Source organism: Andrographis paniculata, unplaced genomic scaffold (assembly GCF_009805555.1).
Source record: "Andrographis paniculata isolate CXL003 unplaced genomic scaffold, ASM980555v1 Contig21END, whole genome shotgun sequence".
In the NCBI taxonomy this organism is placed as follows: domain Eukaryota; kingdom Viridiplantae; phylum Streptophyta; class Magnoliopsida; order Lamiales; family Acanthaceae; genus Andrographis; species Andrographis paniculata.
The window spans coordinates 3,399,837-3,520,959 of NW_026137502.1; the positions used below are offsets into that span (position 1 = coordinate 3,399,837).

The 121,123-nt window shown below is 41.1% G+C and overlaps 10 protein-coding genes and 1 pseudogene across 17 annotated transcripts; 3 read left to right on the forward strand and 8 right to left on the reverse strand.

Annotated features, from left to right (window-relative positions):
• Positions 1-18,792: 18,792 nt before the first annotated feature.
• On the forward strand, positions 18,793-21,091 carry LOC127245152 (signal peptidase complex subunit 2-like). Of its 4 annotated transcripts, none has more exons than XM_051265890.1 (6): positions 18,839-19,181; positions 19,271-19,422; positions 19,688-19,769; positions 20,544-20,686; positions 20,766-20,863; positions 20,980-21,091. In XM_051265890.1, the coding sequence occupies exons 1-5, from the start codon at positions 19,098-19,100 to the stop codon at positions 20,860-20,862; spliced, it is 558 nt and encodes a 185-aa protein (XP_051121847.1). In that variant the 5' UTR covers positions 18,839-19,097; the 3' UTR covers position 20,863; positions 20,980-21,091. The 4 variants fall into 4 exon arrangements, with proteins under 4 accessions (XP_051121848.1, XP_051121847.1, XP_051121845.1 ...); XM_051265888.1 differs by having other exon boundaries at positions 20,984-21,091; XM_051265887.1 differs by having other exon boundaries at positions 18,840-19,181; positions 20,766-21,091.
• Positions 21,092-25,770: 4,679 nt separating this feature from the next.
• LOC127244741 (cell division control protein 2 homolog C) lies at positions 25,771-28,028 on the reverse strand. Its single transcript, XM_051265223.1, has 5 exons — positions 27,441-28,028; positions 27,276-27,369; positions 27,114-27,183; positions 26,568-26,706; positions 25,771-26,251 (listed from the first exon to the last, which is right to left on the reverse strand). Exons 1-5 carry the CDS (start codon positions 27,957-27,959, stop codon positions 26,159-26,161), a joined length of 915 nt encoding a protein of 304 aa, XP_051121180.1. The 5' UTR covers positions 27,960-28,028; the 3' UTR covers positions 25,771-26,158.
• An 11,999-nt stretch (positions 28,029-40,027) lies between these two features.
• LOC127244790 (WEB family protein At5g16730, chloroplastic-like) lies at positions 40,028-43,800 on the reverse strand. Its single transcript, XM_051265287.1, has 3 exons — positions 43,498-43,800; positions 42,808-43,018; positions 40,028-42,580 (listed from the first exon to the last, which is right to left on the reverse strand). The coding sequence occupies exons 1-3, from the start codon at positions 43,512-43,514 to the stop codon at positions 40,313-40,315; spliced, it is 2,496 nt and encodes an 831-aa protein (XP_051121244.1). The 5' UTR covers positions 43,515-43,800; the 3' UTR covers positions 40,028-40,312.
• Positions 43,801-46,507: 2,707 nt separating this feature from the next.
• LOC127244791 (uncharacterized) lies at positions 46,508-51,914 on the forward strand. 2 transcript variants are annotated; one of them, XM_051265289.1, is made up of 7 exons: positions 46,508-46,777; positions 48,231-48,321; positions 49,296-49,411; positions 50,520-50,579; positions 50,662-50,727; positions 51,249-51,441; positions 51,525-51,914. In XM_051265289.1, the coding sequence occupies exons 2-7, from the start codon at positions 48,237-48,239 to the stop codon at positions 51,527-51,529; spliced, it is 525 nt and encodes a 174-aa protein (XP_051121246.1). In that variant the 5' UTR covers positions 46,508-46,777; positions 48,231-48,236; the 3' UTR covers positions 51,530-51,914. The 2 variants fall into 2 exon arrangements, with proteins under 2 accessions (XP_051121246.1, XP_051121245.1); XM_051265288.1 differs by having other exon boundaries at positions 46,510-46,858.
• A 583-nt stretch (positions 51,915-52,497) lies between these two features.
• Positions 52,498-55,687, reverse strand: LOC127244738 (uncharacterized). The gene is made up of 5 exons (XM_051265218.1): positions 55,531-55,687; positions 54,751-55,261; positions 53,726-54,655; positions 53,491-53,616; positions 52,498-53,396 (listed from the first exon to the last, which is right to left on the reverse strand). The coding sequence occupies exons 1-5, from the start codon at positions 55,642-55,644 to the stop codon at positions 52,705-52,707; spliced, it is 2,373 nt and encodes a 790-aa protein (XP_051121175.1). The 5' UTR covers positions 55,645-55,687; the 3' UTR covers positions 52,498-52,704.
• Positions 55,688-58,141: 2,454 nt separating this feature from the next.
• Positions 58,142-62,165, forward strand: LOC127244819 (uncharacterized). Its single transcript, XM_051265331.1, has 10 exons — positions 58,142-58,974; positions 59,057-59,135; positions 59,227-59,321; positions 59,645-59,749; positions 60,091-60,170; positions 60,663-60,753; positions 60,921-61,028; positions 61,207-61,293; positions 61,523-61,591; positions 61,757-62,165. The coding sequence occupies exons 1-10, from the start codon at positions 58,768-58,770 to the stop codon at positions 61,919-61,921; spliced, it is 1,086 nt and encodes a 361-aa protein (XP_051121288.1). The 5' UTR covers positions 58,142-58,767; the 3' UTR covers positions 61,922-62,165.
• On the reverse strand, positions 62,014-65,173 carry LOC127244820 (chloroplastic import inner membrane translocase subunit HP30-2). Of its 2 annotated transcripts, XM_051265332.1 has the most exons (5): positions 64,451-64,583; positions 63,604-63,862; positions 63,067-63,186; positions 62,472-62,601; positions 62,014-62,388 (listed from the first exon to the last, which is right to left on the reverse strand). In XM_051265332.1, the coding sequence occupies exons 2-5, from the start codon at positions 63,807-63,809 to the stop codon at positions 62,365-62,367; spliced, it is 480 nt and encodes a 159-aa protein (XP_051121289.1). In that variant the 5' UTR covers positions 63,810-63,862; positions 64,451-64,583; the 3' UTR covers positions 62,014-62,364. The 2 variants fall into 2 exon arrangements, with proteins under 2 accessions (XP_051121289.1, XP_051121290.1); XM_051265333.1 differs by lacking the exons at positions 62,014-62,388; positions 62,472-62,601; positions 63,604-63,862 and having other exon boundaries at positions 62,616-63,186; positions 64,451-65,173.
• Positions 65,174-66,303: 1,130 nt separating this feature from the next.
• Positions 66,304-68,169, reverse strand: LOC127244824 (UNC93-like protein 1). The gene is made up of 2 exons (XM_051265337.1): positions 66,994-68,169; positions 66,304-66,895 (listed from the first exon to the last, which is right to left on the reverse strand). Exons 1-2 carry the CDS (start codon positions 68,163-68,165, stop codon positions 66,670-66,672), a joined length of 1,398 nt encoding a protein of 465 aa, XP_051121294.1. The 5' UTR covers positions 68,166-68,169; the 3' UTR covers positions 66,304-66,669.
• A 2,964-nt stretch (positions 68,170-71,133) lies between these two features.
• LOC127245050 (60S ribosomal protein L9-2-like) lies at positions 71,134-73,471 on the reverse strand (annotated as a pseudogene).
• Positions 71,334-75,808, reverse strand: LOC127244825 (40S ribosomal protein S4-1-like). Of its 2 annotated transcripts, XM_051265339.1 has the most exons (6): positions 75,671-75,808; positions 75,124-75,201; positions 74,803-74,983; positions 74,462-74,559; positions 73,474-73,909; positions 71,334-71,457 (listed from the first exon to the last, which is right to left on the reverse strand). In XM_051265339.1, the coding sequence occupies exons 1-5, from the start codon at positions 75,671-75,673 to the stop codon at positions 73,478-73,480; spliced, it is 792 nt and encodes a 263-aa protein (XP_051121296.1). In that variant the 5' UTR covers positions 75,674-75,808; the 3' UTR covers positions 71,334-71,457; positions 73,474-73,477. The 2 variants fall into 2 exon arrangements, with proteins under 2 accessions (XP_051121296.1, XP_051121295.1); XM_051265338.1 differs by lacking the exon at positions 71,334-71,457 and having other exon boundaries at positions 73,268-73,909.
• A 2,775-nt stretch (positions 75,809-78,583) lies between these two features.
• Positions 78,584-82,733, reverse strand: LOC127245117 (two-component response regulator-like APRR5). 2 transcript variants are annotated; one of them, XM_051265825.1, is made up of 8 exons: positions 82,255-82,733; positions 81,321-81,482; positions 81,097-81,227; positions 80,845-81,003; positions 80,596-80,773; positions 80,196-80,481; positions 79,216-79,903; positions 78,584-79,103 (listed from the first exon to the last, which is right to left on the reverse strand). In XM_051265825.1, the coding sequence occupies exons 1-8, from the start codon at positions 82,463-82,465 to the stop codon at positions 78,993-78,995; spliced, it is 1,926 nt and encodes a 641-aa protein (XP_051121782.1). In that variant the 5' UTR covers positions 82,466-82,733; the 3' UTR covers positions 78,584-78,992. The 2 variants fall into 2 exon arrangements, with proteins under 2 accessions (XP_051121782.1, XP_051121781.1); XM_051265824.1 differs by having other exon boundaries at positions 80,196-80,490.
• Between the last annotated feature and the right edge of the window lie 38,390 nt (positions 82,734-121,123).

Genomic DNA, 121,123 nt, shown 5'->3' on the forward strand with positions numbered 1-121,123 from the left:
AGTTATTTCTAAAATATCACAAAAATAGCAAAGCATACAAAGAAATACAACAAAATAAATAATTATAATGATAACAGTTAATATAATACTTCCTCCGTCGTGCAAATGTGTGTTCATTTGACATTTTTTACTTAAAAAAAAATAAGAATATTTTTCGATGACAATAAAAAAAAAGTGAGTATAAATTTGAACGACGGATGGAGTAATAAAATATTATTTTATTATATAATAAAAAAATTATATAAAAGCTATTGCATAAATATATAAATTACAAATGTGATTTGCTTCAGTTCATTTTAGATAATGAATATAGAAAACAATATATACGAGTTTTATTCAATTTAAATTTTAATTTGTTCACTCTGAATTTTTAGATGACACAATTTTCATAAATATAATTAAAAAAATATAATATATATACACATCAACACAATATGTATAATATATATTATCTCTGTTTGGTTCCAAAGGGTCTCATTTACTTTTTTGAATTGATTTTTAAATATTAATTATTAAATCAAATTGTAGTACAAATTAAAAAAAAATGCAAAAATATTTATGTTAGTATCTTATAATGCTAATTGTTGATGTAATTTTTCAACAAAAATAAAGTAAAATTCAAAGATATAGAAAATATCCTTAAACTTGATTAATTAGTGCCTGAGATTAGGAATCTCTAAACACTGTATGGTACAGAAAATAAACTGGAAAATAAAAGACTGAAATTTAAAGTGGTGATCCCCAAATCTGACTTTGCTTTGTTGAAGTTGATTGAAGATCCCTTGCCAAATGATGATCCAAATCCTTAAATATTCCCTGGGAAACCGTACTGAAAACCGTCACCCGAACGGTTACAACGTCTCCTTCTCAACCGTCTTCCAACCTTTCTTATGCTGACACGTGTCCCCAGCAGACCAAAAATTCCCTATATTTCACTCCTTGAGCCGACCACAGACCTTCCGCTCTTTTGGCCCGACTGCCAATCTACAATAGTATGGGTCCGACCGCCAATCCTCCCGACTTGCGAACCATCTGGCTTGAGGTCTTTCCGCCTTGAGGACTTCCCGACCTGAAAACCTTCCGACTTGAGGTCTTTCCGCCTTGAGGACTTCCCGACCTGAAAACCTTCCGACTTGAGGTCTTTCCGTCTTGAGGACCTCCCGACCTGAAAACCTTCCGACTTGAGGTCTTTCCGTCTTGAGGACTTCCCGACCTGAAAACCTTCCGACTTGAGGTCCTTCCGTCTTGAGGACCTACCGACCTGAGGTCCGTCCGTCCTAATGACTTTCCGTCTTGAAGACCTACCGACCTGAAGACCTTCCGACCTGAGGTCCTTCCGTCTTGAGGACCTACCGACCTGAGGTCCTTCCGTCCTAATGACTTTCCGTCTTAAGGACCTACTGACCTGAAGACCTTCCGACCTGAGGTCTTTCCGTCCTGAGGACCTACCGACCTGAAGTCCTTCCGTCCTGAGGACCTACCGACCTGAGAACCTTCCGTCCTGTATTTTCCTTAGAAATAAATAAATAAATTTATTTTCCTTGATTTCCTCACGGTGTCCTTCAGCCAGTTCAATCAACCCTATTGCCAGGCCCATTCTTCTTTTTTACCTTGGGCTTTTAACCTAATTCTAAATTTCGTACGTAACAACTTGCCCGCCGCCAAGGGACTTTCAAACGCCATTTAACAATCAATGTTTGGAAGTTCATAAATCACTACCCTCTTGAAAAACTCCCTTAGCAACTGCACCAGTTACTGAAACACGCCTGATAAACTTCCATCTTCGCAATACAAGCCTGTGTGAATCACAATCCCAAAACATTCTAACTATGGCGAATCAATACATGCCTGCCCTTCCTTTCGACGGAACCCTTCCAGAAGGTCCATTTTCAGCCTCGAAAGTACTAACTCCGACGATCCGTCCATATTGCACTACTCCTGAAGATTCAAATCGGATGAGGGAAGTTTTGGAATCTCGCAACGCCTTGGCTATCAACAATCCCAACTACCAAGCAGTTCGCATCCGGGACAGCATCAAGACCCATCTCACAGACCCAAAAGATCTGTATCGCGCTTGGTATCGACGAGTAGCAGAACATTTCCAGACCCAATGGCGTTCCCAAAAATCGACCAAGCAATATTGCTGTCCACCATGCCTATCAACCTGCATGAGAAGGTGTTATTGGCCATGTCTGCCTTCTGGAATGCGGAAAATGGGACTTTCCTCTTCCCATCAGGCCCCTTTGGCCCAACTCTTATGGACGTGGCCATGATCGCACATCTCCCAGTCGTGGGTGAAGACCCTGTAATGGGAGCCCTAGATGGGCAGGAGCCATCAGAAGACCATCCGGGATGGTCTTTACAAGGTGTGAAGGAATGGGGTTGGACAAAGTTCGCAACCGACCAGCAAGGGGCTCCAGGGACCCCTGTAACCGACCGGGAGCATACTGCCTTTATCCTGTTCTGGCTTTGTAGGTACGTCATTGTTTCCCCTTCCAAAAGTGTCCTTCCTTCTCACCTCGACCTGGCCATTCATATTGCGTCAGGTCGGTTCTTCTCCCTTGGCACCCTATTTTTAGCCAATCTGTTCGAAGGACTCACCAGGGTTAGCCTTCGTTTAACAGATAACGATAATAGGAAATTAGACACTGCCGCGTCGGGTCCTTTTTGGTTTTTAGAACTTTGGTTCCGTCTTTACTTCCCCAACGCGTTTAACTTAGGATCTCCGCCCACTATGCCAACATCTGAAAAACATTTAGGATTAGTCCTCAACCGACTCTGCTCAGGACGCAATAAACTCCAATCGTCCGATCCAATAATAACTGCCATTTTAACAGATACCCGCAGTAACTCTCGATTTTCTATGTATAAAAAATATGCGGGTTATGCTCCCGACCATTTTTGGCCCTTTCCAGTACCAAACCCGCTTCCGACTCCTGAGCCTTGTCCTCATCCCACCTATCCTTTCGCCTGGGACGTCGCCCTCAAACCCAGGTCTCTTTTTAGTAGCAAGAAACTTGATAAAAAAGGGCAGAAAACTTTTTACACTTTTAACTATGAACCTCAATTCATGGCGCGCCAGTTCGGCTGTTGCCAAGGTATCCCTGGACCCGTCGCGTGTCCCCAAATAATTTTTCAAAGTCCCGACCGACGAGTCCTTCCTAAATCAATCCATTCTTATATCTCCCAGCTCACCACGTATATAATTTCCAATTCTTATATTCCTTTCCGCTCCAACCCTGAGATTGTAGATACTTTCAATGAATGGTGGTCGGTTGTATGGTCCCTGATATCCCCTGACGAGGATCGGTTGCTGAACGTACTCCTCCCCCCCCAAGGACTGGTTCTAGGGGCGGCGATACATACTAGCACCCAAAAACAAACAACCCCGGGAATCGGATCTGGGGGTCCCACGCGCAAAAGAAAAACTTCCCAGCTGCAAACACCCCCGACCTCGGAGACCGACCAGCAAACACTAGCAGACCTTGGACTAACTAGGACGTCAGCAAGGACCCGACCCCGAATTGGTAATGTTTCTTAACACCGTGAACCAATTCACTATATCATAACTTTGATTTTACTCATTTCATTCCCCAGAACCGACCTTGGTGACACCGACCACGCAACCGCCGCCAGCACTAACCGACCATTCAATCGGGCCTTTGGTCCAGACCAATTTGCCAATGAGCAGTCGGGCGGAGGACCCGACGCGGAGGCAAACTCCTCCTCCCGTACCGAGGAGTGGTCGGGCCAGGCCCCCGACCAGGAGACAATCTTTACCAACAATGCCTATAGAACCAGTAAGTTCCTTTATCAGCAAGACTTAGGATTCGGATGATCAACCTTAATATATTAAACAACAAACATCTTCATGATTTTTCCACAGACACCTTCACCCAACCCATCAGCAGCAGGGGTCTCTTCTGACAGCGAGGGGACTACTTCCCAGATGGGTCGGCCGCCATACATGGCATCAGACTCATCTATGTCAAAGGAAGAACCAGCCGCCCTCGCCGAAGCTGACCCTCAAAACGACATCCCTGATGCTGCTGATCCCGAAATCGAAGGTGTCCCGGAGATCCTGGCTGCAGTGGCTCTAGATATAGCCGTCCAACCTGCAGCCGCCCTACCAGCAGCGGCGCCCCCCCTAGCCATCGAATGGCAGGCAGAAGAACCACCTGTGGCAGCCCAACCTCCAGAAATGGAAGAAATGTCTTCATCCGATTCGGAGACTTCTGTTAATTTGGTAAGATTAAACCAATCCATGTCATAACTTTTCTTTCGAAAAACACTAACTGTTTCCAATACTACTTTCCATAGGGACCCAGGTCGGCACCTCAGCGACCATTCGCAGCAGCCGACGAGTCGGCTGCTATTATACCAGCTGTCTGCCCTACTCGACCGACCTCATTGCTGCCCCCCTCACTGACAGCAGTCCGCCCAGAGGTAACACATATCTTGTCTGAATAAATTTGCACCTCCCTTGGAATACTTATTGACATTGTAGGACTTGCAGGGGCCTTCGGACTTAGCTGTCCTATCGACTGTTCCGGTTCCAGCGGAGGCCCGAACCATATTCACTGAGGCCATTAACCATCCCCTTTCAGAATTGAGATCCGACTTATTGGACAAACTCATTCAGACGGTTGGCGGCCTTCTTTTTTACACTCCAACGGAATCGCCAGCCGTCCCCATTCTGCATCGGCTGATGGAAAGACTTACAGAGCTCAAGACTGAAGTGTTAGTCATTGGCCTTCTGTCAGCCGAAACCCCCCAGCCCGACTTCGATCAAACAACGCTGGAGAATTCTTTGGCCAAGACTCGAGAATCCCTTCAGCAGACTACTGGAAGACTGGGTGGTCTCCTTAGCACGAAAGCTCTGGTTGATGATGCCATTCAGAAAAAGGAGGCAGAATTGCGGGAGCTGAGGAAAGAACAGTCTACCCTGGATAAGCAAATTACCAATGAACAGCATCTGCTTGAGAAGTATACCAAAAATGAGGCTGAATTGGATCAAGAGCTGAAAACCCAAGCCCGATCCCAATTCATCAGAAGATATCAGACGGCTGCCATTACCAGAAGGCTATCCAGGGATGAAAACAAATGGACACAAATAAAAACTGCCCTAGGGGCACTGTTGTAATATTTCCCCCTTTGTAACAACAACTGACTTAGTAATCCATTTTTTTCTTTCTTCTCTCAAAACAAGGATCACCTTTCAATTCCCAACTTTATAGGAAACGAACCAAACTCCTTCTTTAAAAGAACACTGTTTCTCACATTTTAAGAAACATATTCCCAAGCATATTTTAAAAATCAAAACACTGAAAGTGTGAACAAACATGGCGAATGACCGACCTCATGTTCCATCAAGCAACTGGGAGGGTGTTCTTCAACCCTTCTTTGTAGGTAATCACCCTATTGGAGGCCATGCAGAAGACTTGTTATATATACTCAAGCAACTAGACTTCAAATTCCGATTCTCCCAACGAGGTAGAAGAACTATTCATCGCGTCATCCTCCTGATGGAAAAAGTCATTGAGGGGTATGAACCTCTTCATGACATCCTCAGCCGCATCCCTGATCTCCATCATCACATGGAAATGATTGAAAATCATGCAGCAACCATACTTCCAGACCTTGGTTGGGATAACATATTTTCCAATCAACGAAAAGTCTTTTCAAGATTGCGTACCATTGTTGACCGTGAACATCAAGCCCTAACAGACATGCAAGCACGTACCCATCAAGATCTAGATGACATGCAAAGCCAATGGGAAAGGTACCGACCAGACTTGGAAGATCTTATTGAAGAAGAACCAGAGCTAATATCCACTCACTGGGATGAAAAGTCTGATTCAGAGACAGAAAATTTCTCACAACTACACGATGACTAACAGAAATGAACCTTCCAGTAGGTTCGAACCCCCATAAATGGGTTCTGAATAATATGTGGTTTCAGGCAGTTTTGTTATCTGAAAAGGCAGGATAATACCTCTTCAGATATTTAGCATTAATACAATCATGTACTCTTCTACCTTCATGATTTACAATAATGAACGCGCCATTTCCAATATCTTTTTGAACAATGTATGGTCCTTCCCAATTCGGTGACCACTTTCCCAATTGATCGGTTTTCTTATATGTAGGAAGAATGGTCTTCCAGACTAGGTCTCCTTTTTGGAATGTCCTGTGAAGAACTTTCTTTCCATAACTCCTTGCTCTGATTTCACTCTGTTTCACACTTCGATCTATTGCATGGAGACGGTTAACATCCAAATCTTCTAACTGCTGCAACATAATTTGTTGGTATTCCTTTGTAAGATCACTATCAGTAAATTCTGTTCGGCCAGATGACACTCGAATTTCGGCTGGTAAAACAGCATCTTGGCCAAACGTAAGTTGGTAAGGTGAGAACCCTGTGGCCGTATTTCTGGCATTTCTATGTGCCCATAAAGCCTGAGACAATAACAAATGCCACTTTCTTGGGTTCCCTTCAATCATCTTCTTTATAATCCCAATGATAATCTTATTTGCTGCTTCCGCCTGTCCATTGGCTTGGGGATAATATGGTGAAGAATGATGTAACCGAACACCGAATTCTGCCAAGAAATTAGAGAACTTTTCCCCTGTAAAGACCAAGCCTTGGTCGGTTGTTATAGACTGAGGAATACCATATCTGTAAATAATTTGGTTCAAAACGAAGTCTATCACTTCTTTCTGATCCACATTTTTCAAAGCAACTGCTTCCACCCATTTGGTAAAGTAATCAGTCGCGACCAAAATGAAACAGTGATGTTTCGATGAAGCAGGATGTATCTTACCAATAATATCCATAGCCCACGATTTAAAAGGCCATGGTTTTGCCAAGAATTGCAATTCGGTTACTGGCAAATGATTCAAGTTTCCATGTCTCTGACATTCCAGGCAGCCTTTTGCAAATTGTATGCAATCCTCAAAAATCTTAGGCCAGAAAAAACCCAAGCGATGAATGGCCCATCTCATATTGAGACCTGCCCGATGAGCTCCACATATCCCACCATGTACTTCTGTCATCACTTCTAGAGCTTCTTTAGATCCCAAGCATTTCAAAAGTAAACCTTCAAATGATCTCTTGTACAAAATTCCATTTATCAATTGAAAACGTAAAGCCTTCAATCGTGTCGCAATTGAAACACTCGCACCAGGATTCTGTAAATACAGGATAAGCTCTGTTCTCCAATCGGACACTGTTTCGCCATCGGACTTCTGTCCGATAAAAACTTCGTAATCGGGCTCCTGTCCATTATCCTCTTGCCCGACCGTAACCTCGCAGTCGGACTCCTGACCGATATCCTCTTGCCCGACCGCAACTTCGCAGTCGGGGTCCTGTCCGATATCCTCTTGCCCGACCGTAACTTCGCAGTCGGGGTCCTGTCCGATAGTCTCCTGCCCGACCGTAACTTCGCAGATCGGGTCTGTCTTTCCTTCTATGCCCGACTTGACCTCCGACCACATATCCTCCAGAATTCCTTTACATGCCCTTTGAGCCAATTCATCAGCACGTTGGTTTTCTTTCCTCGGAATGAACTCAATTATTACCTCTGAGATTCTTGTCAGTAGCCGACTCACAATGTCCCTATATCTGCGAAGATGAGGGAAATTGCACACATATTGATTGTTTACCTGGTTGACTACTAATTGAGAATCCCCCCTTATGATTACAGACTGGACCTTCCTGGCAATTAAAGCCTCCAAACCCAAAATTAAAGCTTCATATTCTGCCGAATTATGGGTCATGGATTCCAATCGTAGTTGTAAGTTGATCTTTTGACCATCAGGTCCTTGCAAAAAGACCCCTGCCCCCGATTTGTTTCCAGAGGTAGAACCATCAAAGAACATCAACCATGTTCTGGTACTTATATAAGGCACACATCCGACCTGTAGATTATCCAGATATGATGCACAACTAAATGGTCGGACACTATCACAAAGAGAATACCCGACTTGTGAGAATTCTGCCAAGAAGTCGGCTACTGCTTGTCCCTTAATTGCCCTCAGCGGGGAATGTTGAAGATCGAAAGGAGCCAATTTGATGGCCCATTTCATGAGTCTGCCCTTCATAGTAGGTCTCTGTAAAATCAATTTGATGAGATCCACCTTTGATATGACCTCAACTCTTCTGGGCAGCAAATAATGCTCGAGTTTAGTGCAAGCGAAGACCAATGAATAACACATTTTTTCTGGCATAGTGTAATTCAGTTCTGGTCCTGTAAGGGTTTTACTGAGATAGTAAATTGCCCTTTCCTTCCCGTCATCACCATCCTGCGCCAATAAACAACTAACCACTTCATATGTATTTGCCAAATAAAGTTTGAGTGGCCGACCTTGTTTGGGAGGCATCAAGACTGGAGGATGAACCAATGCCTGCTTGATAGCATCTAAAGCCGTTTGTTGGTCGGGACCCCATTCAAAGGCAATTTTTCCAGCTTTCAATAATTTAGTAATGGGTCTGACCTTGCCAGCAGCATTAGAAATGAAACGCCTCAAATAATTCACCTTACCCAACAGACTTTGGATTTCTGTAACCGTCTTGGGTGGCCGACTATCAAGAATGGCTTTAGCCTTATTGGCATCAATTTCAATTCCTCTCTCATGAACTAAGAATCCTAGAAAGCTCCCGGCTGATATTCCAAAAGCACATTTGGTCGGATTCATCTTCAACTTGTACTTCTTCATTCTTTCAAATGCCTCTTCAAGATCTCTCAAATGTTCGTCAAAACTGGCAGATTTAACTATAACATCATCAATATACACTTCCATAGATCTGCCAATTAAATCATGAAAGATTGAATTCATGGCTCTTTGGTAAGTTGCCCCTGCATTCTTTAACCCGAATGGCATGACTGTCCATTCATAAATACCCAAAGCCCCTGGGCATCTGAATGCTGTCTTAGGAATGTCTTCTTCTGCCAAGAATATTTGGTTATAACCTGCATAGCCATCCATCAGACTAAGGATTTTATGCCCTGCTGCTGCATCTATCAGCATGTCGGCCATAGGCATCACGTATTCGTCCTTAGGGGTAGCTAGATTCAAATCCCTGAAGTCGATGCATATCCTTATCTTACCATTTTTCTTGACCACTGGCACAATATTAGCCAGCCACTCCGCATAACGGCAAGGTTGAATGAAACCCACTTTGAGAAGTTTTTGGATTTCTTCCTTGATTTGAGGCATCAGATCTGGACTCATTCGCCTTGGAGGTTGTTTGTAAGGTTTACAACCTTCTTTGATGGGCAATCGATGCTCTATTAGACTTCTTGTCAAACCAGGCATCTCTGAATAATCCCACGCTAAACAATCAATGTTGTTTCTAATAACTTCAAGCATCATTGTTTGTTGCTCTTTAGACAAATAACCACTTAACCTGATCACTTTTGGAACCAATTCGGTTCCTAAATTAAACTCCAATAACGGGTCTTGTGATGAAGCTGTTGGTTCTGTTTTTTCTAATAAGTCGGGCCAACGAAATTGTTCATCTTCTTGGAGGTGAACATCCAGAATCTCTTTATTATTTTCTACTTTATGTAATAACTGCTTTAAATAGAACTTATTAATAAGAGAACTACATACTTCTAAAGTTGTATCTTCCATTACAAACAACTTATACAGAAATGGGTGTGGCTTTATCATGAGCCATACAATAAAGGTGTTCTTTTAATAGAACATCGAGTTCTGGCCAGTGACTTTATAACCCTTGTTTGGGTATTCCCTGGCCATATACAACTGAGACATCGGAGCCAAATGACTAGAATAAAACACTGACTCTTCCACTTGTTCTGTTACGTCGAATGGGTTGTCATTCGCTTCCATTTTAAAGACCTGATTTCCTTCCCAGAACATTAACTGTTGGTGCAAGGTTGATGGCACACATTGAGAGGCATGAATCCAATCTCGTCCCAGCAAAAGAGAGTATGTGGTATCTGCGTCCACAATAAAGAAAACAGTGGAAATTTTCTTTGGTCCGACCTCAATTGTGGCAACCATCATACCTTCAGGCTTGGTCGGCTGCCCTGTAAAACTTGTCATTTCGAATTCCACAGGGGACAGATCATGAATTCCTTTCCCTAGCTTCTTGAGAGTCTTCAATGGCATAACATTAAAGACTGCTCCATTATCCACGAAAACCTTTGTGATTGGTTTCCCACAAATGTGAGCATTAACATACAGGGGTTTCAAATGGGAGTTCGCACCCTCTGGAATAGGAGGAAACACAATTGAAGGTGCTTCCGACTGAGGCTCAGAATCTGTAATCTTTGCCCACTCTGTTTCCTCTAATTCGCCATCTGCCAAGAATGCCCATAAAGGTTCGTCCATAATATCATCTACCAGACTCGCCCACGTCGGTTCATCACTCATCTGGTTAACCTCTGTCATTCGACAAGGGATTCGTGGTCCCAGACGAGATTTAACAGATCTTGAATTTTCCTCTGTAGGCACCACTTCTTCCTTCGTCTCATTTCGAGATTGAACCGTCAAGGATTCAATACGAAATTCTTCCAGAGATGGATTGATGTTGATCCGTTCACAATGTTGGCATCTAAAACCTTTAATTATTTCATGTGCCATTCCCTTACCTTTCCCCTGTCCCGACGAACTTCTTTTGGTATAGTCGGAAGCTCCTAATCCGTCCTTCGGTTGCTTTCCTGACCAGACCCGACTGGACCGACTTATTGGAGACTGAATGGCCGCTCCCTGCTCGTCGGTCGTTTGTTCTGTAAAGACTCTAATGGACTGATCTCCTGTCAAGTGGTCGGCCGCAGTTTGTTCGTCGGTTCTTTGTTGCACTGCAGGAACTCGTTTCCCATACTTTGCAGCATACCTGCGTTTGGCATTGCGAATCTGTGTACGATTCATACCTGGGAAACGAGGATCTATATCAACGGGTAAAGGCTTTTTATTTCGAGCCCACTCGTTCCCGACTGAACCCGTTTTTCTGGTCGGGTGGTCTTTCACTAAAACCTTTTCCTTCACTTCCACGTTAAAAGAACCGTCTGGACGGTCCCATTTTTCAGCGACTGGCCTTTCAACAACCTTGAGTCGTTCTTCCGGTCGGCTGCTGTTTGGCTGATTCCCTTTCTTTTTTCCGGGACTAGTTTGCTCCCCTGTTTGTCCACTATTGACCGAACTTTTCCTTGTTTCCGAACTTGGTTGGATGTCAACCATTGCAGTTGTTAGTTTCGGAAATGGTTGCTGGTCTACACCTAAAGTGATGTATTTGAGCCGACCTGTCTTGATGGCTTTTTGAATTTCCTTCCTAAAATGAGTACACTGACTTGTAGTGTGTGTGAAAGAATTATGCCACTTACAATATGGTCTCCCTTTGATTTCTTCTTTAGTGGCAAGTCTTTGGCCCTTTGGAATACGAATCTGCCCATCAGTCAGTAGGATATCAAAGATTTCATCAGCTTTCGAACTATCAAAGGTCGGTTGCTCCTTTCCTTCAGATCCTGGTACTGGCTTCAATTTAGGACATACATACGGTTTTCCAGAAAGGATTTCGGCTGCCATCTCTTCTGACTGATTAAAATCAAAGTCGCATGTTTCTGTTCCCATACTCGCCATATGTTGGCCTCTATTACGCCTGTTATGCTGCTCTTCCTCTCTGAACAAAGACTCTAGACGTCCTGCCTTGGATGCAAGATTTGCCAAATCCTCAACATCCAGGGCAGTGAGTGCCTTTCTTAAGCGATTATGCATATTCCGGACCACTAAATTGGTCATCTCTTTCTCACTGATTACCGTAGGACATCGTCCCTTCATCAATCGTACCCTTTCTATAAACTGTGAAGCAGTTTCTTCTGGATACTGTCTCAATTCAAGTAAATCAGTTAAAGAAACAACTGGTAAAGGATTAAAGAATCTAGCGTGAAATGCCATTTCCAATCCTTCCCATGTCTGAATTTGTCCAGGAGGTAGACTTACAAACCATGAAAACGCCGTTCTGGTAAGAGACAAACCAAACAGCTGTAACTTATAAAAAGGGTTATTGCCAACCTCTCCTAATTGTGCTGTGAACCGACCAACATGTTCTATGGTGGAAGATCCGTCCTCCCCTGAGAATGCATGAAAGTCGGGTGGTCGAAAATTCCTTGGGAGAGGGTGTTCATGAATGATCCTTTCTGGGAAAGGTCTTTGATATGCAGGGCGGTTAGCCATCTGAGGAGTTAATCCATACTGATCCCTTAATATATGTGCAATCTCATCAGGATCTACATGAAAGCGTTGATGATCAGGAACCTGGAACGGATCCTGCACAGGAATATGAATCGGATCATGTATATATCCTTCAGGCCTGTCCTCCCTTGTATTGTTCGGCTGCGAATTGGTAACCCTTGGTCCCAGTGGAACATTGTTGGGAAAAGTCAAAGGAGTTTTTCCCCGATCCATTCGGTTGGGATTTGTGGCACTTGGGAATGTACTATCCACGAATGATGGCCCTGCGAAATTTGCCTGTGGTCTGGACGGTGACACTCCTGGTGGCGTTTGAGTGGGTTGAAGACTAACCCTTGACAATGCTTGATCTATCATGTTCTGCAACTGACTCTGTTGCTCACGCAACATGTTCGTTTGTTGCTCACGCAACATATTCTGCATAACCAAGGTATGCTGGTTGTTCATTTGTTGAACATAAGACCACCAATCAGTTGGTGGTTGTGGGATGTCCCCGGCATTTGGCACAATGGGTGGTGGAACGGATTCTCCCACCGGTGTCGAAGATGCTTGCGGTTGTGACCCTGCCATATGGACCCTTCCGATGATTCGGCCGGATCTAAGACGTATGAAATTATCGCCGGAATTGGAATGAGCAATTTTGTCTTGCTCCCACTGTGGTCGCCAATTTGTTGATGTAATTTTTCAACAAATTATAAAGTAAAATTCAAAGATATAGAAAATATCCTTAAACTTGATTAATTAGTGCCTGAGATTAGGAATCTCTAAACACTGTATGGTACAGAAAATAAACTGGAAAATAAAAGACTGAAATTTAAAGTGGTGATCCCCAAATCTGACTTTGCTTTGTTGAAGTTGATTGAAGATCCCTTGCCAAATGATGATCCAAATCCTTAAATATTCCCTGGGAAACCGTACTGAAAACCGTCACCCGAACGGTTACAACGTCTCCTTCTCAACCGTCTTCCAACCTTTCTTATGCTGACACGTGTCCCCAGCAGACCAAAAATTCCCTATATTTCACTCCTTGAGCCGACCACAGACCTTCCGCTCTTTTGGCCCGACTGCCAATCTACAATAGTATGGGTCCGACCGCCAATCCTCCCGACTTGCGAACCATCTGGCTTGAGGTCTTTCCGCCTTGAGGACTTCCCGACCTGAAAACCTTCCGACTTGAGGTCTTTCCGCCTTGAGGACTTCCCGACCTGAAAACCTTCCGACTTGAGGTCTTTCCGTCTTGAGGACCTCCCGACCTGAAAACCTTCCGACTTGAGGTCTTTCCGTCTTGAGGACTTCCCGACCTGAAAACCTTCCGACTTGAGGTCCTTCCGTCTTGAGGACCTACCGACCTGAGGTCCGTCCGTCCTAATGACTTTCCGTCTTGAAGACCTACCGACCTGAAGACCTTCCGACCTGAGGTCCTTCCGTCTTGAGGACCTACCGACCTGAGGTCCTTCCGTCCTAATGACTTTCCGTCTTAAGGACCTACTGACCTGAAGACCTTCCGACCTGAGGTCTTTCCGTCCTGAGGACCTACCGACCTGAAGTCCTTCCGTCCTGAGGACCTACCGACCTGAGAACCTTCCGTCCTGTATTTTCCTTAGAAATAAATAAATAAATTTATTTTCCTTGATTTCCTCACGGTGTCCTTCAGCCAGTTCAATCAACCCTATTGCCAGGCCCATTCTTCTTTTTTACCTTGGGCTTTTAACCTAATTCTAAATTTCGTACGTAACACTAATATAAGTATATTTGTACAAAAAATTTTACAAATATAATAATATTTTTAATATTAAACACAATGATACATAAGATAATTGTGATTTTTGGAAGCTATAAATAAAATATATCTTTTTCAATTATAAAAAACTAATAATTCAACGCAAAAATATTATTTTTTATATTAACATTACAATTCTTCCTGCATTATATTAAAAAGTACAATTCATCTAAAAACTAAAAGTGATGCACACTAATATATTTAAAAAGTACTGCTTTTTAACACACACACACATAAAATATATATATATATATATATATCTTAAAATGCAAAAAACAATACACAATATCTTCCATAATCTTATGAGATTGGATGTTGTGATCTCACTCATCTTATGATCGACTGTTGTTTGCTTTCATAAAAGTTGTCTCACATGGTCAGAAAATAATGGTCTGATGATGTGGGATGAATTCGTAATCGTAAAGTTATGAATTTAAACTTTGATGTCTTAAGTCTCAGCTTAATATGATTTGTCTTGTCAAATTTAGTTTGCAGATTAAATCAAAATTTTATCCAAAGCACATTCAAATGATACCTATGTTTTAAATTATATGCATTTAAAACCTCCCCCTCTCTTTTTTTTTCTTTTTCTTTTTTTTTTTTAACTATATGTATTTTCTAGCTTTGTTGCTGAATTAATTGTACTGAATTATACTGAATACCTTATAATATAATATTTAAAAAAATTTCATAATTAATTTTTTAATTAATATAATTAAATGTAATTAACATCTCAGGCATTCAGCACCTGTGCCGAATCGATTAAATAACAGAACGAGTACGAAAAAAATAAAGAAATGTTTATTGAGTCAATAGTAAATTTCCATTCTGATCAATAATAATAATAATAATAATAACTTAATAAAATTTTCATTTATTGAGTAAAAGTAAATAAATGATCCATGAAATATCTTAATTGGTTATCCCAATCCCCATATTATTATATTTATTATTTAATTATTGGATAGTGGAAATAAAATAAATACTACTGCTACTAATAATAATAATAATAATAATAATAATAATAATAATAGAATCGGTAAAATTAATTAGCGAGATAAATGGATGAGATTAAGCAGGATCTTGAGAGATTTGGCTGCTAATTTACTTCAAAATTGAAATCTTTGATATCCAAATTGGCATGATTCTCGTGTCTCTCTGTCTGTCTTCCACATCTTTCCATTTTCGGGGACTGTAAATCAAAACTTGGAAACGCACGTAATAGTACCCTACCCACCTCCAAATTCCAACGCACAAAATCTTATATATACGGGTAAGAATTGTGCTTTGAACTCATGATCGTGAAGTTATGATTTGCTTAGTGTAGATTGTTTTATTAAACCCAATTTACATGCTATTGGATTTAATCGGAATTTACTCATAACGTAGTCGAAAAATAACAGTCGCAGATTTTCACAAGGACCATACATTCCTCACAAAAGGATTTAATAAGAATTTTTACATGTTTGTGAAGAAATAATTTTCTTTTTTTCTATTCTTTTTCATTTACAAATATTATTTTTTGTAGTATTATGTCTATCAACAATGAAACTGCATTTTTTACGCCATAGTCATAAATGGAGTTTGTGCCCTCCAATCATGCAGTCATTCTTGACACCATTTATTACGGTGTTTCTTACCGTATAATACCAAAAATAGTGTTGAACGGTACCAAACGTTTTTTTTTTTTTTTTTTTTTTTTTTTTTTTTTTTTTTGTTTTTTATAAAATTTTTGTATATTAGTTTTTTATTAATTTTTTTTTATGTTTTTTAAAATGTAATATTAACTGTATATATAAAAAATGGTTTAAAATAATATAGTAGGTTGGAGATAATTTTACTTAAATTATAATGATAAAAGAAAAAAGAAAGAAAATTACTAGTTTTATACTCCTTCCGGACCCTTGGTATTTTAGGTAATATATAATAGTAAGTTATTAATAATAAATTATAATATTAATTTTTTTATATGAGTAATATTGTTGGTATTTTAAATAGTTTTAACATTATATCTTAATATATATATGCAATATGAATATTATTTTGTAGATAATAAAATTTTATACTCCCTCCATCCCAAGTCATGTTTACCATTTTTGTCTGTCTCAAAACAATAGTTTTATTTTCATAAATAATTATATCACTGTAAAACTACTCATATTTTCTCATTATTATTACACAATTGTCACTATTTTTTATATTAATACACTCACAAAAGCAAAAAAGTCTTTTACCCGTACTTTTTACCCACTACCCATATAATATCAATATTCCTTAAATCCCCGTGTCAAACACAACTCAAATTATAGTTTTGGGACGGAGGAAGTTTTAAAAATAGATAAAAAAAAATATTTGTTTAATTGGAGAAATATAAAAATAAATAGTTTTTTAGTGGATTATAAACGGTTATAAATTTAATAAATTTGTTTTGCCGATAAATAAATTAATAATGCGTTTTTCTAATAATTTGAATTTTTAGGTGAGACGTGTGCAATTGTAAATGTAACAATTGAATATATTTGATCAAATAAATATGCATTGAAAAATATATATAACCAATTTGTTGACTTATGGATAAATTTATCATGTACAAATTCTCACTAAAATCTTTCAACTTCATATTCATTGTTTGTATTAATAATTTGTATATTATTTTCCTTCTCTCTCAATTTTCAGAATTATTTTTCTTTTTTATTCCTCCCTATCTTTAGGTTAGAGGTTCGATTCTCATAATTTATTCATACAATTTTTTTAAGAAATTTTTTTATGAATAATAAAAATTTTAAAAAATATTGGCTAAATTCTCATAATTTATCCATACAAATATTTTTAAAGAAAAAAAAATTGATAAATAGCAAAAAAAATTGAAAAAATGGCTAAACTAATATATTCCAGAAATTGCATATGTTTTAGTAGCAATAAACTTACTTTACCAACATATTTTTAAATCTGTGCTGTTAGAGAACCCATATAAACTTTGGACATAATTTAATTCTTAAATTATACTTCATTCGTCCACATACTTTTCTATTTGGGATGTACAACAACTATTGTCTTTTTTTTTTTTTTTTAAATACAAATTTTATATTTTTATCCTTTATTTATTTATTATTTTTAATCTTTACCATACAATTAAGGACAAATTTGTCAATTGACAGTAAAAAGACCATCATCATAACGTAATGAACTAATAATAATTTTCTTAATGAAAACATTATTAAATTAATTATTTTTTTTCAATTCCTAAATCATCATTGTTGTGATTAATCATTAAATTAATAAGTAGTATAATCGTGATTATTAATTCAGTAGCAAGCACAGAGAAGATGGATGAGAATGGAATGAATACAATGTGTAGTATGGGATGGCTGGCTGTCATTAATTGCAAATCCCAATGAAAGTCGGCGCTGCGGTGGGGAATCCTGGCGCGATTCATTAACTATTTTATTTTATTTTATTTTATCCAATCTCACTTCCACACTCTAATTATTTATTAATTAAATAATCCAAAGGGTCGGTTGGATAATGCCAAAAATAAAATGGACACAGCCGTCTTTTATGGTTTGTCGGCGTCCGCCGTCCGCCAGCCCAGCCCAGCCCATTTGAATTTCGGTCATTAGTATGTATGTAATGATCTTTTAATAAAGTAATACTGTAATTAACCGATAATGATGACATGGCAAATAATAATAATAATTTTAATAATATTTATTATGAATGTACACTTGTTCCAATTGGTAGGTCATTGTTCATTTGACTTCCCCCTTTTTTCCATGAACTGTTTGCTTATTTATTTTATTATGGGATCCTAGTGGGATGTGTGTGACAGTTCGAGAACAATAGGAAGGAATCATTTCATACAAGAGATTAAGGATTTGTTTGGAGGGTTGAAATTGAATATTTGATTTAAATTTTTGTTTACATAGAATTTTTTATCTAATATTTTGTAAATAAAATGGTATATTTTTTTAAAATATTATAAATAATATTTTCTCCCATATTCAAATATATGTTCATTATTATTTTCAAGTAAAAAATTATTATATTTTTATATTTTTTACTATAAAATAAAAAAATAACAATTATTACTTACTTCTATTGAAATTTGTTGTCCGGTCAAATGAACACACATTTGATCATACATTTGCACGAGGGAGTAAATAATATTGATTTTAATTTGAAATCACAGTCAAATACACCAAGTTACACTAAAAGTGAACCATGTGTGGCAGAGGACTTGAGGCACCTCACACACGTATAACTCCCATCCCCACCCGACCGACCACATGTTCTTTGCTATTGCTAATATATAAGACCATCTTCAATCCATAACTCCATTTTTGCAGGGTTATAGTATATTTCTCCATTTTTGCAGGATCTGCTATACTAACCCATCTCCAATTATACCCTCTATTTTTGCATGGTCTCTTCTCCAACCATACCCTCCCTTTTTGCAGGTTAAAAAATATTTTCTTTATATTTTATTTTACATAATTTTAAAATTACAAATAAAATTTAATATTTTATTATTTTTATACATTTAAGTTATAATAATATTTTTAATTATTTTAAATATTATACCGATAAATTATATTTATTAATATTTTAATGTATATTTAAATTAAAGCACAAAAATATTAATATTATTAAAAATTTAAATATAGATTAAAATAAAATATATAAAAATATAAGCTTAAAACAAAATAAAAATAAAAAATCCAGCTGGTGAATTCTGCAAAATTGAGGGTGAGTTTGAGCAGTTTTTTTCTCCGTACAGGAAAATCTCCTCCTTTGGAGATGATCTAATAAGTTGATTAGTTTGATTTGGTTTTCCATTTTTATCATTATTATTATTATTGAATCGGAGGTCTAGGGTTCGACTCAAGAAGATCACACCATGCGTTGGTCGTCCAGATGAACAACTTTAGGGATTCTGTAATTAATCGAGCCCAGTTATTATTGGGCTTCGGGCGATGAATCTAAGGCTATTAATTAGATTGCAGCGTTCATGCCGTTGCTTATTTTCGGTCCCCAAATCAGCAAATCGTGAAGAATCAATAGATTACGGTGAAGCAATCGCAGTGGAAGTACGCAGCGGGAAATGGCAGCCCAAAAGAACTCCAAAAAGACTAATCTGTTGGATAGTCACTCCGTCAAACACGCTCTTGATGAGTCTGTCACCGAGGTAAGTAATCGCTCTAATCGATTGTTCTTCTGAAAATGAAATTGGCTTTCGAATTTTATTGCTTTTTTGGATGCTGGTCGTGGTTGTAGATCGTTAATAGCAAGGGATATCCAGAAGATTTCAGAACGAGTAACGTTCGGCTGCTCATTGGGATTATCATCATTGTTGTCGCCCTTTTTGCTCAGTTTTACAACAAGAAGTTTCCCGAGAATCGGAATTTCCTCGTCGGGTGCATCGTTTTATATCCTTTTTGTTCTCTTCGTTCCGAGCTTATGAATTGAATATTCTGCTCAATTCGTTCAAAATTAAAGGTCTTGTTTGATTTTATTGCTTGTTTATACGTATAAATAACATGATCTTGACGAATTGAAAAGAATGTATCATTCAGAGGTTTTTCAAATTAACGAGAATGGTCTTACAATTCAAGTTGCTGTTACTGCATGTAAAATTTATCATTACCACAATCAAAAAGCTGTATTTGATGGTTTGATCTTTGACGCCGGCAAGTATGTGTTATTGAATGGTATGTTGCAACTGATTGTTCATATCAAGGAAAAGAATGTCATCATGTTCACATATCCTCCTCCAGTAAGTTGCTTGATCTTTTTAAATATTGTTTAATCTGAAGGAGCATTGTTCAATTCCAATCTTTGGCCTGAAGTATTTCTAAGCAATCATTTAATGGAATTACTCAGCTGAATTACTTTTTCTCTATTTTTTCCTTTCTTTGGATTTGATTCGGTGATTGCACTTTGTACATGTTTTTGGTTTTCTGTATCTAATATGCTTCACAATATTCACAGAAAATTCAATTGCACAGCATTCTTTATTGATATGGCATGGAACGAGTCAATAGATATATGGTTTTGTAACCTAATCTAATTATATGCAACATTTACTTGACATATTAGTATTGAATATGCGGAGTTTATTAATATCTTAAAAACTAGTAGCAGACTTGAATTTATAATTGATCATACGAGCGAGCCTCAGCTACATGAAAATGGTTGAAAGAAGTAAAATAAGCTTGTTTTTCTTTATGCATATGCGCAGTAAGCATGAGTATGCAATTTAATCTATGTTGTTCTTCTTAATCTTTACATACTGTAAGGTTATCGGTTACGAGATCCTTATGTGAAGCATACAGTAAAAGAAGTTTAATACTTTGCAAAAGTACATTAAGATTTTGTGAAAGCATTCGTATAAGAGTTTTTAGTGGGACGTCTAAGACAGGTTGGCTGATTAATATCATACTCAGATCTGTAATTGTAGTGCTTGTTTTGATTTCCCGATCAAAAGTACATTTACTTGTGCCATTTTTATCAAAATGAACTGAAATATTTCAAGTGTTTTTGTCTGTAGACTTCTTTCAATTCTACTGGATTAGTTGTAACGTCTAAGCTGCCAAGATTCTCGGATATGTACTCTCTCATCATAACAAGTGCAGATCCACAGTCGGTATCAGCAAAACCTCCGGTTCATTTCACCAAAAGCGTTACTAAGTGGTAATTTTGTGACAATGGACTTGTGCCCGATTATCAGGTTTAATAGCCAATGATAATAATACAATGCTGCTGCTTGTAGGTTCACCAAGGATGGAGTTTTTTCCGAGGGCATTTTTCAGAATGATGTTGTAGGACTATTAGACGAATACGCAAAAGAAAGCAACAAACTGAAATAGAGTAAGTACTCGCGGATTCAACTTATACATTTCTTTAAGCTATTGATTGCATAGAGAAACTGTAATTCTCACCTGTGATGGTATAATAAAGACTTCTCATAGAACCTTTGCGACTAGGCAGGTGCATTGTATTCGAGATTGATTCGACTCGGGGAGTAATAGTTCTTCCTGAGCTCTAAAATTATGTAAGTCTTCAGTTGAGTTCAAATGATAATTATTTTTAGAGTTCTCTAGAGAATAAATCACAGATGGGTTGTTTTGTGTTCGTCACGACATGGGTATTTAGTCCGTTGGACAGTTGGATGCTGTTAGGGTTGTTATGCGACCGAGTTACTCGAATGTACATAATTCAAATGTCGGGAAAGAGTAAATCAACATATTTTGTTACAAACAAGTATTATATTTTCACATTATTGTGTCGTCGGGTTATTGAGGTACAATGGATTCTAGGTGTCGGGTGGCCGAGACACGTCGGGTGGCGAACTTGTGCTTGGCCTAGTGCCGAAGGCACATCGGATGTTCGGTGGCCGAGGCATGTCGGGCACCGGGTGGCCTAATAGGCATCTAAATATAATTATAACAATAGATAGATTATGAAAATAATTTAAAAACATACTTATCAGTACAACGATAAAATGAGCAATTTTAAAAACTATATATAATATTGGAATATTTTTTAATGATACCGTGAGATTATTAAATTAAAAGTATAAGCTCAAAAACATAAAAGTAAATGAGAATTCAGAATTGAAATTTTATAGTCTCGAGTTACGTCGACACTTAAGGCAGAGAATGAGAAATGAAATTTTATGTTTGGTAAAACAAAAAGTATTAAGAGGAAACAATATATTTACAAAATGATTTATAAAAAAATATTCATAATTTTGTATTTATCAAACCATATAATCTGTCTAAAAAAAAATTAATCACTATCCTATCTCATATACACAATGTGAGTATATATATCTCGTATGTCTTTAGACCATATCCTCACCTCCATCATCTTATTTCATACACACAATGTGTGTATATATATATATACACTTCAAACTCGCACGAAAAAATAAATGACCCTAGTCCCATAAGGCATAAGGCATGGTTCAAACTAACGTTCGACCGGAAGTTTAGTCAAAACACGACCCACATTTTCGTAGAAAGAAAAGATGATGACCATAACCACAACCAAAACCAAAAGATTTGAATTAGGAGCACGAACAAGAACATGAACATATATATATATATACCAACTACCAAGACGTATTCTGTTCCCCCCCTTCAAAGGTTTCTGGTATCTGCATACATACATATATACATACATAAGTTGCTGCACCAGAAACCTTTGAGGGAGAGAGAACAGATTGTATCCTGGTGCAAACTGGAAGCCCATGAACAAGAAGAAGAAGTTAGAGTATGATTGATGCACAAGTGAAGGTGAAAGTGAAGAAAGAGGCCATTTATAGGCAGAAAACACAGCCCCTACAGACGGTGGGGCCTAATTATCTTTGAGCACTTGACATGAGTGGCCTAACAAAGATGCATTTCATTTGATTCTTGATTCAGGATAACACCCTCTAACACTGAAGATAAAAAAAGAATCTATCTATATATATATGGATGTCCTAAACTGAACTACTACACAAGTCAACCCCAACCCCAACCCCATCCCCAACAAAGAATAAAGCATCTCTCTCTCTCTCTCTCTCTTTCAAACACATGCACACAACATGTCAACTATTCACCACATTGATTCGATTCCTTTATTTCTATCGTCTTCTTCCATCACGTGTCGTGGACACCTACATAAGATAGAGCTAAGATATACATCCTAAGGCTATAGCAGAGCAGATTGATATGTTTACCAGCATGTATATATATATATATAAATGTTGAACACCAGAATCTGTAATTATTATTTATTATTCAGTTGATACAAGAAAACAAGCAAGGTGATTTCTTTTTGCACGAAACATGGCTTTCCAAAGATGAGCACTACCAGCAGAAAGATACATAATTTATATATAGATAAAATGATAGATAATTAAACATGGCTAGCTAGCTTATGTGTCTACTGCATGTCTCTCTTTCAACAGAATCCTACCAAAAAGTGGGAACAAATTCACCAAACCAACATAAGGCGGGCGGGCGGGCTTGCTCATCACTTTACCATCTATAGGACAAATCAATTCCATCCACAGATATGGATGGATTCAGCACACAGAAATGCCCGATACAACAAGAAAATTCAAGCTAAAGTTAATAATTATTGTACAAATCTAATCTAAAAAGAAGCCAACTGATAAATTCTTTGGTCCCCACCCCTCCATATGAATTTACTAAAGGTTATATATATATATATATATAGTGGTGAATTATTGGTGCCAAATGAACCATAAAAGCAAAGAAACATTTCCAAATAAGTAATGCATAATGATTTATAATAAGACAAATACCGTACAACAAATTAATCAAGGAAGGAAATAGAAAGAACCGATATATTCAGTAATAGAACAACATAAAAAGATAGATGCACAGATTGTCGCATGGATCAGTGTGCTTGATTGATCAGGATGAAGATCCAACCGTGATGATCATAGATGCAAGATAATAATTAATAGCCCAATCAAAGTAATCAAGAGAGAATAATATATCTTGCCAGCATAGCTATCTGAGTTAGCATGAATCTTAAGAAACTTCTCTGTTATAGATTCGGATGATTGTTTGCCCTTTGCCTCTTCAGTTATCCTCAATAATTCTACGAGTTTCCACAAACAATTTCCTTTTCGTATTCCTAAAGGGTTAGTGCTAACCATATCTTTGCATGAGGAGCCAAATTTGGGCACCTTGAGTAGTATATGGAGAAGAATGCACTGTAAAATTATGTTTATATGTAGATATTTATATATATATAGATAGATAGATAGATATGTTTATGTTAAACAAACAAAAATAGCATCACAAAAACACAGATGCATAGCGAAAAAAAAAAAAAAAGAGTAAGACATGGTATTGTATGTTGATGATATACTGATTACAGGCAATAATCATCAGCATATTAACTCTTTGAAGAAATTTTTACATCAAGAGTTTACAGTAGTTAAAAGGTCCTTGGAGATGTTGATCTGTTTCTTGGCTTACAAATTGAGCATACTGTAGAGGGACTTATTATCTCTCAACAACATTATTTGTACAACATACTTCAAGAAGAAAATATGGTTGAGTCTAAAGGAGGAACTAAAATTACAAACTGAAGATGAAACAATTCTATCTAATCCAGATCATTACAGAAGGTTGGTGGGCAGACGTTTTTATCTCACAAAGTCCAGAGCTGACATAATATTTGCAATGAAGAAGCTCATGCAGTTCATATCTAGACAACCAATCTTCATTTGAAATTGGCTCAAAGGTTGCTCAAATATTTGAATGGCAAAAGTTCTTTTAAGTTGTTTTATCCTCACAGTTCTGGTCAGAAGCTGAAAGCATTCTTTGATGCAGATTGGGGAAGCTGTCATAGTACTAGAAAGTCTATCTCTGGTTACTGCATATTTTTTGGAGAGACATGTCATTGAAGTCCAAGAAACAAACGACTGTAACTAAATCCTCAGCAGAAGCAGATTTTCTATTAGTTCAGGATTTCCACAATCAAGATACAGTATCCTATTCCTATATTTTGTAATAATATGGCAGCCATACAATTGGCACACAATCCAGTTCATCATGAACGTACCAAGCATGTGTGGATGTGGATTCTCACTTCATCAGAGATGATTTTTGGGTTCATTGAGTGAAAGATGAAGAAGAAGGTGAAGGGATTGTGCCCTACACTATTGGATTGAATAAGAACAAGAAAGAATTCAGCTTTCTCCTTGTTTTGGCTTGAAAACTCTCAAGCTTAACCAAAGAATAATGCCTTGATAGTTGCATCTAGTATGCGATTCCATCCAATATACCATTTACGGAATTACAAACTTAAAAGCACATTTGCCACGACTGGATTGGATTTTGGAAATTCAAGGCGTTGGTGTCCATTATAGTACTAAATAAGTTAGATTTCCTATGTGGGAAATGTGATGTCAGTAGAGTAAAAAGATGTAGATTGCTGAATTTTTTTTTGAGTAATTTTCTAATTTTATCTGGACGCATGCAATAGTAATCATTCCCTTAGGGATGAGACTCCTCCATGCAAATCTTCTCTATGGATTCTTATAAAGAACGACAATGGTATTTGAAGACAAAAATCAAGAATTTCATGTATTTTTGTTGGTTTCCAAATTCTTCCAAAGATCGATTGCTACCAGGCAACCCCCAACAGGATTTACTCTTAAAACGTAAATGGGGTAGAGCTGAATTCAATCGAAGATATAAAAATGGGCTTGCTTGTTTAAGTATTTGTCTAGTGTTTTTTGTGAACCTCGGCATCCAATGCTTATTAGCTTATTATCCTAACTCGGGTTGAGTTTGATTCCATCCTCGAGTCAAGCTTGCATCCTCTTGTTTAGGCTTTTTAGTTGTAAGAGATTCAAAAGGTTCTCTCTCTCCTTATGTGATGATGACAAACCCCGTGGTCCGAATGGATTTAATTTGAACTTTGTCAAAGCCACCCATAAGGATAATGTCATTCAGCTCTTTGAGATCTTCTATTCTAACTGCTTTTTACCACTTGAAGTGGGAGTTTCATTTATTGTTGTCTTGTTAACATGAAAAATCATACTAACTCTTGTTTTTTTCATTGATCCTTTTACATGTCCAAGTAAATAAGCCTTTGCATGTAGGTAGTTCAATTAGTCACAATTGTTAATATGCACACATCAGAATATTCACTTGATTATGCTTGCTAAAGTACGATAAAATACTCAACAGAAGTTACTAGCTAATAACTAAATGAAAATCACTTGACAGACAATAAATATTACTATTGTGACATCTTAATTCTTCTGTATTTATGTATTCTAGATCCAGTGGTCTTCAATAAATCACACACACACACATATATATATATATATATATTCTAAACAAGGTACCCAAGGTTCCTGAAAAAAGTTTGATATTACTTTTGCTTTGGGAGCCATCAACCACAGGTACACCAAAATCTCACATAACTGTGATGATTGGCCCCCCGGCAATTTTAGGGTGGCAATAAAGTTTAAGATTTCTCATCCAATGCAGGGAGGGAGATAGCAAGAAAGCACAGGAATCAACAAATTCAATCACCAAGATGATGACATGCTTCCATTCCAACAGCAGCAGCACGTTATCACAGAAGCCAAATGACAGCATCCACACTCCAAGAACAAAAACATCAGAATTGGGACTTATCTAGGCTATCAAAGTATGGATGATCTAGAGCAGCTTTTGCTGAAATTCGGTGTGCAGGATCATATTTCAGCATCTTCTGCAAATCAAAAGACATGAAAAAGCCCATGTCAAAATTACCCAATGAATGTGGAAGCAATTAGTACTTATAAGAGAAAAAGGAAAAATGTAATCTGTATTAGCTAAATGATTTCCAATTCAACATAAGGTGCAAGATCCCTAATCAAATGCTATCAGAATGGCTCATAAGTCCAGCAAAGATGCAATTAAGTGATGGAATAAAAAATATGGGTAAACAAAATGCATCATCCTGCAGCCTAAAACAAAGCATGGGAGCAGAAACTAGTGTGATTGTTATGACAAATAAAACCAACTGATTAGACAAAAGAAATCACCGATAAAAGGTCGATGCCATCAGATCCAAGTAATGGAACAGCACGTGCCAAGTTCTGAGGCTCCCATTGGGGATACTGATGCCAATCCCGCAATGAACTAACTCCCGGCCACTGTTTCTCAGTTGGTGTTCCCATCAACCTGAGATAATGCAACTGATTGAAGTTAATCACATGGAACTATCAAAAACCAAATATTAGTATCTGTGTCTATCAAATCAACATTTTTCGCTTTGAAGGAAAAGTAAAGGCTTCACCCTCCTGATCCCAAAGCAACAATACCACTACAACCATCAACATGAACTTACTTGAAATTCATGAGTAACCCTTCAAATTTTATCTAGTATGTAGCATGCCTAGTGCGAATTTCATTAACTCGATATTAATGAGCATATACAGTGAAGTATTACAATGAAATCTATCTATAAGAACTAACCCAAGTAAAATGGCCATCCAAAAGAGAACACAGGAATAATTTTGATAGATGGGCAAAAACTACCAATTCAGCCAAGAAAAACAAAACTAGAAAGCAAATCAACCCAGATATACCTAAATATATGGAGCAATTGCTGGAACTCAGAATCTCCAGGAAACAAGGCCTGCTTCCTCACCATCTCAGCTGCAAGAGGCAAAAGGAAACGCTACTTCAGTGCAGCAACTATTTCAATATTCAAAAGCAATGAGGGAAAATATACTGAGCTGGATTCATACCAAAAATGCAGCCAACGGACCACATGTCCACGGCGGTGGAGTAATGACTGGATCCGAGAAGAACTTCAGGGGCTCTGTACCAGAGAGTGACGATCTGCGCAGATCGGATGGAATTATGTTAGTTGAGATAGATGTTTGAATGCATCGAGGAAGATAGAGTGATACCTCGTGCGTGTAGCTCTTGAGGGGGACAGTGAAAGCTCTGCCAAGGCCAAGATCGGCGATTTTGAGGATACCTTTATCCTTGTCAAGAAGCAGGTTCTGAGGCTTGAGATCGCGGTGAAGAACACCGTGACTGTGGCAGTGGGCGACGCCCTTGCAGAGCTGATAGAGGAAACTCTGAATCAGCTGCGGTGGGAGAGGCCTAGGGTTTGGACCTTTGCGGTGGGAATCGATGAACTTCTTTAGGTCAGTGTCAAGATACTCGAAAACAAGGTAGAGAAGGGGCTTGCCGCTCTTGTTATCGACGTGCTCGACGTTCAGAAGACGAACGACGTAGAGGGACTGAGACAGCATCTGGAGGAGCGAAACCTCGCGCAGCGCAGTGGGAGGCACCCCTTCCTCGTCCATCTCGAGGCGCGTCTTCTTCAGAGCGACCACTTGACCAGTGGCCTTCTCTTTGGCCTTGTACACCTTGCCGTAGGTGCCTTCCCCGACTTTCTCAAGCTTCTCGTACTTGTCCATGGCGGGCGGGTTGTCGATTGAAGGTATGCAGTGGAAGAAGAATGTGTCTTCGTCAATCCGCGTCTTGTGTTCAAATAATTAACGTTAACCTTATTTTTGAATTTTAAATTTTTTGTCAGTACCGCCTTCAACCTACAAGCGCATCTAGACTTGTCTACTGTAATCGTTTCCAACCGGCGGTCGAACCGAGATTCAAACCGGTTCGGTTCGGTTTCTATAATCTCCCAACGGTGAACGTCAATTTTTATTTATTTATTTTTAAAAAATAATAAAAAATACTCCCGTCAGTCCAATTGAAAATGGATTGAAAAGAAATTTTTTTTGAATATAACACGATAAAAATAATATTTTAAATTGAGACGGAGAATTATTGCTTTTCCATTCCGATCCAAAATACTATTTTGAGTTTTTGTAATAAATTATAAAATAATATTTATTTTGTCTCAATTCAACAATAGTTTCATTTTCGAATTATACTCCGTTATTCTTTACATCCTAGATTTTTTTAGCACAAAAATTTAAATGGATAATATTAACTAGAATAGTTTAGGAATTAAAGTGTCTATTTATTTTTATTTTTATTTTATTTGAGTGATGTAAAAGAATAAACTAAACGAGATAATTATTTTACATCATTATTAAAAATATTTATTCTAGTAAATATAAAATTTTATATAGGGTGTGTTTGTTTGGGGGTTTGGATTTTGTATTGGGATTTGAATAGTAAAAATTTTGAATTTGAATAGTTGTATGATGTGATATAAATAGGGTTTGATGTGATGTTTTGAATGTAAAATTGATTTTTAGTATAATATAAAAAATGAAAAATAGGTGTTTGATTTGATGTTTTTGGGAGGAAAAAATTGGATGAATAGTGGAAATCCTCCAAAATCCTTCTGTTATGTACGAAATTTAGAATTAGGTTAAAAGCCCAAGGTAAAAAGAAGAATGGGCCTGGCAATAGAGTTGATTGAACTGACTGAAGGACACCATGAGGAAATCAAGGAAAATGGGTTTATTTCTAAGGAAAGTCATCAGGACGGAAGGACCTCAGGTCGGTAGGTCCTCAAGACGGAAAGACCTCAAGTCGGAGGGTTTTCAGGTCGGAAGGTCCTCAAGACGGAAAGACCTCAAGTCGGAAGGTCTTCAGGTCGGGAGGTCCTCAAGACGGAAAGTCATCAGTACGGAAGGACCTCAGGTCGGTAGGTCCTCAAGACGGAAAGACCTCAAGTCGGAAGGTTTTCAGGTCGGAAGGTCCTCAAGACGGAAAGACCTCAAGTCGGAAGGTCTTCAGGTCGGGAGGTCCTCAAGACGGAAAGTCATCAGGACGGAAGGACCTCAGGTCGGTAGGTCCTCAAGACGGAAAGACCTCAAGTCGGAAGGTTTTCAGGTCGGAAGGTCCTCAAGACGGAAAGACCTCAAGTCGGAAGGTTTTCAGGTCGGGAGGTCCTCAAGACGGAAAGACCTCAAGTCGGAAGGTTTTCAGGTCGGGAGGTCATCAAGACGGAAAGTCATCAGGATGGGAAGTCCGCAGGTCGGGAGGCCTTCAGGACGGGAAGTCCGCAAGTCGGGGGGCCCTCAGGTCGGGAAGTTATCAGGACGGAATTCTGCGGCAGAACCAACAAATCGGGTGGTTTGTTGGTCGGGATGTCTGTAGCTAAACCAAACAAGTCAGATGGTTTGCAAGTCGGGAGGATTGGCAATCGGACTCATACTGTTGTAGTTTGGCAGTCGGGCCTAAAAGGCGGAAGGTCTGTGGCCAGCTCAAAGAGTGGAATATAGGGATAATTTTGGTCTGCTGAGGACACGTGTCAGCAGGAGAAGGATTGGAAGACGGTTGGAAAGGAGACGTTGTAACCGTTCGGGTGACAGTTTTCAGTACGGTTTCCCAGAGAATATTTAAAGGTTTGGATAATCATTTGGCAGGGTATCTTCAATCAACTTCAACAAAGCAAAGTCAGATTTGGGGATCACCACTTTAAATTTCAGTCTTTTATTTTCCAGTTTATTTTCTGTACCATACAGTGTTTAGAGATTCCTAATCTCAGGCACTAATTAATCAAGTTTAAGGATATTTTCTATATCTTTGAATTTTACTTTATTTTTGTTGAAAAATTACATCAACAAATTGGCGACCACAGTGGGAGCAAGACACAATTGCTCATTCCAATTCCGGCGATAATTTCATACGTCTTAGATCCGGCCGAATCATCGGAAGGGTCCATATGGCAGGTTCACAACCACAATCATCTTCGGCACCGGTGGGAGAATCCGTTCCACCACCTATTGTGCCAAATGCCGGGGAAATCCCACAACCACCAACTGATTGGTGGTCTTATGTTCAACAAATGAACAACCAGCATACCTTGGTTATGCAGAATATGTTGCGTGAGCAACAAACGAACATGTTGCGTGAGCAACAGAGTCTGATGCAGAACATGATAGATCAAGCACTATCAAGGGTTAGTCTTCAAACCACTCAAACGCCACCAGGAGTGTCACCGTCCAGACCACAGGCAAATTTTGCAGGGCCATCATTCGTGGATAGTACATTCCCAAGTGCCACAAATCCCAACCGAATGGATAGGGGAAAATCTCCTTTGACTTTTCCCAACAATGTTCCGCTGGGACCAAGGGTTACCAATCCACAGCCAAACAATACAAGGGAGGACAGGCCTGAAGGATATATACATGATCCTATTCATATTCCTGTGCAGGATCCGTTCCATGTTCCTGATCATCAACGCTTTCATGTAGATCCTGATGAGATTGCACATATATTAAGGGATCAGTATGGATTAACTCCTCAGATGGCTAACCGCCCTACATATCAGAGACCTTTCCCAGAAAGGATCATTAATGAACACCCTCTCCCAAGGAATTTTCGACCACCCGATTTTCATGCATTCTCAGGGGAGGACGGATCTTCCACCATAGAACATGTTGGTCGGTTCACAGCACAATTAGGAGAAGTTGGCAATAACCCCTTTTATAAGCTACAGCTGTTTGGTTTATCTCTTACTAGAACAGCATTTTCGTGGTTTGTAAGTCTACCTCCTGGACAAATTCAGACATGGGAAGGACTGGAGATGGCATTTCACGCTAGATTCTTCAATCCTTTACCAGTTGTTTCTTTAACGGATCTACTAGAATTGAGACAGTTTCCAGAAGAATCTGCTTCACAGTTTATAGAAAGGGTGCGATTGATGAAGGGACGATGTCCTACGGTAATCAGTGAGAAAGAGATGACCAATTTAGTGGTCCGGAATATGCATACTCGTTTACGAAAGGCACTCACTGCCCTGGATGTTGAGGATTTGGCAAGTCTTGCATCCAAAGCAGGACGTTTAGAGTCTTTGTTCAGAGAGGATGATCAGCATAACAGGCGTAATAGAGGCCAACATATGGCGAGTATGGGAACAGAAACATGTGACTTTGATTTTAATCAATCAGAAGAAATGGCAGCCGAAATCCTTTCTGGAAAACCTTATGTATGCCCTAAATTGAAGCCAGTACCAGGATCTGAAGGAAAGGAGCAACCGACCTTTGATAGTTCGAAAGCTGATGAAATCTTTGATATCCTACTGACTGATGGGCAGATCCGTATTCCAAAGGGGCAAAGATTGGCCACTAAAGAAGAAATCAAAGGGAGACCATATTGTAAGTGGCATAATTCTTTCACACACAATACAAGTCAGTGTACTCATTTCAGGAAGGAAATTCAAAAGGCCATCAAGACAGGTCGACTCAAATACATCACTCTAGGTGTAGACCAGCAACCGTTTCCGAAAGTAACAACGGCAATGGTTGACATCCAACCAAGACCGGAAACAAGGAAAGGTTCGGCCAATGATGGACAAACAGGGGAACGAACTCACCCAAGCCCCGAAACAAAAAAAGGGAGTCGGCCAAACAGTGGCCGACCTGAAGAACGACTCAAAGTTTGTGAGAAACCAGTCGCTGAAAAATGGGACCATCCAGACGGTTCTTTTAATGTGGAGGTGAAAGAAAAGGTTTTAGTACGTGATCACCCGACCAGAAAAACGGGTTCAGTCGGGCACAATATGGCTCGAAATAAAAAGCCTTTACCCGTTGATATAGATCCTCGTTTCCCAGGTATGAATCGTACACAGATTCGCAATGCCAAACGCAGGTATGCTGCAAAGTATGGGAAACGAGTTCCTGCTGTAAAACAACCAACCGACGAGCAAAAAGCAGCCGACCACTTGGCAGGAGATCAGTCCATTAGAGTCTTTACAGAACAGACGACCAACGAGCAGGGAGTAGCCTTTCAATCTCCAAAAAGTCGGTCCAGTCGGGTCTGTTCAGGGGAGCAACCGACCGACGGATTAGGCACTTCCGACTATACCAAAAGAAGTTCGTCGGGACAGGGGAAAGGTAAAGGAATGGCAGATGAAATAATTAAAGGTTTTAGATGCCAACATTGTGAACGGATCAACATCAATCCATCTCTTGAAGAATTCCGAATAGAATCTTTGACGGTTCAATCTCGGAATAAGACGAAGGAAGAAGTTGTAACTACAGAGGAAAGTTCAAGATCTGTTAAATCTCGTCTGGGACCACGAATCCCTTGTCGAATGACAGAGATTAATCAGATTAGAGATGAACCGATGTGGGTGAGTCTGGTAGATGATACTATGGACGAACCTTTATGGGCATTTTTGGCAGATGACGAATTAGAGGAAACAGAGTGGGCAAAGACTTCGGATTCCGAGCCTCAGACGGAGGCACCTTCGATTGTGTTTCCTCCTATTCCAGAGGGTGCGATCTCCCATTTGAAACCTCTGTATGTTAATGCTCACATTTGCGGGAAACCAATCACAAAGGTTTTTGTGGATAATGGGGCAGTCTTTAATGTTATGCCATTGAAGACTCTCAAGAAGCTAGGGAAAGGAATTCATGATCTGTCTCCTGTGGAATTCGAAATGACAAGTTTTACAGGGCAACCGACCAAGCCGGAAGGCATGATGGTTGCCACAATCGAGGTCGGACCAAAGAAGATCTCTACTGTTTTCTTTATTGTGGACGCAGATACTACATACTCTCTTTTGCTGGGAAGAGACTGGATTCATGCCTCTCAATGTGTGCCATCAACCTTGCACCAACAATTAATGTTCTGGGAAGGAAATCAGGTCTTCAAAATGGAAGCGAATGACAACCCATTCGATGTAACAGAACAAGTTGAAGAGTCAGTGTTTTATTCCAGTCATTTGGCTCCAATGTCTCAGTTGTATATGGCCAGGGAATACCCATACAAGGGTTATAAAGTCACTGGCCAGAACTCGATGTTCTACTAAAAGAACACTTTTATTGTATGGCTCATGATAAAGCCACGCCCATTCCCATATAATTTGTTTGTTATTGATGATACAAGTTTAGAAGTATGTAGTTCTCTTATTAATGAGTTCTATCTAAAGCAGTTATTACATAAAGCAGAAAATAGTAAAGAAATTCTTGATGTTCACCTCCAAGAAGATGAACAATTTCGTTGGCCCGACTTGTTAGAAAAAACAGAACCAACAGCTTCATCACAAGACCCATTATTAGAGTTTAATTTAGGAACCGAATTGGTTCCAAAAGTGATCAGGTTAAGTGGTTATTTGTCTAAAGAGCAACAGACAATGATGCTCGAAGTTATTAGAAACAACATTGATTGTTTAGCATGGGATTATTCAGAGATGCCTGGTTTGACAAGAAGTCTAATAGAGCATCGATTGCCTATCAAAGAAGGTTGTAAACCTTACAAACAACCTCCAAGGCGAATGAGCCCGGATCTGATGCCTCAAATCAAGGAAGAAATCCAAAAACTTCTCAAAGTGGGTTTCATTCAGCCTTGCCGTTATGCGGAGTGGCTGGCTAACATTGTGCCAGTGGTCAAGAAAAATGGTAAGATAAGGATATGCATTGATTTCAGGGATTTGAATCTAGCTACCCCTAAGGATGAATATGTGATGCCTATGGCCGACATGTTGATAGATGCAGCATCAGGGCACAAAGTCCTTAGTCTGATGGATGGTTATGCAGGTTATAACCAAATATTTCTGGCAGAAGAAGACATTCCTAAGACAGCATTTAGGTGCCCAGGGGCTTTAGGTATTTATGAATGGACAGTCATGCCATTCGGGTTAAAGAATGCAGGGGCAACTTACCAAAGAGCCATGAATTCAATCTTTCATGATTTAATTGGCAGATCTATGGAAGTTTATATTGATGATGTTATTGTTAAATCTGCCAGTTTTGACGAACATTTGAGAGATCTTGAAGAGGCATTCGAAAGAATGAAGAGGTACAAGTTGAAGATGAATCCAACTAAATGTGCTTTTGGAATATCAGCCGGGAGCTTTTTAGGATTTTTAGTTCATGAGAGAGGAATTGAAATTGATGCCAATAAGGCTAAAGCTATTCTTGACAGTCGGCCACCCAAGACGGTTAAAGAAATCCAAAGTCTTTTGGGTAAGGTGAACTATTTGAGGCGTTTCATTTCTAATGCTGCTGGCAAGGTCGGACCCATTACTAAATTGTTGCAAGCTGGAAAAAATGCCTTTGAATGGGGTCCCGACCAACAGACGGCTTTAGATGCTATCAAGCAGGCATTGGTTCACCCTCCAGTCTTGATGCCTCCTAAACAAGGTCGGCCACTCAAACTTTATTTGGCAAATACATATGAAGTGGTTAGCTGTTTATTGGCACAGGATGGTGATGACGGAAAGGAAAGAGCAATCTACTATCTCAGTAAAACCCTTACAGGACCAGAACTGAATTACACTATGCCGGAAAAAATGTGTTATTCATTGGTCTTTGCTTGTACTAAACTCGAGCATTATTTGCTGCCCAGAAGAATTGAGGTCATATCAAAGGTGGATCTCATCAAATTGATTTTACAGAGACCTACTATGAAGGGCAGACTCATGAAGTGGGCCATCAAATTGGCTCCTTTTGATCTTCAACATTCCCCTTTGAGGGCAGTCAAGGGACAAGCAGTAGCCGACTTTTTAGCAGAATTTTCACAAGTCGGGTATTCTCATTGTGATAGCGCCCGACCACTTGGTTGTTCATCATATTTGAATAATCTACAGGTCGGATGTGTACCTTATATAAGTACCAGAACATGGTTGATGTTCTTTGATGGGTCTACCTCTGGAAACAAATCAGGGGCAGGGGTCTTTTTGCAAGGACCTGATGGTCAAAAGATCAATTTGCAACTACGATTGGAAGCCATGACCCATAATTCGGCAGAATATGAAGCTTTAATTTTGGGTTTGGAGGCTTTAATAGCCAGGAAGGTCCAGTCTGTAATCATAAGGGGGGATTCTCAATTAGTAGTCAACCAGGTAAACAATCAATATGTTTGCAATTACCCTCATCTTCGCAGATACAGGGACATTGTGGGTCGGTTACTGACAAAAATCTCAGAAGTAATAATTGAGTTCATTCCGAGAAAAGAAAACCAACGTGCTGATGAGTTGGCTCAAAGGGCCTGTAAAGGAATTCTGGAGGATATTTGGTCGGAGGTCAAGTCGGGCATAGAAGAAAGGACAGACTCAATATGTGACCGAATGGTCGGGCAGGAGATTGTCGGACAGGAGCCCGACTGCGAAGTTATGGTCGAGCAGGAGACTGTCGGACAGGAACCCGACTGCGAAGTTATGGTCGAGCAGGAGACTGTCGGACAGGAACCCGACTGCGAAGTTGTCGGGCAAGAGACTGTCGGTCAGGAGCCCGACTGTGAAGTTATTGTGGGACAGGAACCCGACTGCTCATTGGCAAATTGGTCTGGACCAAAGGTCTGATTGAATGGTCGGCTGGGACTGGCGTCGGTTGTGTGGTCGGTGTCACCAAGGTCGGTTCTGGTGAATGAAATAAGTAAAATCAAAGTTACGAGATAGTGAATTGGTTCACGGTGTTAAGAAAAATTACCAATTCGGGGTCGGGTCCTTGCTGACGTCCTAGTAGTTCCAAGGTCTGCTGGTGCTTGCTGATCGGCCCCAGAGGTCGGGGGTGTTTGCAGCTGGGAAGCTTTCCTTTTTCGCACTGGAGCACTAGATCCGATTCCCGGGGCGGCTGTTTGTTGCTGAGTGCTAGTATGTCTGGCCGCTCCTAGAACCAATCCTTGGGGGGGAAGAAGTATGTTCAGTAACCGACCCTCATCAGGGGAAATCAGGGGCCATACAACCGACCACCATTCATTGAATGTATCTACAGTCTCAGGGTTGGAGCGGAAAGGAATATAAGAATTGGAAACTATATACGTGGTGAGCTGGGAGATATAAGAGGGGATTGAATTAGGTAGGACTCGTCGGTCAGGACTTTGAAAAATTATATGCGGACAAGCGACGGGTCCAGGGATACCTTGGCAGCAGCCGAACTGGCGCGCCATGAATTGAGGTTCATAATTAAAAGTGTAAAAGGTTTTCTGCCCCTTCTTATCAAGTTTTTTGCTACTAAAAAGAGACCTGGGTTTGAGGGCAACATCCCAGGCAAAAGAATAGGTGGGATGAGGACAAGGCTCAGGAGTCGGAAGAGGATTTGGTGCCGGAAAGGGCCAGAAATGGTCGGGAGCATAACCCGCATACTTTTTATACATAGAAAATCGAGAGTTACTGCGGGTATCTGTTAAAATTGCGGTTATTATTGGATCGGAAGATTGGAGTTTATTGCGTCCCGAGCAGAGTCGGTTGAGGGCTAATCCCAAATGTTTTTCAGATGTTGGCATAGTGGGTGGAGATCCTAAGTTAAACGCGTTGGGGAAGTAAAGACGGAACCAAAGTTCTAAAAACCAAAAAGGACCCGACGCGGCAGTGTCTAATTTTCTACTATCATTATCTGTTAGACGAAGGCTAACTCTAGTAAGTCCTTCGAACAGATTGGCTAAAAACAGGGTGCCAAGGGAAAAGAACCGACCTGACGCGATATGAATGGCCAGGTCGAGATGAGAAGGAAGAACACATTTGGAAGGGGAAACAATAACATACCTACAAAGCCAGAAAAGGATAAAGGCAGTATGCTCCCGGTCGGTTACAGGGGTCCCTGGAGCCCCTTGTTGGTCGGTTGCGAACTTTGTCCAACCCCATTCCTTCACACCTTGTAAAGACCACCCTGGATGGTCTTCTGATGGCTCCTGCCCATCTAGGGCTCCCATCACAGGGTCTTCACCCACGACTGGGAGATGCGCGATCATTGCCACATCCATAAGAGTTGGACCAAAGGGGCCCGATGGTAAGAGGAAAGTCCCATTTTCCGCATTCCAGAAGGCAGACATGGCCAACAGCACCTTCTCATGCAGGTTGATAGGCATGGTGGACAATAGTATGGCCTGGTCGATTTTTTGAGATCGCCATTGGGTTTGGAAGTGTTCTGCTACCCGTCGATACCAAGCGCGGTAAGGATCTTTTGGGTCTGTGAGATGGGTTTTGATGCTGTCTCGAATGCGAACTGCTTGGTAGTTAGGGTTGTTGATAGCCAAGGAATTTCGGGATTCCAAAACTTCCCTCATCTGGTTTGAGTCTTCAGGAGTCGTGCAGTATGGGCGGATCGTCGGAGTTAGTACTTTCGAGGCGGAAAACGGGCCCTCTGGGAGGTTTCCGTCGAAAGGAAGGGCAGGAATGCATTGATTCGCCATGATTAGAGTGTTTTGGGATTGTGATTCAAAAATGCTCGTATTGCGGGGAAGGAAGTTAATCAGGAGTGTTGCAGTAACTGGTGCAGTTGCTAAGGGAATTTTTCAAGAGGGTAGTGATTTATGAACTTCCAAACATTGATTGTTAGATGGCGTTTGAAAGTCCCTTGGCGGCGGGCAAGTTGTTATGTACGAAATTTAGAATTAGGTTAAAAGCCCAAGGTAAAAAGAAGAATGGGCCTGGCAATAGAGTTGATTGAACTGACTGAAGGACACCATGAGGAAATCAAGGAAAATGGGTTTATTTCTAAGGAAAGTCATCAGGACGGAAGGACCTCAGGTCGGTAGGTCCTCAAGACGGAAAGACCTCAAGTCGGAGGGTTTTCATGTCGGAAGGTCCTCAAGACGGAAAGACCTCAAGTCGGAAGGTCTTCAGGTCGGGAGGTCCTCAAGACGGAAAGTCATCAGTACGGAAGGACCTCAGGTCGGTAGGTCCTCAAGACGGAAAGACCTCAAGTCGGAAGGTTTTCAGGTCGGAAGGTCCTCAAGACGGAAAGACCTCAAGTCGGAAGGTCTTCAGGTCGGGAGGTCCTCAAGACGGAAAGTCATCAGGACGGAAGGACCTCAGGTCGGTAGGTCCTCAAGACGGAAAGACCTCAAGTCGGAAGGTTTTCAGGTCGGAAGGTCCTCAAGACGGAAAGACCTCAAGTCGGAAGGTTTTCAGGTCGGGAGGTCCTCAAGACGGAAAGACCTCAAGTCGGAAGGTTTTCAGGTCGGGAGGTCATCAAGACGGAAAGTCATCAGGATGGGAAGTCCGCAGGTCGGGAGGCCTTCAGGACGGGAAGTCCGCAAGTCGGGGGGCCCTCAGGTCGGGAAGTTATCAGGACGGAATTCTGCGGCAGAACCAACAAATCGGGTGGTTTGTTGGTCGGGATGTCTGTAGCTAAACCAAACAAGTCAGATGGTTTGCAAGTCGGGAGGATTGGCAATCGGACCCATACTGTTGTAGTTTGGCAGTCGGGCCTAAAAGGCGGAAGGTCTGTGGCCAGCTCAAAGAGTGGAATATAGGGATAATTTTGGTCTGCTGAGGACACGTGTCAGCAGGAGAAGGATTGGAAGACGGTTGGAAAGGAGACGTTGTAACCGTTCGGGTGACAGTTTTCAGTACGGTTTCCCAGAGAATATTTAAAGGTTTGGATAATCATTTGGCAGGGTATCTTCAATCAACTTCAACAAAGCAAAGTCAGATTTGGGGATCACCACTTTAAATTTCAGTCTTTTATTTTCCAGTTTATTTTCTGTACCATACAGTGTTTAGAGATTCCTAATCTCAGGCACTAATTAATCAAGTTTAAGGATATTTATAAAATTTTATATAGGGTGTGTTTGTTTGGGAGTTTGGATTTTGGATTGGAATTTGAATAGTAAAAATTTTGAATTTGAATAGTTGTATGATGTGATATAAATAGGGTTTGATGTGATGTTTTGAATGTAAAATTGATTTTTAGTATAATATAAAAAATGAAAAATAGGTGTTTGATTTGATGTTTTTGGGAGGAAAAAATTGGATGAATAGTGGAAATCCTCCAAAATCCTTCAAACAAACATACCCATAATATAAATATATAATATTTTGTATTAATATTTATATCATTGTGAACTAAAAGAATTTGACGATTTTTTTAAAATAAAATGATGATATAGATAGAGATAGAGTTTCTCCATATTGGATAAACCTACCAATATAGGTGGTCTTAATTGCAATTGTCGAGTAGATATTCTTATTTGAAGTTGATTAAATGAGAACATGTGTATTTTATTGGCTGCCAATGAAGTTTGATTTGACAAATCATATTAGGTGAATCATGTATAACACATAAGATCTGAAAACATTGATAATTAGAACTCATGACCTCATGATTACGAATTGACTCCTACACCATCATTTTTTTTTTTATAACGTGGAATCCGCAATCGCTATCCAAATACGTATTTTGGGTAAAATCTTCAGTCGAATTAACAACTTGCAAACTAGATTTAATAAAGCAAATAGCGAACCATGTGGGACAGACAAAACATAAAGTTTGAATCTATGATTTAACGGTCACAAATCATCCCTATTGATTTGATGGTGCCTTTTTATTCTCCTTGTCACCGTAGCAATAGGAGGAAAAAAACATGATAAAATAATGATCTTAATATTTTTTGGACCGGAAAAATCTCTAGTGGTTATCACTCGTACCGATTCACATTCTTTCTACTATCTTTTCTTATACATAATTTGCCTAATGCATTTACAATTCAATGTTTCTAAACAGAATAACACCTTTGTATCTGTCTAAAATTATTTCTTATCAAATTCAAAATTAAAAACTGATTACTGTTAATCAATATCTTTAGTCATTCATTAACTTAATTCTCAAACAAAATATAAATTTAACTATCAAACATTCATTCAATTTTACCAAACTTCAAGTTTACAAATTAATAAAATCACACAGCACAGAACAGAACAGAACAGCACTTCTCTCGCTCACTAAATGGGAAACATTTTCCAAAGATTATACAAGCAAGCCCTTCCAGATTCAGACCCTTGCAGGGAATGGATATAGTAGTAAAAGAAACAAGGTGAAAAATAAAATAACAAAAAATAAAAAATATATCAGCAGCAGCAAAAAGCATCAACAAGACATACATACCTTCCATCCATGGCGTGTTACTTCTGATTTACAGTGCCCTTCTTCTTTAGTAAGCTTCCGAACTTACGAAACAATGGCTTCTTCTTCTTCAGACTGTCCGTCTTCGATGGCGGGCTTCCTCCGCCATTGTCAACATTCTCTGTCGATGATTGTCCATTCGCCAGATCTCCCTCTGCTTTTGATTCAACTTCATCATCAAATGACTCCTCCTGCTCTGTCTCGCCTTCTGGAGAGAAATCCTTCTCTTCGATCTTGCAGCTTTCCCACATTTTCAAATCAGAATCGAAGTTGTCCTTGCTTTTCCCTTCATCATTTTCTTTCCCATCAGATGATTTCACGCCAGAAGCTCCCTCGACAGCTTGATCATTGAAAGAACTTTCGACTCCAGTTGCAGGTAGAGATGATTCTTCTCTTGCTTCATATTGACCTGCGCCATTTTGTTCTGAAAACTCCACCACTTTCGGAAGCATGTCGTAATCTTTTTCGCTATCCGTCAGCTCGCCATTTTCCTTCTTCGCCGAAACTTCACCCAGCATCATCATCTTCGATAGTTCCTCAACTTTGTTGAGAGCAGATTCCTCTCTCTTCTTCATGTCCTCATTCTCCTGAAGAATCTTTTGCATTCCTTCTTCGTGCTCCATCAAATTCTCTTTCAATCTCATGTTTTCTGCCTTCGCCTCGCCAAGGACTTCTTTTAGGTAAACCACTTCAGATTCTGTATCATTGCACGACTTCTTCCAACGCTCCTCGCTCTCCCTTATTGCACAAACTTCTTCCTCTGCCTTTTGAAGTAAATTAAACAGCCTGTTAATCTCATTTTCCATGGAAGTATTCTCATCTGCGCCTTTTTTCAGAGAATCTACTAAATGAATCTCCTTCTGCTCCCACTCGGCCTTTAACCTTTCATGTTCATGCTTTGACTGCTCAAAAGAGTTAGTTAGAGTGTTAATCTCATGTTTTGCATCATCGAGCATGCTTTCGTACTTTTCATTTGTTGCTTTTAGTACCAGCTTCAGGTCCTCTATTTGTGTTTCATAGTTTTCTTGCTCAACTTGACAAGACATAAGCTTTTCCTTGGCATCTCTCGCTTCTGAAGAAATTTCATGTAAGGCCGATGCCAGACTTTCTAATGCCTTTTTGCTTTTCTCTTCTTCATCTCTAGATGTTTCCAGCTCGTTAATAAGCTTGTTTTTCTCTTCCAACAGTGCTTGGACACTGGCAGCTGCAAGTTGCTCGTTGTTCAAAGACTGAGCTTTCTCTTCCTTTACAGCTTCGAGCTCAGACCTAAGAATCTCAACCTTCTTAGCCATTTCAGAAGCAGCTTCTTTGGCCACTTGAAGATGTTGCTCTGATTCCTCGAGATCCACTTTCTGCCTTCGAACTGAAATTTCCAGCAAGGCCACTTTTTCTTTAAGGGTTGCAATCTCAGATTTGGCATCATGCAGGGAATCATTACTTCCTTCGAGCTGCTTCATGACAGATTCGAGAGATTCTGAAGCAGATCTCTCCAATCTCTTTGCTTGCTCAGCATGAGATGTAAGTTCCTCAACCCTTCCGTGCAACTCATCCACTAAATTACGCGCATAAGATTCGGCCATTTTTGTGGCCTCCAGATCAACATTGAGTTGCTCTAAGGCAGCCTCTTTTTCTGCCAATTTCTCCTCCAGAAATTTTGCATTTTCAACTTCTAGTCTCAGAGAATCTATCTCCATTTTCAACTCTGTCACATGCTTATTACTTTCGTTGGTCTCCATTTCAATTTGAGAATCAAGCACAGATTTCAAATGCACCAACTCAGCAGAAAGAGTTTCGACCCTTTCAGCATTAGCCTCGGCTATCTTGGCTGCATCGTCAGCATGACTCAGTGCTTGGTTTTTGGCATCACATGTCATGGCCAGCTCTTGCTTCACCCTCTGAAGCTCCTGGGTAGTAGACAGAAGGGCAGCCACGTCCAAAGCATGCTGGTTTCTCACAGTTTCGAGCTCTTTTTGCCATTCCTCTTCCTTCTTATGAGCTGCTTCAATGCCTGCTTGCTCCATCTCAACTGCGCGAAACTTTTCAATCTCAGAATTCTCTTCAGCTCGCTTTTGAGCCATCAATGCCTCCCCGAGCTTTGCACTTGCTTCCTCAGCCGATCTCCGGGACTCTTTCAGTTCATCAAGAACTTTTTCCTTTTCTTTCTCGGCCAAAAGCAATTTCTCCTTGGCCTTCTTCAGGTCTTCTTGAGCTAGAGTCAGGTCTGCTTGAAGTTCTGAAGGCTTCAGGATGCGAGTAGTAGTCTTTTTCTGGGACAGAAGAAAATAACATGTCAAGAAAAATGCAGATCAACACAACTACAACTTCTGTAGAACAAAGATCTATAACCCAACGTATGCTAAAATCAGAGTTGTGCATGAGTGGAGAGTACCTCCTCCTTAATTTAATCTAATAATCCCAGCATGAAACAAATTTCCCACACTTAGCCAGAGATATATGTTACACGCTACTATTGATGCCATTAATTAAAACTTACATCCGGTGGGGTGTTGCTCAGTTTAGGAGACCTCCGGTCTACTGTAGGCTTGGATGGGACAGATCTCGGGGATCGATCAACGGAAAGGCGAGCATGCTGCAGGGGAGAAACTGAATCGGTCTCAGATTTAGCTGCGCCTCGGGCAGACTTGCTGACCCGAGGAGGAGCGGCCGGTGAAACTTTGGCATTTGGAGTTTCAGGTAGAGCAGATCTATGAAAAAAAAACATAAAATCGATATCGTTAGATCAAGAAACCAGAGGTAGTTCCATTCGTATAGTATTCTAAACAAGTAGAACGACCGCACCGCGAGATCCATAAACACAAATACCGAATTCAAAGCTTAAAATAATATTTAATCACAAGTTTGTAGAGTATTTGCCCAGAATTTTAGAGGAAGGGATCAAGAAACAGCATTCTGAAATATGGATCCCCCTCGACACCATTCAATCATTCAACCAAAATCAACAAGCAGCAATTAGCCGCAAACAAAGGAATGAAAAAGAAAGACAAATCAAAATGCATAAACCACTACTCCATTCCATAGTAAGTTCACAACAAGCAACATGAACGAACGTCCAATCGCGAACTGAAATAGCGTGATCCAGTTTCAGGAAGTGAGATCTAGCAAGAACCATTAAGCATATGAAGATTCCAAATCGGATCGAGTTGCACAAAATCAAACTACTTACTTGGACTTGGTAGACATGATTGGAACGGTGACAAACTAATATCTTTCTACTCTGCACCAAAGATAGAGCAAAATATCAATGCAGCTACACTAAATCCCCGACGACATTGACCAGTTTTTCTGCGAATTACGGCCGGAGATTCACAGAGAAATCATTTGGGTTGGCGCGTGCGATCCTGTCCAGGGTGACCACCACCACACCGAAGCCTGTATGTCTGTTCTACTGTGATCTATGTCTAAGACATTTCTCAACCTCTGCTCCAACTGGGCCTTTTTGTATGCGTGAATTTACGAGAGTACCCTTGGCGTGGGGTTCCTGTAAAAGCTGAAAAGGGAGGTCTCTTCGTAGTGAAACTTTGTCACGGACGACGACATAGAAAAAGGAAAAGGAACAAGTGAAGACGACCGACCAGCGTTGGTGTGTGTGACCTCTTTCAACGCATAAAACCGTGGTTAAAAAAAAATAAAATAAATAAATAATATTAATTGGATTAATATTATATATATATATAAATCATAAAGAATAATAATTTATTTTTGATTATACACAATTTTTTAGGCTGCAGTTATTTGTACTGAGAGATATTAATAGGTGGTTGAGCTAAGACACCATACATAATCTTATTACAAGTAATATACTATATATATTGAAATAATATAAATGTGAACTTACAAATAATATAAATTCAATATGTAAATAAGAATATGTGAACTTACAATACATAAATTCAATTTGTACATAAGAATATTCTGGTGACGTAGAGGTTGATCTTTTTTTTTTTTTTTTTTTTTGCGTTGTACAAATGTCATTTTATTATTGTTAATAAAACACTAATAATAGAAGTACTTATTGTTATTTTATTTGATTTTTACTGTGGCTTGGAGTTTAAGAAATAATAGTATTTTAATTACAGTGATAGGTAAAAGAAGTGTAATGATATTTTTGCTTGTATAAAAATAATGATGTGATGTAAAGTAAAGGTATTTATGAAAAAAAAAATATATTTAATGAAATGGTTACTTTGTAATTAGACTTCCCAAAATAGAAATATGTATACTTTGTATTTGGGAAGGAGGGAGTATTCTCATTTAATTTGTCCACTATTTACGTCAAGCATAATTTGTTATTTTTTTTAGAAATATAATTATATATTTTAATCACATTTTAAAATTTATAATTTATAATTTATATATTTTAATTAAACTATTTAATCATTTTCATCTTAACTTGTAATTATTTTTATATTTTTTACTAATATATTTTTAAATTATTTACTAATTATTGTATACCTAAAACTTGTCTATACTAAATGAGACAATATAACTAAGACGGATAAAGTAATTAATATTAAAAAATCAATATACAAAAAGTAAATAATGACGAAAATAATATATTCTTCCACAACATATCATATGGTATACTCCCTTCGTTCAAAAAGTATAGTCTTATTGTCTTGGACATGAAATTCAAGGAATGTTAATATTACATTGGTAATTGGTAAAAGTAAAGATAAATGACTTTTTTGCTTTGTGAGTATATAGTGTAAAAAGCAGTGACAATTGTGTAATAATAATGAAAAAAGTAGGGATAATTTTATGGTGATATAGTTATTTATGAAAATGATACTATTGTTTTGGGATGGACAAAAATGATAAACAAAATTATTGTATTGAGACGGATGGAGTATTCCATGTCAAATGAAGACATGTTATATTTGGTATCTTCTAAAATATTAAAACCTAAATAATCATTAATCATGGGAGAACGAGGTTGCTGAATTAAATAGTATTCCCTCCGTTCCAAATACTATGCAACATTTGTGTTTTGTACTAGATTTTAGGTGGAGAGTATTAAGTATGATAATTTGAGATAATTTGGATATTAAGTGATGTGATTGAAGAGATATGATTATTTATTGTTTTATTTGAATGATGTGATGGGATAAAGTGAAGTATATATTAATATATGTATGTAAATATTATTAATTATTTTTAAATTTGAAAATATTGTAGTAAGTTTGAGACAAATAAAAAAAAAATATTATAGGGTGTTTGAAATGGACGAAGTAGTACATTATATCATCTTGATGACTGAAAGTAATCAAAATTCATTACTCTAATTTATAATATACCAAAAATAAGAATTTGTTTGGGACTAGCATTTTGAATGTGGTTTTTAAATAGTAAATTATTAATTTGAATAATTATTTATTTGATTTGAAATAAATATATATTATTGATGTTTTAAATATAAAATTAAGTTTTATTATCATATAAAAAATAATTATTTAGTTTCATATTTAAAAAATATTTAAAGAAATAATAGAAATCCCAGCGAACAAACAAACCTGTATTTGAATGAGGTTTGGATTTAATATTTAATAAAATATAAATATAGGGTTTGTATTGTTTAGTAATTTTTTTAAAAAAAATATATAAATATTAAGAATTATATTGTGTCGTAGACAAAAATATTCTTATTAGTATTGTGTAATATAAAAATGATAATATTTATGTAATATATTGTAAATTCGAATGATATTTAATATGTTAGGTTGATAGTACCGTTACTAAATTAGAAAATATTACTCTTGTTTTGAAACAAACGAAAATAGAAAATAAAATATTTTTTATGGAACAGAGGAAATATAAAAAAAACTTCAAATACCTAAATAAACAAACTCTAAATTTTAAGAAAGACTTCCCGTCTCGATAATAGTATTATATCTATTGTAGACGATAATCTAGTAATAATATAATTAATAAATAGTAATTAAAAATATATTATAAAAAATAATTATAATAATATAATATAAATAATTATAAATTAAATTAAATTTTATATATTATTTTATTTTTATGACGTAAAAATTTGCAACCCCTACTCGAAAATTCGTAAATCCCCGACCCTCGAAGAACCTCATAGCTTTCAAACTAAGCTCTATTTTCCTCATTAAAATCCACGAAGAGAGAAATTATTCGGTAATATCCGCACACAGTCACCAAAATCTCTCATCTCGAAAATATATATATACGGTATAAACAACAAATTCTCGCCAAGTTGTCTTTCTGCAGATTCTGCTATTAATTAATAAAAAATTCAGGGAAAGGAAAGCAGTTCTGCAGATTAGGGAAGGAAGGGAAATACGAGAGTCGAAGGGAAGGACCATTCCAAGAACTTCCTCATATTCTTCTCTCTCTCTGACTTTTCTCAATTCTTACCCCTCATCGTATAAACTTCGAGCGATCAGGATTGCTTTGCTGCTGCGTAAGCATTACAGGTGAGAACTATAAGGCACGGTGAGATGGGGCAGGCGTTTCGCAAACTTTTCGATACATTCTTCGGCAACTCTGAGATGCGCGTACACCCTCTTTCTTTGCTTTTCAAACCTTTCGATCTGTCATTTTTCTTGTCAATTGCCTCAAGCTTATTGTTCAACTTGTGATTTCCGGGATTTTAACTTTGCGAATCATTTAGTCCCTCAGAATTCCACAATTTGGATAAGTAGTTATTATTTGGATTATGAAGCTCCGAATTGCAAGATATAACCTTTTAATTCTAAGATTTCCTGCTTATATATATACACCCAATTTTCTCCTTTGATGAATTCGCCAATGCTGTTGTAGACTTGTAGTTGACATTTTCAGTGTTTCTTTTATGCTATTCTAATCGATCCTGCATTTTAAGCTAGTGCATACATCGTTAAGCTCTCGGGTTGACTTGTAAAGCAAAAAAACATTCTAGAATACTCAATAGAATAGTTGAACTATAGGAAGGCATTGCACCAATTAACCTATGGCTCTTCAGTCAGAAATTATCTTGGATCAATACAACTCTCAATCTCCCTGTCAAACATCTAGGAAAGTAGATCATTGTCAATGTAACCAATAGTGGTATGCTCAGTAAATCCCATGGCAATTCTAAAACTTTGCTACCTCTTGTCGAATATTCTCCCGCATAGGAAAAATGTGGGATGGTTTTAAATTGGAACTTAGATTCTTTCTTAATATGGTATCGGAGCTATGATGTCCGTATTGGTTATTGATCCTGATTAGAATTTCGAGATTATCATCTCGAGGGGGAAGTGTTGAATATTGTTCCACATAGGAAAAATGTGACAACTCTCTATTACTTATAAGGGTGAAGGACTACTTCACTTAACACCGATTGGTTTTAAGTTGGAACTCAGAAACCCTTCTTAACACCTCTGTTGGATGTCATACCCTTTATAGTATATTTTGTTGACATCATGACTGATTATATCTATGTTTGCTTAGTAATGTCATTATAAGCACTGTTGTATTTATGCTTCTTGGGTATTTTATTTTATTTTCTTTAAAGCTGTATATGCTAATCTAATGTATTGGGACATAGCTATCATCCCAAGTTTGTAGCAGTATCTATGCTCTGGAAATCTAACAGTCAATACTTTCAATAGTAGTTAGGCAATCCCATTTACATTTATAAGTTGAGTTAACCGTTTGGTAGTTTTTGACAAAGGATCATGCGTGCTGATCAAACCTTTTTGATCACTATGTGAAAGTTGTTTCCTGGAGCCTTGCAGTTTGCACATGCACTTAGGATTCACTCTGTTTGTCAATATATATCGTATCTTACAATCTTTCCTTTCTATTGTACGTTTTATTACGTCAATCCTCTACAAGGAAATTTCATCTTTCTGCTCTTGTTTGTGCTGTGCAAAAAATTCTTAAACCTATGCACTTTTGGCTCAGGTTGTGATGCTTGGGCTTGATGCTGCTGGAAAGACCACAATACTATATAAGCTGCACATTGGGGAGGTTCTTTCAACTGTTCCTACTATTGGTTGGTTCTTTTTTTTTTTTTCACTTGTGAAGCTTCTTCATGAGACATTTCAATAAAGCTTTGGAAATTTCTCTTATGCTGGTTAGATGAGTTATTTGGATTTAATAACCTAAATAATGATTACTTATTTTTTTTTATATTTGGCATTACACTTTTGTCTATTGTCCAGTGTTTCCGGTTTCTTCTTATTCATTGTTTCAACAATATGGTTTATCTCTAATTAACATGTGTATTGTGTTGCATTCAAAGTGAGCTAGTGAAGGCATACCTGTTTTTAGTTTCGTATACTTCTTTTAGTTGGCTGTAAATGTGATGGTTAGGTTAGGGAAACCTACATTCTCTCCACTTCCCAGAGAAAGTTCTAGTGACTTTAATGTGGCTTAGAACTGAACTTGTGTGGTAACTTGGGTGGTACTTAAGGTGCATGATGTTTGTCAGCAGGCCCTGCAAGAAGGGATAGAGATTCCTAAGGCCTGAAGTTACTTCTTCAAGACTTCCACCCAAATGGTATGATAGGAGCAACAGTGACACCATAGAGAGAATCTGATCATGCATCAATATATGAGGTGTGCTTGAGCCAGCTATTTGTGCATGGCATTAAAAGTTAACAGTAGATAAAGCCCATGGCTTTGGACATTATAATAGGGGTGGCCTGTGCTATTTTTTGCTGGATTTCTGAAATGCATACCACCCAATAAAACCTTTAATATATGAAGAAGCAGGGTTGTGGAGATTGGTGATTGGTCTTCCCTGAGTTTTAGGTATAATCTGTGAGATGTTCATTTGTGGTGGTGAATAAGTGATATGGTTGACTGATTATTTACATACTTGAGGAAAATGGTTGTCTTAGCTTCTTTGGTTTGTTTGCTGTCAGCATATATGCTATGTTTTCCCTCGTCTGGTTTATATTTTATGTGTGCACTTAAATATTTTGGCAGATTTTAAAATTGATTAAAGTTATTGCTATCATACAGGTTTCAATGTTGAGAAGGTTCAGTATAAAAATGTGATTTTTACAGTGTGGGATGTTGGTGGACAAGAGAAATTAAGACCCTTATGGAGACATTACTTCAATAATACTGACGGACTGGTAAAATTTTAGTTATGAGCTTCATAATTTTTCTGACTAGTTTTACATACTGCTCTCTTTTTGGTAGTTCTACACTTTTCCATTACTATGATTTAAAGCATTCCAATTTCCTCACATTCACCTGTTAAATAACATACGGCATCATGGTTGTTATCTTGATCCCCAATATCTTTCCTACCCGAACACTCTGACTGGACCATATTATTCATCATATTTAGGATTTTCTATAATATGTTACATTTATTATGATTTGAATGATGGTAGATCTATAATTTGATTTTGTTTCACAATTTTATTGATGTGCTGCTATAAATAAAGTCTTTTAGGCTTTGTTTGTTTGTGGGTTTTCAACCCGGACTTTACTAATCTACCCTCCCGTCCCGCAAAAAGAAAAAAAAAAGATCAAATTAAATTTCTATTTTTTATTATCTTTTTATATTATACTAAAAATCAATTAATCAATTTACTTTCAAAACATCACATAAACATCACATTAAACAATTATTTCAACTCAAAATTTTACTATTCAAAACCCCAAACCCAATCTCCAGGTCCATGTCTGGTTGCCCCTATTTATGTTGATATTGGTTCATTATTCTACCTTTGCTCATCAAGCGTCAATAAAATAATTGTATGCTTGAATTGAAGTTTCTACAGAACAGTATAAAACAATTTAAATACTTAACAAGCAAAGTGCATAACTCACCCTGAAGCCTTTCTTTATCTTGAGTTAGCTATTTGATCAAGCATATGAGGACAAAACATGATTGTTTGGTGTTTTGTTTCTGATGGTATGGGGTGATATACCATTGACAAAGGAACAATATGAACCCCTGGAATTAGTTTCTTGTGCCAAGGACCTTTGGCCCTTATTATCTTTTAAAAATTCTATTCAATTGGAATAGCCTGATATTGAATTGTAGTGCTGAAATGAATGGAGAGGAGCAGAGAGTGGAGGAAAGGAGAACTAGTTTGCTGATTTTTGTATGATTTGAGATTTTCTTTCAGTTATTTCAGTGCACTTTGTAATTGTACCTATTCTACATATGCATTTAGGCAGCTGTGTTACTTGCTCTTTGGTCCATGATGACATCTCTTTCATATGCAGATCTATGTTGTGGATTCTCTGGATCGAGAGAGGATAGGGAAGGCAAAGGCAGAGTTTCAGGTTTTATCTATGAATATGTTATCTCTGTACTCCATATCTTTTTAAGTTTGTTTCGTTTTAAGCTGATTTATTTCTTTCCCAGACCATCATCAGAGACCCCTTTATGGTCAATGCTGTTATACTGGTGTTTGCAAACAAACAAGATATGGTATGCATCTGCACGACCTCCTAAAGTACATATAATGTAATCTAGCACCTGTGAAGCTGAGGTTTGATAGGAGTTGTATTCTTTGGTTGCTGTTTTTTGTTTGTTAACACTGAATTAGAGAATTAAGAACAATAGTCGAATGATGGGCTCATTACATTATAAAATGATACATAGGACCAACCCTATTTAACAAGATATTAGAAAAGAGCTCTGGCCAGTCAAGCCAAAGGCCATATCCAAGACTAGGATCATATAATGGCACACTGATTTTTGGAAGGTACTGCTTACAAATTAAATCAAGTCATCCACTGAACAAGGAGAACCTACAAGAGATAAGTTTTATTCCCGGTGTGTATAACAAGGCTGTGAAACTGTATCTATGACCTGTTAAACTGAAATGCATGGCTACTAAGAACTGCTCCAAAGGTTCTTTGTGCTTCTGATATCATTATGCACCATCAGGATTGACCCATGAGCTTGTGTCCAATTGCTTTTAATAATTCTACTCTTTTATTTTCCAGAGAGGAGCAATGCCACCAGAGGAGGTTTGTGAAGGCTTGGGCCTATACGAACTTAAGCATAGGAAATGGCATATACAGGGGACTTGCGCTCTAAGAGGGGATGGGTTGTACGAGGGACTCGACTGGCTGGCAAGTACGTTAAAGGAACACAAAGCTGCTGGATTTTCTTCAATAGGCCCTTCATTGTATCAAGGTGAAAGTTCTGGCCTCAGACTTGCACAACTTTCTGGAAAATTACAAGAATGCAGTTATGACGATAACAAATTTTGCCTGCAGGTTGATCAACCTGTAAATTAGAGAGAGCCAAGTCGAGAAATATGCTTGTGGATGTGGAGTAGTAAAGTTGATTGTGAATCCCTCGCTACAACAGTTGATTTTACAGCCTTCTTTGGATGTCCATGTTCATCGAGGTAGCTCATCTCCTGCAATGTGATACTTAAAATTGAGAAGCTGATACTTGTACACCCTGTGTAGTAAGTAAAACCCAAAGGTACCAGCATTAAATACGGGGGGAAATGCTTGCTTGTTTGATAAGAATTTTGTCAGTGCTCATCCGGTGGTTTGTATTTGATATTGCCATTCTCTAGGTATGTCCTGGAAATTGGAATTTTAACATCTTTCAATCAATATTGGTAAATAGGAGGATGGACATATGATGTTGTTTCATATTTTAAAATGTGGTCTAAAAGATTACCTACTTTTTTCGATAACGATTTGATCTGCAAAAGATTACCTAAACCATGGTTGGAGAAATAATCTAGAATGAATGAAAATAAGGATGAAATTGAATTTCGCAAAGGTATGCACGATCTTGGATATACTTTGAGTCGCTTTCTTTATATGATATTTCGACTATATTAGCGCTCTGGATTACACAAAATTCATACGAGGATATATATTGAATGGAACTTCATAATATTTTTGAAATTATATAAATTGTGAATTAAAAACTTGTTAAATTGAATACAAATTGATATAAAAATCTTCTACAAGAGTTTTCTAAATGTGCTGCTAGATTTGAGATTGGTATCAAACATTGCAAAGATTAATAGTTTAATTCTTATGCTGGCAAATAAGTAGATCCTAGACCCGACCAAACATAAGAACCATATATGGCAGAAAAAATGTAAAAGACTAGGACGTCATTATTCATTCATTCTTTTGCAGCATTTTCCGGTGGTCATTATTCATTAGCAGCAAAAAATTGAGGGGTAAAAACAAACAAGCCAAACAAAATACACAAGTAACATTGATGCCAACTCTTGCTTCTTTTTTAGTAGTAGTATTATTTCATGTCAAAAACTGCCATTACCAAAGAGGTAATGTCATGTAATGTAATGTAAAAGTAATGATAATCGAACAAGACTGACTCAACTCGACTGAAAAACACACACATATACCCCAGGCCTCCGGATCGAAAGAAGTGTGTGTTTGTTAATAATCCATCCACCCCAACTCAATTATTCTCTGGAAGTGGTTGCAGAGCTGATCTCGATGGCGCCACCGCCTGCCCCATCTCTACCTTGCTGCTGTCATGATGATGATTCCCTTGCCCATGGCTGTCATCATTTTCGTCGTTGCTATCATTTATGCTTAATTTTTTGAACTTCTCCTTCACCATCTTCTTCAGCATTCTCACACTCATTTCATCATAATTCACATTCTTCTTCTTAGTAGTATCTTTGGCACCCTCTTTCATGGTACTCAGTTTGCCACCACTGCCAATGTTCTCTTTGTTGTCTGAGAAAACTGCCCACTGCCTGTTGTTGCTCGCCTTGCTCGCTGAATTCTTGATTGGCGTCGTCGAGGTGATTAGGTCTGTATCTGTTGATCCTGCAGGTGGAATAATCTGAAAGCTCTTCTTCTTCTGAGGCTCTTCTTCATCATCATCCATGATCTGTTGTTGTTCTTCATTCTTTGGCACCAAATCAGCAGCTAAGCTTTCTTCCTTGTGTTCGAATATTCCAGTTTCTTTGGGCTCATCTTCTTCGTTGAGTTCTCCATCCACCACCAGTTGGTCAGTGCAGCAATCAGAATCACCTTCCTTGGTAGCAACAACAGCAGCTTCTTGTAATCCGAGCTCTGTAAGCTTGACCACAGCGTTGTCCACATCTGTGTCTTCATTCCTTTCTTTCTCAATCTCATTGTCTGCTTCAACAACCACAAAAAACTTTCTAAACTCAACAAGAATCATAAGCATAAATAAATGCAAACGCGAAGACAACATTGATTAATTAATTACCTTTTTCATTTTCGAAAGCAATGTTCTTGAAACCCTCAGGCTCAGCAGCAGCAGCAGCAATACCTCCCTCAGGCTTCTCCCCCTCCTCATTGTATGTATCGTTCAGCAATTCCATGTCCTTCTCCACTGTGGTGTGGAACAAAAATCAGGCCCAGATAGTAGTTGTTAATGGCATTTATAACAACATGATTGATTAGATTAGTTCATATACTGAATAATACAACATTTTACTCACCAAAGAGCTTCTGTTGAACTTCATGTTTAATGGCTGCGATCTCATCACTAAGATCATCTGCTTTAACACTTCCTTCCTCACCCAATTCGGCTTCTTTGCCAATCACTTCATCATCCAAACTCAGAGCTATGACCACGCTTTCGACACCCGGGTCCTGTGTGTCAACTCTTACGTCCTCACCCAATTCTATGACTATGCTTTCGCCACTCGGTTCTTGTGTGTTAACACTTACTTCCTCACCCAATTCAGTTTCATCATTAGAACCCAATTCTATGACTATGCTTTCGCCACTTGGGTCTTGTGTGTTAACACTTACTTCCTCACCCAATTCAGCTTCATCATTCGAATTCAGAGGCATGACTATGCTTTCGCCACTAGGATCTTGTGTGTTAACACTAACTTCCTCACCCAATTCACCTGGATCACTTCCTTCCTCACCCAATTCTATGACTATGCTTTTGCCACTCGGGTCTTGTGTGTTGACACTTACTTCCTCACCCAATTCAGCTTCATCATTAGAACTTAGAGCCATGACTATGCTTTCGCCACGCGGGTCTTGTGTGTTGTTATCCCTCTTTTTCTCTACCTGTTCAGCTTCTGCATCTAATCCAATTCCTGTTTCTTTCTCGTTGCTCACCTCCATCTCTTGGTTAGAACCATTGGCGGCCTCAGAGTGTTCCCTTTCCTCCACTTCATCTTTGCCACTTTCTACGACTTCATTACTCAAATTCAGGGCTGCACTAAGGTTTTGAATGCAGATATCTTCAGCTTCTTCCCTTTTCTCCTCGTACAGTTCAGTTACATTCTCAGAAATGCTGCTGCTTACTTCTCCATATGCAACGTCACTAAGAACGCCCTGTTTTTTAGCTGAAACAACCTCCAAGTTATACGGTACAGAAATCTCAGACGAATCAGTGCTTGAATCACCACCTGCAGATTAAGAACACAAGAAAGATTTACTAAAATTGAAGTCTGAACTAAAAACTTCAAGGAAACTCTATTGATCCAAAACAATAAATGGATACCTCCTGTAATTTCTTCATCAAAGTCCTTTTGTAACGCCATGTCCACATTTGTCGATCCACTTTTAGTTGATTCCTTCTTAGCTATCGAGGAAGACACACCATGGTTGCCCTCATTCAGCATCTTCAGACTTTTCTCTGCCAGCCTGGCGGACCTTCGTGTGCTGTACACTCTCTTAACCGTACTATCCTCCGCCCCCCTTCTTCTTCGGCTAGTAGCCCCCAATGGAGCAGGGGTCATCAGAACATCTCTCTTTTCATCTTCTACCTCGTCTTTCTTTCCAGATTGCAGCGTCGACATTGCTGCTGTAGCTCCAATTTCATTATCCTGAGACTGGGCATTATTATTGACCAGGTTCCTTCGAGTTGAACGCCCAGATTGTCTCCAGCGAGTGCTCCCCGCAGCACTTGGCGGCAGATATGGAGACATCACCTCTGATCGGGTTGGAGATTCAATCGATGACTGGGCAGTTACAGATTTTGATGGATGCATCAAATCGTCAATTCCTTCAACCTGTGAAACACAAGTTATCAGTATATATAGAACAGAGTGATCTTATCAAATAAGCTCATTCACCCTCCAATCGAATTAAAAGATCGCACAGATCTACAGCCCAACAAGAAGAAAAAGTATATTCGAACATATAGTAATAAAATGCTTATTATCTGTCCCCAATCATTTCATCACAGGAAAACTAAGCAAACGAAAGTAAAAACAGCCGTAATGTTGATTCAAACATAAAATGGAAAAAGGAAATAGAAATGAAGGATTGAAGAACGCACGATCTGAAGAGCTTTGAGAGCATCTGCCATGGCAACATTGGTGATGTTTGCAGGAATTTTATTCTTCTTGCAGAGAGCTTGCAATTCTCTCCTGGAAAGGCTGTGGAAATCCATTGCTGGTGCAGTGTGTGAGAACTGAGGGTATGATAGTATTGAAAGCTGGTGATGGAAGAAGGGATAGAAAAGCCAAATATATATATATATACAAGATGTGGTGGGCGGTGGGGAAGGAAAACCCTAGAGATGACCGTTGGATGGATTTGAAATTTGAATTTCGATCGTTTTTGGGAGCGGAGCGCCTCCATTAATTTTGATGGATTAAATTATTTTAATATAATTACCAAAATTAGTACCACGCCCGATTTATTACTATTTTTTAATTTTATTACCAATATTAGTACGGTGCCCAATTACGCCTGGGTTAGATGAAGGGCATTTTCGTCAAACTATAATTCAACAGTCAGTTTTTCACCGACTCCACGAAACTCAGGGCCTGCTTCTTCTATTCTTCTGTAAAGTTTCTTTAAATTTTATTATTTGAATTTTTGTTTTTTAAATATATATATATTTTATAAAATATTTTATTAAATATTATTTTTATATACTATACAAAAACCAAATTTTTTCCAATCAATTGACTCCGTTTCGAGTCGGATCCGGTCCAGCGGAATTTCTCGGATTTGGAACATTGTTTGGATCCAAAGTCTATCCGAATCTGAGCCCGTTTTATATGATGATGGATCTGATATGATTTTGAATACAGATGTTTGTATATGTAGAATATTAATTATTAATATATATATAATTATATACTCAATATCTAATATTAGGTGGTTTAGTAATTTTTTTGACATTATAATTTTATTGTTAATTGTTTTTTATTTAAATTAAAAATACTTGATGGTAAAATTTAATTGTCATATTTTTCCACATAGTGGGAGAATTTATACATTGAATTTGAAAGTTCTGCAAAAATAAAAAATAAAAAATTCCGTCACTAGTTCAAGTGAATGGACGAGTTTCGGAAAATGATGCAACTAGTGAATGCTACGAATGAACCTTTTTCCCTTCACAAGTGGACGAGAAATGAAATTCAAAACTTTAACAAGATTTCGATTTTGTTTTAAATGTTCAATATCAGCTTGACCTTTTTTCCTCAATACAAAAAAAAATTACCCTGATTGAATCCAGATCCATAAAATCATGAGCCGTGTGAAATGTAGATCATCGTCCGTTCTTAGTTTTCTTTCAAGAGCATATTCATTCGCGCAAGTACAGATGTCGTATTTCTTCAATGGAATATCCATTCCAACTCACATGCTTTGTTCCAACTTCAAATGTATAAAAATATTGAATCTAAGACCAACTTTGATGAATAATTTTTTACATTTAAAGATGAACAACAATTCATCTTATCATTATTATTAATTAGTTTTGAAATAAAATCTCAAATCTCTTCTTAATATGAAAAATAAAATATAATATAATAAAATCAAAAAATTTATAAAAATCGAGAGCAATTTCTCTTATCATCAATTGAGATGGGACTTTAGATTCTTATTAACACTACTCCATCTAACCAAAGAAATTTTAAATTTGTGGGGATTGACTCGTGACCGTGAGGTCATAGATTCAAATTCCGACGTGTCTTGCTTGCATTCGTCTTTCGGTTTTATTTTGTAGGTTATTAGGTTCCAAACAATAGTAAATATGGATTCCTACATTATATAAAAAAATATTAAATTAAAATAATCTCAAACAATGTAATTATTTGTGAAATCAAACTTCAATTACATATATTCAACCAAATGTAATTTTGGTTGATTGATGTATTACACGATCTTGAAGTCTGATTCTGATTTTTTAGATACTCTATCACACAAGCATGATTGTCTACAAAATGTGATCAATCCATTTCTCAACAATCAAATTGAGATAGATCATAATAAAACATGTATATATCTATTTCATTTTTTAGAATCATAGGATTATATAGATGATATATGTCCTTATTATCTCTATTTCTCAAACAACCAATGAATTATGAATGAAAAATATCAAATTTGCAAAAAAAAAAAAAAAAAAAAATGAACATCAAATTTATAAATCATAATCAATTTGTGACATCATCAGGACATTTCTATTTACCAAGACAAATTTTCAATTCTCAATACATGAATCATGAATTGATACTACCAATAATTTTTGGGATTCTTATGCAACAAAAAAATAAAATAAATAATTCTACATAATTAGCATTTGATTTTTTAAAACATTCTTCAACAAATTGTGAAAGCATGACTTCAATAAATGGTGAAAGTATATTTTCAACAAATTTAATCAAACATTTTTCAGTATTTTTATTTTTTTAATATAAATATAATAATCTATGTTGTCAGCAAACTATTGGTGTGTTCGATTGGTAAAATTTTTTAATCAATATCTATTTATATCATATTACACAATTATTACACTTTAAATTTTTTAGTGTTCAAATCTCAAATGGTCGAACAAACTAAAGTCCATTACATTTTTTTTTATTTATAATAGACCAAGTGCACCTTGATGTTGTTGAAAGTATTATATTTATAAGATGATTGATAGCACAAGTAAGACATCCTTCCTCATTCCAAATCTATGAAGAAATTGATTATGTGGTTGAAGATCTTCTGTGTGTAGCCCAGCAGTGAGAAATTGATAGCTGAATTCCTCCTATTCAAAAGAAGCTGAGCTGTAGGAGAGACAGAGAGGAGAGAGAGACGGTGAGGTGAGGGAAATTAGGAGATCGTGAATACTGCTGCTACGCCTGCAATTGCATCCATGTCTGAATCTGAATATGATAGAATAGATAGATACGATGATTCAATGAATGATTAGATAGATAGGCTAGGGTAGGGTAGGGTAGGGTTTCCTCGAATTCGATTCCGCCATTTCCCGTTTCCCCATAAACTCCACCCCCGATCAGGATAGCATTTTAGCGGCTGCTCAGCCAACTACCCAATTTATTGTCGTGCATAGGCCCCTCCCCACACACCTTTCTCCTCCTCCTTCTTCTTCGTCTTCTTCTTCTTCCATCCATCAACACACACGCTCGGCTTGAATAGTAATAATAATAATAATATTATCTCTCGATTTGGATTTGGTGGTGTATTGGTAATCCAGTCAATCAATCTCTCTTGATTTGGTTTGGTTTGATCCCATCCCTCTCTGCATACCATCTGTTTGTTTCGTTGTTCTATGGGGGACTCGCCTGGGCCTGAGGATTCCTCCTCCCTCTTCCTCGCCCAAATTTCCACCCTTGTCGATCAAGCTAAGGAGCTCCAGGAATCCGCTTCCACTCTCATCTCTCGCACCTCCCGCGAAGAAGACGCCCTGCGCCAGCGCGTCGCTTCCCTTGATTCCCGCGTCACTTCCCTCCGCCGCACACTCAATCACAACCACAAAGTATCCCTCCCTCACTTCACTCGCTTTACTGATTGTTGTTATTATTATTATTATTATTATGGTCGAAATTGTATATTTGCAGCTTGAAGAAGAGCTAGTCAGAGCTAGATATGTCTTGAGTGAAGGAGACGCAGCTGCATTTCTTCCCGGAAAATCTCGTGGTTTGTTATTATTTTTTCTAATTTCATACTTTGGTGTTTGCAAATGAGTTGAAAACGAGGTCTTCTTCGTTTCCCTGTTTTGTGATCGCAGGAAAATTTTTAAGGATGTTCTTAGGGCCAATTAACGTGCGGGCAAACAGGAAGGATGTGCAGTTGAAAGTAAAAGAAGAATACAATAACTTCAGAGTATGGATTTGTGAAGACTGTTTCTTTCTTTTGTGCCAACTATATAAGTTCTAGTTTAGTCCATTTTGATCTCCCCAGTCTATATGATACCCTTTTGGGCTTACATATGAATTTAGTCAGTTGAAAGTAAAAGAAGAATACAATAACTTCAGAGTATGGATTTGTGAAGACTGTTTCTTTCTTTTGTGCCAACTATATAAGTTCTAGTTTAGTCCATTTTGATCTCCCCAGTCTATATGATACCCTTTTGGGCTTACATATGAATTTAGTGTTCTTTTAGACCTTTGAAGAAACAAGCATTATGAATTTTCTTATAATGGCAGGATGGGACGGCTTACTTGTTTCTGTGTTTGCCATCTCTTCTGCTTATGCTAAAGTCATGGATTTGGGAAGGATGTTTACCTGCTTTGCCTGTTCAATTTTACCAGGTACTGTGAGAAGATGAGTTCTGCCTTAATTTTTTATTCCCACCCCCCCCCCCCCCCCCAAAAAAAAAAAAAAAAAACTTCCATTGCCATTGTGAAAAATAATGTACAACTAGGAATTATGCTGAGAGAATAGAATATTGCTACTTACAACTACTTCTTTAATCATCTCATATTTGCAACAGATTTCGATATGATAAAACAACATATGACATCCATAATACTACAATCATCTCAAATATGTGCGCCCCTCTGGGCTCTTAAGTGTAACGTGTTGTGTTATGTTCTTCCTGTGAAGTGTATCATTTTGATTTTCCTAGCTGGAAACGATTTTCCTGTTCCAGGCCTGGTTGCTGTATCTCTACACAGGTTTGGCCTTAAGAGAAAATATACTGAGAGTTAACGGAAGTGATATACGACCATGGTAAATGAGTGTTTGTCCAGCCCTTTAATATGATATTTTCTGAATCTTTAAAGATATGTATTTTGACTGCTTAAATTATATATGAATCGAAAAATATCGTTTCTCATGTTCTTTTACCAAAAAATATTCGTGCAATATTTCATATTTGGATGAACTGTAACAAGATTGATTAGACTAATCATATCAACAATATGCATTCATTTTCAAGAGTTTATATAAAAACTCAAGAGTTGATGTAGAACAATTTCAGTATGGGTGATCTCCTAAAATGATTCATGTTGATATGTGGAATCAGTCTATGATCATATAACATGGCCAGCTAATAATAAAAAAATTCTCAAAAGATGAGTTCACTGCCTCCATAGTTGTGCCATGGGTCTTTATGTGGGAAGAATTCCTGAACGTTAATAATATGTTATTGTGTTCTGATTTAAAAACTGGCGGATTCACCCAATTTTATCTTGATATGTTATCTTGATTTTGCTTCTGCAGGTGGATTAAGCATCATTATTTTGCTATGGCAATGGCTCTCATTAGTCTTACATGGGAGATAGAAAGGGGGCCTGAATGCGCACAGAAACAGGTGGTCTCATTAATTTCTACATAAAATAAAAACATCCGCCCCAATTCCCAAAATATATATATATATATATATGTAAGCACCTTGATTTGTTCTCTATATTTTGTAATTTTTTATCTTTTTCTGATTTCTTTCACTGCACATGATTGACAATGCAATGGTCGATGTAGAGAGGTGTAGAACTCTTTTTGAAATGGGCCATCATGCAAGGAGTTGCAATGATCCTTCAGAATAGATATCAACGGCAAAGGCTATATACCCGCATTGCCCTTGGGAAGGTGACAAATCAGCTTTTGTAGAATTTATGGATTGCTCGACCATTTGTTCTTCAGCTTCTTGTGATTCTTCTTTTGAAATTTATTGGACAGTTTTTTGTTTCATTTTTCAGAGGGTCTAGTTTATAAGATTCTGCTCTACATTCTGTTCTCTTTTATAACTTGTCGTTTGTGATTGTAGGCAAGAAGAATGGATGTCGTTTGGGGAGAAACTGCTGGCGTGGAGGGTCAGTTGTTGTTGCTGTTCCCTATACTTTTTGTTTTGCAGGTAAGTAACTTTTATGGTGATGGTGGTGGTGCTATTGCTACCACCCTGCATATCTGATGGCTGTTCTTAAATCCTCTGAATGAGCTGGCGCCCGAGTATATATATATATATATATATAATACGTATACGGTTTCGATTCAATTTCGTTGGGTTTTCTTTCTCTTAAAGTTTTTTTTCTTATCAGTGAAGACTGATCAAACATTAACAAGGAGCTTCACTCTGTTCTTAGGGTTTTGAAGCCTATGTTGGTGTCCTATTGCTTAGAACTGCACTTGCTGGATCCAGTTCAGATTGGCAGGTACATTTTTGTTTATTTTATTTTTAAAAGGCCCTGTGAAAACATAATCGTAGTTTGCATTGTTTGTTTGGTTTTCTATCACTTGGCAAGAAGTCGAGGCTGTAGTATCCTTAACCTAGGTGCTATATCAGTATCAAGATATATTATAGATTAAACCTGTTTCAGGTGATTGCCTGTGGATTTCTGTTGATAATCATGGCAGTTGGGAATTTTGCCAACACGGTGCAGACCCTGGTGACAAAATCTAGAGTCAAGGCAAAAATAAAGAGAGGTAAAAGCAGGCAAGAATTGAACCAAAGAACCGGAATAGATGACAAAAGGACGTCGTAGTGAGTGGAAAGTGGCTATAAATTTATGGATGAATAATAGTAGGACTAGGACTCGTATCGTGTTGTTTCCCCGGCCTGCTTTTCTCACAGATCGCAACACCACTTGGCCAGCATTTAGTTGTATTTGTTGGTAATTGTCGATGTCTCGTGTTTTATTTATACATGGGCATCAATCTATCTTTTGGAACAGAATTGTATGCTACTTATGCTTTATGACAATAGTTTATGTTTGGGTTTTTTGGAGAGAGGAACATGGGGAATGTTGATGCACAAAGTTTGGTTTTTTTATTGAATCATGATGGATTGATTACCCTTGTGCATATAGCAAAGAATACAATACACCTAAACAGATAATAATATATGTATATAATATATATATATACATACTAATAGTTGTACTCATCATCTCCATCCCCCCACCCTGTCGATCATCAACCTCTGCCGCTACTGCCCTCCCCCTAACCCTAACTGCATGCATGAATCCATTACAAAACTTACACACACACAAGTACTTCTTTTGCTACTAATTAAATTTCAAGCAAGCAAATCACCTGGAAAAGTCCCCCTTGAACAAGTGCAAAGAAAATACCAGAGCTAACCGCATTTGCTGCTTGATTCTGACCTCCACCCGAACCGCTAACCAGAGAGAACATTGCCCCTGAACTAAAAGCTGCAACCATGCTGCACTTAACCAACAAACAAACATAGGATGACGATGATGATGATAGCATACATTTACTAATATACATGCATTCATGGTAGCACATGACACTACATGTGTGGAATCATAAAGTGGTTTGACATGGTGAACTTCTTCAAGTGATGTTATATCAATCAATGTTATCAAGACAAGACAACCTTCAGATAACATATTGGAACCAAGAAGTATATATATATATATATATATATATATATATGGTCATGAATCATGACTTATTTAACTAATACTGCATTAAGACTCTCCACTATTGCAAATTGCAATCCAATCATGGTTCTGTCGGATGAAATGCAAATTCATTGAATTCTCAGCAGAATATATGAAAGAGTGTTTGGAGCAAGAGATGAAACACTTAAAAGGTAAACACAGGAATTGTAGGAGAGGAGAGGAGTGTGATATGTATATATATATATATGTATGCTCTCTACCTAGACTGAATGTCCTCTTTGCCTCTTATTCTTCTCATGATGCACGAAACGCCGGCATTGACACCTTTCATGACTGCAAAATTGCGTGCTTGCACTACGGTCCCCCGGCCCTGCAATTGTCTGCACAGAAATAAATAAGCATCCGGGATCCTCGTGTTATTGTTAATTGTTATGTAATGTTATCGCAGAATACGCCCACTTCCTTGTATTGTATTTGGAAATGAGTTGAATAATATTCAGCTTCTACTATGGATTGGTTCATAATAATCTGAGTGATTAATTAAAACACAGAAACTGAATATCCAGCAAGCCATAGAGCCAATTCAGACCGTTAGTTTCACATATCCACATTTTGGAATGCAAGGGGTTTCACATTATTCGTGCATGATTTTCCACAAGACCATAAACATAAATTGCACAGATACAAGTAGTACTAGTGCCAGCAGCACAATTCCAAGAAAAATATATGAATCCAACATAATCGATTAAACTAGCTAACAGAAAGGGTATCCCAATCAAGGAAGGACCTAACCTGACCTGACTGAGGCTGAGCTTGTCTTGGGTGATGAGGTGGTCATGCCCACGACCGTCCCCATGAAAGCGCCAATTGCAGCACTGGTAGTGGAGACAACGGCAGCCTCCACTGGAAGAGGTTGCTGAGCCAACCATCCCTTGAAGCAGTGGTTCACATCTTTGACTCGGGCCTGGACCCGTGCAATTGGACTCAGTTCAGCTTCTCCCATAGAAAATTCGACTGACCTCAAAGGACAGTCGGTTACCTTGTTTTCTTACATCTCTGAGACAAATCAAATTTAAAGGGTGGAAGAGCTGAGCAAAGCAGAAATTGTTGGTTGAGGAGGCAAGGCCAGCCATTTTTTTCTTAATTTATTAAAAAGCTGGCCTCGAAGTAGACGAATTGGCCGGCAGTTGTTGAAAGGTTTGTTTCCTATTCCTCTACTAGAAGGACCAGCAACAGACAAACGAACTTTAACTTCCTTATGCAGTTCGGGGAATACAATGATCTCATATATATATATATATATATATAGATTAGTTCAACAAATACACCTCCCAATCCCAGTGAGTCAAGAATCAATAATACAAAACATACACAAGTTCTTCACATGTTAGAAAGCATTTAGAGGAGGGAAAGGTATAAATCCAGATCATCAAATGTACAGAAAAGAATCTCATCACATTAATAATTAAATTAAAGCAGTATAGTAACAGGAATATGATGATAACAACAAATCAAAAAATAAAGGAACACAAAACAAAAATGTAATTGAGAAAAAGAATTTTAGAATCAACTACCAAAGAACAACCTCATCCTCAACATAATCAATCGAAATGTACAAGGCAGGTATTAAGTAGATGAAATCACCATAACGTCAGATCCGATCTGATCAAAGAAGTCCAAACAATACAAAGACTCCAAGCAACACCAGCCAAATAATGTGGAGCAACAGAAGGGCTTGCCCCGCAGGGCCAGCCGAGCCGCCGTTGCCGACCTCACAAAAGCCGAGTTTCTTGACACGCGCGCCGGCGCAATGAGCCTCGGCGCAGCCGCACCAATAGGTCACGCCGTCCACGCCGCAAACTGGATCGGGACGGAAGCATTTCACGGGGCAAATGTCCAGGGAATTGGGCGGGCAGATTTCATTCTCTCGCCGCTCGGAAGGGAGCTTGAGGAGGAGATCAGAGCCTGTCTGAGCGGAGATCGGCAAAAAAAGGGTGGCTAAAAGAAGAAGACGGAGCACGAAAACTGCGGGTGGGCTGCAGTCGGACTTGGAGAAGACACGCATCTCGATTGGCGACCTTCGAAACGAAAGATCGCCTTGATAGGGTTAGATGAGTCGTGGTGAGGAAAGGGATTTTCGAATCTCTACCGATATAGATATCTGTATCTATATCTCAATTCAATTCAACGTTATTGGCGCTCGTGAATGGCGAAAGCTGTGAGATAGAAAGGAAATGAAGAGACCAGGACAGGTTTCTGCAATTGGAATTTGACTCGTTTTTACCAATTTGGGGAAGACACCATAGACAGAGAGAGAGAGAGAGAGAGAGAGACAGAGAGAGAAAGAGGGGTAGCGTGGACGGTGGTGTATGAATAATCGAAATGAACGGAGAATAAGGTTATTATAGTAATTACATCTCTATATCTTTATTATTAATAGTAGTATTTTTTTATTAAAAATTATCGTATAAGGAAATTCGTATCCGTTACTAAGAAAAATTACCATATTTGTTTGACACTTCCGATTTTTGGTAAGAAAATTGTTATCGTCAATGACCTGTTTACTTTGTAACTAAGAAATATTATGGTAAGTTCTCAACCTTACTCTAGAAGTATCCAAATTTAATTTCACAAAGGCAAAAATAAATTATACGATAAGACTAAAAATAGATGCAAGAATTTAATTAATCAAAAGAAATAAAAATCAATATAGTAAGCTGACAAAAAAAACATTTAAATGCAAAATCGAACCGAATAAATTTATATTTTTATTATATTTTAAATTTATATTAATAATTATATTATATTAAGTTTGATTGAATTCAATTTGAAATATTTGCAATATTTTTAGTGAATTGAAATTTTAATTATTTTTTCATATTTGAGTTTTGCATACTTGCAAATAACCAAGTCGTGTCAACCCCAACTTCTATTCACATTTTCTTTTTATCTATTTATAATTTTATTTTAATAAATAATAATAATTATTATTATTATTATCATTCCTTTTTACCAATCATTTGATTTTTATTTACTTCACTTTTATATTACAATATTATTTTTAAATTAAATATCATTTCCAACCAAAACAAACATAATTTTCACACACTATAGAGTAGAAGACAACAAATAAGAAAAAATACAACACATTTTTGTGGAGTCCCACATTCATCATCCACTCTTTTATTTATTTATTTTTTTACATAATTTATAACTTATAATCAATCTTCTCTTTTGTACAGGCTTCTTGAAAAACAGCTCACCAAATCTATACCTATTATCACACACATATATATATATATATAATATATCTACCACCCACCGATTCCTTTGGATAAAAATATTACCTTAGGTCACCTGCTACACATATTTCGCCTAGTATGACTTGTTTGTCGAGCTTTGTTTGCAGAGTATTAAATTCGACTGAAAATTTACTCAGTACTTGCGAATTCTCATGTCATTAAAAATAAAAAATAAAAAATTGCTTGGAATGTAACTATCTTTATGATCATGGAGTAATTATTATTATTCCACATAGATACATATATACATTATACATTATAACCCCAGCCTTTCCCTCAAAACATTTCAATTTTCACAACCAAATTCATACAAGAACAAGTGCAGATAGAATAACACACAATACCATACTACTCATGGATTGCTTCCTTGCACCTTTGCTTATATGAACATTGCTGCTTGACCTCAAATATATAACAATCATAATACTAATAATATGACACAATTGCAAAATTCCAAATTGAGACTTTAAAATCACATCATACCAGTTTTCTTTCTGTCTGCCTGTCTTCTTCTACATCGGATCCATATTCGACTGAATCCCATTAATCCGATCAGATCAGTCAGTGCATCGCGCCGGCAACTGGGATCCCTCTGCCCTCCTTGCGTAAATCATCATCATCATCATCCTTCACTGCTCGATGGACTAGCAATGCCAGCAATGGAAAACTCACCGTCATAAGCGCCCAGTTCGTAATTAGTTCACTCAAAAATGGCACATTTCTTGTGTCTACTTGCCAAGCCACTGCAGCCCCTGCACTTTGCACCCCTTTGTAGAACCCTGTGTACCTACAAGACCAACGCTCAAACATTCAACAACAAATCGATATAATATAAAGCACCATTGATGAAATCCATTCCTCAATCCTGAAGTTTTTTTTATTCACCTGCTAAGAATCTCCGAATCATCAGCCAAAGCTCCGATAACCCAATACACCATACTCTGAAACATCGCATCCAGCAAACCGTAGCTGAAGTACAGCACAAATGCCCCTGCAAAATCACCCCCATCTTTGAAATCGAGCTTCTCCAATGGCAGATCTTTCCGTCCGTAATCAAGCTGCTTCACAAGCCCTCCGGCCCAGATGCCCGTCCCGAGCACAGCTACAATTGAGATCCCTACCAATCCTCTAGCCCTCCTGCTCTTGAAACTGAAATCCATGATGTACCCGATGATCACAGACCCGATCATCTGCGCACCCCAGTAGAATATATTGTTCAAACCCCTCGTCCTGATGTTGAACAGCACCCCGTTGACGTTGTTGAACTGGTAGCTGTAGAAGAAGTTGCTCGCCCACGAGGCGGGCACCATTAGCAACATCTTCCAATCGAAGAACAACCTCAGGATCGCGACAACCTCGACGCGCACGCTCGAGTACTTGATGTTGGTGCAGCGGGAGCCGTCGTCGCGCACCACGCGGCTCGGGTGCAGAATCGACAGCGACAGGAGAGTTCCGGCGGACATAAACACCATGAATCCGATGTAAGTGCCGTCGTTGACGGAAGCAGCTTCAGCCCTATGGAAATTCAGGATGAAAGGGATCAAACCGCCGATTACACCTCCCAAGTTGAAGATGCTCCAGAAGAGGGAAATGTAAGTCCCCTTCCGATCGTGCGGCGGATACGACGTCATAATCGCACCCTGCGACGCCCACAGCAGGCCGGCGCCAATTCCGAGCAAGGCGCCGGCGACAATGGCGAAGGCCTGGTGGTGGTAGTGGTTGTAGTAGAGAAAGGAGCCGGCGTAGAGAACGTAAGTCGAGCAGCCGGCGAGCAACGTCAGCTGGGGGCCGAGGATGTTGTAGATGCCTCCGCCGAGAACGCCGAAGACGGCGAAGGTTGTGTAGAGGGCGGTGTTGGCGTTGTTTGCGGCGGTTGGATCCACCTGGCCGCCGCCGCCCATGCCGGAGAGGGCGTTAAACATGCCGGGGCAGCAGAAGCAGACCAGTCCGATCAGAACAACCTGCACCAGAGGAGAATTGTAGCGGAAAACAGATTGTTTGAGAGGGACGACCGGCGAACCTGATCCGGCTTCTTCGTCTCCGGCTGGAAGACCCATCGGAAAACTGGAAGACTGGATGAATGGATCGACCTCCGGCGGACTGAAATTTAAGGCTCTGAGGAATTAGGGGAGAGAAATTCGTGGGATTTAGGCGGATTCCGAATCCCTAATGTATAGGGGAGGAATTTGTTGGAATTTGGGGGAATGGCTATTTGCGATTTGAGGAAGATGCCGGAATTGGATTCGCCATTTGGCAGATCACGTCGCATTCATGTCACAATCGACAGCTAAAATAATAGCAACCATCGAAGGGGTATCAGTAATTCAGTGTAATAAACCTTAAAAAACAATTATGGAGGTTTTTTTCCTATAGGGAACAAGACACAGCATACGACAAAACTTTTATGCTTTTGTCTTTTATAAAATAAAATAGTACTGTAGTATTATATTAATGTTTTTTGTTTCTTTTTTTTGTTTTTAACTATTTTTAATATTTTCGAAACTTTCAATAGTCTATTGTCTAAAGAGAGGCTTACTTTCAGGAAGTATATTATTGTTGTTATTATTCAAGCTTATCCTATCCTAACCAACATTTTACTCATCCAAAAGTAATCTAAAGATCATCGAGATTCAATTTATTGGGCTGCGACTTAATTATGGTAAAAGACAAAACTTTATGTGCTGATTTTAATAGCAATAATATCTAATATAGTAGTCATCATTAAGAATATTCAATGTGGGGTGCTGTAATTTGAATGAAACTCCCCCCTACACAAATCACAACCCTACCAAACTAGATCCACAAAGAATTGACTAATAAATTGCTACCCTAGGGTTTGCAAAAGTTAACACAACATGACAATCCAATACGAACCGGTGAAATAATTAAATTTGGGTCAACAATTTCTATACGGGTCCATGAACCCGATACAATAATAAACAGGTCTAATACGAATTCAACACGATAATAAAAAAATTGAATTACGATTGATATATTTAACTCGTTTAAAATATTTAACCCGACATGAACCCACGACAAATTGACCTATTGTCAACTCAATTGTTACCAATACCAATATTAATTTATAGAATAGAATAGAATAGAATACATCCACTTAATTGTTCATTGTTCATTGTTCATCCCCATCCCCATCCCCATCAAGCTGGTTAAGTCTTTTTTTCTGCCGGCATGTAAAGTATTACAGATTCCAGCCCTAACTTAGATTCCTACTACGACCGCATCATCATCGACAACAACAGCAACAACAAACAAGAATGGACACAAATTAAGTGAAGGCAGCCGGCCGGCCGCCTGTAGATCATTTGTATATATAATAATTGAGAGAGACACACTAAACATTCTTTCCCTATGTATAGGAATAAATGAATAATAGTTTTTCCTGACTATGCTCAATTCCCTTTGTATGTTCCTAAGTTCCTAAGTTCCAGCAACTGGATGATGAGTTTGCTGCTGCTAACTTACAAACAGTGGCATTTGGAGTTTTACTTGGTCATTATCAAAAATATGTCTTCACATCTTCCTACTTTACATGTCTCAAACTCCTTTTCTGCTAACAATGGCCTCAATAAACATTCTAAGTAGACTGTTAGAATACAACTAGATATCTTTATAAAAGATAAGAAAATCCCTAATTTGTAATATGCAAAAGAAAATTACTACACACGATAGCCGGCCAACATATACCGGATGGTGACCCCAGCTAATACTGCTTAAATGTTAAAGCTTAGTGCCAACAGACTGGTTTTGTAAGACCCATGACCCACCCTCGAACCCCCCAGAATTAGCCAACAGACTGGTTTTTGTTTTTTTTTAACATAAGTCTAACGATATATTATAATATTATATCAAATATTGAACATGTAATATTTCTAATGTCGAAAACATCAATGCATGCAACACACTGCTCGTATTAGTTGGAGACTGATAGGGAGGCAATGGGTATTGTATGAGTCGGGTATAGATGGACCCGAGACTCTATCCATATGTATATTACTCGACTCAAGACTCTACTAGACCCTAATGTACCCGGACCCTACCCGATGCATCCGCCAGACCCGCTAAATTCAAAAAATTTTAAGACAAGCTTGACTCTATCCAAATTACCTAATATCTATTTATTTCAAAAAAATAAATTAAAATATAATAGTCCCGGTCGGGGTTTACCCATTGGGTATGCTTTCGGATAGTGGCTGCGGATTCCCACGTTATAAAAAAAATAAAAAATAAATAAGGGTCTACAATTAAACCCTGACCCAACCTCACCCTCAAAAATTTATTAAAGACCCGATCTATATCCGACTCAATACCCAAATAATCAAACTCGATCCCAAATAAATAGGTAAGGTCGAGTCTATCCCTACCCATTGCCATCCATAGAGACTGATAATATATTTTAAGTTTTGATGAAGCGGGCTGCAAGTATGGCGGCAGCAGACAACTAAAGAACTTGAAAATGGAGATCAACAAAAAGTACAAAAATATAAGTCAAGAACGAGCATGGATTCAATAAAGGAATTTTCTTTTATCGAACATGTTACCCCCACCCCACCCCACCCCCCCAATCTATCTACAATCAAATTCTCAAAACCTTGAACCCATACCGAATGTAAATTTTTAAACCCAAACCCACTCCCAATAGGAAGGGGTCGGGGATGGGCTCTGCCCCAATAGGGTTGGGGAAACAACAGCCTCAGAAACTTCAGTTACCGCATACCAGCAATGTATAACACAAAAAAGTGTCTCTAACATATCTTAAAACAAGATATAGGGACAGAAAACGAAACAATCAAACGCTTCTACCATTAGCCAGTTATGAAATGCAGCACTATAAATCTTGATCCTCAAATATAAGATACCCAAAAACAGAAAATAATTGGATCCAAAAACAATGAGCAAAAGATTACCTTACAGGCTTACACTACCAAATAAACTCCTCACTCCTCCTCTGCACTCCCACCCTTCTCACTCGCATAAATACCATCAAGGAACTTCCTAATATCTTAATTTTTTCACATGGCATTTCTGTTCAAACTAATCAAACACAAGGGAGTATAAGGCAGCCAAGCTGATACATATTAAAACTCTGAACAATACATTGGAATCAATCCAGGCATAGACATATATAATATACATACATATTCACACTTGTAAGACTGAATGCTCAATGAAAGTAACTGAATCCAGAATCCCAGATGAAATTTTACCTGGTTTATCAAGACAGCAGAGTGAGAAAAAAGCTCGATATCATTCCCTTCCAAAATCAACTCATCTTTTACCTTCTCAGATCGCACAATGTTAACCCCTTCAAGCAAAATCCACCTTCCTCACCTGGTTACAATAGACAATATATGACAATAAAGACAATAGCTCCAAATGAAAGACACTATAGCTCTCTTTTTTTTCACCCTACACACACACATCCAACGCACCCACCCACCAACCCGGATCATAGCCCCCAAGCGGAGATGCCTTACCACTTGATCTACAATGACTTGTTGAAAGACATTATAGCTTAAAGTTCACGGATGAACCATATAAATTATTTACAGAACTCCAAATGATCAAAGAAATGCACAAAGGAACATCATTCCAGCATCCAAAGGATTGAGATTTATTAAAAAAATGCACACAGAGTTATAGGCCTAATCATAGTTCCAAAAGGCATACATAAAGACAATGAATCAACTGAAGATAAAAAAATAAAAAATAAAAAATAAAAAATAAAAGGCACGACAAATAGAAAAGAACACCATAAAAATTGCAACCTGTGTCACATCACATCAATGAACCAACAACATTGAGTCAGTGGAAGGATAATGGCATTGCATTTATACTCACTCAGTACTGCATAAAATATTTAAGCCAGAGACCTAAACAAAAGGCCTAGCTTAGACACCTAATACATCCTACACCTATCGCGCGCATATTGATTTACGAAGGGGAATCATGAGTGGTTTATTACCCTCTTCACGCCAAGGAAGTTGCAGATCTCAATGGCGATGAATGCGTTGATGGTAAAGTGAGCGTACACAAATCAATCGCATCTTGTAGCGATTGATAACCCTTGGTGACCTGACACCGTTAATGAGATTGGTGACGTGGCTGAGAGCAGTGCGAATAGCTGCGTCGACCTTGAGATTCTTCTTACCGCCGGCATCGTCGGTTATAAGCTGAAAGTCGGTGCATGAAATTGCGGGAGAGCTTACCCATGGCTGGAGCCCTCGACCTCGATGAGCTTGGCTTTGATCTGGATCTTGACCCCGTCGGACTCGGGGATCTCAGTGGAGTCGGTCTTCATGTTAGTTTGGGGCCAAGTGGTTCTAAAAGGCAAGAACTCTAACGTACAGACGGCGGCGAAGCAGAACAAAATGCAGCAGCAGGAATTACTCCCTACGTCCCAGCGCAGTGTATGCTATTTCCATTTTGCTCCGTATTTTTTTTTAAAAAATAAATATATATTTTTATATTTTAAGATTTACTCTCTCCGTATTAAATAATATAATATGGACTATTAATGTAAATATAAAAATTTAATTAAAATATAATCAATAAATAATTAATAAATATATTAGTAAAAATAATTATTATATAATAAAAATAATTATAAATTAAGATAATTAAATAATTTACTTAAAATTAAAAAAATTTAAATTTTAAATTATAAGATATAATTAAAATATATAATAATAAAAAAAATGACAAATTATTGGGCGTTTTAATTATTTTTTCATATAAACAATATTATTGATATATACATTATGAAGATATAATAAAATTTTATACAATAAAAATAATAAATTTTAAATATAAATTAAAATATTTATTTATTAAAATGAGAAAATAAAAATAAAAAAATTAAATAAAATTAATTTATATTTATTAAACATATTTAAAATAAATAAACTTACTAAAAATATAAAAATCCTCTTTTATTGAACAGAAAAAAAAAAAAAAAAAAAAGAATTATATGTCGCAAGAATGAGGGAGTAATCTTTTAAATTTTCATTTTAATTTATAATATTTATATCATTCTACCAAATGACTTGAGAAGACCACCAAAGACACCTTAAACGATTTTTAAGGTATGTAATCATCATTAACAACAATTCAAAACTACATTAATAAAGAGTAAAACATATAATAATAATAATAATGATGCAACCTCCCCATGTTACTTCATAAAATCTTGCAGGCAAACAAATATCCAACTCAAAACTTAACCAACCAAAAATAAAAAAGAACCTAATTCAATCTCAAGACAGCATTTTAGCCCAACATATTGATAATAATAGATGATGATCCACTAAAGCGTTAGATAGCAGCAAACAGAACAGCAATACATACCATTCTAAGCTGCCCCGGCCTGCGCAGTGAGCCTCTTCCTGGCCTCCTCGATGATGGACAATTTAATACCTTTACCCTTTGGAAGTGATACCCACGGTTTTGTACCCTTCCCAATATTGAAGACATTCCCCAATCTTGTGGCAAACTCGTGCCCGGTGGCATCTTGGATGTGAACAGTCTCGAAGCTTCCCTTGTGCTTCTCCCGGTTCTTTATAACTCCAACACGCCCTCTATTCCTACCGCCAGTCACCATCACGACATTCCCAACATCAAATTTGATAAAATCCACAATTTTGCATGTGTCCAAGTCCAGCTTGATGGTATCATTTGCCTTGATAAGAGGATCTGGATAGCGAATGGTCCTTCCATCATATGTGTTTAGGTAGGGAATGCCTTTGTTTCCAAACTGGACAGAACGGACTTTGCATAGCTTAAACTGCAGATGCATAGTAAAATACTGAGATTTAATATAATGCCCTTTTAGAACACAATAAAAATCACACCTCAATGATTGTTACTCAAAACCAGTAGAGAAATAAAACCAGGATGATTACCAAAACATGTATTCAGGCTGAAATCAATGAATGCAGCATCACTATGTAGTTATGTAGATACCCCAGAATAGATAAAAAATTTCATTTTCCTATGAAATTTGGCTGAATCTGGCCGAACACACCAGGAAGTCAGCAAATCTCACCAACACCAAGGGAAAGAGAAGATTCAAATGCTACCAACAATTAAATGCCTTTCAGAAATATTGGTTTGTTAATGCCAATAAATTGTTGGCAACATCTGATCCTAATCTGATCAATAGGCATTGGTGAAACATATTTCTAAAATTCATTAACAGGCATATTCACAATTTTATTCTATAATATCAAACAATTTTGCTATAGAAAATTATTATTAAAAAATAGATAAAGAAATTCTGGAAGAATACTAGAATATTTATCATGGATAGCACTGGATTAAGAACAAAAGAAACAACCTTAGCTTCCTCATCTCTTATAGAGTGCAGCCTGAAGCGACCCTTGGTATCATAGAGCAGCCGAAAATTTTCATTGGTCTTTGGAATGGACACAACATCTAGCAAAAGAAAAAAGGTTTTCCAACATAAGAACCAAATTTGTCAGTGTACAAAATATATATATATATATAATGTCTTGACAAACAAAACAAAGGCACTTCAAATTTACACAAAAGATCCTACCATATTTAACCTTTGGGAAGTATCCATCACCAGTAGGTTGTGTACAAATATGCACAAATTATTATACATCCAAAATATAGCAACCTTATTCTTTAGAATTGTACAGGGACATTTCTTACCCATAAATCCAGCAGGATAAGTCTTGTCGGTCCTAACCTTTCCATCAACAAGAACATGACGTTGCATCAATATAGCAATGACTTCACGGTAATCCAAGGCATATTTAAGCCTGTTCCTCAGAATAAGAATCAAGGGCAAGCACTCCCTCGACTTGTGAGGCCCAGATGATGGCTTGGGTGCCTATGTTGAAGAATGTAGAGAATGAAACATTAGTAATACAAGTTGGGTGTATATTTTTTGACAAAAGAAAAACAAATATATGCATTACAACCTCATATATACTACTAAAATGATGACGGCAAATTATAAGAATTACTTACAAAGGCACCGCCAAGTTTGTCCAGCATCCAATGTTTTGGGGCATTGAGCCTCTTCAAGTGCTTCTTCAAGCCTCTAGCCTGTTACACGCAATTATAAATTCCCCGATTATTTTAATGCTGATAAATATGAAAATTAAGGTGTGAGCGATGCACCCACTATACATAAAAAATCAAATGAGATATTATAGTAAAAATGCAGCCTCACTTCTACCGATTAACCCCGTTCCAACAAGAAATAACAGCTCAAATATTAGAACTCATCAACAATCGTTAACATAAACCCCAAGTATACGCCATTGCATTAATTAGTAAAATTCGTATATGATTTTTCAATAAAGATATAGCGGTTAACGATAGTAGCGTGTATACGTATTAGCGAAGCATGTCCCCAAAAAAAAACACCATCCTATCAAATATAAGGGAAATGGTAAATAAATCACTTGGCTAACTACAGAGATCGCAAAACCAAATACTTCGACAAAAGTAAATTATAACAAGGAAAATGCTGAAGATAAAACAAGTCGAAGTCGAGGAGCAGTAGTCAGACCATGGTGGTAGTGAATGCGAAGATCTGCGGTTTCTGTCCACTCTAGAGCGTTTCCGTCAATGGAGCATTCGAATCGGCAGAGGCGACGCAACAGAAACCCTAGCCGAACTCAAATATATATAGGTGTCCGAGCTGTTCGATATGAAATACAGAGAGATAGGTAAGGTTAAGCACTGGACATGGGTGGGATTCTTTTAATTTTCCAGCCCAGCACACATTTCAATTGGGCTTAGGGCCCATTTTTAATATTGGGCTTCTATTCCTTATTTGTTTCTATTCATTTTAATTTGGTGTTCCATCATTTAAAATTTTTGCGTAATTGACCTTTCTCCCATAAAAGTTTGTACTTAATTTTCTTAAAAAAATTAACAATCATTATTAATTAATAATTATTTTAAAAATTATATTAAATATTTATTTTTCTTATGAATATTATACTATTAAATATTTGATTTTTATTGCTTTTAAAATTTTCAAAATTCTTACCTAAACAAAGCCTTGAATTTTATATATTTATATATAGAATTTTTTCTTCTATTGTTTATTAGCATGCATTACAATTTACAGAGTGTTAATTGGGTCAGTCATGTTTATAAAAAAATTACTCCCTCCGTGAATTTATGCCATTTGACCGAATTTTTTTTAAAAAAAAAACATGATTAAAAATATTTTTTTTTTTCTTTTTACAGTAAAGAAATATAGTATTTTTCTTTATTAAAAAAATAAATAAATAAATTTGAATAACAAAAAAAAAATCGAAAATAAATTTGAATGATAGCATATTACTCCGCAAATTTAGTCCATTTAGGAGAATAAATATTTTATTGAAAAAATGGAAAAAAAAAATATAATAAAATTAGTGGTATCGGTTGTAAATAAGTATTGAATGAAAAGTAATAATTAAATAGTGATTTTTTGACTTTTTCAAATATAGTAATGGAATAAATTTAATCAGACAGACGAAAAAAATAAATAAATAAATAAATTTGGCTGACAAAAAGATTATGTAATTCAACTTGATTCAATATATAATTCACATAACAAATATTAATACAATTATTATATTTTTTAGTTTTATGTAACATAATACATTGTAATTTAAGCATAGTAAGCAAATTATAGAGCATAACACACGATATGACTCTGCACGGAATATATACAACATATATTATCTATTCCGTGAAAAATAATACTTCATCCGTCCCAAAATTATAGTTTGAGTTGTGTTTCACACGGAATTTAAGAAATATTAATATTATATTGATAGTGTGTTAAAAATACGGATAAAAAACTTTTTTGTCCTTACGGGTGTATTAATGTAAAAAGTAGTTGCAATTGTGTAATAATAATGAAAAGGTAAGAGTAATTTTATAATGATATAATTATTTATGGAAATAAGACTATTGTTTTGGAACGGACAAATATGATAAACAAGACTATTGTACTGAGACGGAGTATTGGGCCGGAGGGAGTATTAATTACTTCACATTAGTGCTGTAATTTGATTAAATAATCACTAATTTACACATATATAACACATGGACATTCTAATTTGATAGGATCTACCATGCCGACAAAAACGACCACACGAACAAAGTAAACTGTGTGTATATGCATATATATATATATATATTTGATTTGACATTTGACCTCTAAGTTAATCTTCAACAACAATTTCTAATTTATTTAATTAATTAATTAATTAAAGCTGAGAATGAGATTATATTGCATGCCAGGCCAGCACAGTACAACCGGATTGCATTTGCATGTGATCATAAGCTGAGAAGTCGTAGGTTCACACGCACCAGACCAGCAGATAGATACAAATATATATATATATATATAGCTAAACCAATATCCCACCGACTTGCACTAATCATGTATATATATATATATATTAATATTAAAATATTTGCGGCTGTAACCACCATTCACAATAAATTCTATTTAGCACGTGTGTGTTCACATTCATTTATGTAATCTTTGTCACATGTTTCATTTTTATTTATATATATATATATATATGAGAATACTTTTGAACAAAGAAGCTTGCTGAAAAACTCAGGTTGACATGTGGAGCCAGTATAGGATCCCAATATGCTTGAGTTTGCATGGTGTGTCATATATATATATATGCATACATACCATGAATGTTACTAGGTAGGTTTGTAATATTATTTTATGAGTAGTATTAATTTGAAAACTAATTCAAACACGATGGATCATCGGTGAGATAAGATTATATATATATATACTACAATATAATACAAATGTGTGTGAGATGAAGTTATGCCAATTCCCCTGACACTTTATCCCCTCTTTCTGGTACTCTCATATCTGCCACGCTTTCTTGCTAGATTTCTTCAAGACATAATCATATTATTATTAACCACTGTCCACCTCCATATAATTTCACCACCACCATCTTCATCTTCATCGGAGCAAAACTTCCACCACCGGCGCCGCCCTCCTTGTCAACTTCCCGATTTCCAGCTCAGCAAACAGCACCACCATAAATACCAACACAAGAATAGCTCTATCTCTGAATCTGATCACAACCAATATTGCTGCGCTGTGTGTCTGACACCCATGGCCATGGCTATGGAGGAGGAGGAGGAGGATGAGCCATGCGACTATAATAATTATAACATTGATGAACTGAAACGACTTACAAATTGCAGCCATGTCTTCCATAAGCATTGCATCAACGCTTGGGTTATTGGCAGATGCAAAACTACTTGCCCACTTTGCAGAGCCCACATCGATCCTGATAAAGATGAAGATGAAGATGCCTGGAGTACTGCTAGACTAGAACATAGATCAGAATCACTGATGTATTTCTTTGATGATGACGATTATACTGGCTCTGCCTTTATCATGTAGCTACTAACCATCCAAACAGATCTCAATTCATTAATCCAAGAAGGATATAACATTCTCTATTATTGTCAAATTGATGCAACTCAAATTTACAAAACCCAAATTGTAGGATATGTACATGTTAGCTCTACACTTACACTAAGCAGCAGTATTACAGACCAAAAAAAGGCCTAAAAATACAAAAACACAATATATATATGTGTGTGTGTGTGTGTATCATGAACAGCATCTCCCTATACCCTCCCCCCCTCCCCCCAATCCTATGTACTGTAACTAATATATACATACAGTAGCTCAGCTATCACGCTGTATGCATGGCCAGTGTGATTTCGCAAACTGTTATATATTATAAACAGCCCAAAAATCTATGCTATCGATCAGTTTAGTTATTTCTTACAAAATATCTTCAGATCAGAGTGGGAAGCATGGCAGACATGCCAGCCTACGCAGCTGATGAGCTCCCTGGCGGTAAATCATTAGGTACTTGGCGAACAAACTGCCCCTTTACACGCGGACGCTGCTCAGCCAGCTTTTTTCTGCTTTCATAGCGTACCTGTTGCCAAAACCCTTTTTCAGAATCACCCTTATCTCATCTACCTACGTTATGTTAAGGTTAAATCAAACTACACATTCAAGATTTACTTATAATGAGGATGTCGACTAACCTTCTTCTCAAAGCACCTCTCTTTTCTCTTCATTCTGAATTTTGTGAGGGCCACTTCTCGTTGTATGGCCCGATGTGATGCTCCCTCCTGAACGTGGAAACCATCTTCACTGCCACATTCCGGCATGGAATTGATCATGCTGTTGTAGTGGTGGCCATTGTAGAAACTACTGCTGTTACCACCACTCTGATCATTATTATTAGCTGATGATGCGTGGAGGTGGCACTGATCCAAGTTTTCCAATTTCTGGTCACGTTTACTATCTGTCCCTTGATCCAGAAGATTATTGAATTGGGGAGAACTTGAAGGTCGGTAGGCTGCTTGGTAGAAAGGATTGTTACTAAGTTGAGGGAAATGGCGCGGGTAAGTGGCTGTGGTTGGATTTGGCAGAGGTGAGAGGCCTGATGGAACACGGGACACTTGAGGCATCATGGGACTTAATCCATTTACAACATTCCCAAATCCTTTTACTCCACTGACAGGAATAGGTGGAGATATTTCTGTTTGTTGATTGTAGGGAAATGGCACCTTACGCAATCCTGGTTGAAATGAGGCCGCGTGTGTGTCTGAATTATAATCAGGGGCCTGATTGGATACTTGTCTGTCAGAATTGGTTTCGCGATCCTTGTGTTGATTACAGGTGCTCGGTGATGTAGAGTTGCGAGACTGCAGTGGCTTGCCTATGTACCTGCATGCATTATTCATTGTTCATCACATCACAAGCTGTAGAATGTTTGTTAAGGGTCACAGGATGGGTTAAACTTATTTGTTTGGTCTGGTTCTTCATATTCCTTCTACTTTGAGATGTAAACTACACCCCTCTTCGGGTTTATTTAAAAATATTAAGAAAGATAGTGAATTGCAGAAAAAGCCTAAAGCTTTTGTGGTCGACAATAATATCTTTTCAAGGTACAAAAAGGAGACATATTTTGAAATCTCACGATGATAAACAGAAAATATGTAAGTAACTAAAAACTCACCTAGAAAAGGCAGATGCATCAGAATGATTTAGCCTCCGGGTTTCATCATTTACTTGATTCACAGAACTACTGGGATGAGATCTCCTCAAAGATAAGTCCAACTGGGGTAATATATCAAACTTATTAGTGCTGGCATTTGAGGCAGGGCTTTCAATCGTGCCCCCTTTTAACTGGCTCTCAAAATTTCCAATCAAATCAATAACTTTTCTAGAAGAAGATTTGTTGCAAACACGATGATCATTGGAGGTTTTATCATTGGCATCAGCATCTATAGCAGCAGCCACAGCTGCAGATCCTAATTCACAATGAGGTAAATGCAGTGTAGTAAGTATGTATGTACCCATACATGGCACTGGCAGGAATAATGAGAATCAAGAAGGCAACGACGAGAAATCATTACCTCCGCCCTCATGTGCTTGGATTTTTTCTTGTTTCGCATGAATTTTGTAACCATTGGATGGACATCTTGATGCCTTTGGCTGTGAGGGGCAATGAAAGTGCTCTGCATCTGCTCCTTCATTCTCCAATTCTGGTTTAGTGCACGAGCTCTGCAGATGAACACAAAGTATTGTGCCAGTCTTGAATCAGAAGATAATCAGCTTTGTTCTAGAGAGAAGTGAAAAAAAACTTTGGAGAGAGTATAAGATACCTGTGCATCACTTCCTTTCTCAATGCACTCACGATTTCTTCGAATGCAGGCCATGTAACCACTTGAATGGTTGCTAACGTCATTGTTTTCAGCCGTGGCTTCAATCTTCTGCTGACCGACACTCTCATCTGGAGGTCCAAGGACAGCGGCACTCCTTGACTGCATCATGATTGGAAGCAAGACAATGTGATATGTTGAAGAAGAATTTAAAAGATCAAATGATTGAACAGAGAGTGGGATTCCCGGGCTTACAACTTGTTTCCTCCAGACGTGTTGCCATAAGTTCCTCAGCTCATTTTTCCTTATAGGCTTGACAAGATAGTCGGATGCACCTCTCAACATGCATTTGTAAACTGTAGCAACTGAATCGTGTGCTGACATCACTGGAACGACGCATTTAAACATACCATTAGTATTCCAACAAATCCGAGAGTTAATGTAAAGAAAAGAAAGGCGAGAAAACTGCCAGTACACACTTATGACCGGAATATTTTTGCAGACATCATGCTCCATAATCAAAGTGAGCAGCGCATATCCAGAGATCGAGGGCAGTTCAACTTCCGTCAAAATAAGGTCTATATTGCGTGATCTTCCTTTCAATACTTCCCATGCTTTCAAGCCATCGGGAACGGCAGCAACTGCTTCCAAGAAAATATAATAAAGTTTATTTATCGATGACCATCGACAGAGTTCACCAGCACCAAGTACATACATTATCTCAATCAACAAAACATAGCAGAAAACCTTCTAAATGTAAATTAACAAACTCTGCTTCAGATTGTCATTAGTTGGATGATCCTAAGGTATACTTGTTGATCTATCAATTATCAGAATAGCATAAGAATTTTTTGATGATGTTTCGAATATTTTTTCAGTTTAGAACATCTACACAATCATCAGATCTACACAAGAAGACAATACAAATGGAACATAGCCTCCATACGGGATTATAGAGCTCTCTGATCAGAGTTGAAGATGGGGGCTGTGCATACTGCTAACTGTGCACAGAAAAATTAGGTCTGAAAATATGATGTTAGATAGCAAGATTTCTGTGGAATGCAAAATCTTGAAGGTGCAGGGAAGGGCTCGAAACAGAACAAGCTTGCTAGCAACAGAATCGAGTAACATTGCAGAAGCTAAATTAAAATAGTGAAGGGCACAAACACAACCTTTTGATTTCCAGGTAAACCATATCCTCCTCCTCCACAAGTTTAATCAGTAGAGTTAATCGAAATGCAATTGAAGGAAGATTGGGGGATCTTAAGCCCAATAGGCGACAACAAATGAAACAGTGATCATCGGTACATCAAAAGATAGAGAGATAAGGATGATCAATGAAGAATTAATACGAAGAGACAAAAAGAAAGGAAGCAATTATCAATCCCCACCATCATCGGAAAATCAACGAACCTTTATAGCTGCATTTCCGGAGAAGAGCAGCAATTATGTGCCTGGTGGAGTCGTCTGCTTCCACCAAGAGCACTCTCACCGATAGCTTAGGCAGAAACCTCTCCCACCGAACTACCGAAGAGGAAGCAGAGGCATCGGGCGTGGGCGTGGGCGTGGAGTTCCTTTCCTGTGGTTGGTCCAATTGGGCCCTGACTTCGACAAGCTCTCCCATTGCTGATGAAGGAGGGCGGCGCAGTTGGAATAGGGAGGGCACATCAGTTTTCCTTCCAGGCAGTAGTTAGTTCTCAGTAGTACTCGCTAACCCGAAAGAAAATATCTTCGAGGATAATTAGTGGAGGGAGGAGAGAGGGAGGCCTTTCACACACACACACTCTCTCTCTCTCTCTCTCTACTCGGCGCACTTTAACCGCCGCCTGCCTTCCTCAGGTCAGCCATTGACGGACCTTGTCTGCCTCTCTGTCTGATGGATACCTCTAAATTGCTCTCGCCACACATACTGAATATATTACTTAATTATTAAATAAATAATCCTAGGATAAAAGTTGGTGATTTTACCAAATTACCCCCCTTACAGGTGTGTTCGGTTGTAAGACTTTTACAAAATCTTACTATTAATCCCATTTTTTCCCCCCAAAAATATCAAATCAAACACCTATTTTTCATTTTTTATATTATACTAAAAATAAATTTTACGTTCAAAACATCACATCAACACCTATTTACATCACATCATACAACTATTCAAATTCAAAATTTTTACTATTCAAATCCCAACTCAAAATCCAATCCCCCAAACAAACACACCCACTGTCTTGGTGATTGTCCCTGTCGAGAATAGAAATCACCCTCAAAAGGTTGGGCACTTCATTTGGGTAATGCAATCGAAAAGAAAAGAAAAAGAAAAGATATTTTGGGAAGATATTTTGGCATAGGACTTTTGACAAGTGGATTTTTCATTTTGGTTGGTTTGATGCCTTTACTTATTTGCATTTTTTGTGGTCTCCAATCTCCCCCTCCCCTCCTCTCTCTCTCTCTCTCTCTCTCTCTCTTCTTTTTTTATTTTTTATTTTTTTTTTATTTTTTATTTTTTTTATTTTCTATTATTTTATTATTTTTTATTTTTTATTTTTTATTTTTTTAAAGATATACTTACTATGTTCGGCCACAAATGATCCATTTTTTTTTTATCCACCATATAAAAGATATCCCTTTCAATTTTTAGAAAATTTATTAGTGTTAAACGTACTTAATAAATATAAATTAATTTAATTATATTTTAAATTCTCACACGCAGGACCCACTCAAAATCTTTTTATTTTTATCTTCAATAAATAAATATTTTTTTATATATTTAAAATTTTTATTTTTTATAAAATTAATTTTAATTTAATTATAAATGAATAAATATATTTTTTATTTATTTGTATTATATAAAATTTTATTATCATGATATTCATATTACATATATTTTCTCAATATATAATCCTAAGAAATTTTAAAATACCAACAATATTACTCATATAAGATATAATAAACTTGTATTATAGCATGTTATTAATAACTTACTACTTATCTCCTCACGAGGGAGTATAACATTTCCTTGTGTTTTTTTTTGTAAAAATGCACAAAATATTTTTTTTTTATTTATTATATAAAATCTATGTATTAATATAAAGTTAGCATGAAACATCCTATTGTTCAAAATTGATGTTTGATTTTAAATTAAATAAATAAGTGATCACTAATTTATTTTTATAGTTTTTAACAAAATCAATAACAATATGTCATCAAAAACTATAAAATGAAGTATTGATCAATTATTTTTTTATTTATTTTATTAAAAAATTATTTAAAATATTTTTTATTTATATAAAATTGGCATAAATATAATTTATGTATTTATTTAAAAGTAAATATTAGTTTGGGATAAAAAAATTATTTGGTACAAACTTTACCTCAACAATAGGTGTTATATAATTTATTTTTTTTAATTTTATTTGTGTTTTTTTTTTTCTCTCTCTCTATCCTACCATTGAGACCGAGATAGATAGGTGGATGCTATTAGGCGATTTTAATTTTATTTTTGTTGATAAATTAATTAATTATATCGAAATAATTACTTTTAAAAAGTTGTGTGGTGCTCTGTATTGGCTTGGCTGGCTCTCGTCTCGACTCGTCGTCTGTACGGAAACACACACGGGGATTAATTTGTTTTATATTACTTTATTTTATTTTTATTAATTTATTTGAAGAATGAATGAATGAATGGGCACCACAAATCTCTTGCTGGGCTCTCTTGATATTTTCAAAAATATCTCTCACCTTCGCTTTTTCATTTAATTTAACTAGGGAAGGCCCGCACGGTGTAATCTACTAAAAAAATTACAATATTAAAAATATAATAAAAAATTTTAATTTTAAATCAAAACATAAAGGTACACGATCGTGCATAGAATTAAATATAACTGTGTAAAAACATAGTTCTGTATAATTATACATTAAATTATACACGGCCGTGAAGTTTTTAGGTCAGCTGTCACGTCAATCGCGTTATGTCCACGTCATCAATTTTTATTAATTTTTTAATAGTGAGACCAAAATTGATTGAAATTGTTTATAATGATACTAAAATTAATGAGCTTTTTTTTAAAATATATCTGGATCAAAATTAATAAATTTTGGTTATATTGAGAATAAAATTGATTTTTTCGCAAATAAAATTTTATATAAAAAAATAAAGGTTGTGTTTTTTTTTTTTTTGGATTTTAACATAGAATTTTACTATTGAGATTTTTTTAAAAACAAAAACATAAAATCAGAATTTTTTTTATATTATACCATAAATTTATTTTACATTTAAAATATCACATTAACACATATTTATATCACGTTAAATAACTATTCAAATTCAACTTTTTACTATTCATAAATCTAAACACAAAATCCCAAACCCGTAAACAAACACACCCAAAGGGTTTTAAGTATAGATAAAAAATTAATATTACTATATATTTTTAAAAAATTAGAATATATATCTAAATATTTTAAACACTATTTTATCAATAAAATATATATAAAATGTGTATACTCCCTCCGTCCCATATATTATGGGCGCATAGATACATAAATTTAGGTAAAATATAATTAGTAAGTAATTTAAAAATATATTAGTAAAATAATAATAGATTAAGATTAAGATAAGTAAATAGTTTAATTATGATTAAAAAGTTTTAAAATTTAAAATTTAAAATATGATTAAATAATATAATTATATTTTTTTAAAAAAAACAAACAAATTATGTGGGACAGACGAAAATAAAAAATAGATACAAATTATGTGATACAGATAAAATATTATTTTGTAAAGAATAAAAATTTATATAATACAATTAAAAAAATAAAAATATTTTTTTATAATTAACATAAATTAGAAGGAATCTTATATGTAATATATATTCAAATTTTAATTAAATAGATTGAAGAGATAAAATAATAATAATAATAATAATTATAATAATAATAAGTAAATAATGAATGCAATGTATATGTAGGCATTTGTTTACTCTTTGATTTTGGTATGAACTAACAACAATATTAGTTTTTAGACTCTTCAATATCCATGTAATTATTTTTAAATAATAGTTATTATGATACATAATATATATATCTATATATGACATTTTAAAAATAAAATCTATTAATTTATCAGACACAATAATTGATTATTAACAAAAATTATTAGGTTACATGTAATTGGTAATGTCCAATTAATCTGTATACAAATTATATATTTTGTGTATATAAACATAATGAATTTTTTTTTTTTTTGTATATATAATATTATGAAAAGTATTTCTTTAAAGTTATACTTTATTTGTAATTTATTAAATTAATTATTCTATAATTATCATAATTAAGTTTATTATATAAAAAAGTATATGCATACCAAAATTAATTTAAAAATATATCAAACATCTTTATACACAATTATTATTATTTTTTGCATATCTTCTTTTACAAACATTAAAACACACAAATGCAGCGAGCAAATGATATAAAAGTTTTGACTTAGTACATAAAAATACAAGAGCAGTTAAATCAACCAAGTATCATCTAACATTAATCTGAATGGGAGAAAATACAGTCACAACTATTATATCTGACATTGCAGTGTCAAACATCCTGCACCGAGGAGACAAAAAAACTAACTATTTAATAACTACAAATCTTCAATACTATAATAACGAAACAATATATGTATATACATCAGAATTCTACAATACTATTAGATTAAGGGAAAACAAATCATATTACAAAAAATATACTCCCAACTCCATCCGTGAAACAACAAACAACCAAATTAAAGGTCAATCTACACAACAAATAGATGTTTCATCCCACGATAACTTCAACAATTCTCAAATCAACACAGCTACGCCATTCCCCAATCAGTCAATAGCCAAGTCGTCTTCATCTCCAGGATCTTTCCCGGGTACAGGCACTGCAGCGAGATGAAGAGAAGATTATATATATAAGAAATTTGCAGCAGGGTAAAGGACAGATTATAATCCTTCAGCAGCCGCTGTCCCTCCAGCAGCTCCAACCTCTTCGTCTTCGTCTTCGTCTTCTTTTCTTTCTCTCATTCTTCTCCTTCTTCCTACATCTTTCTATTATTTCCCTTCATCATCTTTACCCCCACCTCATTGCAGACAGTTCTTCGTTTACCATTTCTTCACTGGTAGGTCCCAATATCTCTGGCCATTGAAAAAAACAGATAAATTTCATCAACATCAATACATAGAGTGTAGGAGAAGGAAAATTTTGCCCTATCCTACAACCGCAGATGCAGCCACGGTTGCAAGTCACACCCCTTATTTCCCAAACGTATAGTATATATAGAGAAAGATATAGATTAGTACGTGACAATACAGAGAAAGGAGTTAGAATAGTGCCTCTTCGATTACCGCAATCCGCATACTGCAACTATTAATTACGACCCTTCAAATATTGTTTAAATTTTAATGATGACTTTTACATATGTAAGACTCCTTTTTCTAGACGTATCACATCGGTAGATTTGAACAGCCTCTTTGCATATTTATAAACGGTTGTCCAAAGAGAAGAGAAAAATAAGGAGAAAAAACTAAAATAATCCACATAAATAAAACTATATTTTGATAAATAACAAAATTAATTTCACAAATATTTAAAAACTGAATTTATAAAATTATTCTACCAAATAATCATTAAAAACTCGTATTTCTATCTAAATTGCATAAAATATTCATATAATGAATTTTAATAAAGACATTATCTATTAACACTTAATACGAATAAAATAATTATATAAATAATATAAAATGACTACAACTAATAAAAAAATTTATTTAAAATAATTATAATCAATACGATTGTACAATCAATAAAGTAAGCTCTACGTATACAACACACCAATCATATGTTAGGAGCAATGAAAATTAAAGAAATTTTTTTTAAAAACCCTAATTATATAAATAATATAAAATGACTGCAACTAATAAAAAAAATTATTTAAAATAATTATAATCAATACAATTGTACAATCAATAAAATAGGCTCTGTAAACAACACACCAATCATATGTTAGGATCAATGAAAATTAAAGAAAAAAAATTCAAAAACCCTAGAAATTCATGCTTTTTATTAATGTGGAGCCCACAATGAGTTTAAATATAGATATATATATGATATATGATTTTACTTTATTTAATACTCTCTCCGTCCCAAAACTACGATCTCATTTGAGTTTGGAATTTAAAGAATATTGATATTATATTGATAGTTGGTAAAAAGTACGAATTGAAAATTGTGTAATAATAATGAAAAAATGAAGGTAGTTTTATAGTAATATGATTATTTATGAAAATGAGACTATTATTTTGAGACGGACAAAAATAATAAACATCATGACTAGTAATACTATAATAATAAATAAGGCTCTCTTTCTTCCACGTTGCTCATCATTTGCATTTACTAGTATTATTATTATTATTCTAAATAATTTTCAAAAAATTAAAAAGAGTTTTATTTACAATTCTTTATTTTTATCTTTTAAATAAGCAAATAAATTTATATATTCAACTTTTTTTTTATAAAATTAATTAATATGTATAAATATATATTATTTTTTATTATATTGTAAATTATACTAATTAATTTTAGTTTCATTTAAAAAACTTAAAACCACTTATTAACTACAAAAATTTTGTTGGGAGGGCCTCGAACAACTAAGAAGTTGGGATGTTGAAATAATGGATTGAAAGAAACAAAACATTTCTCATGAATAATAGACGAGAAGGCAAAATAAAAATACATACGGAAGCGTACTCAAATATTACAATTGCATATTATCACGTCATTAAAAAAAATAATAAAATAAATATATATATTGGTTCAAACTGTAGACACTTTAAGATTTTTCTTGCGATATATAATTCGTCTAATATAATTTGTCTGTCGAACATAGTTTGTAGCTTGCGATATATAGTTCGTCTAATATAATTTGTCTGTCGAACATAGTTTGTAGGTTTTTATATTTCACTGAAAATTTACTATTTAAACAAAAATTTACATTTAAATCAATTTAAACTATATTATGGGATAGGTATGGGGCTAGATCAGCAGCATAAAAAAGCTCTCAACCTTCTCATCTGTATTATCACTCGTTGGGTTATACATAAATACGTGTATATGTATAAAGTGAATGAATTTATACACGTGTGTTTGTATATCTCTAATAGAGGATGATATAGGTGGGGATGGGTCTGCTGATTTGATCTCAGAATCGGATTAGATTGACAATATTAAAAGCCTTCAAAGACCCCATTTGCATCATTACTTATTAGATGTAGATGTAATACTCTCATCGTAAAAATTAATATTATTATAGTAAATAAATATTTTTATAATATTTTGGAATTAAAAAATTAATATTTTAAAATAAATTTTATTTTTATTTTACATGTTGATTATGATTAAAAAGACTGTTAAACGAATAAATATTAATAAAAATAAATATAAAATATAATATATATAATAATAGTATAACTATATGTGTATATATAAAAAAATAAAAATAAATATAAAATATAATATATATAATAATAAAAAAAAAGAAAAGAAGAAAGAAAATGATTTAGCTGTTTGATTTCAATTTTGATTTTGGTATTATATTTTTTGTTATACATAGAATTTAATTATGAATTTTAATACGAATTTAGATATTGAAGATATTAAATTAGAAATTCTTCAAAAAATTCATAATTGGCTATTTAATCGACGAATTTCTTTAGCTAATAGCCTATTCGTAGTCCTAGCGTTATATTCTGAGAATTTCATATCGAGTCGAATTGAAAACGGCAGTGTACTGCACCTGCTTGTTTATTCCTATCTTTAATTATTTTTATTTAATAATCGAGCGATATAAATAGTATGAGGTATAAGAATTTTATAATTAGAATATTGTATTATACTAAATATAAAAGTTTGAAATCCAACGAGCTAATTATAGAAATTAGCTTTTGAATAAGCATGTAGCTCCTATGAATAACCATATAGCTCAGCTGATTTGAGTAAATAATGGAGCAAGTGTATGTTGGGGGAGATTCGAGTGAGATTGCAAAAGCTAAGGAGTGTTGATAAGAGGTAAGCAGTAAGGAATTAAATCCAATTTTAAGAAATTAGGTATGCATGTTGTATGCAATTCTGAGTAATATGTTAATGTGATATTACGTGAATTATTTTGTCAGGGCATGTATATATTTATATTTATATATATGTGTGTGTATGCATGTGGGAGACTTCACGGTTTATGATATTTGATATACGTATTTGATCGTGTTGGTGAATTTATGAAAAGGAAGATAGGTGAGCTGTCTCACCAGCCCTTTTCGGTAAATTCGCTTATTTGACATGTTGCACACATATTGCACGGTTTATCGAATATGTTTTATGGATCTATCGTCTAGTCATTGTGTGCGGTAGTGCTACGCGAGGGCATCATCTGGGGTTAGGATATTCGACCCCGATGTACCGTAACACTTTGGCGATAATGGATGATAGTAGTCGGACAACTGGGTGACTTAGTCGCACGGTCATTCAGGGATTAGACCTATTGTAGTTGAGACGTATTTGGTCTAATCATTCGCGTTCGGTGTTGTTCCACTAATTGGGCTGGCCATTGGTGAGGTCTACCGGTAGTTTAGGATCATATGCCAAACTCCAAACGTGATCCCGTTAGGGCGCGCAAGGGAGAGTAGAGTTTCCGGGTTTCCCTTGGGTGATTCCAGATTGCACGGATTCTACTACATTACACGGGATAGGGCTAGTAAGTGGGGGTCCTATCTTCGCTATCACAGACTATGGGGCCTCTTGTGGTTAATGGCGACAACGTTCGGCTATCCATGTATTGAATGTGGGAGTCGTATAGTGGGTATATGGAAGTGACCGGATGACCGTTATATTATTATGGGTTTATCAGGTCCTTCCTTGAGCCGAGGATTTTCCGGCTATTTATTGATGATGGTCTAGTGAGCTTGTTATTACAGGGCCAAGGGTATTCCGGCTACTCATTTAGACAGATGTAGTGAGCCTATGATTATGAAGCCGAGGTTATTCCGGCTGCTCACTTCGGCGGATGTATATATATGTGTGCATGTGCATTGTTCTCGAGTTTGATATTTTTGTTGCATCATTTCACTATTGGCATGACATGACACGTATTTTATGATTGACGGAAATTAGACTTTATTCCTGTCCGCGACGTGGATCACAGGGAATCCCTTTTTTGCTATCTACAAGTGCACAAAAATCCGTGCAGAAGTTTTTTGGGACTCGTGGCGCCCACTTTGACACGATGGACGGCCTGAGCGGCATTCGTACGTTGGGTCACGAGTTCGCTGTTGTCTGCTGGGGCAAATATCGACAATGATCCTTTCGCAGGTTCACCTATAGAATTAATTTTACGAATTCTCATTTCTCTAAACGATAAGGCTTATTCGACTTCTCGCAATGACGCGGGTTCGTCGGTGCCTATGCGCGAACCCCCGTTCATAAAATTCGGCTGGACGACGGCTCCGTGAGCGGCTGACGGGGTCGTCATTCGCGATTCCTGGCCGCGACGTGGATCGTAGGGAATCTCATTTTTGCTGCCTACAATTGCACAAAAATCCGTGCAGGAGTTTTTTGGGACTCGTGGCGCCCACTCTGTCACGATGGACAGCCTGAGCGGCATTCGTACGTCGGGTCACGAGTTCGCTGTTGTCTGCCGGGGCAGATACAGACAATGATCCTTTCGCAGGTTCACCTAGAGAATTCATTTTATGAATTCTCCTTTCTCTAAACGATAAGGCTTATTCAACTTCTCGCGATGACGCGGGTTTGTCGGCGCCCGTGCGCGAACCCCCGTTCGCAAAATTCGGCTGGACAACGGCTCCGTGAATGGCTGACGGGGTCGTCGTTCGCGATTCCTGGCCGCAACGTGGATCGCAGGGAATCCCTTTTTTGCTCCCTACAAGTGCACCAAAATACGAGCAGGAGTTTTTTGGGACTCGTGGCGCCCACTCTGTCATGACCTGAGCGGCATTCGTACGTCGGATCACGAGTTCGCTGTTGTTTGCCGGGGCAGATATCGACAATGATCCTTTCGCACGTTCACCTATAGAATTCATTTTACGAATTCTTCTTTCTCTAAAGGATAAGGCTTATTTGACTTCTCGCGATGACGCGGGTTCGTCGGCCCCCGTGCGCGAACCCCCGTTCAAAAAATTCGGCTGGACGACGGCTCCGTGAGGGGCTGACGGGGTCGTCGTTCGCGATTCCTGGCCACGATGTGGATCGCAGGGAATCACATTTTTGCTGCCTACAAGTGCACAAAAATCCGTGCATGAATTTTTTAGGACTCGTGGACGGCCTGACCGGCACTCGTACGTCGGGTCACGAATACACAGTTGTCAGCCGGGACAGACATCCACAATGATCCTTCCGGAGGTTCACCTGTAGAATCCTTGTTACGTGTTGTACTTTCCCTAAATGATAAGGCTTACTCGAATTCTCGCGTTGACGTGGGTTCGGCGGCGGCCGTGCGCGAATCATCGTTCGCAATATACGGCTGGATGATGGGTCCGTGAATGACGGACAAGGTCGTCGTTCGCGATTTTTGGCCGCGACGTGCATCGCAGGAAATCCATATTTGGTGTCTACATATTCGCGAAAATCCGCGCAGGAGTTTTTTTGGGCGCTCACTCTGTCCCGATGGACGGCCTGACCGGCACTCATACGTCGGGTCACGAATACGCTGTTGTCAGCCGGGACAGACATCGACAAAGATCCTTCCGCAGGTTAACCTATAAAATCCTTGTTACGTGTTGTACTTTCTCTAAGTGATAAGGCTTACTCGAATTCTCGCGTTGATGCGGGTTCGTCGGCGGCCGTGCGCGAATACTCGTTCGCAATATACGGGTGGACGACGGATCCGTGAACGACGGACAAGGTCGTCGTTCGCGATTTTTGGCCGCGACGAGTATCGCAGAAAATCCATTTTTGGTGCCTACATATTCGCGAAAATCCGCGCATGAGTTTTTTTGGGCGCTCACTCTGTCCCGATGGACAGCCTGACCGGCACTCCTACGTCGGATCACGAATACGCTGTTGTCAGCCGGGACAGACATCCACAATTATCCTTCCGCAGGTTCACCTATAGAATCCTTGTTACGTGTCGTACTTTCTCTAAATGATAAGGCTTACTCGAATTCTCGCGTTGACGCGGGTTCGTCGGCGGCCGTGCACGAATCCTCGTTCGCAATATACGGGTGGACGACGGATCCTTGAACGACGGACAAGATCGTCTTTCGCGATTTTTTGCCGCGACGTGCATCGCAGGAAATCAATTTTTGGTACCTACATATTCGCGAAAATTCGCGCAGGAGTTTTTTGGGCGTTCACTCTGTCCCGATGGACGGCCTGACCGGCACTCGTACGTCGGGTCACGAATACCCAGTTGTCAGCTGGGAAAGACATCCACAATGATCCTTCCGCAGGTTCACCTGTAGAATCCTTGTTACGTGTTGTACTTTCTTTAAGTGATAAGGCTTACTCGAATTCTCGCGTTGACGCGGGTTCGTCGGCGGCCGTGCGCGAATCCTTGTTCGCAATATACGGCTGGATGACGGGTCCGTGAACGACGGACAAGGTCGTCGTTCGCGATTTTTGGCCGCGACGAGCATCGCAAAAAATCCATTTTTGGTGCCTACATATTCGCGAAAATCCGCGCATGAGTTTTTTTGGGCACTAACTCTATCCCGATGGACAGCCTGACCGGCACTCCTACGTCGGGTCACGAATACGCTGTTGTCAGCCGGGACAGACATCCACAATGATCCTTCCGCAGGTTCACCGATAGAATCTTCGTTACGTGTTGTACTTTCTCTAAATGTTAAGGCTTACTTTAATTCTCGCGTTGATGCCGCGCGCGAATCCTCGTTCGCAATATACGGCTGGACGACGGGTCCGTGAACGACGGACAAGGTCGTCGTTCGCGAATATTGGCCGCGACGTGCATCGCAGGAAATCCATTTTTGGTGCCTACATATTCGCAAAAATCCGCGCAGGAGTTTTTTTGGGCGCTCACTCTGTCCCGATGGACGGCCTGACCGGCACTCGTACGTCGGGTCACTAATACACTGTTGTCAGCCGGGACAGACATCGACAAAGATCCTTCCGCAGGTTAACCTATAAAATCCTTGTTACGTGTTGTACTTTCTCTAAGTGATAAGGCTTACTCGAATTCTCGCGTTGACGCGGGTTCGTCGGCGGCCGTGCACGAATCCTCGTTCGCAATATACGGGTGGACGACGGATCCTTGAACGACGGACAAGATCGTCTTTCGCGATTTTTTGCCGCGCGTGCATCGCAGGAAATCAATTTTTGGTACCTACATATTCGCGAAAATTCGCGCAGGAGTTTTTTGGGCGTTCACTCTGTCCCGATGGACGGCCTGACCGGCACTCGTACGTCGGGTCACGAATACCTAGTTGTCAGCCGGGAAAGACATCCACAATGATCCTTCCGCAGGTTCACCTGTAGAATCCTTGTTACGTGTTGTACTTTCTTTAAGTGATAAGGCTTACTCGAATTCTCGCGTTGACGCGGGTTCGTCGGCGGCCGTGCGCGAATCCTCGTTCGCAATATACGGCTGGATAACGGGTCCGTGAACGACGGACAAGGTCGTCGTTCGCGATTTTTGGCCGCGACGAGCATCGCAGAAAATCCATTTTTGGTGCCTACATATTCGCGAAAATCCGCGCATGAGTTCTTTTGGGCACTCACTCTGTCCCGATGGACAGCCTGACCGGCACTCCTACGTCGGGTCACGAATACGCTGTTGTCAGCCGGGACAGACATCCACAATGATCCTTCCGTAGGTTCACCGATAGAATCTTCGTTACGTGTTGTACTTTCTCTAAATGATAAGGCTTACTTTAATTCTCGCGTTGACGCCGCGCGCGAATCCTCGTTCGCAATATACGGCTGGACGACGGGTCCGTGAACGACGGACAAGATCGTCGTTCGCGAATATTGGCCGCGACGTGCATCGCAGGAAATCCATTTTTGGTGCCTACATATTCGCAAAAATCCGCGCAGGAGTTTTTTTGGGCCCTCACTCTGTCCCGATGGACGGCCTGACCGGCACTCGTACGTCGGGTCACGAATACATTGTTGTCAGCCGGGACAGACATCCACAATGATCCTTCCGCAGGTTCACCTATAGAATCCTTGTTACGTGTTGTACTTTCTCTAAATGATAAGGCTTACTCGAATTCTCGCGTTGACGCGGGTTCGTCGACGACCCTGCGCGAATCCTTGTTCGCAATATACGGGTGGACGACGGATCCGTGAACGACGGACAAGGTCGTCGTTCGCGATTTTTTGCTGCGACGTGCATCGCAAGAAATCAATTTTTGGTACCTACATATTCGCGAAAATTCGCGCAGGAGTTTTTTGGGCGCTCACTCTTTCCCGATGGACGGCCTGACCGGCACTCGTACGTCGGGTCACGAATACCCAGTTGTCAGCCGGGAAAGACATCCACAATGATCCTTCCGCAGGTTCACCTGTAGAATCCTTGTTACGTGTTGTACTTTCTCTAAATGATAAGGCTTACTCGAATTCTCGCGTTGACGCGGGTTCGTCGGCGGCCGTGCGCGAATCCTCGTTCGCAATAAACGGGTGGACGACGGGTCGTGAATGACGGACATGGTCGTCGTTCGCGATTTTTGGCCGCGGCGTGCATCGCAGGAAATCCATTTTTTGTGCCTACATATTCGCAAAAATCCGCGCAGGAGTTTTTTTGGGCGCTCACTCAGTACCTATGGACGGCCTGACCGGCACTCGTACGTCGGGTCACGAATACGCAGTTGTCAGCCGGGACAGACATCCACAATGATCCATCCGTAGGTTCACCTGTAGAATCCTTGTAACGTGTTGTACTTTCTCCAAATGATAAGGCTTACTCGAATTCTCGCGTTGACGCGGGTTCGTCGACGACCCTGCGCGAATCCTCGTTCGCAATATACGGGTGGACGACGGATCCGTGAACGACGGACAAGGTCGTCGTTCGCGATTTTTTGCTGCGACGTGCATCGCAAGAAATCAATTTTTGGTACCTACATATTTGCGAAAATTCGCGCAGGAGTTTTTTGGGCGCTCACTCTTTCCCGATGGACGGCCTGACCGGCACTCGTACGTCGGGTCACGAATACCCAGTTGTCAGCCGGGAAAGACATCCACAATGATCCTTCCGCAGGTTCACATGTAGAATCCTTGTTACGTGTTGTACTTTCTCTAAATGATAAGGCTTACTCGAATTCTCGCGTTGACGCGGGTTCGTCGGCGGCCGTGCGCGAATCCTCGTTCGCAATAAACGGGTGGACGACGGGTCGTGAATGACGGACATGGTCGTCGTTCGCGATTTTTGGCCGCGGCGTGCATCGCAGGAAATCCATTTTTGGTGCCTACATATTCACAAAAATCCGCGCAGGAGTTTTTTTGGGCGCTCACTCAGTACCTATGGACGGCCTGACCGGCACTCGTACGTCGGGTCACGAATACGCAGTTGTCAGCCGGGACAGACATCCACAATGATCCATCCGTAGGTTCACCTGTAGAATCCTTGTAACGTGTTGTACTTTCTCCAAATGATAAGGCTTACTCGAATTCTCGCGTTGACGCGGGTTCGTCGACGACCCTGCGGGAATCCTCGTTCGCAATATACGGGTGGACGACGGATCCGTGAACGACGGACAAGGTCGTCGTTCGCGATTTTTTGCTGCGACGTGCATCGCAAGAAATCAATTTTTGGTACCTACATATTCGCGAAAATTCGCACAGGAGTTTTTTGGGCGCTCACTCTTTCCCGATGGACGGCCTGACCGGCACTCGTACGTCGGGTCACGAATACCCAGTTGTCAGCCGGGAAAGACATCCACAATGATCCTTCCGCAGGTTCACATGTAGAATCCTTGTTACGTGTTGTACTTTCTCTAAATGATAAGGCTTACTCGAATTCTCGCGTTGACGCGGGTTCGTCGGCGGCCGTGCGCGAATCCTCGTTCGCAATAAACGGGTGGACGACGGGTCCGTGAATGACGGACAAGGTCGTCGTTCGCGATTTTTGGCCGCGACGTGCATCGCAGAAAATCCATTTTTTGTGGCTACATATTCGCAAAAATCCGCGCAGGAGTTTTTTTGGGCGCTCACTCAGTACCTATGGACGGCCTGACCGGCACTCGTCCGTCGGGTCACGAATACGCAGTTGTCAGCCGGGACAGACATCCACAATGATCCATCCGTAGGTTCACCTGTAGAATCCTTGTAACGTGTTGTACTTTCTCCAAATGATAAGGCTTACTCGAATTCTCGCGTTGACGCGGGTTCGTCGGCGGCCGTGCGCGAATCATCGTTCGCAATATACGGTTGGACGACGGGTCCGTGAACGACGGACAAGGTCGTCGTTCGCGATTTTTGGCAGCGACGTGCATCGCAGGAAATCCATTTTTGGTGCTTACATATTCGCGAAAATCCGCGCAGGAGTTTTTTTGGGCGCTCACTCTGTCGCGATGGACGGCCTGACCGGCACTCGTACGTCGGGTCACGAATACGCTGTTGTCAGCCGGGACAGACATCCACAATGATCCTTCCGCAGGTTCACCTATAGAATCCTTGTTACGTGTTGTACTTTCTCTAAATGATAAGGCTTACTCGAATTCTCGCGTTGATTCGGGTTCATCGGCAGCCGTGCGCGAATCCTCGTTCGCAATATACGGCTGGACGACGGATCCGTGAACGACGGAGAAGGTCGTCTTTCGCGACTTTTGGCCGCGACGTGCATCGCAGGAAATTCAATTTTGGTGCCTACATATTCGCGAAAATTCGCGCAGGAGTTTTTTTGGGCGCTCACTCAGTACCTATGGACGGCTTGACCGGCACTCGTACGTCGGGTCACGAATACGCTGTTGTCAGCCGGGACAGACATCCACGATGATCCTTCCGCAGGTTCACCTGTAGAATCCTTGTTACGTGTTGTACTTTCTCTAAGTGATAAGGCTTACTCGAATTCTCGCGTTGACGCGGGTTCGGCGACGGCCGTGCGCGAATCCCCGTTCACACTATACGGGTGGACGACGGACAAGTGAACGACGGACAAGGTTATCGTTCGCGATTTTTGGCCGCGACGAGCATCGCAGAAAATCCATTTTTGGTGCCTACATATTCGCGAAAATCCGCGCATGAGTTTTTTTGGGCACTCACTCTGTCCCGATGGACAGCCTGACCGGCACACCTACGTCGGGTCACGAATACGCTGTTGTCAGCCGGGACAGACATCCACAATGATCCTTCCGTAGGTTCACCGATAGAATCTTCGTTACGTGTTGTACTTTCTCTAAATGATAAGGCTTACTTTAATTCTCGCGTTGACGCCGCGCGCGAATCCTCGTTCGCAATATATGGCTGGACGACGGGTCCGTGAACGACGGACAAGGTCGTCGTTCGCGAATATTCGCCGCGACGTGCATCGCAGGAAATCCATTTTTGGTGCCTACATATTCGCAAAAATCCGCGCAGGAGTTTTTTTGGGCGCTCACTCTGTCCCGATGGACGGCCTGACCGGCACTCGTACGTCGGGTCACGAATACGCTGTTGTCAGCCGGGACAGACATCCACAATGATCCTTCCGCAGGTTCACCTATAGAATCCTTGTTACGTGTTGTACTTTCTCTAAGTGATAAGGCTTACTCGAATTCTCGCGTTGACGCGGGTTCGTCGACGACCCTGCGCGAATCCTCGTTCGCAATATACGGGTGGACGACGGATCCGTGAACGACGGACAAGGTCGTCGTTCGCAATTTTTGGCCGCGACGTGCTTCGCAGGAAATCAATTTTTGGTACCTACATATTCGCAAAAATCCGCGCAGGATTTTTTTGGGCGCTCACTCTGTCCCGATGGACGGCCTGACCGGCACTCGTATGTCTGGTTACGAATACGCTGTTGTCAGCCGGGACAGACATCGACAAAGATCCTTCCGCAGGTTAACCTATTAAATCCTTGTTATGTGTTGTACTTTCTCTAAGTGATAAGGCTCACTCGAATTGTCGCGCAGACGCGGGTTCGTCGGCGGCCGTGCGCGAATCCTCGTTCGCAATATACGAGTGGACGACGGATCCTTGAACAACGGACAAGGTCGTCGTTCGCGATTTTTGGCCGCGACGTGCATCGCAGGAAATCCATTTTTGGTGCCTACATATTCGCAAAAATCTGCGCAGGAGTTTTTTTTGGCGCTCACTCTGTCCCAATGGACGGCCTGACCGGCACTCGTACGTCGGGTCACGAATGCGCTATTGTCAGCCAGGACAGACATCCACAATGATCCTTCCGCAGGTTCACCTATAGAATCCTTGTTACGTGTTGTAATTTCTCTAAATGATAAGGCTTACTCGAATTCTCGCGTTGACGCAGGTTCGTCGGCGGCCGTGCGTGAATCATCGTTCGCAATATACGGCTGGACGACGGGTCCGTGAACGACGGACAAGGTCGTCGTTCTCGATTTTTGGCCGCGACGTGCATCGCAGGAAATCCATTTTTGGTGCCTACATATTCGCGAAAATCCGCGCAGGAGTTTTTTGGGGCGCTCACTCTGGCTCGATGGACGGCCTGACCGGCACTCGTACGTCGGGTCACGAATACGCTGTTGTCAGCCGGGACAGACATCCACAATGATCCTTCCGCAGGTTCACCTATAGAATCCTTGTTACGTGTTGTACTTTCTCTAAGTGATAAGGCTTACTCGAATTCTCGCGTTGACGCGGGTTCGTCGGCGGCCGTGCGCGAATCCTCGTTCGCAATATACGGGTGGACGATTGGTCCGTGAACGACGGACAAGGTCTTCGTTCGCGATTTTTGGCCGGGACGTGCATCGCAGGAAATCCATATTTGGTGCCTACATATTCGCGAAAATCCGCGCAGGAGTTTTTTTGCGCGCTCACTCTGTCTCGATGGACGGCCTGACCGGCACTCGTACCTATAGAATCCTTGTTACGTGTTGTACTTTCTCTAAATGATAAGGCTTACTCGAATTCTCACGTTGACGCGGGTTCATCGGCGGCCGTGCGCGAATCCTCGTTCGCAATATACGGGTGGACGACGGGTCCGTGAACGACGGACAAGGTCGTCGTTCGCGATTTTTGGCCGCGACGTGCATCGCAAAAATCCATTTTTGGTGCCTACATATTCGCGAAAATCCGCGCAAGAGTTTTTTTGGGCGCTCACTCAGTACCGATGGACGGCCTGACCGGCACTCGTACGTCGGGTCACGAATGCGCTATTGTCAGCCAGGACAGACATCCACAATGATCCTTCCGCAGGTTCACCTATAGAATCCTAGTTACGTGTTGTAATTTCTCTAAATGATAAGGCTTACTCGAATTCTCGCGTTGACGCAGGTTCGTCGGCGGCCGTGCGCGAATCATCGTTCGCAATATACGGCTGGACGACGGGTCCGTGAACGACGGACAAGGTCGTCGTTCTCGATTTTTGGCCGCGACATGCATCGCAGGAAATCCATTTTTGGTGCCTACATATTCGCGAAAATCCGCGCAGGAGTTTTTTTGGGCGCTCACTCAGTACCGATGGACGGCCTGACTGGCACTCGTACGTCGGGTCACGAATGCGCTATTGTCAGCCGGGACAGACATCCACAATGATCCTTCCGCAGGTTCACCTATAGATTCCTTGTTACGTGTTGTACTTTCTCTAAATGATAAGGCTTACTGAAATTCTCGCGTTGACGCGGGTTCGTCGGCGGCCGTGCGCGAATCATCGTTCGCAATATACGGCCGGACGACTGGTCCAAGAACGACGGACAAGGTCGTCGTTCGCGATTTTTGGCCGCGACGTGCATCGCCGGAAATCCATTTTTGGTGCCTACATATTCGCGAAAATCCGCGCAGGAGTTTTTTTGGGCGCACACTCAGTACCGATGGACGGCCTGACCGCCACTCGTACGTCGGGCCACGAATACGCTGTTGTCAACTGGGACACACATCCACAATGATCCTTCCGCAGGTTCACCTGTAGAATCCTTGTTACGTGTTGTACCTTCTCTAAATGATAAGGCTTACTCGAATTCTCGCGTTGACGCGGGTTCGTCGGCGGCCGTGCGCGAATCATCGTTCGCAATATACTGCTGGACGACGGGTCCTGGAACGACGGACAAGGTCGTCGTTCGCGATTTTTGGCCGCGACGTGCATCACCGGAAATCCATTTTTGGTGCCTACATATTCGCGAAAATCCGCGCAGGAGTTTTTTTGGGCGCTCACTCAGTACCGATGGACGGCCTGACCGCCACTCGTACGTCGGGCCACAAATACGCTGTTGTCAGCCGGGACACACATCCACAATGATCCTTCCGCAGGTTCACCTGTAGAATCCTTGTTACGTGTTGTACCTTCTCTAAATGATAAGGCTTACTCGAATTCTCGCGTTGACGCGGGTTCGTCGGCGGCCGTGCGCGAATCATCGTTCGCAACATACTGCTGGACGACGGGTCCTGGAACGACGGAAAAGGTCGTCGTTCGCGATTTTTGGCCGCGACGTGCATCGCAGGAAATCCATTTTTGGTGCCTACATATTCGCGAAAATCCGCGCAGTAGTTTTTTTGCGCGCTCACTCTGTCCCGATGGACGGCCTGACCGGCACTCGTACGTCGGGTCACGAATACGCTGTTGTCAGCCGGGACAGACATCCACAATGATCCTTCCGCTGGTTCACCTATAGAATCCTTGTTACGTGTTGTAATTTCTCTAAATGATAAGGCTTACTCGAATTTCTCGCGTTGACGCAGGTTCGTCGGCGGCCGTGCGCGAATCATCGTTCGCAATATACGGGTGGACGACGGGTCCGTGAACGACGGACAAGGTCGTCGTTCGCGATTTTTGGCCGCGACGTGCATCGCAGGAAATCCATTTTTGGTGCCTACATAATCGCGAAAATCCGCGCAGGAGTTTTTTTGGGCGCTCACTCTGTCTCGATGGACGCCCTGACCGGCACTCGTACGTCGGGTCACGAATACGCTGTTGTCAGCCGGGACAGACATCCACAATGATCCTTCCGCAGGTTCACCTATAGAATCCTTGTTACGTGTTGTACTTTCTCTAAGTGATAAGGCTTACTCGAATTCTCGCGTTGACGCGGGTTCGTCGGCGGCCGTGCGCGAATCCTCGTTCGCAATATACGGGTGGACGATTGGTCCGTGAACGACGGACAAGGTCTTCGTTCGCGATTTTTGGCCGCGACGTGCATCACAGGAAATCCATATTTGGTGCCTACATATTCGCGAAAATCCGCGCAGGAGTTTTTTTGCGCGCTCACTCTGTCCCGATGGACGGCCTGACCGGCACTCGTACGTCGGGTCACGAATACGCTGTTGTCAGCCGGGACAGACATCCACAATGATCCTTCCGCAGGTTCACCTATAGGATCCTTGTTACGTGTTGTACTTTCTCTAAATGATAAGGCTTACTCGAATTCTCGCGTTGACGCGGGTTCGTCGGCGGCCGTGCGCGAATCATCGTTCGCAATATACGGCCGGACGACGGGTCCAGGAACGACGGACAAGGTCGTCGTTCGCAATTTTTGGCCGCGACGTGCATCGCCGGAAATCCATTTTTGGTGCCTACATATTCGCGAAAATCCGCGCAGGAGTTTTTTTGGGCGCTCACTCAGTACCGATGGACGGCCTGACCGCCACTCGTACGTCGGGTCACGAATACGCTGTTGTCAACCGGGACAGACATCCACAATGATCCTTCCGCAGGTTCACCTGTAGAATCCTTGTTACGTGTTGTACCTTCTCTAAATGATAAGGCTTACTCGAATTCTCGCGTTGACGCGGGTTCGTCGGCGGCCGTGCGCGAATCATCGTTCGCAATATACTGCTGGACGACGGGTCCTGGAACGACGGAAAAGGTCGTCGTTCGCGATTTTTGGCCGCGACGTGCGTCGCAGGAAATCCATTTTTGGTGCCTACATATTCGCAAAAATCCGCGCAAGAGTTTTTTTGGCGCTCACTCTGTCCCAATGGACGGCCTGACCGGCACTCGTACGTCGGGTCACGAATGCGCTGTTGTCAGCCGGGACAGACATCCACAATGATCCTTCCGCAGGTTCACCTATAGAATCCTTGTTACGTGTTGTAATTTCTCTAAATGATAAGGCTTACTCGAATTCTCGCGTTGACGCAGGTTCGTCGGCGGCCGTGCGCGAATCATCGTTCGCAATATACGGCTGGACGACGGGTCCGTGAACGACGGACAAGGTCGTCGTTCGCGATTTTTGGCCGCGACGTGCATCGCAGGAAATCCATTTTTGGTGCCTACATATTCGCGAAAATCCGCGCAGGAGTTTTTTTGGGCGCTCACTCTGTCTCGATGGACGGCCTGACCGGCACTCGTACGTCGGGTCACGAATACGCTGTTGTCAGCCGGGACAGACATCCACAATGATCCTTCCGCAGGTTCACCTATAGAATCCTTGTTACGTGTTGTACTTTCTCTAAGTGATAAGGCTTACTCGAATTCTCGCGTTGACGCGGGTTCGTCGGCGGCCGTGCGCGAATCCTCGTTCGCAATATACGGGTGGACCATTGGTCCGTGAACGACGGACAAGGTCTTCGTTCGCGATTTTTGGCCGCGACGTGCATCGCAGGAAATCCATATTTGGTGCCTACATATTCGCGAAAATCCGCGCAGGAGTTTTTTTGGGCGCTCACTCAGTACCGATGGACGGCCTGACCGCCACTCGTACGTCGGGTCACGAATACGCTGTTGTCAGCCGGGACAGACATCCACAATGATCCTTCCGCAGGTTCACCTGTAGAATCCTTGTTACGTGTTGTACTTTCTCTAAATGATAAGGCTTACTCGAATTCTCGCGTTGACGCGGGTTCGTCGGCGGCCGTGCGCGAATCATCGTTCGCAATATACGGCTGGACGACGGGTCCTGGAACGACGGACAAGGTCGTCGTTCGCGATTTTTGGCCGCGACGTGCGTCGCAGGAAATCCATTTTTGGTGCCTACATATTCGCAAAAATCCGCGCAGGAGTTTTTTTGGCGCTCACTCTGTCCCGATGGACGGCCTGACCGGCACTCGTACGTCGGGTCACGAATACGCTGTTGTCAGCCGGGACAGACATCCACAATGATCCTTCCGCAGGTTCACCTATAGAATACTTGTTACGTGTTGTACTTTCTCTAAATGATAAGGCTTACTCGAATTCTCGCGTTGACGCAGGTTCGTCGGCGGCCGTGCGCGAATCATCGTTCGCAATATACGGGTGGACGATTGGTCCGTGAACGACGGACAAGGTCGTCGTTCGCGATTTTTGGCCGCGACGTGCATCGCAGGAAATCCATATTTGGTGCCTACATATTCGCGAAAATCCGCGCAGGAGTTTTTTTGGGCGCTCACTCTGTCCCGATGGACGGCCTGACCGGCACTCGTACGTCGGGTCACGAATACGCTGTTGTCAGCCGGGACAGACATCCACAATGATCCTTCCGCAGGTTCACCTGTAGAATCCTTGTTACGTGTTGTACTTTCTCTAAATGATAAGGCTTACTCGAATTCTCGCGTTGACGCGGGTTCGTCGGCGGCCGTGCGCGAATCATCGTTCGCAATATACGGCGGACGACGGGTCCAGGAACGACGGACAAGGTCGTCGTTCGCGATTTTTGGCCGCGACGTGCATCGCAGGAAATCCATTTTTGGTGCCTACATATTCGCGAAAATCCGCGCAGGAGTTTTTTTGGGCGCTCACTCAGTACCGATGGACGGCCTGACCGGCACTCGTACGTCGGGTCACGAATACGCTGTTGTCAGCCGGGACAGACATCCACAATGATCCTTCCGCAGGTTCACCTATAGAATCCTTGTTACGTGTTGTACTTTCTCTAAATGATAAGGCTTACTCGAATTCTCGCGTTGACGCGGGTTCGTCGGCGGCCGTGCGCGAATCATCGTTCGCAATATACGGCTGGACGACGGGTCCTGGAACGACGGACAAGGTCGTCGTTCGCGATTTTTGGCCGCGACGTGCATCGCAGGAAATCCATTTTTGGTGCCTACATATTCGCGAAAATCCGCGCAGGAGTTTTTTTTGGCGCTCACTCTGTCCCGATGGACGGCCTGACCGGCACTCGTACGTCGGGTCACGAATACGCTGTTGTCAGCCGGGACAGACATCCACAATGATCCTTCCGCAGGTTCACCTATAGAATCCTTGTTACGTGTTGTACTTTCTCTAAATGATAAGGCTTACTCGAATTCTCGCGTTGACGCGGGTTCGTCGGCGGCCGTGCGCGAATCATCGTTCGCAATATACGGGTGGACGACGGGTCCGTGAACGACGGACAAGGTCGTCGTTCGCGATTTTTGGCCGCGACGTGCATCGCAGAAATCCATTTTTGGTGCCTACATATTCGCGAAAATCCGCGCAGGAGTTTTTTTTGGCGCTCACTCTGTCCCGATGGACGGCCTGACCGGCACTCGTACGTCGGGTCACGAATACGCTGTTGTCAGCCGGGACAGACATCCACAATGATCCTTCCGCAGGTTCACCTATAGAATCCTTGTTACGTGTTGTACTTTCTCTAAATGATAAGGCTTACTCGAATTCTCGCGTTGACGCGGGTTCGTCGGCGGCCGTGCGCGAATCATCGTTCGCAATATACGGCTGGACGACGGGTCCGGAACGACGGACAAGGTCGTCGTTCGCGATTTTTGGCCGCGACGTGCATCGCAGGAAATCCATTTTTGGTGCCTACATATTCGCGAAAATCCGCGCAGGAGTTTTTTTGGGCGCTCACTCTGTACCGATGGACGGCCTGACCGGCACTCGTACGTCGGGTCACGAATACGCTGTTGTCAGCCGGGACAGACATCCACAATGATCCTTCCGCAGGTTCACCTATAGAATCCTTGTTACGTGTTGTACTTTCTCTAAATGATAAGGCTTACTCGAATTCTCGCGTTGACGCGGGTTCGTCGGCGGCCGTGCGCGAATCATCGTTCGCAATATACGGCTGGACGACGGGTCCGTGGAACGACGGACAAGGTCGTCGTTCGCGATTTTTGGCCGCGACGTGCATCGCAGGAAATCCATTTTTGGTGCCTACATATTCGCGAAAATCCGCGCAGGAGTTTTTTTTGGCGCTCACTCTGTCCCATGGACGGCCTGACCGGCACTCGTACGTCGGGTCACGAATACGCTGTTGTCAGCCGGGACAGACATCCACAATGATCCTTCCGCAGGTTCACCTATAGAATCCTTGTTACGTGTTGTACTTTCTCTAAATGATAAGGCTTACTCGAATTCTCGCGTTGACGCGGGTTCGTCGGCGGCCGTGCGCGAATCATCGTTCGCAATATACGGCTGGACGACGGGTCCGTGAACGACGGACAAGGTCGTCGTTCGCGATTTTTGGCCGCGACGTGCATCGCAGGAAATCCATTTTTGGTGCCTACATATTCGCGAAAATCCGCGCAGGAGTTTTTTGGGGCGCTCACTCTGTCCCGATGGATGGACGGCCTGACCGGCACTCGTACGTCGGGTCACGAATACGCTGTTGTCAGCCGGGACAGACATCCACAATGATCCTTCCGCAGGTTCACCTATAGAATCCTTGTTACGTGTTGTACTTTCTCTAAGTGATAAGGCTTACTCGAATTCTCGCGTTGACGCGGGTTCGTCGGCGGCCGTGCGCGAATCCTCGTTCGCAATATACGGGTGGACGACGGGTCCGTGAACGACGGACAAGGTCGTCGTTCGCGATTTTTGGCCGCGACGTGCATCGCAGGAAATCCATTTTTGGTGCCTACATATTCGCGAAAATCCGCGCAGGAGTTTTTTTGGCGCGCTCACTCTGTCCCGATGGACGGCCTGACCGGCACTCGTACGTCGGGTCACGAATACGCTGTTGTCAGCCGGGACAGACATCCACAATGATCCTTCCGCAGGTTCACCTATAGAATCCTTGTTACGTGTTGTACTTTCTCTAAATGATAAGGCTTACTCGAATTCTCGCGTTGACGCGGGTTCGTCGGCGGCCGTGCGCGAATCATCGTTCGCAATATACGGCTGGACGACGGGTCCGGAACGACGGACAAGGTCGTCGTTCGCGATTTTTGGCCGCGACGTGCATCGCAGGAAATCCATTTTTGGTGCCTACATATTCGCGAAAATCCGCGCAGGAGTTTTTTTTGGCGCTCACTCTGTCCCGATGGACGGCCTGACCGGCACTCGTACGTCGGGTCACGAATACGCTGTTGTCAGCCGGACAGACATCCACAATGATCCTTCCGCAGGTTCACCTATAGAATCCTTGTTACGTGTTGTACTTTCTCTAAATGATAAGGCTTACTCGAATTCTCGCGTTGACGCGGGTTCGTCGGCGGCCGTGCGCGAATCATCGTTCGCAATATACGGCTGGACGACGGGTCCGTGAACGACGGACAAGGTCGTCGTTCGCGATTTTTGGCCGCGACGTGCATCGCAGGAAATCCATTTTTGGTGCCTACATATTCGCGAAAATCCGCGCAGGAGTTTTTTGGGGCGCTCACTCTGTCCCGATGGACGGCCTGACCGGCACTCGTACGTCGGGTCACGAATACGCTGTTGTCAGCCGGGACAGACATCCACATGATCCTTCCGCAGGTTCACCTATAGAATCCTTGTTACGTGTTGTACTTTCTCTAAATGATAAGGCTTACTCGAATTCTCGCGTTGACGCGGGTTCGTCGGCGGCCGTGCGCGAATCCTCGTTCGCAATATACGGCTGGACGACGGCCTGGAACGACGGACAAGGTCGTCGTTCGCGATTTTTGGCCGCGACGTGCGTCGCAGGAAATCCATTTTTGGTGCCTACATATTCGCGAAAATCCGCGCAGGAGTTTTTTTGGGCGCTCACTCTGTCCCGATGGACGGCCTGACCGGCACTCGTACGTCGGGTCACGAATACGCTGTTGTCAGCCGGGACAGACATCCACAATGATCCTTCCGCAGGTTCACCTATAGAATCCTTGTTACGTGTTGTACTTTCTCTAAATGATAAGGCTTACTCGAATTCTCGCGTTGACGCGGGTTCGTCGCGCGCGAATCCTCGTTCGCAATATACGCTGGACGACGGGTCCGTGAACGACGGACAAGGTCGTCGTTCGCGATTTTTGGCCGCGACGTGCATCGCAGGAAATCCATTTTTGTGCCTACATATTCGCGAAAATCCGCGCAGGAGTTTTTTGGGCGCTCACTCTGTCCGATGGACGGCCTGACCGGCACTCGTACGTCGGGTCACGAATACGCTGTTGTCAGCCGGGACAGACATCCACAATGATCCTTCCGCAGGTTCACCTATAGAATCCTTGTTACGTGTTGTTACTTTCTCTAAGTGATAAGGCTTACTCGAATTCTCGCGTTGACGCAGGTTCGTCGGCGGCCGTGCGCGAATCCTCGTTCGCAAATATGGGTGGACGACGGGTCCGTGAACGACGGACAAGGTCGTCGTTCGCGATTTTTTGGCCGCGACGTGCATCGCAGGAAATCCATTTTTGTGCCTACATATTCGCGAAAATCCGCGCAGGAGTTTTTTGGGCGCTCACTCTGTCCCGATGGACGGCCTGACCGGCACTCGTACGTCGGGTCACGAATACGCTGTTGTCAGCCGGGACAGACATCCCAATGATCCTTCCGCAGGTTCACCTATAGAATCCTGTTACGTGTGTACTTTCTCTAATGATAAGGCTTACTCGAATTCTCGCGTGACGCGGGTGTCGTCGGCGGCCGTGCGCGAATCCTCGTTCGCAATATACGGCTGGACGACGGATCCGTGAACGACGGACAAGGTCGTCGTTCGCGATTTTTGGCCGCGACGTGCATCGCAAGGAAATCCATTTTTGATGCCTACATATTCGCGAAAATCCGCGCAGGAGTTTTTTGGGCGCTCACTCTGTACCGATGGACGGCCTGACCGGCACGTACGTCGGGTCACGAATACGCGTTGTCAGCCGGGACAGACATCCACAATGATCCTTCCGCAGGTTCACCTGTAGAATCCTTGTTAGTGTTGTACTTTCTCTAAATGATAAGGCTTACTCGAATTCTCGCGTTGACGCGGGTTCGGGCGGCCGTGCGCGAATCATCGTTCGCAATATACGGCTGGACGACGGGTCAGTGAACGACGGACAAGGTCGTCGTTCGCATTTTTGGCCGCGACGTGCATCGCAGGAAATCAATTTTGGTACCTACATATTCGCGAAAATCCGCGCAGGAGTTTTTTGGGCGCTCACTCTGTCCCGATGGACGGCCTGACCGGCACTCGTACGTCGTCGGTCACGAATACGCTGTTGTCAGCGGGGGACAGACATCCACAATGATCCTTCCGCAGGTTCACCTATAGAATCCTTGTTACGTGTTGTACTTTCTCTAATGATAAGGCTTACTCGAATTCTCGCGTTGACGCGGGGTCGTCGGCGGCCGTGCGCGAATCCTCGTTCGCAATATACGGGGGACGAACGGATCCGTGAACGACGGACAAGGTCGTCGTTCGCGATTTTTGGCCGCGACGTGCTTCGCAGGAAATCATTTTTTGGTGCCTACATATTCGCGAAAATCCGCGCAGGAGGTTTTTTGGGCGCTCACTCTGTCCCGATGGACGGCCTGACCGGCACTCGTACGTCGGGTCACGAATACGCTGTTGTCAGCCGGGACAGACATCCACAATGATCCTTCCGCAGGTTCACCTGTAGAATCCTTGGTACGTGTTGTACTTTCTCTAAATGATAAGGCTTACTCGAATTCTCGCGCGTTGACGCGGGTTCGTCGGCGGCTGCGCGAATCCTCGTTCGCAATATACGGCTGGACGACGGGTCCAGTGAACGACGGACAAGGTCGTCGTTCGCGATTTTGGCCGCGACGTGCATCGCAGGAAATTCCATTTTGGTGCCAATATTCGCGAAAATCCGCGCAGGAGTTTTTTGGGCGCTCACTCTGTCCCGATGGACGGCCTGACCGGCACTCGTACGTCGGGTCACGAATACGTGTTGTCAGCCGGGACAGACATCCACAATGATCCTAGTCCGGTTCACTTTACCTATAGAATCCTTGTTACGTGTTGTACTTTCCTAAATGATAAGGCTTACTCGAATTCTCGCGTTGACGGGGGTTCGTCGGCGGCCGTGCGCGAATCATCGTTCGCAATATACGGGTGGACGACGGGTCCGTGAACGACGGACAAGGTCGTCGTTCGCGATTTTTTGCCGCGACGTGCATCGCAGGAAATCCATTTTTGGTGCCTACATATTCGCGAAAATCCGCGCAGGAGTTTTTTGGGCGCTCACTCTGTCCCGATGGACGGCCTGACCGGCACTCGTACGTCGGGTCACGAATACGCTGTTGTCAGCCGGGACAGACATCCACAATGATCCTTCCGCAGGTTCACCTATAGAATCCTTGTTACGTGTTGTACTTTCTCTAAATGATAAGGCTTACTCGAATTCTCGCGTTGACGCGGGTTCGTCGGCGGCCGTGCGCGAACCAGTTCGCAATATACGGTGGACGACGGGTCCGTGAACGACGGACAAGGTCGTCGTTCGCGATTTTTGGCCGCGACGTGCATCGCAGGAAATCCATTTTTGGTGCCTACATATTCGCGAAAATCCGCGCAGGAGTTTTTTTGGGCGCTCACTCTGTCCCGATGGACGGCCTGACCGGCACTCGTACGTCGGGTCACGAATACGCTGTTGTCAGCCGGGACAGACATCCACAATGATCCTTCCGCAGGTTAACCTATAAATCCTGTTACGTGTTGTACTTTCTCTAAGTGATAAGGCTTACTCGAATTCTCGCGTTGACGCGGGTTCGTCGGCGGCCGTGCGCGAATCCTCGTTCGCAATATACGGCTGGACGACGGGTCCGTGAACGACGGACAAGGTCGTCGTTCGCGATTTTTGGCCGCGACGTGCATCGCAGAAATCCATTTTGGTGCCTACATATTCGCGAAAATCCGCGCAGGAGTTTTTTGGGGCGCTCACTCTGTCCCGATGGACGGCCTGACCGGCACTCGTACGTCGGGTCACGAATACGCTGTTGTCAGCCGGGACAGACATCCACAATGATCCTTCCGCAGGTTCACCTATAGAATCCTTGTTACGTGTTGTACTTTCTCTAAATGATAAGGCTTACTCGAATTCTCGCGTTGACGCGGGTTCGTCGGCGGCCGTGCGCGAATCCTCGTTCGCAATATACGGCTGGACGACGGGTCCGTGAACGACGGACAAGGTCGTCGTTCGCGATTTTTGGCCGCGACGTGCATCGCAGGAAATCCATTTTTGGTGCCTACATATTCGCGAAAATCCGCGCAGGAGTTTTTTGGGCGCGCTCACTCTGTCCCGATGGACGGCCTGACCGGCACTCGTACGTCGGGTCACGAATACGCTGTTGTCAGCCGGGACAGACATCCACAATGATCCTTCCGCAGGTTCACCTATAGAATCCTTGTTACGTGTTGTACTTTCTCTAAATGATAAGGCTTACTCGAATTCTCGCGTTGACGCGGGTTCGTCGGCGGCCGTGCGCGAATCCTCGTTCGCAATATACGGCTGGACGACGGGTCCGTGAACGACGGACAAGGTCGTCGTTCGCGATTTTTGGCCGCGACGTGCATCGCAGGAAATCCATTTTGGTGCCTACATATTCGCGAAAATCCGCGCAGGAGTTTTTTTGGGCGCTCACTCTGTCCCGATGGACGGCCTGACCGGCACTCGTACGTCGGGTCACGAATACGCTGTTGTCAGCCGGGACAGACATCCACAATGATCCTTCCGCAGGTTCACCTATAGAATCCTTGTTACGTGTTGTACTTTCTCTAAATGATAAGGCTTACTCGAATTCTCGCGTTGACGCGGGTTCGTCGGCGGCCGTGCGCGAATCCTCGTTCGCAATATACGGCTGGACGACGGGTCCGTGAACGACGGACAAGGTCGTCGTTCGCGATTTTTGGCCGCGACGTGCATCGCAGGAAATCCATTTTTGGTGCCTACATATTCGCGAAAATCCGCGCAGGAGTTTTTTGGGCGCTCACTCTGTCCCGATGGACGGCCTGACCGGCACTCGTACGTCGGGTCACGAATACGCTGTTGTCAGCCGGGACAGACATCCACAATGATCCTTCCGCAGGTTCACCTATAGAATCCTTGTTACGTGTTGTACTTTCTCTAAATGATAAGGCTTACTCGAATTCTCGCGTTGACGCGGGTTCGTCGGCGGCCGTGCGCGAATCCTCGTTCGCAATATACGGTGGACGACGGGTCCGTGAACGACGGACAAGGTCGTCGTTCGCGATTTTTGGCCGCGACGTGCATCGCAGGAAATCCATTTTTGGTGCCTACATATTCGCGAAAATCCGCGCAGGAGTTTTTTGGGCGCTCACTCTGTCCCGATGGACGGCCTGACCGGCACTCGTACGTCGGGTCACGAATACGCTGTTGTCAGCCGGGACAGACATCCACAATGATCCTTCCGCAGGTTCACCTATAGAATCCTTGTTACGTGTTGTACTTTCTCTAAATGATAAGGCTTACTCGAATTCTCGCGTTGACGCGGGTTCGTCGGCGGCCGTGCGCGAATCCTCGTTCGCAATATACGGCTGGACGACGGGTCCGTGAACGACGGACAAGGTCGTCGTTCGCGATTTTTGGCCGCGACGTGCATCGCAGGAAATCCATTTTTGGTGCCTACATATTCGCGAAAATCCGCGCAGGAGTTTTTTTGGCGCTCACTCTGTCCCGATGGACGGCCTGACCGGCACTCGTACGTCGGGTCACGAATACGCTGTTGTCAGCCGGGACAGACATCCACAATGATCCTTCCGCAGGTTCACCTATAGAATCCTTGTTACGTGTTGTACTTTCTCTAAATGATAAGGCTTACTCGAATTCTCGCGTTGACGCGGGTTCGTCGGCGGCCGTGCGCGAATCCTCGTTCGCAATATACGGCTGGACGACGGGTCCGTGAACGACGGACAAGGTCGTCGTTCGCGATTTTTGGCCGCGACGTGCATCGCAGGAAATCCATTTTTGGTGCCTACATATTCGCGAAAATCCGCGCAGGAGTTTTTTGGGCGCTCACTCTGTCCCGATGGACGGCCTGACCGGCACTCGTACGTCGGGTCACGAATACGCTGTTGTCAGCCGGGACAGACATCCACAATGATCCTTCCGCAGGTTCACCTATAGAATCCTTGTTACGTGTTGTACTTTCTCTAAGTGATAAGGCTTACTCGAATTCTCGCGTTGACGCGGGTTCGTCGGCGGCCGTGCGCGAATCCTCGTTCGCAATATACGGCTGGACGACGGGTCCGTGAACGACGGACAAGGTCGTCGTTCGCGATTTTTGGCCGCGACGTGCATCGCAGGAAATCCATTTTTGGTGCCTACATATTCGCGAAAATCCGCGCAGGAGTTTTTTTGGGCGCTCACTCTGTCCCGATGGACGGCCTGACCGGCACTCGTACGTCGGGTCACGAATACGCTGTTGTCAGCCGGGACAGACATCCACAATGATCCTTCCGCAGGTTCACCTATAGAATCCTTGTTACGTGTTGTACTTTCTCTAAATGATAAGGCTTACTCGAATTCTCGCGTTGACGCGGGTTCGTCGGCGGCCGTGCGCGAATCCTCGTTCGCAATATACGGCTGGACGACGGGTCCGTGAACGACGGACAAGGTCGTCGTTCGCGATTTTTGGCCGCGACGTGCATCGCAGGAAATCCATTTTTGGTGCCTACATATTCGCGAAAATCCGCGCAGGAGTTTTTTTGGGCGCTCACTCTGTCCCGATGGACGGCCTGACCGGCACTCGTACGTCGGGTCACGAATACGCTGTTGTCAGCCGGGACAGACATCCACAATGATCCTTCCGCAGGTTCACCTATAGAATCCTTGTTACGTGTTGTACTTTCTCTAAATGATAAGGCTTACTCGAATTCTCGCGTTGACGCGGGTTCGTCGGCGGCCGTGCGCGAATCCTCGTTCGCAATATACGGCGGGACGACGACGGTCCGTGAACGACGGACAAGGTCGTCGTTCGCGATTTTTGGCCGCGACGTGCATCGCAGGAAATCCATTTTTGGTGCCTACATATTCGCGAAAATCCGCGCAGGAGTTTTTTTGGGCGCTCACTCTGTCCCGATGGACGGCCTGACCGGCACTCGTACGTCGGGTCACGAATACGCTGTTGTCAGCCGGGACAGACATCCACAATGATCCTTCCGCAGGTTCACCTATAGAATCCTTGTTACGTGTTGTACTTTCTCTAAATGATAAGGCTTACTCGAATTCTCGCGTTGACGCGGGTTCGTCGGCGGCCGTGCGCGAATCCTCGTTCGCAATATACGGCTGGACGACGGGTCCGTGAACGACGGACAAGGTCGTCGTTCGCGATTTTTGGCCGCGACGTGCATCGCAGGAAATCCATTTTTGGTGCCTACATATTCGCGAAAATCCGCGCAGGAGTTTTTTTGGGCGCTCACTCTGTCCCGATGGACGGCCTGACCGGCACTCGTACGTCGGGTCACGAATACGCTGTTGTCAGCCGGGACAGACATCCACAATGATCCTTCCGCAGGTTCACCTATAGAATCCTTGTTACGTGTTGTACTTTCTCTAAATGATAAGGCTTACTCGAATTCTCGCGTTGACGCGGGTTCGTCGGCGGCCGTGCGCGAATCCTCGTTCGCAATATACGGCTGGACGACGGGTCCGTGAACGACGGACAAGGTCGTCGTTCGCGATTTTTGGCCGCGACGTGCATCGCAGGAAATCCATTTTTGGTGCCTACATATTCGCGAAAATCCGCGCAGGAGTTTTTTTGGGCGCTCACTCTGTCCCGATGGACGGCCTGACCGGCACTCGTACGTCGGGTCACGAATACGCTGTTGTCAGCCGGGACAGACATCCACAATGATCCTTCCGCAGGTTCACCTATAGAATCCTTGTTACGTGTTGTACTTTCTCTAAATGATAAGGCTTACTCGAATTCTCGCGTTGACGCGGGTTCGTCGGCGGCCGTGCGCGAATCCTCGTTCGCAATATACGGGTGGACGACGGGTCCGTGAACGACGGACAAGGTCGTCGTTCGCGATTTTTGGCCGCGACGTGCATCGCAGGAAATCCATTTTTGGTGCCTACATATTCGCGAAAATCCGCGCAGGAGTTTTTTGGGGCGCTCACTCTGTCCCGATGGACGGCCTGACCGGCACTCGTACGTCGGGTCACGAATACGCTGTTGTCAGCCGGGACAGACATCCACAATGATCCTTCCGCAGGTTCACCTATAGAATCCTTGTTACGTGTTGTACTTTCTCTAAATGATAAGGCTTACTCGAATTCTCGCGTTGACGCGGGTTCGTCGGCGGCCGTGCGCGAATCCTCGTTCGCAATATACGGCTGGACGACGGGTCCGTGAACGACGGACAAGGTCGTCGTTCGCGATTTTTGGCCGCGACGTGCATCGCAGGAAATCCATTTTTGGTGCCTACATATTCGCGAAAATCCGCGCAGGAGTTTTTTTGGGCGCTCACTCTGTCCCGATGGACGGCCTGACCGGCACTCGTACGTCGGGTCACGAATACGCTGTTGTCAGCCGGGACAGACATCCACAATGATCCTTCCGCAGGTTCACCTATAGAATCCTTGTTACGTGTTGTACTTTCTCTAAATGATAAGGCTTACTCGAATTCTCGCGTTGACGCGGGTTCGTCGGCGGCCGTGCGCGAATCCTCGTTCGCAATATACGGCTGGACGACGGGTCCGTGAACGACGGACAAGGTCGTCGTTCGCGATTTTTGGCCGCGACGTGCATCGCAGGAAATCCATTTTTGGTGCCTACATATTCGCGAAAATCCGCGCAGGAGTTTTTTTGGGCGCTCACTCTGTCCCGATGGACGGCCTGACCGGCACTCGTACGTCGGGTCACGAATACGCTGTTGTCAGCCGGGACAGACATCCACAATGATCCTTCCGCAGGTTCACCTATAGAATCCTTGTTACGTGTTGTACTTTCTCTAAATGATAAGGCTTACTCGAATTCTCGCGTTGACGCGGGTTCGTCGGCGGCCGTGCGCGAATCCTCGTTCGCAATATACGGCTGGACGACGGGTCCGTGAACGACGGACAAGGTCGTCGTTCGCGATTTTTGGCCGCGACGTGCATCGCAGGAAATCCATTTTTGGTGCCTACATATTCGCGAAAATCCGCGCAGGAGTTTTTTTGGGCGCTCACTCTGTCCCGATGGACGGCCTGACCGGCACTCGTACGTCGGGTCACGAATACGCTGTTGTCAGCCGGGACAGACATCCACAATGATCCTTCCGCAGGTTCACCTATAGAATCCTTGTTACGTGTTGTACTTTCTCTAAATGATAAGGCTTACTCGAATTCTCGCGTTGACGCGGGTTCGTCGGCGGCCGTGCGCGAATCCTCGTTCGCAATATACGGCTGGACGACGGGTCCGTGAACGACGGACAAGGTCGTCGTTCGCGATTTTTGGCCGCGACGTGCATCGCAGGAAATCCATTTTTGGTGCCTACATATTCGCGAAAATCCGCGCAGGAGTTTTTTGGGCGCTCACTCTGTCCCGATGGACGGCCTGACCGGCACTCGTACGTCGGGTCACGAATACGCTGTTGTCAGCCGGGACAGACATCCACAATGATCCTTCCGCAGGTTCACCTATAGAATCCTTGTTACGTGTTGTACTTTCTCTAAGTGATAAGGCTTACTCGAATTCTCGCGTTGACGCGGGTTCGTCGGCGGCCGTGCGCGAATCCTCGTTCGCAATATACGGGTGGACGACGGGTCCGTGAACGACGGACAAGGTCGTCGTTCGCGATTTTTGGCCGCGACGTGCATCGCAGGAAATCCATTTTTGGTGCCTACATATTCGCGAAAATCCGCGCAGGAGTTTTTTGGGCGCTCACTCTGTCCCGATGGACGGCCTGACCGGCACTCGTACGTCGGGTCACGAATACGCTGTTGTCAGCCGGGACAGACATCCACAATGATCCTTCCGCAGGTTCACCTATAGAATCCTTGTTACGTGTTGTACTTTCTCTAAATGATAAGGCTTACTCGAATTCTCGCGTTGACGCGGGTTCGTCGGCGGCCGTGCGCGAATCCTCGTTCGCAATATACGGCTGGACGACGGGTCCGTGAACGACGGACAAGGTCGTCGTTCGCGATTTTTGGCCGCGACGTGCATCGCAGGAAATCCATTTTTGGTGCCTACATATTCGCGAAAATCCGCGCAGGAGTTTTTTTGGCGCTCACTCTGTCCCGATGGACGGCCTGACCGGCACTCGTACGTCGGGTCACGAATACGCTGTTGTCAGCCGGGACAGACATCCACAATGATCCTTCCGCAGGTTCACCTATAGAATCCTTGTTACGTGTTGTACTTTCTCTAAATGATAAGGCTTACTCGAATTCTCGCGTTGACGCGGGTTCGTCGGCGGCCGTGCGCGAATCCTCGTTCGCAATATACGGCTGGACGACGGGTCCGTGAACGACGGACAAGGTCGTCGTTCGCGATTTTTGGCCGCGACGTGCATCGCAGGAAATCCATTTTTGGTGCCTACATATTCGCGAAAATCCGCGCAGGAGTTTTTTGGGCGCTCACTCTGTCCCGATGGACGGCCTGACCGGCACTCGTACGTCGGGTCACGAATACGCTGTTGTCAGCCGGGACAGACATCCACAATGATCCTTCCGCAGGTTCACCTATAGAATCCTTGTTACGTGTTGTACTTTCTCTAAATGATAAGGCTTACTCGAATTCTCGCGTTGACGCGGGTTCGTCGGCGGCCGTGCGCGAATCCTCGTTCGCAATATACGGCTGGACGACGGGTCCGTGAACGACGGACAAGGTCGTCGTTCGCGATTTTTGGCCGCGACGTGCATCGCAGGAAATCCATTTTTGGTGCCTACATATTCGCGAAAATCCGCGCAGGAGTTTTTTTGGGCGCTCACTCTGTCCCGATGGACGGCCTGACCGGCACTCGTACGTCGGGTCACGAATACGCTGTTGTCAGCCGGGACAGACATCCACAATGATCCTTCCGCAGGTTCACCTATAGAATCCTTGTTACGTGTTGTACTTTCTCTAAATGATAAGGCTTACTCGAATTCTCGCGTTGACGCGGGTTCGTCGGCGGCCGTGCGCGAATCCTCGTTCGCAATATACGGCTGGACGACGGGTCCGTGAACGACGGACAAGGTCGTCGTTCGCGATTTTTGGCCGCGACGTGCATCGCAGGAAATCCATTTTTGGTGCCTACATATTCGCGAAAATCCGCGCAGGAGTTTTTTTGGGCGCTCACTCTGTCCCGATGGACGGCCTGACCGGCACTCGTACGTCGGGTCACGAATACGCTGTTGTCAGCCGGGACAGACATCCACAATGATCCTTCCGCAGGTTCACCTATAGAATCCTTGTTACGTGTTGTACTTTCTCTAAATGATAAGGCTTACTCGAATTCTCGCGTTGACGCGGGTTCGTCGGCGGCCGTGCGCGAATCCTCGTTCGCAATATACGGCTGGACGACGGGTCCGTGAACGACGGACAAGGTCGTCGTTCGCGATTTTTGGCCGCGACGTGCATCGCAGGAAATCCATTTTTGGTGCCTACATATTCGCGAAAATCCGCGCAGGAGTTTTTTTGGGCGCTCACTCTGTCCCGATGGACGGCCTGACCGGCACTCGTACGTCGGGTCACGAATACGCTGTTGTCAGCCGGGACAGACATCCACAATGATCCTTCCGCAGGTTCACCTATAGAATCCTTGTTACGTGTTGTACTTTCTCTAAATGATAAGGCTTACTCGAATTCTCGCGTTGACGCGGGTTCGTCGGCGGCCGTGCGCGAATCATCGTTCGCAATATACGGCTGGACGACGGGTCCGTGAACGACGGACAAGGTCGTCGTTCGCGATTTTTGGCCGCGACGTGCATCGCAGGAAATCCATTTTTGGTGCCTACATATTCGCGAAAATCCGCGCAGGAGTTTTTTTGGGCGCTCACTCTGTCCCGATGGACGGCCTGACCGGCACTCGTACGTCGGGTCACGAATACGCTGTTGTCAGCCGGGACAGACATCCACAATGATCCTTCCGCAGGTTCACCTATAGAATCCTTGTTACGTGTTGTACTTTCTCTAAATGATAAGGCTTACTCGAATTCTCGCGTTGACGCGGGTTCGTCGGCGGCCGTGCGCGAATCCTCGTTCGCAATATACGGCTGGACGACGGGTCCGTGAACGACGGACAAGGTCGTCGTTCGCGATTTTTGGCCGCGACGTGCATCGCAGGAAATCCATTTTTGGTGCCTACATATTCGCGAAAATCCGCGCAGGAGTTTTTTTGGGCGCTCACTCTGTCCCGATGGACGGCCTGACCGGCACTCGTACGTCGGGTCACGAATACGCTGTTGTCAGCCGGGACAGACATCCACAATGATCCTTCCGCAGGTTCACCTATAGAATCCTTGTTACGTGTTGTACTTTCTCTAAATGATAAGGCTTACTCGAATTCTCGCGTTGACGCGGGTTCGTCGGCGGCCGTGCGCGAATCCTCGTTCGCAATATACGGCTGGACGACGGGTCCGTGAACGACGGACAAGGTCGTCGTTCGCGATTTTTGGCCGCGACGTGCATCGCAGGAAATCCATTTTTGGTGCCTACATATTCGCGAAAATCCGCGCAGGAGTTTTTTTGGGCGCTCACTCTGTCCCGATGGACGGCCTGACCGGCACTCGTACGTCGGGTCACGAATACGCTGTTGTCAGCCGGGACAGACATCCACAATGATCCTTCCGCAGGTTCACCTATAGAATCCTTGTTACGTGTTGTACTTTCTCTAAATGATAAGGCTTACTCGAATTCTCGCGTTGACGCGGGTTCGTCGGCGGCCGTGCGCGAATCCTCGTTCGCAATATACGGCTGGACGACGGGTCCGTGAACGACGGACAAGGTCGTCGTTCGCGATTTTTGGCCGCGACGTGCATCGCAGGAAATCCATTTTTGGTGCCTACATATTCGCGAAAATCCGCGCAGGAGTTTTTTTGGGCGCTCACTCTGTCCCGATGGACGGCCTGACCGGCACTCGTACGTCGGGTCACGAATACGCTGTTGTCAGCCGGGACAGACATCCACAATGATCCTTCCGCAGGTTCACCTATAGAATCCTTGTTACGTGTTGTACTTTCTCTAAATGATAAGGCTTACTCGAATTCTCGCGTTGACGCGGGTTCGTCGGCGGCCGTGCGCGAATCCTCGTTCGCAATATACGGCTGGACGACGGGTCCGTGAACGACGGACAAGGTCGTCGTTCGCGATTTTTGGCCGCGACGTGCATCGCAGGAAATCCATTTTTGGTGCCTACATATTCGCGAAAATCCGCGCAGGAGTTTTTTTGGCGCTCACTCTGTCCCGATGGACGGCCTGACCGGCACTCGTACGTCGGGTCACGAATACGCTGTTGTCAGCCGGGACAGACATCCACAATGATCCTTCCGCAGGTTCACCTATAGAATCCTTGTTACGTGTTGTACTTTCTCTAAATGATAAGGCTTACTCGAATTCTCGCGTTGACGCGGGTTCGTCGGCGGCCGTGCGCGAATCCTCGTTCGCAATATACGGGTGGACGACGGGTCCGTGAACGACGGACAAGGTCGTCGTTCGCGATTTTTGGCCGCGACGTGCATCGCAGGAAATCCATTTTTGGTGCCTACATATTCGCGAAAATCCGCGCAGGAGTTTTTTTGGGCGCTCACTCTGTCCCGATGGACGGCCTGACCGGCACTCGTACGTCGGGTCACGAATACGCTGTTGTCAGCCGGGACAGACATCCACAATGATCCTTCCGCAGGTTCACCTATAGAATCCTTGTTACGTGTTGTACTTTCTCTAAATGATAAGGCTTACTCGAATTCTCGCGTTGACGCGGGTTCGTCGGCGGCCGTGCGCGAATCCTCGTTCGCAATATACGGCTGGACGACGGGTCCGTGAACGACGGACAAGGTCGTCGTTCGCGATTTTTGGCCGCGACGTGCATCGCAGGAAATCCATTTTTGGTGCCTACATATTCGCGAAAATCCGCGCAGGAGTTTTTTTGGGCGCTCACTCTGTCCCGATGGACGGCCTGACCGGCACTCGTACGTCGGGTCACGAATACGC

Excerpts from the sequence above, each read along its gene's own strand:
- LOC127244791 (XM_051265288.1), top strand. The coding sequence starts at position 46,802 with ATGGGGCAGGCGTTTCGCAAACTTTTCGATACATTCTTCGGCAACTCT. Across the intron at positions 49,412-50,519 it reads TCAATAATACTGACGGACTG|ATCTATGTTGTGGATTCTCT; the intron begins GTAAAATTTTAG and ends TTTCATATGCAG. Across the intron at positions 50,580-50,661 it reads AGGCAAAGGCAGAGTTTCAG|ACCATCATCAGAGACCCCTT; the intron begins GTTTTATCTATG and ends TTTCTTTCCCAG.
- LOC127244820 (XM_051265332.1), bottom strand. The coding sequence starts at position 63,809 with ATGGGAGAAGCTGAACTGAGTCCAATTGCACGGGTCCAGGCCCGAGTC. Across the intron at positions 63,187-63,603 it reads ACAAGCTCAGCCTCAGTCAG|ACAATTGCAGGGCCGGGGGA; the intron begins GTCAGGTTAGGT and ends ATTTCTGTGCAG. Across the intron at positions 62,602-63,066 it reads AAAGAGGACATTCAGTCTAG|CATGGTTGCAGCTTTTAGTT; the intron begins GTAGAGAGCATA and ends GGTTAAGTGCAG.
- LOC127245152 (XM_051265890.1), top strand. The coding sequence starts at position 19,098 with ATGGCAGCCCAAAAGAACTCCAAAAAGACTAATCTGTTGGATAGTCAC. Across the intron at positions 19,770-20,543 it reads TGTTCACATATCCTCCTCCA|ACTTCTTTCAATTCTACTGG; the intron begins GTAAGTTGCTTG and ends TTTTGTCTGTAG. Across the intron at positions 20,687-20,765 it reads ACCAAAAGCGTTACTAAGTG|GTTCACCAAGGATGGAGTTT; the intron begins GTAATTTTGTGA and ends TGCTGCTTGTAG.
- LOC127244738 (XM_051265218.1), bottom strand. The coding sequence starts at position 55,644 with ATGGATTTCCACAGCCTTTCCAGGAGAGAATTGCAAGCTCTCTGCAAG. Across the intron at positions 53,617-53,725 it reads AGTTCAACAGAAGCTCTTTG|TGGAGAAGGACATGGAATTG; the intron begins GTGAGTAAAATG and ends TCCACACCACAG. Across the intron at positions 53,397-53,490 it reads TGCTTTCGAAAATGAAAAAG|ACAATGAGATTGAGAAAGAA; the intron begins GTAATTAATTAA and ends TTGTTGAAGCAG.
- LOC127244819 (XM_051265331.1), top strand. The coding sequence starts at position 58,768 with ATGGGGGACTCGCCTGGGCCTGAGGATTCCTCCTCCCTCTTCCTCGCC. Across the intron at positions 58,975-59,056 it reads CACTCAATCACAACCACAAA|CTTGAAGAAGAGCTAGTCAG; the intron begins GTATCCCTCCCT and ends GTATATTTGCAG. Across the intron at positions 61,592-61,756 it reads GATCCAGTTCAGATTGGCAG|GTGATTGCCTGTGGATTTCT; the intron begins GTACATTTTTGT and ends AACCTGTTTCAG.
- LOC127245117 (XM_051265824.1), bottom strand. The coding sequence starts at position 82,465 with ATGGGAGAGCTTGTCGAAGTCAGGGCCCAATTGGACCAACCACAGGAA. Across the intron at positions 80,491-80,595 it reads CCAAGCACATGAGGGCGGAG|GATCTGCAGCTGTGGCTGCT; the intron begins GTAATGATTTCT and ends ATTGTGAATTAG. Across the intron at positions 79,904-80,195 it reads GATGCATCTGCCTTTTCTAG|GTACATAGGCAAGCCACTGC; the intron begins GTGAGTTTTTAG and ends TAATGCATGCAG.
- LOC127244824 (XM_051265337.1), bottom strand. The coding sequence starts at position 68,165 with ATGGGTCTTCCAGCCGGAGACGAAGAAGCCGGATCAGGTTCGCCGGTC. Across the intron at positions 66,896-66,993 it reads GATTCGGAGATTCTTAGCAG|GTACACAGGGTTCTACAAAG; the intron begins GTGAATAAAAAA and ends TTGGTCTTGTAG.
- LOC127244825 (XM_051265339.1), bottom strand. Across the intron at positions 74,560-74,802 it reads TTATCCTGCTGGATTTATGG|ATGTTGTGTCCATTCCAAAG; the intron begins GTAAGAAATGTC and ends TTCTTTTGCTAG. Across the intron at positions 73,910-74,461 it reads TAAGAGATGAGGAAGCTAAG|TTTAAGCTATGCAAAGTCCG; the intron begins GTTGTTTCTTTT and ends ATGCATCTGCAG.
- LOC127244790 (XM_051265287.1), bottom strand. Across the intron at positions 42,581-42,807 it reads TGAGCAACACCCCACCGGAT|AAAAAGACTACTACTCGCAT; the intron begins GTAAGTTTTAAT and ends CTTCTGTCCCAG.
- LOC127244741 (XM_051265223.1), bottom strand. The coding sequence starts at position 27,959 with ATGGACAAGTACGAGAAGCTTGAGAAAGTCGGGGAAGGCACCTACGGC. Across the intron at positions 26,707-27,113 it reads CAATTGCTCCATATATTTAG|GTTGATGGGAACACCAACTG; the intron begins GTATATCTGGGT and ends GCATTATCTCAG. Across the intron at positions 26,252-26,567 it reads ATGGCATCGACCTTTTATCG|AAGATGCTGAAATATGATCC; the intron begins GTGATTTCTTTT and ends TTTGATTTGCAG.